The sequence below is a fragment of the Haliotis rubra genome, unplaced genomic scaffold, assembly GCF_003918875.1.
Source record: "Haliotis rubra isolate DU_JTF1 unplaced genomic scaffold, ASM391887v1 Scf145, whole genome shotgun sequence".
In the NCBI taxonomy this organism is placed as follows: domain Eukaryota; kingdom Metazoa; phylum Mollusca; class Gastropoda; order Lepetellida; family Haliotidae; genus Haliotis; species Haliotis rubra.
This window is the reverse complement of record NW_025765392.1, coordinates 585,622-704,099: the sequence shown is the minus strand read 5'-3', so window position 1 is coordinate 704,099 and position 118,478 is coordinate 585,622. Positions and strand designations below refer to the sequence as shown.

The window sequence follows — 118,478 nt, the reverse complement described above, 5'->3', positions numbered from 1 at the left end:
ACTTCATCAGTGTCTGGCGTGTTACAACTAAACGTGCACTATAGTCTGTTTACGGTACCGATGAATTTCCCTTTAAACAAATATGTAAATCAAATAAAGAGAAATTAAGATTGCGAATCCTTTTACCTTGCCATTTCAAAATTTAAATCTCAGATTTTTATTCAACTCTTGTTTGCACATTAAATGAAACACCGAGAAGAAGGAGGCTTGGTCTAAGTTAACGCTCATCACGTACCGCACGTGCATTTGTTTCACTGTTCCAATTACTGCGTTTACACCCTTATAATACAGACCAATATAAGCGATCTGAAACAATGATCGTTTGTTAAACAACTTTTTTTCCTAAGTTGAATTAAAATCTAAGATTTAATTTTTAAATTGGCAAGGTAGAATTATGAGGATTCGAAATCTTAATTTCACTGTATTCGATTTACATTTTTGTTTAAAGTGAAATTCACCGGGAAGTTTTCACTGCAAACAGACTATAGTCATATTCTCAATATAAAAGTGATTTTTAAATTATTGTCCATTTCCACTATTTCATATTGTATTACTGTCCCAATGTGAGTTGACATTTGACTTTCGCTTGGAGGCAAGGTTTGTATTGACGGGATACATATCCTGAGGGGAACGATTTTGCCTTGATAACCCTGAGTGTAAATATGTTTCGACTGGTCAAGTAATCATTTTGACGACGGCGATGGCAGGAGTCTTGACACTTAAACGTAGAGATATCTTGGAGTTCAATGATCAGGTATCATAGATAATGAAGTTCATCAGTGATTGAAAGAGACGTCTCAGTAATAACGCCTCCAACAAAACATTTCTTTCAGGTAGATAGCCTTCGCACTGATCACGCCTGACAGACTTCATTATCGCATTAGCAATGTCCCGTTCCCGGGGCTTGCACTAACGTCAGTCATGACACGGAAGAGATTCTTTTGACTACTCATGTTGCATGAACCCCTGTGTGCCCATAATGTTAGTGTGTTAGTTTGCACAAATGCTGCAGGTGCCAACATCTCCCTACGGTCATAGTTAATGGGAAAAGGTATTCTAACTTCTGCACTTCTTAAAACCTCATTGAGTGGAATTGATGAGCGTCTGGTTGTCTGGTCTTTCAAAGTGAACATTGCTGGCCATTTATTTTGTATCGAGTATGTGCCGCTTCTTGTAAGCTTCATGCAATTCATACAGCAACTGCTCGGTTGTGTTACTTCGGCCATTAACACTCATTACTGTTTAGTCTGTACATTCTTCCCATTGGTGACATTGTCCGAAAGCACTCACTGAAATTTCATCTTTATGCTGATGACAATCAGTTATATCTGTCAGCGGAGCCTAACCTTGCTCAAGGTTGTGCACTGATGATACAACAATGTATTGCTGAAATAAGAGACTGGATGACCTTGAACTTTCTGAAATTGAAGGACACAAAGACTGAGTTCTTAACCATCGGATCCAGGCATCAACTTTCCAAAGTGCCTGACAGTTTATCTCTTGAAATTGGACAAGATGTTATCACGCAGTCCGACTCTGCAAACAATCTTGGTGTCATCTTTCAATCAACAATGTCATTAGAAAATCAAATCAAATCACTCAGCAAAGGATGTTTCTACCATATCTTCAATATTAGCAAGATCCGAACCCTCTTAGACTTCAACACCGCCCAGCTTCTAACGACCAGCCTTGTTCTCTCTAAACTTGATTACTGCAACTCCCTCTATTACAACATTCCTCAACAGCTCCTTTCACAACTCCAACGGATTCAGAATTCAGCCGCCCGTGTTGTTGCCCGTGCACCACGCTACCAAACTGTGACACCTATCCTCCAAACTCTTCACTGGCTTCCTGTATCAAGCAGAATTCAATACAAACTTCTTCTTCTTACACACGACTGCATCTATGAAAACATGTTTTCTCAATATCTTAAAAGCCTCATTCATCTCCATGTTCCAAGCCGATTGCTCCGCTCATCAAACTCCCTACTGCTTACACAGCCTCACGTCAAAACAGCCATGGGATCAAGAGCGTTCTCTGCTGCAGCCCCCTATCTCTGGAACATTCTACCACTCACCCTAAAAGAAATAGAATCTGCTGATGCTTTCAAAACTGCCCTCAAAACTCATATGTTCAAACTCTCTTTTCCATAGACATTGTCTACAATCTTTTCTCTTCATAGCGCCATTGAGCAATATCTTTTGGAAATAGGCGCTCTATAAATCAATTATTATTATTATTATTATTATTATTATTATCTGTTTCAGTGAAACAAATCAATTCCAAACAACTTATGCCTCTGTGTATATGTTTGCCATTCACATTTAACATTCAAGAAATTTTACATTATCAGTAGTATGTTACATATTTGTAACTTTGGCTTTAAGATGACACAACATGAGATTCATCAACTCACAGCCAATACAGTCTACATATTCATATGAAAAATATACGAATGTACGTATAGTCTTTTAACCTGAGTTACCTCTGTTCATTATTCCGAATTTTGATGCAACCGGTAAACAGAAAATGTACACAGGCCTAACAGTACGGAAATGCCGTTAAGATGTCATACGGGATGGGCAACATTGCTCATTTATCCCCCTTTACCACTTTGCCAATAGATGGCGCCAATCATCCGTTCCTAAGTGTGTATATATACACACATGAAAAAACGTATACCAATACTTAATATATTTATCCCACGGTAATTTTCCTTGTAATTATTCCTTGATGGTAAGTTTATCAAGACTGCGAGTTAATTGGAACTTTGGATAATGGATATGTAACTTTGCTGTGGCTAATAGTTAACATATTGATACTATGGAAAATATGTGGTGTTGCAATACTCTTTTGTCCATATGTATGTACGCTGTCCCAAGTTTCTTCTTGCAGTTTCAATTACAAAAGGCAACAAGTACGATGATTGCAACGTGCTGTTGTGTCTCGGGGTGCTTATGTCGAGGTGGACTGACGTGTCCGAGAGATCAGATCTTGCTGACACGATGGTTCATTGCCAGTCAGCATTCGTCAACATTCCCACTTCAGACTGTCCAATTTCATTGGTGTAACTAATCATCGCACATGCCAAATAACATATGATATTAAAGCTAAAGGACCTAATGCACTTGGCCAATCAAAACCAATTACTGTGCTAAACTGGAGCTAAATACCACACAAATCGCACCATTCTTTCCCTGACATTTAATCAGTTCAATCTGTTCCGTGCTTTGGGATTAACTAATAATGAGTACAAAGTCTTTCCGTTACAAACTGACCTCTTTACCTACAAACCCCTGTGCCAAAAGAGCACTCAGGGGCAATTGGCTTTGACTAAAACACTTTCTGATGACCATCCAGCAGCAGCCATGGCTTGATGCATAGGCACACCTCCACTGCAAGCTGCACTGGTAGAGACAGATCTTGTGCTGTCGCCTGAAAACACTCGTGTTTATGGCCATGTAACTACTGGTTTTATCATAAGGTTCCCTAAAACATTCAACTATAACAGGATTTGAACCCAGGGGATTTTCAGATGTCTTTACGCAGAACTGCTCTCACTGACTAAGTTATGACTTGTACTTGTCCCTGGTACCCTTGCGCCAGTTGTTCAGTATAATGGGCACAAACTGACAGGACAGATCAAGGTTGTGGAGGTTTTAACCGATAAATGGCACATTATCAGTTCTAGCGTCTTGTGGGAGGGTGGTTCAACTCTGGCTTGTATAAAAATTAAAGGTTTCCCTTTCCACTTGAATCTTTCTTGAACTGGAGACGCACACCCTCATGGCAACAGGACACCAGTCTCACACACATGCATCTATGAAACATGCCTCAGGTTCTGGACGCCAAGATATGTAAAGCGGTATCTGTGCATTCAGATGGGAAGCAAGGAGATCGATGTCAGGTGTAACGAAAATCTGAGTGATTTTGTAGAATACAAAAGCATCCACTCGGTTTCACCATGGAAACTTCGACTTTCCCTGTAAGAATCCATGTCCACGCAGCCTGGCAGATGAGTATAGCAGACAACCATTGCATTCTGCTAAATATTCTTCGCCATTATAATGACAGATATGGGAATTCAAAATGGTTGATATATGATACAACTGCTAGCCCTAACATGATTTCTTTTAACACTGATACAAATGGCTTCAGTTCAAACGAAACAGCTTTGATTTCAAGATAATTGATATGGTTTGCCTTTTCAAGCTCAAGGCTGACCTGGCCCCACCTGTTTTCACACTTCCTTCATACAACACAGCTCCCCAGCCCCGGGTGGATGCATCTGTAGTTAATATCTGGGTTGGTAAACCCCTACACACTGGAGCAGAATTTCGAATGTTCCTAGTCCACCATTGAAGGTCATGTTTACATAGATGCATTGTTACATCAAACTCCTTCTGGCTATTTTAAGAGCCGTTGCTTGTTCAATTTCAACTTGTTTTGAGAACAACAAACCAAAGGGAATGGCAATGGCATAAGAAATCATAATTCCTATGAGTTCTGCATCTTGACTAATTGAAACTTAGTTCAAATACTACTTCTGAAGATTTTCCCAATTTTGCTGTCCGGGATAAGTACAAATCCCTGAAATACGATTGACTGGCAAGGTTATAAACTCGATTTTTCATAATTGATCACAAAACCCCTGTAAGTCTTTAGCATCAAGTATGTTAGCCTTGCAGACTTGTTCGTTTTGTCCCCTGGGAAAAGGAATCGCCGATATAAGCCACGGGGGGATAACTCCACATCCTCTTATAACTGAACACTGACCTCAGTAGCTTGTGAAAACATGTAAGGCAGACGATTGTCCAAAAGACATACAGGCATTTTGATAAGTAACCCACTTCCAAATAAACCGAAGAAAACCTCTGTCCTCCTCAGCAATATTGACAGAATAGTAGGCCTCTCTCAAATAAATAGATCTTATATAACAACTTGGAGCCATAAGTCCGTCACACCCTTCGTATAGCATTCTAAGGATCTGTTCATCAAAGAACAGAGCTTGCTGGCCACACTATTTAGTTTCTCGGAAGGATGTCTGACAAGAAAAATGTGTGAATTCAGTTATTGTGTATCCTTTCATCTGTAAAAGGCATTGGTCAGATATAGAGTCCTGCCATGGATTCATATATAAAGACCACCTGCCAAAACTGGAAAGTTCAAAACTTGTTCATCATTGTCCATTGAAACTTTGTCACTCACCGTATCTAATATTGATGTTTCCTCTGTCCCTCCTTTCGAGGACTCTTGCCGTTGTTGTACAGTGAGCGCTGAGACTGCTGATGGCCTTGAATGCCTAAAAGACCAAGGTCGGAAACTTTTCCGCCTTTGATTGCTGCTTGCCTGTTATTAAAACTGGATCTTGGCTTTTGTGTTTTGAGCTTGTCCCGGCCCGTTGCGGTACCATACAAACCGCAGCTGATGAAGCACTTCTGTACTACTGGGTGTACGGGATGCCTTCACATTCATTCAGTGTGAGCTACAGATCGGATCCGCGCACACCCTCGTGGGCTGGACCATGTTCTGCCGGGGGTCTTTGGTGTTAAACTCATTGAAATATTCAAGATTTTAACGTAATCAAATCTAATGGCCGCTTTGGCAAAGACAGAAGTATTTGTCAGTCAACTTGTAATGATCAGTAACTGTTGTTGCCTGTGATATTATTACACTACCAGTGTCCCTGAAACTCTTCACAGGTTTTGAATTTACGAATTACTTATCTCTTAACTATGATGTTCAGTGTCCTGTATACTTCTCTGTGTACACTCCGGTACCGATATCCAAGTTAAAGGTATCCTCCCAAAACTTTTACAGCCCAAAACTTCCACATACTAAAAGAACAAACTAGTGCACGGTTCAGTGCACAGCTAATCTCCGGCCTCATCACTTAGGAAATGAAACAGCCCAGCTAAACCTGAAGTATTCCCCCAACACATCTACAATAGCATGTGATTGTGAAATGGGATACCCCAGGCAAAAAAAATCAAACATTTTGTAAGACATGATACCATTTTATTATGTACATTTAAGTCATGATAGCATATTATATTACACTGATAGCACATTTAAGTCATGATAGCATATTATATTACACTGATAGCACATTTAAGTCATGATAGCATATTATATTACACTGATAGCACATTTAAGTCATGATAGCATATTATATTACACTGATAGCACATTTAAGACACGATGTTTCTGGATTAAAAATGTAAATGTAAAAATGTAACAAACATAAATTTCATAGCACATTATCAATTACAATCCTACTGAACTGCTTCCTCATAAACAGTGTCACATACCTGGCGTCACTTAAATTATTGATTCAAAATTGAGATTCCTACTAATTAGCTACTTATAATTCCTTTCTGCTCCTCACCAAATTACTGTCTAGGCTGTTCCATTATCAAAATAGGTAATGTCAATTTCGTCCTTGAACCTTCTATAGCAGTTTAGGCATTTTGAAGCGGAACTGAACCCCATAGTAGATCATTCATTGACACAGGTGAGAGTAAGAAACCCAAGCGGTATAACGTAAATTTATGCACCATATTTTGTCAACATATAAACAAGTATATTACAATTTAACTGACTATCAGCTTAAGTGAAACTCGAGCTGATACGGATGTGATCAACGACATGGCCAGGGATGCAGGACATGCAGCTGTTGGATGCTCAGGCACTATTTTCGGAGTTAGGAAGAATGTCAAAACAAATGCTAACTATCAAAAAGCAGGACAAAATATGTCAAAATATGATGCAGCTGCCCTGGCACAATTTCCATAATCTCTCTCGGTGGACTTGAATAATTGAATAATGGCCTCAAATACAGAACATTAAATTAAACCGGAAATTATGTCTATTTACAAAGTGTGTGCACATTAAATCACTATCAACGAGCCATTAATATCTATACCTAAAATCCTTTCGCATAATATTATCCGTGACCGTAGCATTTCTCCATTTCAGCAATAATGACGGACTGTTTACGAGAAGAACGAAAACTGAAGCACTTATGTTGTCCGCAAGATTTGATTAATGTTATGTGTTTTCAACGCTGAAATTTGTGTAAACTAAACTTGAGTTCTACCAATGATTATAGCATCAACACTGTTCTGTGTAATGTGACATAATGACGAACATTTACTTCAGCAATTGGTCAGTTATAATGGACCGCAGCTATCGTAGAATGGATCCCGTTCGTTCCCCTGACAGCTTGGACGGCCGGTTAGGTGCAGGCACACCAAGTGGTGGATCAGCCTTGACTCCAGGAACCAGGCTTGAAGGTGTGTTGTGTGGGTCCGGGAACCAGCCGGAGCGTGAGCGCAGGCGCAACATATCCCGGAAACCAGGCTGTCTGGGAACCAGCTACCGCAGCGGTCCAAGCGGGAAAGGGGGCGCAACCCCACGAATGGTTCCCAAAATAACACGTAGGGCGGGTACAATATCAGAAGATATACCGTATTGTATTAAATTCACTCGCACTGATTTAAATGACTGATAACAGGGACACGTGTGTTAAGCGTGAGCCAGGCTGCGAGATAGCCACTATGCGTGAGCGCTATAGATCTATATATAGCGCGGTAAGTGCTCCGCTGTGAGTGCTTCGACAGGTAAACTGCACTCTAACCATATAACAAATTCATAGTACTAATTAATACATATCACATAAAAGCCAATTCACATACTTCCAAACACCACATAACTTTGTACAAAACGTATCTTCAGAATTTATTTAGACTGTATAACAACCCACATAAATTGCCCACAATATCCCAGTTGTCCATTGTGGTCTAGTGGTTAGGATTCCTGGCTTTCACCCAGGCGGCCCGGGTTCGATTCCCGGCAATGGAACAATATTTTTTGTTGAATCGATTTTTATATTATGTCCTTAAATATTGTCTCTGTTAACATATACAGAATATCTGAAAAGATGCATAATTAATATAATTGAATTCGGATAAATAAGTTATATTTATGACCTAAAATTAACAAAATGTTTAATTTTGGATAAGACTTGCATAGAAGCCTTGAGAACAAACATGCACCATTAAAAACAAAATCAACACTGAAATTAAATCAGTTTGAATCATCAACAATAATTTGTCGTTTGCTAACAATCAAAACAACAAAGACATTGATACCTTTGCATGGACAGTACAAAGTTACACGTTGTTTTTGTATACTACGTGCATGACAGGGCGTCATCGCACATACATCTTTAATGGTAAAAACAATAAATACCCAGTCGCAAGGATCATGTACTATGTCAAATAGAAACACGGATTGGTAAACAAGCCAAATAATAATATCAAAAGTGTTCCGGTAACATTAATGAATATCAAAAAGACTGATCTAAACTGACTGATTACTAATCTAACAAAGTAATATTTTTTGAGTTTTTGAATGGTGCCAGCGTGAAATATATTTTCAGATTTGAATTCATTTCACGTTCAGCGGCACGAAACATATACGTATGATCACTGAATTTGTTTTAGTGCTGAACTCATGTACAGATGTAAGAAGGTCATTGTTAATTGAGTTACTTAATGCAGCTCTTCCGTATAAAACTGTATTTAAGTTATTACCATAAGTGAAAAAGACACTTTTCCTGATATCTTGATATTTAATTTTGGGTTGTACAGTTGATTGTTTGTAGAAACGATCGGTATCTGAGATAGTTATTACTTATCTCGGTAACTCTACCTGGTACAGGTTCGCTAGATAGCCTTGAGCCGTGCCGTTGTTCATTGTGTAAAAGGTCATCTGTTTTAAACATTATCACTCACCCATTTAGGGTGTGTTGCACGTCAATTGCACCTTGTAGGTGCCTCCGTGATGTAGTGGTTAGAGCGTCCGCCCGGAGAGCGGAAGGTCGCGGGTTTTTATCCCCGACCACGTCATACCAAAAGACGTTAAAATATGGCACTTGTTGGTCCCTGCCTGGCGCTCGGCATTAATGTGTACAGCAAGGACTGGTCGGCTCGGAGTCAGTGTCTGAGTGGGGTATTTATGCTTCACTGCACCATGGTGTCTCAGTGGGCTAGCACTATAAAACTAGCTTCCGTCTGGGCTAGTACAAGCAACCGCACATACACATACACACGCATGCATGCACGTCGTCATATGAGCGAAATATTCTCAAGTACGACGTCAAACCCTATTTCACCTCACCTTGTAGGTGCGGGTTCGAAACCCGTCAACGCTAATCCTTTTTTAATTCAAACTGATTAAATCAAAAGTTTTCTAAGTATTTATACATTAAGAAGTTTGAAATAAAGATATTCGTAATGTTTTTGTCACTTCATACAGTTTCTCCTAATTAGTTTGTCCCTATGACGTATAACCAGTCACTTGGACACGAAACGCAAGGAGAATAATTATTAGAAGCGCACATAAAATGGGTAACTAACTCGCAGTTCAGTCCATTGCATACTTCAGCAAAGCTTACAGACTGGTTAAAATCTGCATGATCCATTCTGAGATAAATTTAATAATTTTTTATAACACCATGCGTATTACACACTAAAAATTTGAAGTAACCAGCATACGCGCTTCCCCTGTCAAGATAACGGTACAGGTAGACCTCACTGGTCCTGACCTCGGCAACTCGTAAACCCACTTCGTAAACCCACCATCCGTGGGGGACATCTTGATGGGGACATACGCATGTCTTCATCCTGCTTTCACTATGTATGTATGTTTCAAGGGTTCACCATCACCAGCTGACGAGGAAATTAATACTCCCGGAGTTAGACAGAGACCACGAATTTCTACCCATCTGAGCAATGGCTTATAATAAAAAACTTATTGTAACGTAAAGTATTTTCCTAACAGATGTCATTGTATCCCAGCAGAGTAGCGATGCTGTGGATCGCTGAATTGTTTGATCCAAACTAGATTATTTACAGACCGCCGTCATATAGTTGGAATATTGGTGAGCGCGGCGTGAAATAACAAACAAAACAAAACTAGTACTTCGTATATTATTCTGTATATGGATGAAATAACGCCCAGGCTGGGCTCATTTGAACTCATTCTCTCACTCGCCTTGTACATGCGTGATGTCTCCTGTTTACGACATCGATTATAAATGTACCCGTGCTTGAAACCCTACACGATCAACACCAGTACTCGAGTACAAACACGACTGCGACATATACCAGTATACATGTTCAATTCTTGGATTATATGTTTACCCGAATAGTCCTGTTTGGTACGTTGAATCAGGGAGATATTTGTGTTAATCATCCAAAACTGTGTTCCACAGGAGATATCGCTTGTGTGAGATCAAACGATATCTCCTAGGAGATATCGTTTTGACAGTAGATTTTGTACAATGCTATGACGTCATGTACTTGATGACGTCACAATGCTATGACATCGCTACACTGCAAGTCTAATGGCAGTTCCATGTTCAGAGATGTACATTTTTCATTGAAAATTAACGAAGAGTGATTTTGGATGATAACTAGAATCTCACCCTCGTGTCTTCTGATATCAAATATATCAACACTCGTTGATAAAGTAAAAATATCCTCGGCAAGCCTCGGATATTTGTAACTTTATCAACTCGTGTTGATATAATTGATATCAGAAGACACTTGGGTGAGATTCTCTATATATCACGGATGGTTTTTGTTTGTTGTTTTACGCGGCACTCAGCAATATTCCAACTATATGACGGCGGTCTGTAAACATTCGAGTCTGGACCAGACAATCCAGGTATAGGGAGTCTGACCACCCGATCCCGTCTCACGACACGCATGGGTTGCTGAAGAATTTTAACCCGGTCAGTCAACGGATGGAGTGAGTGAGTATGGCTTTACGCAGTTTTTAGCAATGTTCCCGCAATATCACGTCGGGGGATACCAGAAATTGGCTTCACACATTATACCCATGTAGGGGATCGAACCCGGGTATCAGCGTGACGAGCAGACGCTTTAACCATTAGGCTACCACACCGCCCCTCCACCCTTGGTAGCGTATTCCAATGCTCAGAATCAGATCCCTTTCGTATAACGTAAAAAATATACAACTGGAACATTATAGGATGAAAAATCGTGTTGTTGTGCATTTGTATACACGATGCGTTTAGAAGGATTCCACCTGTCTCGATGGCGTGTACATGGGCGGGTCTTGGCCAGGAATTCACCAGTTGACATAATGATCAGCAAGTCACAGTGCCCCGGTGACACCATCATTAAAGTCTCAAACCTGACCAGTCCATCCTCATCAGCACAAGCAGCCTTGTGGTGACCAGCACTTACCCTCCATACAGTGCTCTATAGCACAAGCAGCCTTGTGGTGACCAGCACTTACCCGTCTCCATATAGTGCTATATAGTACAAGCAGCCCTGTGGTGACAAGCACTTACCCGTCTCCATACAGTGCTATATAGCACAAGCAGCCTTGTGGTCACAAGCACTTACCCGTCTCCATACAGTGCTATATAGCACAAGCAGCCTTGTGGTGACCAACACTTACCCGTCTCCATACAGCGATATATAGCACAAGCAGCCTTGTGGTGACCAGCACTTACCCGTCTCCATACAGTGCTATATAGCACAAGCAGCCTTGTGGTGACCAGCACTTACCCATCTCCATACAGTGCTATATAGCACAAGCAGCCTTGTGGTGACCAGCACTTACCCGTCTCCATACAGCGCCATATAGCACAAGCAGCCTTGTGGTGACCAGCACTTACCCGTCTTCGTACAGTGCTATATAGCACAAGCAGCCTTGTGGTGACAAGCACTTACCCGTCTCCATACAGTGCTATATAGCACAAGCAGCCTTGTGGTGACCAGCACTTACCCGTCTCCATACAGTGCTATATAGCACAAGCAGCCCTGTGGTGACCAGCACTTACCCGTCTCCATACAGTGCTATATAGCACAAGCAGCCTTGTGGTGACCAGCACTTACCCGTATCCATACAGTGCTATATAGCACAAGCAGCCTTGTGGTGACCAGCACTTACCCGTCTCCATACAGCGCTATATAGCACAAGCAGCCTTGCGGTGACAAGCACTTTATACCCGTCTCCATACAGCGCTATATAGCACAAGCAGCCTTGTGGTGACCAGCACCTACCCGTCTCCATACAGTGCTATATAGCACAAGCAGCCTTGTGGTGACCAGCACTTACCCGTCTCCATACAGTGCTATATAGCACAAGCAGCCCTGTGGTGACCAGCACCTACCCGTCTCCATACATTGCTATATAGCACAAGCAGCCTTGTGGTGACCAGCACTTACCCGTCTCCATATAGTGCTATATAGTACAAAGCAGCCCTGTGGTGACCAGCACTTACCCGTCTCCATACAGTGCTATATAGCACAAGCAGCCTTGAGGTGACAAGCACTTTATACCCGTCTCCATACAGCGCTATAAAGCACAAGCAGCCCTGTGGTGACCAGCACTTACCCGTCTCCATACAGTGCTATATAGCACAAGCAGCCCTGTGGTGACCAGCACTTACCCGTCTCCATACAGTGCTATATAGCACAAGCAGCCCTGTGGTGACCAGCACTTACCCGTCTCCATACAGTGCTATATAGCACAAGCAGCCTTGTGGTGACCAGCACTTACCCGTATCCATACAGTGCTATATAGCACAAGCAGCCTTGTGGTGACCAGCACTTACCCGTCTCCATACAGCGCTATATAGCACAAGCAGCCTTGCGGTGACAAGCACTTTATACCCGTCTCCATACAGTGCTATATAGCACAAGCAGCCTTGTGGTGACCAGCACTTACCCGTCTCCATACAGTGCTATATAGCACAAGCAGCCTTGTGGTGACCAGCACTTACCCGTCTCCATACAGTGCTATATAGCACAAGCAGCCCTGTGGTGACCAGCACCTACCCGTCTCCGTACATTGCTATATAGCACAAGCAGCCTTGTGGTGACCAGCACTTACCCGTCTCCATATAGTGCTATATAGTACAAGCAGCCCTGTGGTGACCAGCACTTACCCGTCTCCATACAGTGCTATATAGCACAAGCAGCCTTGCGGTGACAAGCACTTTATACCCGTCTCCATACAGCGCTATATAGCACAAGCAGCCCTGTGGTGACAAGCACTTACCCGTCTCCATACAGTGCTATATAGCACAAGCAGCCCTGTGGTGACCAGCACTTACCCGTCTCCATACAGTGCTATATAGCACAAGCAGCCCTGTGGTGACCAGCACTTACCCGTCTCCATACAGCGCTATATAGCACAAGCAGCCTTGTGGTGACCAGCACTTACCCGTCTTCGTACATACAGTGCTATATAGCACAAGCAGCCCTGTGGTGACAGCACTTACCCGTCTCCATACAGTGCTATATAGCACAAAGCAGCCTTGTGGTGACAAGCACTTACCCGTCTCCATACAGTGCTATATAGCACAAGCAGCCCTGTGGTGACCAGCACTTACCCGTCTCCATACAGTGCTATATAGCACAAGCAGCCTTGTGGTGACCAGCACTTACCCGTCTCCATACAGTGCTATATAGCACAAAGCAGCCTTGTGGTGACCAGCACTTACCCGTATCCAGCATATAGCACAAGCAGCCTTACCGTGGTGACCAGCACTTACCCGTCTCCATACAGCGCTATATAGCACAAGCAGCCTTGCGGTGACAAGCGCTTTATACCCGTCTCCATACAGTGCTATATAGCACAAGCAGCCTTGTGGTGACCAGCACTTACCCGTCTCCATACAGTGCTATATAGCACAAGCAGCCTTGTGGTGACCAGCACTTACCCGTCTCCATACGGTGCTATATATAGCACAAGCAGCCCTGTGGTGACCAGCACCTACCCGTCTCCGTACAGTGCTATATAGCACAAGCAGCCTTGTGGTGACCAGCACTTTACCCGTCTCCATATAGTGCTATATAGTACAAGCAACCCTGTGGTGACCAGCACTTACCCGTCTCCATACAGTGCTATATAGCACAAGCAGCCTTGCGGTGACAAGCACTTTATACCCGTCTCCATACAGCGCTATATGGCACAAGCAGCCCTGTGGTGACCAGCACTTTATACCCGTCTCCATACGGTGCTATATAGCACAAACGGCCTTGTGGTGACCAGCACTTACCCGTCTCCATACAGTGCTATATAGCACAAGCAGCCCTGTGGTGACCAGCACTTACCCGTCTCCATACGGTGCTATATAGCACAAGCAGCCTTGTGGTGACCAGCACTTACCCGTCTCCATACAGTGCCATATAGCACAAGCAGCCTTGTGGTGACCAGCACCCGTCTTCGTACAGTGCTATATAGCACAAAAGCAGCCTTGTGGTGACCAGCACTTACCCGTCTCCATACAGTGCTATATAGCACAAGCAGCCTTGTGGTGACCAGCACTTACCCGTCTCCATACAGTGCTATATAGCACAAGCAGCCCTGTGGTGACCAGCACTTACCCGTCTCCATACAGCGCTATATAGCACAAGCAGCCTTGTGGTGACCAGCACTTACCCGTCTCCATACAGTGCTATATAGGCACAAGCAGCCCTGTGGTGACCAGCACTTACCGTCTCCATACAGTGCTACATAGCACAAGCAGCCTTGTGGTGACCAGCACTTACCCGTCTCCATACAGTGCTATATAGCACAAGCAGCCTTGTGGTGACCAGCACTTACCCGTCTCCATACAGTGCTATATAGTACAAGCAGCCCTGTGGTGACCAGTACTTACCCGTCTCCATACAATGCTATATAGCACAAGCAGCCCTGTGGTGACCAGTACTTCATACCGGTCTCCATACAGTGCTATATAGCACAAGCAGCCTTGTGGTGACCAGCACTTACCCGTCTCCATACAGTGCTATATAGCACAAGCAGCCCTGTGGTGACCAGCACTCACCCGTCTCCATACAGTGCTATATAGCACAAGCAGCCCTGTGGTGACCAGCACCTACCCGTCTCCGTACATTGCTATATAGCACAAGCAGCCTTGTGGTGACCAGCACTTACCCGTCTCCATATAGTGCTATATAGTACAAGCAGCCTTGTGGTGACCAGCACTTACCCGTCTCCATACAGTGCTATATAGCACAAGCAGCCTTGCGGTGACAAGACAAGTGTAATATCCGTCTCCATACAGTGCTATATAGCACAAGCAGCCCTGTGGTGACCAGCACTTACCCGTCTCCATACAGTGCTATATAGCACAAGCAGCCTTGTGGTGACCAGCACTTACCCGTCTCCATACAGTGCTATATAGCACAAGCAGCCCTGTGGTGACCAGCACTTACCCGTCTCCATACAGTGCTATATAGCACAAGCAGCCTTGTGGTGACCAGCACTTACCCGTCTCCATACAGTGCTATATAGCACAAGCAGCCCTGTGGTGACCAGCACTTACCCGTCTCCATACAGTGCTATATAGCACAAGCAGCCTTGCGGTGACCAGCACTTACCCGTCTCCATACAGTGCAATATGACATTTAGCATGCTAATATTCACAGTCGCAGATTTTTCAGTGTAAACATGCAGGAAACACAATGTTGCAATGGGAACCCATCAGTTCAAATCAATTTTGTTTTGTGAAGTGAGAGTACGTTCTCGGGACGAAACTAACACTTCGTCTCTGAATATGCATAGTTTTTGACAGAAACAAAGAATCCATTTTAAATTGAAAAGGGACCCCAGTGAGAAGGGAGATTCGGAGGTTCCGAAACCTGAGGAAATCTAGACTTGATTCATTTAGGGCTTAACATTGCAGAAGGGAAAATAATGCGGTTCAAGGGCTGTGAGAACGACTACCTCGGGACAGGAAGGTCCAACAAGGTCCATGCAAACTGAGCTGACCTCGACTAGGCATGACCTCAGCCGTGATCCTGTGGATATCTTTGAAAGACTGACTGACTGATTGAGTTTGGTTTTACGCCGCTTTTAGCAATATTCCAGCAATATCACGGCGGGGGACACCAGAAATGGGCTTCACACATTGTACCCATGTGGGGATTCGAACCCGGGTCTTCGGCGTGACGAGCCAACGCTTTAACCACTAGGCTACCCCACCGCCCCATCTTTGAAAGAAATAGAGAAAATAGAAGAATGGATATTCGAAAAAACAGGGTCATATATTATCCTTTCAAAGAAAAATATTATTCTAGGATATTGTGAATAGGGAAACCATGCTCTGAATTTGATAATAACAGTAGTGAAATATAATAAACTCTGTCAAAAAAGAAACGCAACCCCTGTCCTCAGATATGAAAAATTCGTTTGAATGAAGTTATTGCTTCCAAACTAAATGTTATTCGAATGTATTGAAATTATACACGTAATTAATGAAGATTACCATCCAAACAACTGCATTTGTACGCATAAGTGTATTTTATTGCTTATTCCGTCACAACGCATGAAATGACCCTCATGGTGACTTCGCACAAAAAAAACACATGCAAATCATGAAAATGGCAGTTAATGTAGGGGTGTATAAAAGCCCATGTGCTTTCGTATTATATTCATTCATTTGTCGCATGAAAAGCTGTGTGAAAAATGCCACGATTGAGTGCTGCCGACCGAAATATCGCCATTGGTCGTGTTCAAGCCGGAGAAAGTTTTGGAACTGTTGCACGGCACCTAAATGTTCACAAAACAACGATATCCCGACTTTGGAGCCGCTACAACAACTTCAATTTGACCAACGATCGCCCGAGAAGTGGAAGGCCAAGAATCACGACCCCCCCTTCAAGATCGGTACATCCGGGTCCATCACCTGCGTAATCGGCATGCCCTACCAACCGTGACTGCCACACAAATACCAGGTTTGAGGAGAGTGTCAGCTCAAACGATTAGGAACCGTCTGAAAGAAGCGGGTTTACGTGCCTGTAGACCAGTTGTTGGACCTGTACTACGCCCCCTACATCTCCGCCGACGACTCAGGTGGTGCAACAACGTAAGGATATGGACTTTACAAAACTGGAGGCGCATCTGGTTTTCTGATGAATCCCGTTTTCTTTTGCAACATCACGACGGAAGAAAACGTGTGTATAGGAGACGTCATGAACGTTTTGCGCCCATCTGCGTCCGACAGGGGGACAGATTTGGCGGAGAAAGCGTTATGGTTTGGGGATCCATCTCATACAACCAGAAATCAGACTTGGTGATCGTTGAAGGGAACCTGACAGCCCAACGTTACATCAACCACGTATTACAGCCTCACCTTCTCCCGATTATTGACCAACAGACACAGATTTTTCAACCAGACAACGCCCGGCCTCATACTGCACGTGCAACAATGAACTTTCTGCAGAATTCCAACGTCAATGTCTTGCCATAGCCCTCTAAATCACCAGACCTCAACCCTATTGAACACCTGTGGGATACTCTGGGTCGACGCGTACGTCAACGTCAGCCGCCGCCACAGACGCTGCAACAGCTCGGCGTTGCACTGCAGGAGGAGTGGAGAGCCATTCCCCAGGAAAGAATCCGGCGTCTTATCCGTTCTTGTCCAAGGAGATGCCGTGCAGTGATTGCAGCTCGTGGTGCTCATACGAGATACTGAGAAAGACGCCCCCCCTGGTGACAAACTGGTGTCTGTGAGATGACTTTTGAAATGACAATTTTAAACATGCCCATCTTGGTTATTATTCTGCCAAATTTCAGACTTCTGTCTTAAATAATAAAAATGCTGTGTCGTCTTAAAACTTCAGATCAAAATCTCTAAAATACAGGGGTTGCGTTTCTTTTTTTGACAGAGTTTATATATACAAAATGAAACAAAGAGATAAGACACCAAATTTGAACTACATTATAGAAGACGTAAAGACAACATATTATACTGAACGTTTTAATGCCTATTCAAATTGCAAATATGACAGCTTCACAAAAGTTTGGTCACTATGTCACAATCTGTTCTGTTAACCTAGCGCTATATATAATGTACTGCTATTATATTTCCAAGTACCTATTCATTTCCACCTGAATGCACATTTGCCTGTAAGTCGACTTGGTATATATTTAAGAATCGTGTTTATACCAACCCGTTATGTAATGAACTGTATGACCTGGATGTATGGAGAATCAAAAATAAAAAATTATATGAAGAAAAATCTTTGAAAGAGGCACGGTAAGATACATGGTGTAAGACCCTGAAGAGTTGCCTCCCTTTGTTGACAGACGCAGAGGATCGTGTGCAGCTACCTAGATTTGTCCTAATTGGTGACCGTAACGATGGAATGAGATGCTAGACCGTAAACCTGCTCAATACGACTAGTCCTGTCGTCCCCATACAGAATATAATTCTGCAATCAGACAGAACATATGACAAATTGCAATAAAAAACACAAAATGGTCCATATCCTTGTTTTATTTCACACTGTATATACATAAATGGGAGATCAATACAAACAGAGACAGGGAAACAAACATGAGTTGTAAACATAGGAGAGGTAAACATGATACCACGTGAGCATTAGGATGGGAAACATGCATCCTCCACATTTCAGTTATATTTGACACGTGTGTCAATCTGAGCAGACAGTCACCACTGGCATCCACGTGCGTCTGCCATGCTCGTTAAATATACACATACCTTGTTCGAATTTGAACCTGTATGTGATTGTCTGTCAGTGGTAATATAACTCACAATTTTCAAATTGACGTATAAGTATAAAGGTTACATTAATACTTTCAACAGTATTGCGACTTCTTGCAAATATGTTTCACGTGATACACCTGTTTGTCTCCCTTTCAACAACTTACATGAAAGTAGGAAGTATCATTGGAACAGTATATTTCACCTTGTATCACACATATACTAAAGTTGACTAGGTAGATAAAGCATTGCAGTATAAATATAGAAACGGATTAATAAAATATTGTAAATACATATTCTATCCAAATATGCTATTATAATAGGTAGAGAATCTATGTTAAATTCATCTGATTGAGAATATTAAATGTGTATGAAAGAATGGGTGGTTTCAACAGTGCTCAATATCTGAACGTCTACATGATATGTGATAAAAGCGTCTACAAATTATCCCCTATATATCATGAAAACTAAACTGTTTGGAAAAAGAGAGAACACACTTGATAATTGGATCTGGCCAAAAAGTTACAAATGTAATCAAAACGTTACCAGGCTGAGCAGTGGCCGAAGAACCGCAAACTCTGCTACCCGTATCAAAGACATCACTATTATTTCTTTTTGTTTCTTTTTAAGACACAATCCTGGAGGTATACTTTCTTTTGCCCCTCAGTTTATATATTTACTGGCAGAGTGAATGAAGTTCAGTCAGTATCCGTAGCAAAGTTGTGAGTAGAATATAAACAAACACACATCAGTAGAAACTTCTAGTCCTCAGACGGTTATAAGGTCGAGTCTGATGTGTCGAACTTCTACCCCTCAGACGGTTATAAGGTCGAGTCTGATGTGTCGAACGTCTACTCCTCAGACAGTTATAAGGTCGAGTCTGATGTGTCGAACTTCTACTCCTCAGGCGGTTATAAGGTCGAGTCTGATGTGTCGAAACACGGATACGTCGAACTATTTCTCTGGTGCTGGGGCTGCAGATACTGCGGTTCTACTGTTTAACGTCAATTTGGGGGCAAATCCTTCAAAGTCGGGTCAAAATCAATTTGGTCCAAACATCGTCACGAACAATCACTCAATACCGTAGTTTATAATACAGCACGTACATATTATATTCAGATTTTGACGAAGAATACTAAACAAATATTTTGAATACGATTATTTGTAATATGATTTCTTGTGTGAGCTGTCTTAGATAGATTGAGTATATCCTATCTGGCAAAGGCATAGCAGTTTGAATCACTTTTTGATTGAGCAAAAATAAGTCCCATAGCATCTATAACGTATTTCAACTTGATACGTACATATATATGCATTAAATGGTAACAAAAATAACTTTGTGGTTATCTTATATACATATATATTTGAGAATAATTATAGAGTATCACACGTGAATGTACATTCAACTGCTTTACAATATTGGGTAAGGAAGGAAACTGACAACAGGTAACTGCAAATCGTCTATCACAAGAATTGCCAACAAAACAATAGTCTAACAAGTGAACAAAACCAAGAGGTTTGTTATATAAACTCTCAGACGTTGAAAACAATAAAGCATATGTGCTTCAAATACAATACATTGCAAATATTAATGATAATAAAGGACTTCAATGACGAATAACTTCAAGGGTATGACAGGGGAGTGGTTAGCTCCCTTTGAACTGGCGGTAGCGCAACGGTGAACCGAGATTTCTACAAGCACCGTACAAACCGTGTATTACGTAAGATAAAACGCGACCAGATTGACTGTTGCCGATACTTCATAAGCAAATCATTCAAGTATGTCTATTATTGTGTATTGATCCCACCTGATCCCGTGAAACGTGGTAAACTAGAAAAAATTGTATTTGTTTGTATTTCGCTTACATCAACAATATTTCCATTATGCGATGGTAATTTCGAAATAACAGTATGAAATCTTGGTGAAATCTTGGTGAAATCTTTATTTGTTCCTCTTTCTATGACAATATACTGGATGGCAAACCACAGTATTCACTTCCACTCAAAATTGAACACGTTATTAGGCCGAAACATCGCGAACTAAAACCACGACTAAATCCTTATAGCCACTAAACAACCAACTCTATAATTTGTTTTCAGTATTAGTCATTAACAGACATGGGTATATACTTTCTTTTGTAAGATAGTATATACTTATTGAGGGGAGCAGAATATTTTTCATACACTGCTGAATTTCATTTAGTATTAGCAATTGTTATTCCAATTCTGTTTTCTTGAAATACTGCTCTTGTTATCATTTCGTAATAATAATTAGTGTTGTCGTTTTTATTTATTTAATATCGTTTGTAATACTATGTCAGTTACATCTCATTTCACTGATGGTATCTTATTCAGTTTGAATAATCAAACCGGTGTCAGCAGCGACATTATTATGAAAAAACCTATTGTGGAGCATCTTCTGGCTTTAACCCAATAAAATATCACAAACAGGATAAGGAAATGGTGGTTGTTTTAGGTATAGTAGTACTTCCTAGCTTCTTAATACTAACTATAGCATGTAGCATCTATATTTTCAACTGAGAGTGCTCGATTTAATCATTGACTAGGACGCTAGGACAAGAAGCTAGGACACCTCCCCAAATCTCCGACCCCATCAATAAAATAAAGCAATTAATAACAAATCTCTACTTTGATCACTGTATGATCTAATTTTGATTTCACTTCTAACAAATTAAACATTTTGGGAAATATATGGCATTAGTTTAATGTCAATTCCTGGTGGCTGTGAAATGTATTCAGATATATTTCAATGTATGACGTACATTGACAGCCTGTCAACATCTGCTCCCCTGCATCAGGTGCCACGCCCATCGTCTAGCGTGTCTCGGGACTTTCTTGCGCAATGCTTTTCTCACCTCCGCTGCTTAGTTGTCACCTAACCTGACGCCATTTGCCAACCACTCTTTACACGTTAGTCCTCTTGAGTAATCCATTCATATTTGATCATCCAGTAAGTAAATGTCACGACGCTTTATTTCCTTAGATAGTGCCACATTGCCACAGGTTTCCGTAGTGACGTCATCATTTGATTCCAGTGGGATAATTCCGTTCCTGAAGTGTTTGCGCCAACGATCACGTGACCTAATGATGGCGTTCGATTGTCTGGAAGGAACTCTGCGACAGTTATTCGGAGCTGGACAGTCTGGAACAAAAAACAGTGTTCAATATATTAATATATATATATTGTGCGTGCCATGTTGTACAACTATTTTCATAACCAGCGAGGCATGTCTTCTTTCAAAGTGTTTCTTATTTGTTGTTTAACGCCGCGCTCAGTAATTCCCAGCTATGTGATCCCGTGAATATCCCGGTTAGAACTGATCTTCAGCAACCCATGTTTGTCTTGGGGCTACTAACGCGATTGGGTTGTCAGACTCACTGACTTGGTTGACACGTCATCGTATCCCAATTGCGTAGATCGATGTTCATGCTGTTGATCACTGGATTGTATTTTCCAGACTCGATTGTTTACAGACCGCTGCTATATTGCTGGAATTGTGCTGAGAGGCGGATATATAATCTAGCTATCTCGCGGCGGTCTTAAATAATCGAATCTGGACCAGATAAACCAGTGACTGATATCGTGAGGTACGATAACATGCATCAACCCAGTCAGCGATCCTCGCCTCCCGATCCCGATAGTCGCCTGTTACAACAAGCATGGTTTGCTGAAGACATATTCCCAGTCTGCACGGGTTTCCTCTTTCAACGAGTGATCTTGTGAATTGTTTCAATGAGCGCCATACAACATAGTTGGTTGCTGAAGGTTAGCGGTTGGGCTGGAGCTGAGACTTTATCGAAACAGTCTGCCCCAGAAAATACATGAAAACAGTAATTGGGTTGAAGGCCATTGACACAGAAGCGAGAAAACCCTTTCCACATTCATAAGACATCTCTAGCCGATTGTACAATTGTGACTATTTGTGAGCATGTATACGTTCCAGCAGTATTACAACTGTATGATGTTTGTAAACAAATCGAGTCTGGACCAGACAATCCAGTGATTGTCACAATGCGAGCATGTGTTTATGAATCACTTTGAAATAGTTATAACACCAGGTGTTCGCGAAAAGGTGACAATTTATCAGCCAGAAAAATTACTTTTATGTTGATGTAAGGTGCTTTTGAAAAGAAACATAGATTCATATTTGTTTATCTTAAAATGTCTGGTTTTGCAGCTGTAGTTAAAAAAACAAAAACAAACAGTTTTTGACTTTGGTGAAACCTACGAGCACGGGTATGGTTCCGAGAAACCTAGAAACGTACCCTAGAATCTGGGATAAGAACACGGCGTAAATATAAGGACGCACGTCTGCAATGCTAAGGCAGCGCCATTGACGTTTCGTACACTTCATGAACACCGAGAACTTGTTAATTTAATATTTGTTTTAGAATAAAAAAACACGTTTCTCTTTCAGATGTCGACCCCACAGGCCCTCGTGTCTTTGCAAAGATTAACAATTAAAAAAATATTTTTTTGAGATGACCCCCAACTCGAATTGCTACACAGTACAATACATTATGTATTGTATTGTACTGTGAGGCATTTCGAGTCGGGGGTCATCCCAAACGTTTTGTTTCTTTAACATCTTTAATTCTCGCAAAGACACTAGGGCTGTGGTCGACCCCTCACGTAAGCCACTAAAGCAATGGGCCTGGAATAGTCTAGTGGTTGAATTGTTCTTTCTTCATTCGAGTTCTAATGCCTAAGTCGATACACACATAAAGACGGATTATATTGGTCCCATGATATAGACTGAATATACATTCGAAACTTATTATTCATGATAATCGAATCGAATGATTATTTAATTAAAACAAAAGAAACGTTATTTAATTAGGACAACAACCAAACCAAATCCAATTCACAGTGAAATGCCATTTACGCGGAGAACGCAGCCAATGCATGAAACATCAAGTGTTCATAATGGTATCATATTTTTTTATATTTTAAAGTTCATGCAATTGAAAAAACATTTACGCTGGTAATCGATATTTTGTGGCAAAGTGCTGTGAAGTAATATGAATAATTCTGCAGAAGTGCAGCATTTATGTCTGATATTTGGAAACTATGATGGCGTCGCGAGGTAAATTGTGGGCCTGAGAAGGCAGATACTGACGGGTAAAGCTGTGGAAGGTACAGAGAAGATCATGGCCTCGTTGAATATAGGGTTCTTCTCTCCTCGTTTCACAGTCGTCTTCTTCTTCGAGATCTTCTTGCCATTCTGCATCAGGTATACCTTCACAAAAGGATCTGAAATATAAAGAATTTAATGAAACATTTTCCCAAGAGAGAAGTAGCTCCGATACATATAGGTTGAATGTTAAAGGTTTAGTGTTTTAAAAGTGTCATTTAATCAAAGACAAATCTGAATACATAAATGGTTAAATGTTAAAAGTTTAGGGTTAGAAGAGTGTCATCTAGTCATAGACAAATATGAATACATAAATGGTTAAATGTTAAAAGTTTAGTGTTCGAAGAGTGTCATCTAGTCATAGACAAATCTGAATGCATAAATAGTTAAATGTTAAAAGTTTAGTGTTCTAAGAATGTCATGTAGTCATAGATAAATATGAATACTGATAATAGACAAAATTGAAAGAGACACAGGGTTCTTTCCATAAACTGATCTCAGTTCTACGATTGCCCTCTTTTATTCAGACATAGGTTAACCTTGGACGTAGACAGCAACAGATGATCGTAGAGTCGTCTATTATAGTCTCCGTCCTTGTTTCCATCGTGTCTGATGTTCCACTGACACAGTTTAGATATACACACCCTTGACGTATGATTTCATTATATGAGACAAATATATACATTAATCGTGTTTATATTAATAACTTGTCGTGTTTTGTACGCGTGTCCTATGTTAATCATTGTGAGGGAGAGTCTCATTCCTAAAGAAATCTCCTCATGTCTATAACGTAATTTTTAGAACGTGGAGACTGGTATAAATCTAGCCCACATGTCAAGAACGCAGACACCATGTAATGAAGGCAATATTCAATATATGATGTATATCATACAATATATGCGCAATATATAACGCATATGCTATACGCATCATACTCTCTCTCACATGACACTCACCATGCCAGATTTATCAACGAATACCTTTATGTTACAGAATATCCTTTACGTTTGTATTTGTTAATGATAATCTTTATGAGATAGTGATAAACTTCGTTCAGATATCCGTATTTTTAATTCGCTTCATTGTGAAACATCCTCGATGAAAACCTGACTTTAGATTGTCAAGTTTTACACACACGTTTACGTATATTCTTTATACCTGTTTGTATATGTAGATTAAAGCAGATAGGCTACGAATGTGTGTGTGCCACAATTTGACTGAAAAACGTTTGTCAAATTGGATTCAAATCCCGACAATCTTCTTTACTTCTAGCATCGATTTAGTATTTTTCATGAGATCAAACCTCGAACATGACAATCGCGATATTAAATATCTTATCTAATAATAATTCCTTGATTGAACTGAATTGTATTAACCTACACCGAACATGGTGAGATTTTTCTTCACCTGTGCATGTAGGTGTTTTATGCAAATGTCGAAACTAAGAACGCGTAGACAGAGATTGCCATGAGAAACCTCATTGTACATACAACTTAAAAGGCATTGTGTGTTTCCTTAAATTTTTGTGCAATAAAGTGAATTTTTAAATGGTCGGAAATATCATTTTCAGCAGCTTATACCATACTGTATATTCGATAGAAGACATTGTAAATGAAAGACTGGTATGTACAGGCATAATGTGACCTTGGCTGATGTATCAAGTTCCGGTTTCAAACGACCATTCCTGTACAATGTCCTGGTGACTGATACTGAGAGGTCAAGTGGTCTCACCTCCGCTGTCCTTGTGTTCCCTCCACTTGAGGTTCCTGGCCTTTACTATCACAATGGTCAACCGCTCGGCTGTTGGAAGGTAGCTCAGCGAGAACAGGATATCGCCATACTCAGTTGGTTTCTAGTGGAATATAGAACGTAGGATATATTTCGTGAACACGAAGGCAGCGGAATTTTTAGGCAAAACAATGCGGTCTAGGATAATGGGAAAATAAAATACGTTTGCTTCAGATGATAACCAAAACATCATATATATCGGTAAAGTACAGGTAAAAGACACATTTTGAAAATATTCCATAATAATGAATGTTAATGTGGCCAGATTCGTAAAACAAAAAACATGAAATGTAAAGACATATTACATGAGCGCAATAGCCCAATCCACACAATACTGTCCTATCTCAGAAATCATATATTATCTTGTTTGGGGGGTTTGTTCTTTTCTTTCGCTTTGCACAAACAAATCTCATTCCAAATAGACATAGGCTTGGCATATAATGAGAATCGTGACAGAAAATATCACCTATAAGTGGAGTAGTATATTATCATCTTCACATTTGGTATGTTATTTTGTCAGTTTATTGGAACAATATTTTGCCAACTCTGGTGCATCACTCTGGATACCTTCTCAAACAAAATACCATTATATATTACACATGTTAAAGCTCTGTTATGTTACGATGAATTCCGTGGGCTCACACGCTGCCATAGATTCGAACTGAACCCTATTTGTAGAGCTCGACAATAAAGATAGAATCCAATCAAATTTGCTCTAATGAGCAGGTAACAGATAGGAGCCATGGACTTGTGACGTCACTTCCGAAACGAATCGGCCAAATGTGCCCAGGATTTTTCTGACAAAGGAAACACAATGCCCTCTTTAATCGAGTACGACAAGAGACGAAGATTATCAGATTCTTTTCTTTCTTTAACTTGGAGCATCAGAACAAACTATTGAAAATGTAAACACTCAACAACGACCTTATCAACTGGATCAACAGAACATGAATATCAGCGGACGTGGTATTTGCTAACCTCTTCAGCAATATCTCTGAGATTGAGCCACATCTTGATAGGCATATTGAGGTCAACGTCCCCAACTCGGATATCTGCCTCTCCTATCACCTTCTGGCGGGCATATTTGTCCACAGCATACACCTGGAACTGGAGCATCCTTCTGTCCAGATGTTCCGGTTCTATGGTAAACAGATAGCGCTCCTTGTACACTGGATCTGTAGAGTGTTTAATGGTCTGAAACAGATTGAGCAGATGTTTACTCAGCATAAAATTGTATTTGATGTTGTTTTTCTGACCTTTCCATATGTGTATAGACCATCAGAACAGAACACATTGTGTTTGTTTGAACTTTACATTGACCAATAAACATAACGTGGAATTGGACACGATATCGAAAAAGTGTTATTATGTTATTAAGCAGTCATTCATCACTGCAAATACAGTTTTTAACATCAACCGTGTATGCATGATAGTTTTGGTGATGTGTTTAATCATATTACAGTGGCTTGACTGAAACCAGTGATGTCCACCGCCGTGATATTTTTGGAATATTACTAAGAGAGGCATAAAAATAAACTCACTCTCTCACTCACACGACTAGAACATGCTCTAGGTCTATTGTCTCCGTCTCCCGACGAGGAAGGCATTCAAGTGTACAATATATTATTTTCAACAATTTAATAAAACCAGTTCACAAGAAACTGATTACGATGATCTTTACGATTCAAAGCATTTATGCCATTGTGGGGATTCCTCTCTCTAATATGTATTTAAGGAAAACCTCACCAGTGAACAAGAGGAAAAAATTTGATAAAATATTGTACAGCATGTCAGATCACAAGAACACCAGAGAAGGAAAACCGCGCTTTATGAAACTAACTAACAGAATGACTGTTATTGTTATTCAATGTGGAACAATGTATTCAAATCACACTTAGGCCCCGTCTTTCAATCAGCTTAACCGACAGTCGGGTTTACCTGCTTCGTATCACAGCCAAACAACGCGTCTATCGCCGTGTCCATCGTGCGCCTATTGATTACTACAAATTTCTTTCCACTGACAAATGGGTCCATTTTAGAGCGGTAACTCTTCAGATATGGAAGGAAATAAAGACCATATCGATCTGAGCTCTGTTAACGTCTATTCTGTTTTCGTCGTGTCAGAGTGATACTTTAGAAATAATTTGCATCTTTTACGATGCTGTTTATTGTACATTGATATGGCATTTCACGATTTCTATTTCCATAATAACAAAGAGACAAACATTGGAATCTGGAGCGTATTATACGCAGTTCCTTACTGTATTGGATTGATTAGCGTAAGATGCTTCATGACTGGGGATTTTATTTGGTACTTAGCCGTTATTGTCGCTGTGACTTCACGGTATTGTAAAATTTAGTACTGACTCAGTGTGTTTGTGGCAAACTCATAAACATGTTATGACCGTAAAGGGAGGAAAAAGTGACATCACGACTTTATCCAAAATAATGATACGCTGACACAGGCGTGCATAACGCGGTAACCATAGATACAGACGTTTAGGACATGTTATCAAAAATGAAACAAAAAGTAATCTGAAATATAGGGGGAAACACTTGGCAACAAGCTGGACTTCCTCAGCCATAAATCTGGGGAGACGATAAGCAGGAAACAGACAAGAAGACGCATGGTTTCTCAGATGAACAATTGGATTGACTTTGCATGTGTTTAGAACAGCTGCCCCTGGAAGTGACGAATACTATCGCTGGGAAGGATGTCTCACCCTTTCATAAACGCATGTTTATGATAGAGTGGGAATAGTAAATAGACTTTGCTTGTAGTGGATATTTATTCCAATTATGGATGTTTTGTCGCTGTTCCTAGTAGCTAACGGCGAACAGGTTTAACCAATTAGTCAGCAGAGAAACGAATGTTCTTTTTTATAACCATCTGCACCTCGAAGGTTGACAACTTCGGCACCACGTTACCAGTTGTAGTTATACGCAACCAAATTAGAAACTTGACACTTGTTAATTAAATCACACCACGAAGTAGTGTGTGCATTCTTATGAAAACAGATGTGTATTGATGGCAGATTATACTGGTACCATCGAGGTAACAGTACAGACAATGTAATGTGGAAGAATGATGCATGATGGCCCTTGATCCCAACCCGAACTTCCCACTGATACAACGGTTGGAACGGAAGAAGTTCATAATGAGTGTGACCTCCGGGCTGCCGGAAGGTCACTTAATGGCATGAACACCGGCGTTACGCAAGAATCTGCAAGGTATGGAGGGTGGCGTTGTCATGTTGAAATGTCAGTTCAGGGCCATGTAGCTGCATAATTGGCAGTAGGACGGGGGTCAAAACTTGGTCCCAATACTGTACCTAAGTGAGACTCGTCTGGACGACAATCAGTTGGCACAAGAAGCTTCCCAAACCATTCGCTGCCCGCTCTAAGTGGGACAACCTCACGAACTCAACAATGTGCGAGATATCCTGCCTTCCACACATCTAACCTACCATCGAAAAGGAGCAATATGACGCGGAAGTTGTGACTGAAGACAGCCACAGCCTCTGGTTCAATCTGTCATGTTTACGGACCCATCGTAAACGTCAGGATGGTTGCATTCGATTCCTGATTGCCTGTGCTGCCACTCTGACTTAACTGTCAGCTAGTGGAGGTTGCAGTCAGAAATCTGTTGCGCAGATAACGCAATCTGATGTGTATTTTCTCTTTGCCTTGGGCGATTTGCAACGGTTCCCACCTCATGCACACGGATCCTTAGATTGTGTATTGTCCGACGACTAGAGCAGAGGGCTCATGGAACGGATTTTCCAGCAGAAAGCCTAACCATGGCATGATCACGTTACCAATTTGTGTGCAGCGGCATACTCGCATGATTTAAACTTGCAAGTCTGATGCGTTTGTCTGTGTTCTTATATTCCAATGCACCTGCGATCGCGAAAGTGTTTATGTGACACGCCGCATGGGATTGTTGTTTCACACTTCGTTTACCCTGACCACGTTTTTCATGTCGATCGCCGAGACCATATTGAAACAAGGAATGCAACTAGAATTAACACACACAGAGACATACATGCATGCACGTACGCACAAGCATACACACACGTACACGTACACGCACGCACGCACGCACGCACGCACACACACACACACACACACACACAGCCTCGACAATTACAACCAATAATGTGGGAGTCAAGTTTCTCATTAGGTTGAGTATATATCTGTGTGCCAAATCAAAAAACAAAAAGATGATTTTGTCACATCATTAGTTTCGTGTTACTATGATACTTCTTCACGATGGCCATCAGTACTCTTCTTTCGTCATCTCAACACCCACTACAGCGTGTTGCATTACATGTACCTGGATATATTTATTTACAGCACTGATCCATATTATTTCTAAAACCAATAACATGTATGACAGTTCATTGTGATCGGTATAGACCAACAACTTATGAAAATGTATAATTTAAATAGAAACAAATAACTGCAAATAAAATGAAAAAGGACCCAAAATGAGCTTGAGAAAATCGATACTTGCTTAAGTTAGGGTTTTGCATTGCAGAAAGAGCCGAACTAAAAGGAAAATACAGTTGGTCAAGGACGGTGAGACAGACTATGACCAGAGCTCAGGTGTCATGCATCAACATGATAATACAAAACGACGAATTGACAAGAAGGCGTCGACCATGTACGTTAATCCGAGGAAACGTGTTTATGAATATGGCTCAGTTTATGAAAATATTTTTTAAATGTTTACCATTGGTTCAAAGAAACTCTAATAATTAATTGAAAGAAATTTCATGTTAAATTCTTAAATGTTGTTTCCTATTCACTATTATATAATAAGCCTGATAGCGTGCTTAATTGGTTTATATGTATATTTTAATCGTAAAATCAGTTACCGTTTTCCTCCAACTTACTTTTATCATTACCGTATAGGTTGTCCAACGAATCTAGCCATGAGTTTCAGGCCCCAGGTTTACAATGTAGGCATTTACGGAAAATAGCACAGTTTCTATAACGTTTAGATTCCTGATGAAACTACTCCACTATTCGCTCATTCCTTCATTTGTCGCAGAAAATCTGTTGTATTACTCAATCCACCATTTGCTCATTGTTTCTTTGACATAGATAATCTACTGCATTACTCAACCCACCATTTGATCATTGTTTCTTTGACGTAGATAATCTACTGTATTACTCAACCCACCATTTGATCATTGCTTCTTTGACGTAGATAATCTACTGTGTTACTAAATCCATCATCAACATACATTATCACTGTGTTACTAAATCCATCATTTGATCATTGGTTCTTTGACATAAATAATCTACTGTGTTACTAAATCCATCATTTGATCATTGCTTCATTGACATACATTATCTACTGTGTTACTAAATCGATCATTTGATCATTGCTTCATTGACGTAGATCATGTACTGTGTTACTAAATCCATCATTTGCTCATTGCTTCTTTGACATAGATAATCTACTGTATTACTCAACCCACCATTTGATCATTGCTTCTTTGACATAGATGATCTACTGTGTTACTCAATCCACCATTTGATCATTGTTTCTTTGACATAGATAATCTACTGTATTACTCAATCCACCATTTGATCATTACTCCTTTGACATAGATGATCTACTGTATTACTCAATCCACCATTTCATCATTGCTTCTTTGAAGTTCATCTGATGTATTACTCCTAGGTTAGAGCACACCCGCCCTTTTCATATGCCACATTAACAGTAGTCATGAGCACATAGGGTTTTCTGTAATTGATTTTAAGCAGTATACTTCTGTGTGTATTCATGAGATCTCTTTTCCGAGAAACATGAATATATTTCCAATTCATCGTATGAACACTTTCCCGTCAGGAGATGGATATGCATAAATGCATGGTATTTTTTCTATGAAGTTGATGTTTCTGTAAGTTGGAATACTTGTCATAGTCAGGAACCGTGGATACAATGCGCATCATCAAATTCCCCGCAAAAAAACATAACATCAACATCTCCAGTAAATATGAAAGCTGTAAGTCTTATGACAATTAGATCTTTGATCTATTAAATATTGGCGGAACCTACGGGCATTGCCATGGTAACTGAGAGGTTCTGGGAATCGACAGCACAGGAGAGCCTGTTCATTGATACTGAATGGAACTATACTACCCATCAAAAGTTTAGACTCACTTAAAGCACTCACTATATGTTATGTATATATGTGTGGTTCCATCGAAGATGAATTTCTCCCCTAACTTGGGGAACCAACTGCAAACCTTATGCAGATGAATTGCATGAGGATCATGCATCAAATTGCTGAAAAGCATGTGCAAATATCGTACATGTGAACAGCTGTGTTTTGGTGTAAAGGTTTGTTAAAAATTCGCCAATTTTCACTGAGTTTCATCATTTATTGAACTCATGACAATAATCTTTTCAACGTTACGAATTTGTTTTACAATACATCAGTTCATGTGTAAACAGTACCTTTAAACAGCATGGAATATTTTGCAAAATCTAGTTTAGAACAGTTGACTGTAGAAAGTGGCTACATTTACACTAGTGAATCTAAACTATTGATGGGTAGTATGTGTAAGCGAACTGCAGCCCTTCTGAACAATAGTGTCGATGATGGTGGGTGGGCTGTGTGCTGCATCCAACTGTGTTCCAGTGATGTCATGGCGTGTCGGACAGATGTAGCATAGGGGCCACGGTGATTTGGGTCAAAGACAGATATCAATTCAGTTTGATGAAACACACAGGCTGATAAACCAGCTATCATGATCGGAACGAAACGGAGATTTGAACCCACGAAACACCCAGCATTGCGATAAATGTATTAACTGAATTATGTGTTTTTAAATACTTTTTTGTTTGCTTTGGCACTTAAGTGATTTATTTATTTCTATTTCGAGAAACAGGTGAGCACCGGGGATCGAAACTGCATCGTTCAATACTAATAAACTTGTCATCGTTTGTGCATCGACTTCCGACAGAACGTTTCTTTATAAAGCACTATTATGCAATGTGGAACAGGGTCCTGTTTCACAAAGCTCTCGTAAGCGTAAGATCTCATAACTTCTCGTAGCATTGGAAGTACAAGTGCTACGAGAAAAGTTACTTCTCGTAGCATAGTAAGTACGAATGCTACGAGAAAAGTAACGAGATCTTACGCTTACGAGAGCTTTGTGAAACGGGGTCCAGTGTTGTAATTGAGCTACATTGTTCATGTAACGAATCTGTGGAGACCATTGGTGTATTGGTTGCTATATTTAGACTGGGAGTATCACCGGGAGTAACACTGGTCTGAGAGGATCTAGAACATCCGGAATGACCCTGTGTAGTTGGATCCAGAGAGGTAGAGAAAGTTCCGAAACAGAAACTTCTGGAAGCTTTGTATGTTTAAAATGAGCACGATCTTCAAATGAAACATACAACTTTATGGATGACAACTTCTGTTCTATTTGCGTTAGAGCTACGTTAGATTCTTACATCGTTATCAAGCTAAAAGTGAGTACAACCAAATGGTGAGGAGCATATATACATGGTATGTTGTGACAAGCAGCAGATTAACATTAACAACAGCATGTAATAGAAATAACAAACCCGTGGTACATAATTGGCTACCCCACCGCCCCCATAATTGGAAGAGGCCAGTAGGGAACTAACAACACATATCACTAGTGATGAAGCCAGAACAAACCAGAAGTTGTCATCCATAAAGTTGTATGTTTCATTTGTTGACTCACTAACTTCTAGAGTGCCGATCAAACAAAGAGCACGATCTTGACTCGGTCATCTCACATTACAAGAAGACCAGCAGTTGTGTGGAGATCACTTTTCAACCTGGGTTGGCAGCCTAGGCCTGTGTTGGAAGCTAGACAACATTTTCCATCAGGGTGAATCTTATCAATGTTTGTATTGTTATAATCACTGTAATCACTGCTTTTATATGATACTGCCAATGTTTTTGTACTGCCATTGAATTTGTACTGCCACTATATTTTGCACTGCCGTTGTAATTCCATTGTAGGGATTTGTAGTGATGTGTAAAGTTAGTTTATTACAGAATACATATCACATCTCATTTCTTTGTTGTTTCTTAGGTTTTCGCCGAATTCTGTCAGGAATAGACCTTTGGTTTAGCTTGGGAACCGACACTGAACAGTTGCTGTGTGATAAAGGCGGACTCGTACAATGGACCAGCATAGATTCTTCTGCTTATGCAACCATCTAACATCAATATTTCAAATACTTGGATAATCAATACATGTGTTTATGATGTTATTTTGGGACGAGTGTCTTTTGTAAAGCAGGATACCCTTAGCTCTTCGCAAACATCTGGTATCATCAAAGTGCAATAGTGATTTATAAACACATCTCATGAAGCTTAAAGCCGAGTATGCTTTCAAAACAGATGTGTCTTTAAAAGGTTTGTTGATGGTTTGGTCGCTTTTATTTACATAATGTTGCTTGTAACAATTCCGATATTCACATTACCCATGTCAACAGGTAATAGAAACACACGTGATATTGATAATGAAATATATGAAATTACCAATGAACTCACAACGGGGCTTGGCGCACGTGTACAAAGAACAGAACAACACATGTCATGTCCACGATGTAAAATTTCTGATTTCAAAGTGTTCTTGTCTAATTTTCCTAAAATACCCACAAAAGACAATCGCCAAAGGTAGAGCGAAATTTACGACTGTGTTTGAAGAACGAGAACATACGAATTCTGCTGGTTGATAAGAATCATCTTGCCCTCTGGGGCTTTGCTAATCTTCACGAACCCACAGTTAGTGGTAAACACAGCAGCTACTTACCGTCAACAAATGGCTTAATAACTGTGAACAAATAGTGGCTAGACGTACCTTTGTCTGGAACTTTGCTCCAGAGTCAGGAAGCAACACTCCACGGATGAATGTGTCCAGAGTGCCAGAGTACTGATTAGCGGCCAGATCCCGGCACTGGATAATGCTGATAATCAGCTCAGAGACCTCCCTTCAGACATGAAAAAGATGATTTGAAAAAGTAAGCAACGGTTTTTCATCATTGTGCTCGTAATGTAAGACTTTTGGAGCGAGCTTTAATCAATAAGTTTATTTTTTAGGCATCAAATCCAATTTCAAGAATTCTTTAAAAAATATTGGTAGGATATTGGTTGTCTTCAATTACATTTTCTATTGTGTTAATCGACGTTGAGAAATAACTGTAAAGCGATTGTGCTAAAAAGGATATTGATTCTGGAAAAAAATCGCAGACAGCGTATGAATACTTGTTGTTGGGGGATAGTTTTTTCAGTTTGGAAACTTGTAGAAATATTCTTGCACGTTGTCGAAAACTTGTCCCTTTTTAATGTGAATATACATGAAATATCAGCAAAGTCGGATGTAAATGTTTCTTTTTTATTCTGTTGCTACTTTCATCAAATACTGAATAAAAACAAGCTTTTTTCAAATGTAGAAATAATGTTACTGCTTGGAAATTTGATTAACTCGCCTTTAAGTATCGTCTTGGGACCATTCGGAGAATTAGATTATGTTTCTTGCATCATGGTATTCAAGACAGATGCAGTCACGAGCATTGACGCAGACACAGCATGATGACGCAGCTGTCGGTGTTGGCTTTTGCCAATGTGGCTTCATCGTTTTATCATTACTCAAGCAGGATCAAATGCGAATTTCTACGTTATAGATATATGTACCAACGAATATATATATATGATTATGTTTGTGATACTCAATTTGTCTGTACACTCAAAGGCAAAGGCAATGTTTTACGTTATTAATAACACTCATTTAGAGATTTCAAACTTTTGGTGTTTGGTTTGGGTTACCAACTCACTCACTCATTCACTCGTACTGCAGCCACACGGCAACATTCAGGGAATCAGACAAACCCACACTGGAATGATCAGGGCATGGAATGATTAGAACCCTGCAGACCAAGCACTTCCCAAACCAAGCATTTCGCAGACACAGGACTTCCCAAACCAAGCACATCTCAAACCAAGCACAAGTTCCCAATACTTTGAATAAACAGGCAATCCGTGATTAATATGTATCTCGTTTCCCTCCGCCTCACCCTCCAGCATTACTCGCACGACTGGTGTAACCTTGCGAACAAGAAGCTTCTCATGCCAACATGTCCAATCAATCTCAGTACTTAAACAGTATCGGGTTAATATGAAGCTTGCCGAGCCTGAGAGAGAACGTTTATGTCGAGAGCACACACTCACACGTCAAGACTAGAACTCCATCACGGCAGTTGTAAATGTGCTTATGCTCTTTGCCTACATGACTGGTAAGTAATCAGTGATATTTTCTTATTGTGAAACATGTGCCAGGGGTTAATACTAAGGATATTTCTACATCAACTTGCCAATCGTTTGGCCACCCACTTTATCTCTTTTATAAGAAATCGATGGGAAAAAGCAGCTTGGTAGCCCGTGGATGTGACTGGAAACAGTGTCCTTGCAATTATGCATGTCTAGACATGAGGCTCCAGTTGGACACTGCAACAAACGTGGTGCCTGTCGTTGATGGACACACACGAGGGTTACTAAACGAATATGACTCCTTTCGAATGAACACCTTGAATCACAACCTGTATTAGCCAGGACTACACAATGCCATTAAAAAGTTAAATGCAACATGATATATTTGTGATTAAGCTTTCAGGATACAGTACAGATTCTAGTACTATATTTGAGTTGGGTCCCATCCGGTATTTGAACCCACACTCTCAGAGTAAGGCATATTATCGCCAGCACACAAAGTCAGCGATCGAACCCACTCAGCCACCTCAGGCTCCACAAACATGGAAGTCTGACAAGTGGTAGCCTGGAACACATACTTTGTGTATCTTAAGCAAGTGTAAATTGGCCTTACTGAGAGAACATAGATTCAAATCCCGAATGGAATTCCTCAAAGTACCAGAATCTGTAATTTACAGAGAAAGTGTGTTACAAAAGTGAAATACCTGTCGTATTCCAGGGCAAACTCAAGCTGCCCAATTTTTGGCATATCCGGCTGCATCTCGAGGACAGATGAGTCGGAAGCGACGCTCTCGCACGACTCTGCTCGGCGTATACCGGCATGAGTGAAGTCAATATCTGAGGCTGGAATCAGGGAACGTTTAGAGAAGAACCACGACAGGTCACAGTCAAAACATATTGACATTAGGCAACAATATTCACCACAGATTTTCTAAGATATGATAAGGCGTATCACTCTTTGATGACATGAAGCAATTCATATACGCAGTGAAATGTAATATAAAACGTCAACACCACTAGGATAACCAAAATAACCTGAAACAGTAACTTCATTGGGCGTGTTACTTCTTTAAGTGGCACTTAGAAGCTGGTATGGTGAAGAGGAACACCTTTTATTGATAGACAACGTCTTTATTGCAATAGAGGCTAGACAACGTCTTTATTGCAAATAGATTTTAGACACGTTCTTTACTGCAACAGATGCATCTATTGCAATGAAGAATTTGTCTATACATAAAAAGTGTTCCTCTTCATTCATCGGGCGTGTTTTATAATGGCAAATTCGTGATAACAATTCTATGAATCGATCACTGAAAATCAGTGAGGTCACTAGATGGTAAGACAAGCCAACCCACGCTTTGGACTGGTCAGTTGAAGATTCAACCCTGGCTGCTTTCTGCGTAGGATATAAAGGTCAACACAATTCATCTTTCATATCACTCCGTATCAATCCTTGTCCAACATTAGCCTTTGGGGTGATAACAATAATGATTAAAACCATTGACGATAACGTTGCTTGATGCTTGAGTGAAACCGATTCGAATCCCTCAGGGCTGAGCCATTAATGTCATTGACGTCAATGCTGCTTCCGGATATGGATATATCTACAGTTGCATTATAAAGGACGTCTAAGTATATCGGTGTGTCATCTATACAAACTATAGTGGTATACGACGCTGGATATAACCGACGCGTATACTTCTGATTGGAGTGTGAGTGTTCCAAGCGGATACAATTGTGTGCGTGTGCGTGTGCGTGCGTGTGTTCGGGGCAGTCGTGTGCTATATTTAGGCAGGAAGTTTTGGAAGATTCCACATGGTACTACAACCTCATGGGTCTTTCCGATATCTCTGGAGAATCTCTGGAGTGTCTTTCTATGGTATATAAGGGGAGCCATCGCATGCTTCTCATTTCACATTAGTCTCAATTACACGCAGACCAACAATGGCGTGGAAATTTCTTACTCAAAATGCTCAGCCTATTTTGAAAACTGGCCGATTATGCAAGGAGGCGAATAGAACAATCTCTATCTTAATTTCCATAATCACTGGTTTTGTAATATATTTCCAACGGATGTTTAGTGCCGATGTAATACCTTTGTAGTGATTTGTATTAATTTGTAATGTTTGTTAATTTTATTTTAAAATACAATTGTTATGTATATCACATTGATTTCTTATGCATTGGGTTAATACACAGTGTGTGTGGTACTGTTTGTCAAGTCATTGTAACATGAAATGCACGTAACAGTCGACAAATATAAAAGTAAATAAATTTCCCACTTTTTTTTCCATTTTATTTTTTGCATAATAAATTCGAAAAGTAAAAAACATATTTTTCAACAAAGGTTGAATGTCAGCAATCAGGACCAACAGCATGAAAGGTAAGGTTATTTGGGCATATACATCAATAAGATGTTTTATCAGATAACATTCATTAGAGGTGCTGCTTTCGATATTTGAAATGAAATCGAGCAAGGCGCAATCCATTACTATGCAGTTGCTGTGCTATTTGGGGACTATAGGTGCCTAAAGGTGGTCCTGTGACTTATGGATTATTCAATATGCTATGCTTAACCCCAAGCTATATTCACTTACATGACAGACAACCTAATTAACCACCTGAAACATTCCGTTGTTGGTCTTCAGAAATTGCGATGATAATTGTTTACTGCCGCAAGACGCTGAACAATCAACTTTGTCACTGAGACAATAATTAATGATTTATCTAATATTCACTTCACAGCGATGTGTGAGACACGTTGTGGAAGAAAATGATGAAGTTACTTCTAACACATTGAATAATACGCAGCATACTCTATTTAGGGTTTGAAAATGAGGGGTTTTAAGAGGAAGGATATCATAAATATTATCTATGATGAACTAATACATCTACATATTGACGTGAATGCTCTATTTAATATACCAGGTTAAAATGCAGTTCTGACTTTGTGTATGTTACAGTTTATAATAATACGAAGAATGTATAGCCCTTGGCTTGTTTACATCTTGTATTGATGGTTGTAAATAACGTCTCGCTATCCTACCAATGGTATCCAATACATAAAGATCATGGAATGGTGCCAAATGAGCGTTCGGAAGCCAGCAATGGATGTGGTGGGACTGTAATTTATTGATCTCGTTTCACCCAGTCACTGTAGGCATTATTACGATATACGAGGCGATAACATCTATTGCCAAGGTCATTCATGACGTAACAGATGCATTGTTTGGGGTCATACCCATGCTTTGATTCATGCACTTGACCTACAGGTTTATGTACATGTATCGACGTGTTTGTATGAATAGTTGGCGTTCTCAATACTAGATTGCGTTACATGTGGGGAAAAGATGGAAGTGTATGTCCGATGTCTTCTATGTGGATATCAGGTTAATTATTCAGTGACCTTCAGTCAGTTGTACTGGGTTAATTCACTGTATCAGTTCTGTGTTGTCTATAATCTCCAAACGGAACAATTTAATGACATTGTAACATCATGACAAGGAAAGACATTGTGGATAGTCGTTGGACAGTAAATCCATCGACAGAACACATCAAAATGAATACATTATTCTACATATCATTTCTGAAAATGGAAACGTAATATGACGTCATGTAAGATTGACTCACACATATCCAAGGCTATAGATAATGCCTTTGTGGGAGATGTAAGAGGAGACTTACTGACGGAGCTCGTCCCAACGGATACTGGACTGGTCCTTTCAACACTTTCCTGCTTGGCTACCTTGCCCGCCTCGAGGTTGAGGTACTTGGGGTCCGAGTTGAGAGTGTCATACTGTACAAACTTCCCACTCGTGTCCAGAACAAACTCAGCGCTCTCAGAATGGTTCACCTGCCAACGGAGAAAACAAATACTGTAGCAGTCCCCCATCCTTGAACATGTAGTCTTACTGCTACTTTGATCTAATTCATGTGAAGGCCTTGGAGGTGTTTGTGTCCTTGGGGACTCGAGTTGCTCCCTTCTGCTGCAAGAAGGCCGTATCTAGGATGCATTGCATAAATGATCCCAAAACGATACAACTCTGTTAATTAAGATTGTCTACTCAGGGGATCTGTCCCGTCACGGAACGCAGCCAACCTGACCCTCAATCGCAGGGTAGGGATCCGTAGAGATCACACGGGATTGCCAGACAGGGGAGTTTCCAATAATGAGATATTTCGTAATAGGACGTGTGTTGATCAGGAGCCAAGTTCCAGCTAGTAGTACGTATGTCTGTAGAGATGTGTGTGGAGAAATGCATGCATTCGTACCACTCAAAGACTTGTAAATAGAACTTGTAAATTGGAACTACTGACAAGACCGTACCAGACCCTTATCGGTTCAACGATATTGATTTGCTCTTAAAATGGGCCAATGCAGTGATATTTAGTTAAGGAGTTATTATTTTTATCCTACGTACAAATATGTACAAAACAAATTACTGCATGGCGACAGCATTGTATCCTCGGCACTGCCTACATGTATTATGCAGATCCTGGTCTGAGAAGAAAGATGTATGTTATATCCATACATGTTACACGTCTCATGTAGATTGATCATGTTGTATTTTTGACCAAACGCTGAGTCGCAGCCTCCTCGTAATATTGGGAAACTCTGATTACACGCTATGTGGTCATACATTAATCGTCTTCTTTTGTACAACAACCTTTCAGAACGATCTGAACTCAGTGAAATCTGACTGAGCATGTTCGTTCGACCTTTCAGACAGTGCCCAGCTTGTATTTAAGATGCATTACTGAATCTGTCCCGAGAAATACACCCTCAAGTAGAATTTATATGGTGAGTAAACATCCTATTTTCTCTCTCTACTTGCAGTTTAAACGACCAGGAACGCTCGAGAATTTACACAAATCGTGGATCTCGTTCCTCACAGATTGCAGTGTTTAACGTTCAAGGATTTATAGGTTATCTACTACTACTGAATCAATACAGACACATTGTTGTCATAACTGCTGGAAGATCTTCATATTATAAGCACAAAACGGGAAAACGTAAGAAACAGTCGGTGTTTGTTCATTTCTACATTTAAAGAGAAGCTTGCAAGGGAATATGATTAAACAAATTTCAAATTTGTTGATCATTTCTAATGTAAGAAGGCAAAATACACAAGTGTACAACGTACTCTTCATAGATTAATTGTTGCTGTTCTCCCTTGTAAACACTAGTTATGTGCTTCACGCTGAGAGGCCACAGTGTCGTGTCGGCATACAGTATGATATGATGCATTTAGTGATCAGACTGTTGCATTAAGGCTTTGGCTGATTAAGGTCAGGCTAGATAATCAGTTTAGTGTTCGTTGAGGGCGGCGGGATAGACTTGTGTCTGGTTGGGTTGGGTATAAAATCTGAGCACTTTGGCGTCCCCACGATTTTGCTGGTAAAATGTTTGCTAAACCTTTGTTTTTGATCCACAAAAGCTGCTGTACACAGTGTTCACAGAACACTACATGACATGGACTACCATTAGCCTATTTACACTGTACAGACAAACTGATTAAAGCCCAATGATCATCTCACCATATAGCCATTCCCCTGTTCGTTCTTCGTTAACACCGCCTTCTCCTCGTCACTGGCGAAACACGCTGCAAGATGGTAGATGCCAAACAGCCGGAACAACACCGCCGCTGCCACCGCCACGACAGCACAGATGACGATGACCAACAGTGCAACGCCCCAATCACTCATCCTTGTGCTAGTCGCTCACTACCTGGGGCCTGTAAGAATAAACACAGTAGGTCTAGAAGCTCATCTTGTCTAACACTTCTGCAATCACGTGTCACATGGACATATGATGTAATACTCTTCATCATCACCCTTGGCAACTGCTGTCATGGGGCATTGTTAAAATTGATAGTTATATTGGAAAAACATGCAGTAATGTCGAAATAATATATTTTAGAATTTTTATGAAAAAAATAATTAATTTACATTGATAAAAAACGGGACTTCTAAAATATTTTTGTTTAATACCTTAAAAGAAAATATATACGAACAAACTTTGGCGCATTCGTCGTCTGAAGTTTCAGATTTAATAAAGAGAGTGGTTTTGGACGTGTTTGGGTGAATTTTGGCGTCATAATTTAGAAGTGGAATGCATTATCCCTTGGCCACAAACTATTAGAAGTGACAGTGTTATAAAGGTACTAAATAGCTGTCATAATCATAACCAGCAACACCTAGTTCAATGTATTTCCACGTTATAATTTTAGATAATGGCAGTGCCACTCGTAAACATCATGCGATGGCCTCTGACTGACATGTTTTGATCACCTACCTGTCAACATAACTGATCGATATCCCATAAAATATTTTGTCTCTACTTTTCTGAACTCACATGAGAACTGAAACAAAAGTGTTTCATGAAATAGCCGATGCATCATTGGTTAAAACTACCATATTTTTTTAATTAGCTAATATCTTTATTTTGTTTCCATGACTACATTATGCAAAACATAGAATTCCCCGATGAAGAGTGTCATGCATGCTAATGATTAACTTTATAAGACCTCTTTTGTTGAATGGTCATGAGTTCGGGTTCAGTGGGGCAGGGCCACTTTTGTGATATGATTGTCGTTTCTTGGCACACTGTTCTGTCACAGGTTACTAGGTTTGATATGTGTCAGACTGACACGGGGCTCTGCAATGGAATAATCATGCTAATAATCATGTTCATGTAAAATGCTAATAATCTTTCTGTTCGTTCAATATGACAGTTTGGAAAAAAGTAAATACCATTTCACAAATTAATTAAACACATTAAACAATGACAGTTACAATCTTTAACTATTTAATACATTAACTACTGTAATATAATGTGCAACTACAATTTAATGTTTCTTTTTTTCCATAGGTCATCATTGGTTATTACCGAATACAGTTCAGCAAAGATACTCTCCTCCTATCACAATTTATGACAAGATTTTGAACTGGAAAGTTATAATTTTCACAACTATCGATGGACACTTTTCATAAATCATTTTTTCAAAATTGCTACAATTTTCAAATATTTCAAAACTATTTTGTGGCAGTTTGTATATAGTAGTTACGAATATATTCATTGATCTGAAGGAGAGCTTTGCTTCTCTGTCATGAAGCAGTCTTTCATGTCTTTCATGTGTTTCATGTCTTTCATGTGTTTCAATTTCCTGATAGCTACCACTTATCACGTGTTGGTAAATACCCGCCTTCCTAATTGAGAGCGCTTATTATGACATAGATGGAATGTTACAATGGACTTTTAGATGTTTCGTATTATTACTGAAATAGTTTTGTTAAATTTATCAGTTTATTACTTTTGTTATAGTTGTATTGCGAATGTATTACATAAGAATTGTTTATATTAATAGCTTCATATCATTTTGCATGTTTTCGATAATTATGTCATTAGGATTCGAACTCGAATCACATCGATCTGGGTTATGTTGGTGTAAAACCTCACTGATATGGACGGAATATTTATTGATATCATTTTATCATCTGTTTTCAGACTGAGAAGATCTTTTAAGTACCCATGTCACTCAGTACCTCTATTTGTACTTCGATGCTGTTTTATTATTTTCGGGGGCGGTGGGGTAGCCTAGTGGTTAAAGCGTTCGCTCGTGATGCCGAACACCCGGGTACGAATCCCCACATGGGTACAATGTGTGAAGCCCATATCAGGTGTCCCCGCCGTGATCTTGCTGAAATATTGATAAAAGCGGGGTAAATCTCACTCATTCACTCATTAACTCGAAACCCGTCCTTAATCAATATTTCTTGATGGCCTTGCTATGTTCTGGCCAATATGTTCCTAAATTATTCAATGTTTATAGCATCAAAATGTTCTTTTATAGGCAAGTTTCAGAAAAATGTTGATGACATCTATATATACAACACCATTCATCATCAAACCATTCCAGATGCAAACGATAATGGGTGTTTCTGAAAAGAAATTCTTTATAGATCATAAACATGTCAACGCAATGGTTAACGGTAGTATCAATATCATCTGCTACTATGTATGTCAAACGATCAACGTGTCTAACAATAAAATCTGATCTGACATTTTCACGACAGTTATTTCTGTGTGTGTGTGTTGCCATTCATGTCACTCTGTTCCGTTGGAAGAGAACAATGAACATAATCACTTACATTTGCATCATCTGGGATTTCAAGTTTTAATGGCAGTGTACCATAGGTGGAGGACGGTCTCATTCTGTACCTCATATTATGGGTTTAATATATATCCAATAGAAAAGCAGTAAAGTGTCTTTTCTCAAAATGTTTTACTCAGTTAAGCAGTATTTACTCTGAATTCTCAAGCTGCTTAATGCGCTGTGAAGACTAGGATTTGTCAGAACTGATCAGTCGAATCCAACCAAGATATAATTGCATTCAATCCACAGAGAGAGAGAGAGAGAGAGAGAGAGAGAGAGAGAGAGAGAGAGAGAGAGAGAGAGAGAGAGAGAGAGAGAGAGAGATATATAGTTTCAAGATAACGAATCAGTATGGTAAATGAGCAATGCGCCAGTGTACCTGTATCCTGTCACCATCACAAGTCATATACATTACATTGTATCAAGCTCCCTGAAATGAAGAACAACACCTGTATATTGAAGACGGTCCTTTTTCAGATACCACTCTAGGGCCACTGCACACGGGGCTAATATTTGCAAAGAGGGTGAAATCTCGTACCCACTAACCCAATAATACCAGGCCACATTACAGAAAGAAAATAGGTTATGTCTGACCTACCCTTGTTTATTACTTGACACCATCTCCACAATGTGTCAATGATATTGAAAGTGGTGTTTGATGAAAAATCGATTACCCCTGAGTAAATGTCATGGCCATGGCGCTGGCAGAAATTGCTCTTGGGTGGCTCTCCTGAAACACGGATTGGCACAATCAGATCTGTCCTTTACAGTGACATGGTGCGTATTCCAGGGTCGGGGTAACGTTGTTTATATTAAGGTAACATGTGTATAACCACTAACGAGTTCAAACATAGTTCCATGTTCAATATCTGTCCAGTATGTGTATTAAAGGACGCATTTCCTGTTGTTTGAGGCCGAGTATGCTAGTTAGTTCCGGTGATCACTTGACCTGCCTTTGCATGTATTTGTTACGGGTGTCTTGATGATGATATATTCGGAATAATACAACAGACATTTACGAAAAAAAAAGCCTTTGTCGCTTTTATTTATACCGTGTTTGTAAGAATTACCTTATTGTTTTGCAACAAACTCACTGGTAAACCTGAAGTGAAAATGCCGAAACACACTATGAATGCAGATTTGGTAGTGGTGTTTTTAAATAAGGTTCTTAATATTTAAACATACGTATACTAAATCAAATATTCGCTACTTTTGCATGATGTTAGTTCATGAGGAAATCACTGTAATTCTGACCCGTGAAGGTCCGTGTTAGAATGTTTTAATTTTTTTCTTATAGTTTTTTATTTTGTTGCATTTTTCAACACTTTATACAAACAAATAACAATGATTTTCCAGTATACATGATGAACTGTCAACTAGTTTTAGCAGAATAAATCATGACATGACGACCAGAACGTGTAGAAAGCATTGATATTACAACTAATTATTGACGAACACTTTGTTAACATATAATATTCAAACAGTTTATGTTGAAAAACTTGAAAAGATGGCATAATGTTGTTAAACTTATTTCGAAAAATTAGTTCCTTGAAGAGAATTAAGATGATATTTATTGGATCATTGTTTTTATTTGGGTAACCAAGTATTACATGTTTCTTTTCAATTTTGATTGTTTTATTTGTGCTTCAGCATGTAGCCAGTTCTCAAGATTTTTCCATATATGGTTAACCTTGCTGCAAGACCAGAATAAGTGGATAGTTGTTTCTATATCTTCGAGCAAAAACTGCAATAACTAGTGTCTTTATATCCTATCTTTTCTAAAAAAATGTTTGTTGGCAAGATATGGTGTAAAAGTCTGTATTGGAACCATTGTAATCTAGTATCTTTCGTACATCTAAAGGGAATAGTATTGTAAAGTGGCCAATCATTAGATATAATGTCGTCGTATAAAATGTTTAGTTCCCATTTCGATGCACGTTGGTTTTTTTTAAACCTAGACCTGAAATTAGAGTTTTGTACAAGTATTGCGTCCCTTTTACATTCTTACAGAGATGTTGCATATATCGGGGTAGAACAGGGTTTGGTTTGCGTGTTATTGTTTTTAAATCTGTATTGATCTTTTGAAGATATTGTTTAACGGAACAAATCATGATATTTGAGAAAATTTGTTTTTAGGTCAAATTGTTTTAGAAACGTTTCAAATTGAAAGAAATTACCATTATTATCAATCAAGTCATTAATCCAGCGAACACCGTGCTCGTACCATTCTTTGTAGTAAACCGTTTTACATTCTACCATAATATTTTTATTATACCATATACTTTCAGTAAGGATTTCATTATAACTATCTTTTTTCAGAGTTTAATTCAAGTTGAGATGTAAAGTCCCACCACGCTGAAACGACATCTTTGTAGTAATTATTTCTTATAAAAGGAAGTATTTTATCTCTCAAATGTTCACAACTATACTCAAATATATTACCATAACCTATCTTAGGGAGATTCAAAATAAAAAGATTACACCATTTAGCAGAGTGTGAAAGAAAACGTCTTAGCATGGACAATTTTTGCGATTGTATAATACCTTTTATGTTGGGCATATTAAATCTTCCATCTTTTTTATCACTAATTATCTGTTTTCTTTTTATCTTATCAGGTTTACTGTTCCAAATAAATCTGTAACATTTTCGTTGAAATGCGTTTATAACATCATCTCTTGGATTAGGAATAGAGCCAAAGAGGTGATTTAGTTTTGGAATAATTAGTGATTTTAGAACTACATTTCCACCGAACGGAGTACGGTTACGGGCCCGACCAGATATACATTAGTGTTTCACATGCTCTAAATTTTTCTTTGTAAATGATCTTCTGTAACCCATGCTTGTCGTAAGAGGCGACTAACGGGATCGGATGGTCAGGCTCGCTGACTGGGTTGACAAATGTTATCGTATCCCGATTGCGTAGATCGATGTTCATGCTGTTGATCCTTGGATTGTCTGGTCCAGACTTGATTATTTACAGACCGCCGCCATATAGCTGGAATATTGCTGAGTGCGGCGTAAAACTACACTAAATTGCCCGACGGCTATTTTCGACACAGGGTCACACTACCATCTAAATTACACAACCCACTCTCCTGCTATCGGTTTCTCGCTTTCTCGCGGTCGACATGTTAGACGAGAAAGCGATGGCCCTTATCAGCCACCATACCATTCGAGTTACACTTGATCTTCAGCAACCCATGCTTGCCATAGGAAAGCAACCAGCAGTAATTGTATCCCAAATGGATGGATACATGCTCGTGATATCAATCGTTGGATTCTAGGACCAGAATCGAATATATACAAAGAGTCGTTAAGACGTGTGTCAAACAACAAACAAACACACCATCACCAAACAGTTGATCACGTACATCTATTTTGTATAAACATGTCGTTACCAAAAGAATTTGTTTAATACCAGGTTATTAACGAATACAATGTTTCAAAATGTTCCATGTCTATTTATCAACAATTCTCGCACCAAATGTGCGTTGAACCGTCTGGGACGTTATCGACAGCAGGAAGACATTTAGATGAGGTTATTTGAAGGTAATGAAGCTTACTTCTATGCCATTTAGGGGGCTCTTGAAAGTGTCTGCGTTATGCCTTTGATAACAACCACTGCATTGTAGAGTAACGATTAGCTAGTGCAGTTCGACATTGCTGTAGGTTTCATTTCAGAGTCTTGCGCACATTTATCTCAAGGGGAATACAATGATTGGAATACCAGCATCGAGTTTCTTTGGATTAGAAATGCCACCCACTTTACACGTAGCTAATGTTTGAGGTCAATATTATACCTAACCATTAGTTTGAAACATCCGTATGACCATACCTAAACATGCTACTGATGTAGCAGTTTCCCAATTCAGCATACGTTCTTTCAGAAGGCTTTCAGAAATGTCTTCCATACACACTGGACGAAAACATCGATTTTGAATAAACGCTGACGGTTGGTAAGTTGCATTAGATGTCGACGTAGCCCTCAGATGTTAGGAATTCCAAGCAAACACCTTTTTCCTGTTAAGTAAATATGTCCAGTAGGTCGCAGCTAGCTAGTGAAGCTATTCAACTTACCGGAAGGCTAATGTCTGCAGTAGGAAGGGAAGTGCGTGGTTGAAAAAATATATTTTAGGCTAGTATACCCAAGGTAGGTAGCTGCCAAGTGTTCATGATATCCACCTCAGGTTTGCCTGATCTATATTTGATTATATACACTATATAATTGGTTGATTAACACTCACTGACATATCTCTATTTGCAAGGTAATGAAGGGACGTGATATGTGTCGAGTTGATTTACATTTGTGAAAGACACCAGTGCAAAAACGATATGTAACGCAAGGTGAATATGGTGACATTTGTGACCCTCTTTATAATGTTGATAGATTCAGCAACGAGCAAATGCTAAACTCACACGCAACATTACAGTAACGTGGCTAGTGGTTACTAATAATCCAGTCGGGCCAGTAAATCTACACAGTCACTGGCCCGACTGGCTAGTGAATTATCATGGGGTCATTTGTTTTTTATGGTATTTTACCTATTTGTAATCTTATGCTTAGTTTCTACATTCAATTTTCGGGCTAGTGAATTATTTTGTGGGCTAGTAACTTTCGGGAATAGCTAGCCCGATTGACTAGCAAAATTTGGCAACTATTTCGCACACTGCATGAGGAGCAGGGTACCGTTGCCAGTGTATTTACACCACCTGAATGAGAGCGAGAGATGGGTCGGGGAATTTGTTTGTACACAACTGCGATACCCACTGAATGAGACTTGGAAAACACGAGAATAGTACTAGCACGCTGTATCCAGGTTATTCCGTCAGTGTCTTACATTACCATATCTGTGGACGATGGTATTGATACCCGCAGCTTGATACCTCACGCGACCTAGGTCTGTCGGACAAGAGCAGACCGTGTCGTACAGACACGTCCATTTCAGTAAGGTGGGTGAGGTGAGGTGAAATTGGGTTTGACGTCGTGCTTGAGAATATTTCGCTCATATAACGACATGCATGCGTGTGTATGTGTATGTGCGGCTGCTTGTACTAGCCCAGACTAAGCTGGTTTAATAGTGCTAGCCCACTGAGATACCATGCCGCAGTGAAGCATAAATACCCCACTCAGACACGTTATACTGAATCCGAGCCGACCAGTCCTTGATGTACCCATTAATGCCGAGCGCCAGGCAGGGACCAACAAGTACCATTTTTTAACGTCTTTTGGTATGACGCGGTCGGGGATCGAACCCGCGACCTTCCGCTCTCTGGGCGGACGCTTTCACCACTACACCACGGAGGCGGTCCATTTCAGTAAAGCAGCCACTCCAGGACCCTTCTTGCTTTCGGGAGGCAGACCTCCTTGACGCCAGAACGTAGCCATGAACGTTTGACCCTGACTGTACAAGGGAGGTCTTCCAGATGTCGGAGTAATGATGAGGTTGACATTCTGTAGCACAGACCTGGTTGAAGTGCAAGGAAGAGACAACAGCTGTACGTTGTTTGAAATATAATCATGAGAACGTATTATTCCACACGCCAATACCAAACATCTTGTACAACAACACCATTCATACGAAACCACATGGCACACGTTCTCCTCTGGCACTCACAGTCGCCAGACAGTAGAACACACTTAAGACGGACTTCAGTGTCGTATATGACGCCGTCATCCTGAACCTAGCACTACAACGGAACATTCATCACGTGCCAGGCTGGACGTCAAACTAAAGATGGACACACGAAGGTTCTCGTCACCTTAACCTTTGTTACATTCGTGTAATGTCTTCATTTTGAACACCTTTCCACTTTTATCCTATCAGCTCTAACTCATCACTATATGCAAGAACGATACATCTTTCTGATAACAATGGATCACAACCAGACATTAATCATGACGTATCGCTATATTGTTGTGAGTTCAGCTGCCTGTGATTGACAAGGAGATCATATTCTTAGCACACAAATGTTTCCTCCCACGGTGCGAAGGTCAAGTAACTATTTCCATTCCTATTTTCAAGTGTTCCATTTCAGCCGGCAATATCAGATGCTATCTTGGTACACCAGCAACGACCTACTTCTGGTGGTCAGGATAAACTAGATGACAAAGTACGAGTTGACTCCGGACAAAATCATTGGCCTGACACTTTAGCAGAATGAGCACTATCGATTTTAGGACCTGTTCACCTGTAGGTAAACACGAGTAATGTCTATTAAAATCATTTGAACGCTTGTTTAACATAGATTATTGGACGAGGTTTCCAACCTATAGATTGCTTTAATCTGGTGAAATTTCTAATTGATGACTAGTTTTATAAACTGAAACAGGTCAATATTTGCACTTCAGCTAATGTCAATTCTGACTGGTGTACTGCCAAAATAAACATAGATACAATACATAATCATTATATAAACATGCACATGTCTAACAAGGTTCTACAAATAACATAATGGAAAGAAAGAGTACTATCAAAAATATATTTTTTGTAATTATTGTTATTGTCTACCACATATTTTTAACGCTGAAAATACAAGTAGAACTATTTATAAAGATTCTGGGTTATTTTCGACAGTGTAATAATGGTAGTTTTGTGCATTATGTCTCGAGGAAGGAAACTCGATGTAAACAAGAATACTCATTTACGTATTCTATTTCGACCATCCCCTGAGGCATTCCATGAAAATAAGTTCAACATGGCTGGGCCCGGCCTTTCTTCTCAAGATGATTTTTTTAAAAGGGTTGGCATTCACTGATCCCTTTGATAAAAACAGCTGCGGCAACATATCACGTTTACCAATCGCCCCACGGGAACAATTTTTCATTTGAATGAAGCACTATTTCTTAGGTAATTTTTTGTTTGCTTTAATGCTACCTCGTAGGTGTTCCGCCTTGTACAGGGACATAGGAAAAATGTCAACTTTAATACACAAGGGCTTTACATGTCATTACACTGTCAAATAGAGAAAACAGGTAATCCTACATATCTTTAATGGCCATGGCATTTCCAAATACCGTACGTTTGCATCAACTGAATGCAAATGGGAATTGTATATAGCGGCACTGGGACTCATGCAAACATAACTAACCCTTTAAATCTCAAATCGCACAGATTCAAAGGACAATGAACAATGCATTCCACAGTTACAGATGTAATCTGTTGTTTAAGCTGTAATTGACTTCGCGATGATACTCATCAAATATGTGTTTACTACAAAAAGAAAAGATAATAAAAGAACATTATTCTTTGCGAAAAGAGGTTTATCGCCTATAAAACAGCTAATCTGAATCTTTTTCTCTTATTTCGTGAATATAGCAGTGTTAGTTACATTTGTTTGACAAATGCTATTTGCTAGATTGACGCTCTGGTACACAAAGGCTTCGAGGATGCCATAACCAGGATCCATCAGTTTGAATGGAGAATAGGTATATTATGCATCAAATTAATACAGATTATTCTTACCACTTTATGCATAGGGTATATTGCTTTGGACTTGTCATAGCGACGGTATATTTAACTGACAAGAGCTAACTGCCATCTAGCTATAACGTATGTCTAGAGTCACCACTACTGCTTTCAGTATGTTCTGACGGGCATATAGATCTTCGTGTACAAATCAACATGCATGCGGTAAATACATGCCGTGCACCAATAAAGAATAAACAAATTATCATATTCAACGTGGCATGTTTCTTCAGCAATCCATGCTTGTAAGATGCGACTATTGGGTGACCAGACTCGATGACTTAGTCGATGCATTTCATTGTATATCAATTGCGTGGATGTATGCTCATGATGTCAGTCTCCTGATTTGCGGGTCAAGATTCGATTACTTACGTCCGTAAATAATCTGCTGTCACATAGCTTGGAGATTTATGCTTGTGACGTTAAAAACAAACAAACAAAGCGTAGCCAGTGCAACCAACCATTTTCTTGTGCCTTGGAGCATAATAGGTTTCTTACTAGCATCAGGTCCTGCACTTCATTGGCTCTATATGATCCACAATACTGTATGAGGGGACAAAACAGGGACAGCATACAAGTGTCGATAGTAAATTCCAGTCAAGTCACATTATCAAAACCATCGACGATGTTACCCAAGGTATTTTACAGAATAATTACAATTATGGACATTATGACAGGTAAATGTAAGGCTGGTAAGACATGCATCATGTCTAATTTGTTGACTCTGTCGAAAATAATTAGAATGAACTTAGAAGGTGTTTCTTAATATCATTTTTCATTACCTACGCGGGCGAAAATATCGGGGTTCATATTTTTCATACGAAGCCCTAGGGCAAACTATCACTGTGTCATGGTTACGTGACGTCATGAACAATGCTATAACGTCACGTTTGTTCTGTGACGTTGCATTCTACATGCGGCGACGGCTGGTAGACAGCCTATGTTTGAAAGTAGATTTGGGTTTATTTTCCTCAATTTGACAACTTCGGTAATAAACAGAATATTATATTCGTTCCCATGTCATAGTATGTTTACGACACTCGTGTCTAAATATCGGTATATCCCTCGCTCTCGCTCGGGAAATACCAACATTAAGGCACTCATGTCATAAACATAGTATGACATGGGCGCTCATATAATATCCTCTATGTAGCACACGTGTACATTTAGATGCACAAAAATAATTACAATAAACGTAGAAGGCTTTTCTTGATACAAGTTAGTCCTGTCGTGAACAGCATACATGTACGTGCATATCTAGATACACAAGGATAATCAGAATAAACGGCGAAGGTTTTTCTTGGTATCGACACACGTGCATGTATAAATACGCATGACCAAATATTATATTTCTCCTGTAAATATAAACATCTGTTTGCGCTAACACTGGGGCATTTAGATCAGAGTGAAACTGAAACAAGGAGAAATTCGCTGACCAAGGTACAAGATTGTGAACCAGTTAATAGATGCTAATTCACCAACTGTCGACAACTGTACACCATAGTCACCAACATTGATTGTATTGTCTTTGAATTAAGATTATTTATATTCTACGGTGAAGGCAATCACAAAAACATCCCTATGTTCATGTCAACATTAAGAAATTAAACTACAAAGCAGTATTCAGCTTTTCAGAGGTTTTATGTCAGAATAGGATTATTGGGTTCTGGGTTATAGGCCCCAACTATATCCGATACGGGCAAGCCCCGTGACAGACATAGGAAAAGAGCATCCTATGTACTTTAAAAGGACAAAGTACCCACAAGTACCGTTTGAATGCCGATTTGATGTAATGATTTCCTTTTGTGTCTTTTAGAAATAACTGAATAGGAGGAGTCTTCAAGAAGCTTGACAAAAGTTGACCATGCTGAAACCGTCAGTTACCAGAAGAGTGATTAAAGTGATGGGCGTGACACTGAATGAACCTTAAAGACACCCAACTCCAACCTATTCCACAACGGATATTAAAGGATTAATCGCCTCAATGCATCAAATAATTTGCTAACTATTAGTCTTCCAGGACTGCAGTCCAATTACCTTTCATTAGCTGCACATGTAGATGGAAAATTCCTTAGTGCTAAGGGGACGAAACGGACAGGTCGTAATTAATTTTCATACCATAACAAAGAATGGGTATTGATAATCCCTGGGACGCAAAAGCAGATTGTTCATGTGACAGCCAGGGGAGTCATCAGACACGATCTGCCCTCTTCGTCATTGGTTTCTTCCTCACAGCGACTCCGGGATTATATGCATTGAAAAGAAAGCATATACTACTGAAAAACCAGGGATCGATCATTGCCGTTGAGTTGGTACCGTGCTCGAAATAGATGTGACATTTACAACGACAGTTATAATGAGACATGTGGACGTGATCACTGACGTGATGTAATGAGACACAATGTACATAAATCAGAGGCCGGATAGGACCACGGACATGGGCGTCCGGCACCGCAATACAACGTCAAACACAGGGCTATTTAGGAGGTCGGCGTTCTGGGTTAGAAACAGCGAGACCTCTCAACATCGATAAAAATCAAATTGATATTTTGCTGAAATTGAATCAGGGTCTCGCCAAAATCAATCGAGTGAAGAGGTTATTATACTGTTGATGTTGTAAGAGTAATTTTGATGGGCATACCACGTACGGTCTGTAGATGTTCGAACCTCGACCAGACAAATCAATGCTTGAAATGCTGTCATCCACGTCAATAAGCCTCATCAAAGGTTAAAGGTTACTTGGGACTTATTGTAACCTAAAATTCCAAGCAACTATTTGGAAATAAGACAACAGAATAATTCATATTTTCAACATATATATTATAGAGCTTATTACACGAGCAAGTGTGTCATATGACTTATACGAAACGAGTGTGAAATTTTGTATTGCGAGAGCGAGTGTAATTTCTTTATTATCCATTTCATTCATGTACATTTGTGTATCAAGCAATGGTAAGCAAGTGTGACGGCCCTCTTCATTGACGTCACGTTCAATTGTTTAATGGCGTCACAGACGAAGAAATACAGAAACGATGGTTGCTAGGCAAAAGTGATATGTACACATGTATGATATATATGAGACTGGTTATGTTTCACCATATTGGTAATATGTATGACTATGTAGTAAGAGTATCGAAGTCAGAGAATAGTGCTACTGTTTGCTTGACTTTTGAAACCACATATCAACCACATGCATACGTCAGTAATCATTGGCTGTGTTCTAGTTGATACAGTGTCTGGAGAACAGCAGATTGTTGGTTCGATCCCTGATTCCATACAAAAGACTTTGGAAGATGGTATATGTCATAGCCCTGCCTCACTCGGCTGAAAGGAATGCAATAAGGACTGATCGGATCGGAGTCAGTGGACTGTGTCTGAGTGGGGAATCCATGTTAAACTGCGACCGATATCTCAGTGTACTAGCACTGTACAGCAGCAAATGGCCAGACTAGTTCAGGTGATGACACAAATGTTCATGCATGTAGGTGCAGTTATATTGAACGCGACACTAAAACCCATTTCATCTCACGCCTCATTAATCATTCAAAGTATCGTTACAGACTAAACATGTTGATGTGAGTCGGTACCTGGTACATGTACAGTATTCATCACTAAAAGGATTGGTGTTAACTCTTCACGTTTCCTTATAGTCTAACTGTCTAGTACATGGGGTAGAACCCCATATTCACTTAGTACAACTCATTATGTAGTCATCGTTGATGTGAACATAATCACCCATAAAATTGGCATATAGACCTTAAAATACACAAATGTTCCGGCTACCGATCAGTTTCCATGGATAACTGTGGCTCTGACATTGCTAGCTGTCATTCGGTAATTTGTCAGTTATGAAGTGGAAGCTGCCGATTGCACGCACGACGTGCCTGAACTTTACTTTATGAGGTCCCACAATTACCGGATCAGTAACAAGACCAGTCAACCTAATATACTCTGTCCAGAAATCTTACAAAAGCGTTCTGGTTTTCTGCAACGTCAACAAAGCCATGTTGGGACCATTTCACCCCTCAATTGGAAGTGTCGTGATTAAAGGTATCTGTTATTTCATCCCTGCAGCACGATCACATGTTAGAAATGCCCTTAGTGTGCTTGTGTCAAGTCATTGCTAATGGTTTAATGATATCATCACATATAGTGGATAGAACCTCAGGCTGGATAGCGGGAAAAGGTGGTACTTGTTGTCACCCTGTCTGACTCCTGGCATTGAGGGGTAACACATGTACTAGTGTGTTCAGTACATCCAGTCACGCACACACGTGCACGCACACCACTATAAATGTCACTTAATCCCAACGTTGAACTCAACTCACCATTAATGTTACATTAAACTAAGGAAGAAACATCAAAGAAAGGTTATACAATGTACAATTATTTTTAAAGGTAATCGGGTTTATAAAGCAATTTACTACATTTACTACTATTAATCTGTGCCCCTGCAGATCCATAATATGTTACTGAAAGTGAACGATTGTGATCTAGTATTTGTCATGGTCATGTCAGGTGTGTGAGGTGAGTGAGTGAATGAGTACGTGGGCTTGCATCTCATTGTGTCTGTCGGTAACTCTGTGAGTTAGTGGATGAGTAATTCAGTCAGTGAGTCAGCTAGTGAGTCGATAGGATGCTGTTTTAGCCATGTTCATCTTGTAGGTAAAATGAAACGCCAAGAAGACTAAAGAACAAATGTCATTTATCATCCATGGCTGAAATACATTTACATCTTCATTATTAGATTGCTACGTAACTGAACCTGCCAGTAGAAAACAAACAATGGTCATTTCAAGCCATATGTCATTGTCAGGAATAAACTAGGCACATCTCACCTAACAACAATGAAGCCAAGCCCAGGAGGGCATTCATCTCAAGACGCTAACGAACCCCAATAGTCGCCATTTATCCCCTATTTCCTTCTCGAATCCGGATTTTCTGGAACCAGTTCTAATGAACTGTAGCAAAGTATCCTCTGAAGGTGTCTGCATTCTGTGCGCACTGGTGGATTAACTGACTTCAAAAGCTTCTGGGCAGGAGACTAAACGTAATTATGGAGCCTTGGATACAAAGGGGAAGGCGTTCCGAATACCTAGCTGTCTTGTATTCTAATGAGGCGCACAGTTTCTTCCGGATATCTTACAGGCCACTAATAACAGAATTCCGGGAAGTATAAAACAGAAGTTGATCCATCAATGTAAATTAAGCATAAATGTAGTTTAATTATGAATTTAGGCGCCATTTTTATCCACATAATCACAATACATACTACACTAAGATTGGTAGCAGGTTCCTTTCAGGTCCATGACACTGCATTGTGTCGAAGGAATTATTCCATTGGATTTTCTGTTTTCGGATACTACATAGAATGCAAGCTAGGTTCTAGTTAAACGTATGTAAAATCTAGGAGTTGCATATCGATCAATATCAGCTTCCCTCTGTCTATCATATATATATGATTCATGTTCAGTAGAAGTCATATGTTTTTGTTATTTCAATCTCATAATGTCTCTCTCTTAGAATCTAATTTAATTAAGAATACCTCGAAATATACTTTGAAACGGGTCTATGATTCCCAGGCGACACAGACAAATTAAGTAAACAGATACCTTGCATATGATTTATGTCATTTGATAATACACGAACAGTTTTCCAATATAAGAGTCTCTGTATTTTATATTCATGTACAATATCCTTACACAGTCGTAGAAGGAAAACATGCCCATCAGAAAAGTCAACTGAAAATATTTTCACGTTCGGCATCGTGTTAGTTATTGTGGAGACCAAGTGTTCGTTTAAAAGTTCGCAATGTCTGGTAAGTAAATATGCTTAATTGGCAGGTTTTGAATTCACCATAATATACGTCAGAACTCTTGGAACAGTTCTTGTGAAATACCTTGTGAAAACGACTATGCGTTGTGCCAGAACCCGCAAATGTTGACACACAAACTGTATTTGTCAAAATCTGAAGAAGCTTTTCTTCAATCAGCTTTACTGTGACCATGTTTTCACAAGTTCTTTAAACACATTCAAGCTAACTTTCAATCACAACGGTCGTTTTTGCATATCGATTGCCATTTTCAACGTTTCACACTGTCAAGGAAGAACGTTCTTGAAATCCTTGTTAGTGTTTCCAGCCAGTAGGTATTGGTTAACATGTTGGAAGTACAAAACGGCTAATTACGCCTCCCTATCATTGTTATTTCCCCTAATTACACATTCGCGACATGACGATCTAATACTGTCTCGTGAAAGGTATTTCAAGCTCGAAATCTTCCCATGGAGTCTTAATCTGTCTAATGTGAGCACTCCATTGCCCAATATTCCTGCTAAAACAACGATTACTCCGACCGTTATAATGCCAAGCAAAGGATAGGTTAAGCTCTGTGCTATGGCGACCTGTCAAACCTGACGCTTGGAGGATACATGGACAGAGGAGGCTTATTCAAGATTTATACACATCGATTTTAGACGCACTGGCCATTACATTCTTTAAGTTAATTTTCCTTGGTGTCTGTTGTGATGGATGGTGTTTGGCTTCTTCTCGGCTTGCGGTTACAATTTCCATTTTTGAGTTTGTCCCATTTACAAAATGAAGAGGTTCTTGACAATGTGATGACAAAATGGGACAATCTAGTAACCAGGATGTTTGGGATAGTATTTTGATCATCATCAATTCAAGAAGGCCATGATTGATTGTTGCTGAAGGGAATTTTATTCCAGATATTTCAAGTGTAGGGCCTGATTTATGGTTCCAGGTTTTCCAGCACCCTACCCGTGATCAACAAAGTGGTTAACGTCTAGGACCTGCTACATTTAGTCAGAACTCAAAACATTCTTGTTGTAAGAAGCGACTAACGGGATCGGGGGGTCAGGCTCGCTGATTTGGTTGATGCATATCATCGTATCATAATTGCGTAGGTCGATTTCATGGTGTCAATAAATCGATTGTCTGGTCCATTATTTATAGACCGTCATAAAGCTGGAAAGTTGTGGCGTTAAACAGCACACAAACAAAAACCTTCCACACTTCGGGCTTGCTTCCATGTTGATGTAACTTGAATAAAGTTGTCAGCAGTGATAAACCCATCAACTCCCTCACGACCTCAAGATGAGGTTCGTGACATGCGTGTAGACACTCAACAAACAATCCTATTAAGGGAATTAAAAAAGAAACCTTTTCGCAAATACTAAATTATATTTTGTAAACGCTATCATGTTAAATTTCCCATGGGCCACTAAGTATATATAGTGGTATTTGCAGCCGCAGTCATACATCAGATTTGAATGCGTCCAAGCATACAGTCCTCTCGCGTGCCCCAAGGGTTTGCATGTACGCTCAAAGTACGCTCACGCCTTGCACGACTCATTAATAACCAGTTGAGACACACATAACTACAGGTGGGCTTGAGAAAACACACAGAAGATGAAAGGGAACAGCGCCGTGAGGTTCTATTTGGCGAGTCGACAGTATATATTCATGAATTGAACTCTGAATCGAACAAGGGGTCTCACGTTTGTTTAGAGAAATAACAGAAAACAGAGAGAATTCCTAATATTGCCAGGTACTATAACACAGAAATCAATAGACCAAACACTGCAATGTTAATAGGCACCTGCCCTGTCCAAATTGGTTATTGTTATCGCACAGGTAATTGTTTCGTTAACGTACAATCACATTACGTTTTGTGTATTATTATTGTATCTAAGTATTGTTTCATATGATAAAAAATTACATTTGTCATGTAGAGAATAACGTTGGGTCATTCATATCTAAATATAGTCATAGTTTAGCAGTGCAGTTTGTGTTAACCAGAGTTCAATGGTTTAAACAGACTATACAACAGACCGCCATCGAGCAAAGGCTACATCATTTGAGGAGATATCAATCCCGAACTGGAGAGCTGAGCCATCTGTGTAATGCATTAATGCATTATGATAAATATTTGTCATAGTACGTTATTCACATTGGGATTATTACGAGTGTTGAGTGCATTCTGCTCTGCAACATCAGGTAACGAAACAAACACTTAGCTTTCATACCCCAAAATGAGTGGCCTCTTCGCTAAATCTGATTCAAATAATTTTAACTGCTATTATTATTTTTAAGGCCGATGGAATCTAATTTTTGTATAACTGAGACTTTGATATCATGTTTTTTCAACATGTAACAGTGAAGCATGTTACATTCAGGTGAGTGAGTTGGAATGACTGTCTCGAGGAATAGATCATCACATAGCGTCATGTAAGACAGACCGTACTGGCAGACTTTTACCAGGACCGTTGTGCTTACAAACACTAACAACACGAAGTCCACGGTCCACGGTCAGCGGATCCTGTCACGGCAAAAGAAACGCAACTCTGCACATTGAATTGTGGTGGTATGGAGCCACTGGTGCCTAACTGCATGACAATTTTCAGCATATGTTTAGGGAAAATAACAGCAAAATTACTTAATATACTTGAACTTAACTGCTAACTTAATACAGTTGCCATGGAAAATAATTATCAAGTCCAAATATCATTATAGATTTTTAAAAAACGCATGTTTAAAACGTTCGTTTGCCACGTCGGTTTCCAAAATTAGCACAATATGTGAAGTGATTCTAGGAGGTAATGGCCACCGGAGTTTGATGAAAACGGCATAAACCTATACTCACTTGCTGCCAATGTTTACGCGTTTTGAGCCCTTGCCAAAGCGAGGATGTGTAACGTTCATGTTTGGTCATACACCACTCTATTTAACAAAAAAGTAAGCAAACGAGGCACACATTGTCTATTACCGTTTTTTTCGTCAGTGTGGTTGCCATGGAAACAGCATATTATTGAGATGAAGATGATTTGAAGAACCTAAGATAGACCATAATGGAAATAGACATTCAAAGATTCAGGGATTTTTTGCTCTTGGGGTTTTGGTGGAATATGTAAAACAGAACTTTGTCTTCAGGGCAAGTTTTACATCACACAGTCCGACGACGTTGAAGGATATGTGTGTTATCAAGAATTATATCAATACTTAAGAGAATATATGACTAGCAACAGTTTCCACATACAGTTCAGAAAACACTTTTTCAATTTGCATTTTGTCATTTAAGATACCGCAAGACTATCCATCCACAGAGGGTATAATTTTAAAGATTGCATTCACCTAAAAACATCAAGCGAAAATATATTCAGCATTTAATACCATAAAAGTGCATAGCTTTATCGATAAAATACTGGTAGGTGTGATACGATGCTTTATTAGCCAGGAAAATTCATACAAATTCGTCTGGGGAGATCTGATAGTAGCAAAGTGTGGTAAAGGTTCCAATCATCATCTCTAAAGAACTGTCGATGAAGTCATCACCGGCCCTCATACGACGTGAAGCTATTGGCAGATTCCGTGCAAGATGGCTTCCAACCAGAACATCCTTTATCCCACGACATTTATACATCGACGTCCGAATGATTTACTCGCCCGGCGGAGAAAGGCAGGGGAAATTTCCTTTGAAATGAGCAGGTTATGGTATTCGAGCCATTTTATCATCGACGGTTCGCACCAGGAAAATGAGAGAAAGCACGACACAAACATAACGTGTGTTCGCAGTATATGCCAGCCAAAGGACACTTCGGGGTTTAAAATGACCATTTCGCACAAACTCACCATCTGGGACTGAAACGAGTAGACCTCCAAATATTGCCATAGCATGTTTAATGTCTTGTGCATGCTAAATATGTCCCTAAATACCATAAAGTCTATTGAGGAAATGAAAAATATCAATAATTGCTTTCTAAAACTGTTGATTTGGACACTTTCTTATAATTCTGGCGGAGGCAACTGAAAGATGAAAGAGAGCATTTGTGCACCATCCATATAACAGTTCTAGATCTAAGCTGGTATGGTGTCAGACAAATACACAGGACACATTTGTGGGACGTACAAATGCCAGTGGTTGTTATTGGTGAAAGATCAAACTACAGAAAGCTTCTGAACAAAGTCTGCACGATCAATGTCATCTTAACAATTGTAGATGTAGGAACCATGCAAGACACAAAGAACACATAAATGTTTATGCATAGAACAAAGCTCGCACTCAAGATGGAGCTCCGTGTTCCAGAGAAGGAGCGGAACGTTTACAACAACGACACCAGGCAACTCGGACAACGACAACAAATACAGAAGGATCTATTTACCTTACATCCATGTTACATTAACTCAGTGCAGTTCAGTCTTCGTAATTCAAAAGGAATGGTAATTAAAACAAGCTTTCCTATCCAAACTTGCTATTACATAAAGGGTCTATAAGAATAATCAACCGCTCATGTATTTGGGACTTATAGAACTCTATTACAATGAAATTTGACAGAATACTGCACACTGATATACATTCAATGTTTATATACAATGACCATATCGCCCTACATGAGATTACTGATTGTTCTCCATTTCCCACATCAATACCACCACGACGATATTTGAGTTGGATTTGAGTAACAATGTTGACGCAAAGATCAATACTGATATATCAGGGACATTATCCTTATTTACAGAGTTCCTTTCAATGGTTTATTGACACAGTTACTGTAACAAAAGGGTGCTTATGACAAATATATTACTGTAAATCCTGGTAATCACAAATGTAGGTAAAGGCCAGACCTGTATTGGCCTACATTTGCTGTACGTGTCATTAGCCCTCATATGGCGACTGTTTCTTGTTTTATAACCTGTGAACCCTTAACATTTCAACGTCCTGTAATAAACTGACAGCATGAAAAGACTATGTTTATCTTGTATTTTAATGTACAACAAATACGTCTTTTTCTGACTTTTACATTCAAGTTAAATACTTATATGATTTGGGAAGTGGGTAGTGTTATGTTCCCGCCATCATTCAGACCAGAGACCAGCATATAAGTACCATGATGACAAGGTTCTTCTCAATATTCTGCCCTCAGATGCCCCAAATGCATCACGTCATGCAACACAGACGGAAGATGCAGCCAATCAATCAACTGTATTGATGCTTTCACTGAGGCGAAAACCCGATGTTTGCCGCCTGAAGCAATAAGGACAGCGCAAAAAACATAGCAATTCTTGTATCAACAAGTTTGAAGATTGGGTTTTCACACCTCGTTGTTTACAGCAGGTGATCATTTGGTGAATTTAATTAATTACAGAGAACACAATAACGAAAACCTGCCAACAAAAGGGTTTATTTCGTGTAAATGGTTCTTCGGGCGCTAATTAAATATCGCTTACTGGTTTGGTTGCCCTTGTTATTGCAACAGAACTGATACAATATGCCGCACTTGTCCCTGCCGGGGCATTATTCCTCAGTTTATGAAGATCATTGCATGTTCATAGGTCATTTGCCTGATATGGAAGTTCTAAAAGCATCATGCACCATCAACATCATCATTGTGGACAATACACCAGGGGTAGACGAGAATACTTGTACTTACCCTTAAAAGGTTCAATTGATCATGAGCCACAACCAGCACAATCCAAGGCACTTGAGCTGTCCGCTGCTATCCCTGTTGTACAGTGTTATCTAGATATCCATAAGGCCAACTATGGGTGAGCTAGGCTACTGACTGACACACTGGGAATGGCTTCTGTTCCATCGTTCTCCCCACCAGCGCTGTGGCCATCAGGGAATACGAAACACAAAAATCAATGAGATTAGAACAACACAGAGCTTGCTATGCTCGTGCAGGGGCGGGTGATTTAGTTATGGCGATATTGCGCACCGTTCAACATCTTTTAATTTTCTATAAAGTGTGTATTGAAATTTTGCAGTGTTCAAACATCCGGGAGCATCCTCAGTGTGGGGCCTAAAGGCTTTTGGGGGAAGGTCATCCACGTGTTGGAGGAGCTCGTGCTGGAAAATGCCCAGATGCGTTTGGTCGATATGTTCTTATTGCGCGGCTCCCGTTCTTCAGTGACTGCTTGTGACTCACGAAGGAGTGCCTCTTGTAATGGTGATATTGTGTTATGTAAACACTGTAAAGGTATTGAGGATGAAACTTATATTGTTTATATTTGTAAACGCTCTGATGATATGCGTCGGCGTTACATTGCGAAAACGATCCATGGATATTACTATTCTCTCCACAGCATATATGTACAGGCATTAACATCATAAATATTTTTGTCAAGTTCTTAGAACATGTTTATTCTGTTCCTGTTAACGTTGTTATGTGAAAATGGTAACTAAAATCACTATTGTACCACCTTGTACGATAGGTTGTATGGCCTTTATACAAAAATAAACCCTTCTTCTTCTTCATGAAGGAGTGTTCGTGTTTTTTCCATTTATTGTTTGTTTGTATATTTTGTTTGTTTATTGTTGTCTGACGCCATACTCCTCACCAATAATCCAGGTAATTGATAATTATTTAATTTGGACAAGACGATCAAGTCGACATCAAGAACCGATTTACGGAATAGGGATATAATGACATAACATCAACCAAGTAAGAGAGCCTCCTGAGCACCTGATCCTGTGACTCTCCTCTTACGTAAAACATGCCGTGTGGAAGTCGCGTTTTAACGGAAATTCTCACGGGGATGCCCAGTTATCTGCTATAGTAAAAAAGATCAGACTGGTCATATCAATATGTATATAACGTGGATAAAGTAAACAGCCATATGGCTAATCATTAAAGCAATACATGTGTATGTTCGTGTCGTCACTGGAACTGAAGGGAAATAGAGACTTCATTTTACATGATACACATAAAGGGCACATTGAGTAGAGGTGTGTCTACGGTCACAACAATATTCCCATAACTGCTTAATCAGCTGGAATTAATAGGACGTAAGTAATCCAACCAGTGACTGACAGTATGAGCATCAACCCACTGAAAATCCCATCCAATCCCCTTGAGTCGCCTGTTACGAAAAGCATGAGATAGTGACGACCAGTGCATTACCGAAAAATCCACTGGGTTATTCAAGGCTGCAAATATCACATTAACACAATCCTCAGGATGGAGAGCACATATTGACATTTTTTAACATTATCGTTTATACACGCCATTGCAACGGGTAGAAGGACTTTCTTTGAAACGACACCAGAGTCAGCTATACTCCAGCTGTATGATAGTGGCCAGTTAAATGCAAGGCTGGACAAATAAGACCAGCCCAGTGATTGATGTAAGGAGCCACGTCCCAGGGGTTGGGGTGCGATGATGTGCAATCCACTAAATTACCGAGCCTGACCACCCGAACCATTAAGTCTCATGACCTGCATACTCTACTGGGAACATATTCTAACCCTGGGGATTAGGGTCGTAAGTGAGTGAGTTTGGTTTTAGCAACATTAGGGCAATATCACGATGGGAGACACCAGAAATGGGCTTCACACATTGTAGCCATGTGGTGAACCGAACCCGGGTCTTCAGCGTGTCGAGCAGAAGCTTTTACCATTAGTGTAACCCCGCCGCCCCTGGGGTGGTGAGAAAGTATGTTTTATAAGAAAATGTAATGAGGCACACAATCAATACAAAATGTGCATAAGAAACTGCATGTTAAACCTCAACCAGTATTAATCAATGGGAATGCGTGTCAAGGAGATAAACAGAACTAACTTTCCTTTCCACAGACAGCGTGAAAGCTGCGGTGATGAGAAAAGAGATATCCAGGCTCATTCATTATGTTCTACATCTCACTCGAACATTTGCCGAACGCACGTTCCGAAACGCAGCCTTGAAATATAATCAATATCCATTCAAACATGTTGCTATGGCGATATCAGTTTCACTTAGTGCCACCAAGCGGTCAGTTTGGAATTACCTCCCCTGGTATATCGACCCTCAGAACTCGCTGCGTCCATTGTGTATCGAGATTAAAGACATGTCTGCCTGCAATAACTCGGAACGCATTGGTCCCCGACTGTCGCTATGTTGCTGGCTGTTTACTATAGCAAAGGCTCTGTAATTGATTTTAGCGAAGTGGGACCTAATTATGAAAAGATTGACTTTTATCATTGTCCTGCACTTTGAACCACGGGGCGAGCAATGGAGCGTTAACATGCCCTTCTTAACACTCGTGATAGGGTAGTTCTGAGTTCGAATCCCCTATTTGGTCCTGGTCAGTCACATCAAACAATATGATACACTGATTATGGGTTTCCTAACAGTAACATATCTATGGCCTTTGTCACTGTGAGTCATTAAATCTCTCCCGAAAATTTACCAATATAGTGACTTTCAGACACAATCCTGTCCATACCAGTATTCATAAGAAACATTTCGCCCCAAACAGAATATATTTTACGACAAATATTCACAAAGATTATTTGCCAACAAATACCAGGATATTCGCTAAAAGTGGGCATATTCTGCTCCACCGACGCCACTGGTCACAAACACATGCAAACGCAAGTCAATTGTACACCTGAAAAAGCACACAGACATATCTTATCGCCTTACTTTACCTCTTTCTTCAATTGTATCAAATACGAAAGATTTCAAAGGTTGTATCTTTGTTCTTCCAAATTTAAAAACTTGCTCGAACGGCACAAATGTAGTATTTTGTGAGCATGAACCAGGAACAGCTGATTGTTAGTATACGCATCTGTCAGCTCATATCACGCTTGTGTCACAGACGTACTGAACGACAATGGCTGTTTCTCCTTCTTTCACTCCGTCACTGACCTGAAAAAATACCCAATGTTGGCCGGGTCGATGGTATAGCCTAGTGGTTAAAGCGTTCGCTCGCCACGCCGAAGACCCGGGTTCGATTCCACACATGGCCCAATGTGTAAAGCCCATTTCTGGAGAACACCGCCGTGATATTGATGGAATACTGCTTACAGCGGCGTAAAACTAGACTCACTCACTCCAGTGTTGCGTGAAGGTTCACTCATACGGCCGAAGTGGTCTAGTGGATAGACGGGTTATCTGTGGTTCGATTACCGGATGCGTCTTAGCAAAACACGATGAATTATGCTGGATGTTGCTATCCTAAGTGGCGTCGGTCATGAAGGGGCCTAGATGACTTACAGGCCCGGTATCTGTATCAAGTGGCTGAGTTTGGTATCTCTGTGTGATAGCAATAAGACGGCGTGAGACCGTCCACACACGCGCTCGGGTGCACAACCCCAATGACGTCGATGATATATATATATAAATATTCTCGAACGCGACGTTGAACCCATCAACCCAAGAAGCAAAACATTCCTGCTATGGACGGAGAGATGAAAGAGTTAGCTCCCTTGGTATAAGTGAACTTTTCTTTTGGTAACATATATGAGTGTATATGATAAATGAGGACCATTTGGGGACAGGTTCCTTTGCCATCATATTTACTGACATACGTTGTATCACCACGCCGACACATACATGTACAACAAGACGACACATATATCATGACTTAAACAAAGTTGTACACAATCTCAGTATTCCATGTTGGACACGGTGTACAGTTTCACATGCTGTTTCATACTGTCACAAATTACAGTGATAATCTGATATGATTTCCATGACAGGTTTCATATCGCTGATTGATGATTGGTTGGAAATTGCTGCACGCGAAGGCAACAAAACACACGTGAAGCTGAGGTAAAATATGTCAATGTGTCCAACTGTCACTACGAAATAGATAGCATTTCTTTATACTTGTTTCACCAGAATTAAAACATGCAACACATTAGCAAAGCTTTCAAACAGTTTATTGGAGACATGTGGAGGAGATGTCCTACTTTGACGCTGTGATGTGTTTTGTGAGGGTTGCCACCGGAGGGGGGTGGGATACGATCACATTTTGCGGACATCAAGTATCATTATAGAGATTTATGAACACATGCATATGATTTATAAGCAATCAACCAATGAACTCTGCTCTTACAAGAGGTTACTCGCGATCATGAAAAAAAGGATTTGGCTGATGTAATTATACAACATAAGCCAGTTATTTCCCAACATGAGACTAAATCCAGTCATATGTAAAACTGTCTATAATTCTACCAAACGCTACCACACTGACATCACGGGGCATACATCTAAGTGTCTGATCATCATTCCCGGGCCTGCTGTACACGATTAGTTCCGGTTTTGTTACCATGTCACAATTGTTTGTCAGTCCAAAAGAGCAAATCCTTGGACTGATTGTCGTCACATTTACCTGCTTAGTTCCCTAAGAACTAGGTGACATTAAATAGAACAGCGGCTTATCGCGAGACTATAACTATTTTCGTAAATTGATTAGTACCAATGAGTCCACAAACGCGAGAATAATGGTTTTATCTTTTCCAGGCCTTGGTGGTGTATTTTATGTATCACATATAACTGAGAATGTATCATTAAAAAACAAAACAAACAAAAACCCCACCAAAAAAAACACAAAAAAAACCCCAAAAACAAAAAAACAACTCGTTTACAGTAATTCTCAGCAGTGTGATATATATCACAGCATTTGACTAAGCAGAAACAACTGGATCTAGACAATCACACATGAGAGCGTAGTCAGTCTCCTGTGAACCCTTGGCCTATCACCTTTAAAATTTTCAGGCCGTGTTGAAATGTCCAATAATCATTCCCTTGTAACTACCTCGCCGATACATGCTTTCATGACACATACCACTCAGGCTGTGCGTCACTTGGATTTCCTATCTTGCTGTTTATGGAGGTATTTTACTATTTGATTTTCTTTTTCTCGTTTGAAATGAAAAGCATATCCTTGAAGATAAACTTCCGCGCCATCGTTCTATAACAGTGTACTAAAAAATCGTTATGTATTAATGTGTGTTTCATGTTCGTTTCTGATGTTCGTAGCCCTTACTTAAGAACACATCCATGGCTTCTTTTTCTGAAGAATCAGTCCCAACATATGGTGACAGTTCGGTACATCGAAGTGGTGATCCATTTGTTTAAATATACTTTCGCCTCTGCTGAAACAATAATTCATCAGGTAGCCTGATATTTTCATGCTTCAAACTTCAAACATAAATGTTGAGGTGGGTTTCTACTGGCACTGAAGCCAGTCTTTATGCACATTCATCAACGTCACAGCAAATTGTCATAAGAAAAGGTACCAGGGGAAAAACACAAATGTTTATGTATTTTGTTATTTTGAAAGTAGCCAGTTCAACTTGAATACATTGCAAGCGTTTGATTGGCTAAGCAATCACGGTTCGTGTTCTGTGAGGTGTTATTAGGATGCGCCGATTAACGGACAACTAGTTCCTGATGACAGAATAAGCGAGGCCTGATTCCGCGGAATTCACAAATTGCATACCGTTGTCTGTAGTTTCTCTCTGCGTTAATTATTACTAGCAGTCTGTTGAGTTATTGTTGTCGTATACAATCATAAAAACAACAACTTGACTGTTCGCTTATATCTTTGTTTACGAACACAGAAAACTACAATCAATTGACAGTACGTTAAAACGTGGTCATGGCAAGTCAGTTGTGTTATATAAATTCAGTACCATTTAACTGTTTCATACTTCAACTTTCCATCATAACACACCATGAGTCTGCCAGGCTGCAAAAAAGCAACTGTTTCTAACATTGAACTATATGACTGGTTTTGATCGTATCTACAGGGTCAGTCTCACATCAGCTATGAGTCATGATCTGAACAGCTCAAAACCAAGTACGATTGTGCATCTCGGATATCTTAACTATTGGTAATGAATGGTATATTGATTAACCTGGTAATAAACAGTCAAAGGTAAATGACATTACATAATGATATCCTTCAAGTATCTGTTACTTTTTTGTGCATTCATATATGAGTATATAAATATATTTTAAGGACGCAGTCTGTACCACATAACACATACAAATAATGAGAAATACTGAAAATACTCCTGAGACTAACTTCATGTACCTCATTAATTTTATATTCTGATGTCCTATCATTATTTATTCTCTACATTTCAATACTCCAAACATATTTCGAAGCCAGTTATTAATAACCGCCTCTGTGATGAAGTGACTGGAGCGTCTTCCTAGAAAGCAATTGGCATGGCCGCGTTAAAAACAAAGACCTCGCATTCAACATACAGGGGTTAAGTCAAGTGTTGGCTGAGCGTGTACCATTTCGCATAATTCCAGACTAGTACTCGCTGCACACTCACGTCACTACATAAATTCAGTAATCGTAATCCCCTCTCATCACCTAACCAAATTAACGAATCTTTATTTCTGTAAGAAAACAATGTTATTGCTTCAGGATGTTTTACTCCAGGATCACTGTTCATAGGCGACTATGAGAGCGACCCGTAGGTGATGGTCAATGGAGACGTTGCCAAAGGTGATAATGATAGCAGAGCGCTGCTCCAGCGATACATAAGAGCGACACCAGGTACACTTACCTGTTCCGTGGTTGCTGGGTGATGCTTGTAGCTATCACATGATGTTGTGTTTACCCACAACGCACACTATGGTAGGCTCAACAACAGGGTATTGTGGAGTGTTGACGAGAAACACGATAAGGGTTATTAATAATAACACTGAGAACGAACACAGAGTAACTGTGTACATTTATCGTTTATTGGTGTTATATACGTTATATACGGTTCTCTAAAGGACATACTGCTGCAATGAAATTGCTCCATAATGCCTTGCATTATATGCCCATGGCGTCGTTTTGTGTTCCTATGTCGACACAATTTAATGGCATCATTCATCTGCCTGTTAGGTGTACAAGACAATCCTTATACGGTCTGCAAGCTAAAAGGGAGGTAGACTGATGTTTAATGATCGATAGAATCTCACCCTGGTGTCTTTGGATGTCAAAGATATCAACACCAATCAATCAAAACAGTAACATTTAGAATGTTAAAACGTATATGAATGGATATTGAAAATCAGTGTTCGCGATCAGGGTAAGCATGCTTTGCCTTACCGGCAGCGTCCGCCACTCACACGATATGAATATAAACGTAAATGTTTGTTGGTTGCCTGACGCCGCACAGCAGTACTCCTGCCATGAGAGACACTGATGACCAACCCAGACAATCAGGTGATACAGGAAGTGAGGCAGAACTTCTGCCATGAGAGACACTGATGACCAACCCAGACAATCAGGTGATACAGGAAGTGAGGCATAACTCCTGCCATGAGAGACACTGATGACCAAACCAGACAATCAGGTGATACAGGAAGTGAGGCAGAACTCCTGCCAGGAGAGACACTGATGACAAATCAGAGCATGAGGCACTCTTATGAGATTTTACTATGCCCATTTTACCAGTTATTTTTTTAATGAAATGATATCTGAATTTCCTGGCATAGTCTAAACAAGGAAAGTGGTCCAAGACGTTTAGCTAAAGCTTCATTATTCTGGTGATCTAATATGGTTCACTAACGGACAAATTCCCTAAGATTCTCTAATTTCATTAAGAAAGACTGGAGACCATAGATAGATAGATAGAATAGTCAGAGTGACAAGAATCTCTACACAAGCCTGTAAGACACGGGAGAGGATTTTCCATCCATCCTCTGGAATCCACATTCCACAACTGATGAGGTATTATCCAGTATGCAAATACGTCAAATAATACAATACGACTCTTTACAATTTAAGGATTGTTTTGGTTTCTTTGTTGTTTAACGCCGCACTCAGCACTATTCAAGCTACATGGCGACGGTCAGTAAATAAACTGCCGGACAATCCAGTGATCAATTACACCGGCCGGACAATCACAACGTGAGCATTGTTACCATTTAAAGCTATAAACGTTTTATGGTAGGCATGTAGAAGACATTTCCAAATTTGACGGATCAGTGATCATGAATTACGTCTCATGCAATTCCATGTTTTGACTGATGAGTCTTTGCATATGTGTGTGACGGGTGTTACCAGTGAGGCAGGATTCTCTCACCTTTCGCGACCACCTTTTACCATCACTATTAATGATTCATAATCTTTCCTTTTGTCACAGATTTCTTATGAATATAGAAAGGATTTGTCACTTCTATTAACTCCCCGTTTTCAATTACCAGCTGGCTTTCAGTCATCAGTCAGTGAATTTTGGTTGGTCTAGTCCTCCGATATCCGAGACGCCAGTTGTACTCACTGCTAATGAGGGGGATGTAAATGAGCCAACACCGCGGAGGCTTCTTGTGGCCTGGACACCGTTGTGACGGAGAAGGTGAATACTGACATGTCACCTTCACTGTACAGATGGGGTTACCTGACACTCCGACCCAGCGGAGAACAGGAAGTCAGGTTATTAAATGCGGATATTTTTAGAGTCATTAACTGAATTCCGTCGGGTTGTCTTGCAGAACTAATGATTCACACTGAAACCTTTGTTTCAGAGTTAAAAAGAAAAGGTTGACATTTTTGTCTTGAATTGTTTCCAGCTCATTTCCTTGTTGGAACCGGATATTGTTTACTAATTGAAAAAGCAACTCTCTGGAAAAGTGAAATAGAAAGAGGAAAACACAGTATAAAATGAATAATTGATTACATCTTGACATAACAGCCTATCAGTTGATGAGGTATGTATATATACTAGGTGATAATAAAGAAGCAATTACATTTGTCCAGTTACAAAACACGTTCCGTGAAGTAATAATCAATTTAGCCTTCATATGTATTTTGTGTAGTATATAGAAAAGGTAATATTCAGCTCCAACTATGAATACTAGATTATCAAAAACATATTTGTTTTATGTTTATCACAATATTCGTCACCAACAAGTCCTTTGAAAGGATTTCATTCCACAGCTTGAGTACATTGCATACAAAGACTGGGATAGTGACACTTCTGTACGGTGTGAATGCCTCGATAATGATGCCACACCTGTTATCTCACAACGTTTCATACATTTAACATACAACTTCACACACTAATATCGCTCATGAAGAACAATGGCATGTGTTAACAGAATACCGGTACAACGATGAAACGATCACTCGACAGGTTGAAACCATACGGTGATACAATACAGAATAATCTTCAAACAAGAAGCCAACCGTAAACCAGTCAATAGCAGGTTTGCATGTAACCAGATGAAAAGCCACATAGAATGTAATCTAAATACTAAATTCGTATACTTTATTATGATAAAACAGCGTTTGTAGTATGCTTTCATCCTCTATCAGGCGAATGGCTGCCAGTATACTGAAAGCTTATATACGTACATGTAAGAACTACAAAAGAAATACGATAGCCAACGCAGAAGCCATCAGTATACAGACGTTGATTGGTGACAGCAGTGAACAGCTGGAAGCCAGGAGTTAAATTAACACTGATTGGTAATAAGCACTGATTGGAAATGGAAAGGTGGAGGCGGGTGGTATTTAGTTTAAGGTGAGACTTTCATTTTGTACTCATTACTCATATTCATTGAAATGGCATCAAGCCACTCTTTATAAACAGCTTGCTGTGCACACTATATTGGAAGGTTGATTGAGCTGTGAGGCCTCACACTCGATATTATTATACATAGTTAGGCTATGAATCATATAGATGGTTTTGTTGTCTAGTTTCAGTTGATATTACCTGTGAACATTGATTCCCTACTTGCCTGATTAATTACGTCGGAATGTAAGACGTCTATGAACTATGTTTTCTGGTCAGTCCATTGTAGAAGGAGGATGGCAATATAACCCTGTTACATTTCTTATGTGAGTTGAAAGTTAAATGAAATCGACAAAACCCTTTCCATAAGTACATAAAATATCTGCTAAATTCAGACACCAGTGTACAATTATGACATTCTAAGTATATGAATCAGTGTAACATACCAGGTGTCCACGAATAGGTCTGAGCATCCTGTTCCAGCAGTTGCAAAATCACAAACACAAGCAAAGGCAGGTAAATCATTCACCAGATAAAATTTGAAATTTGGGAACTGATTTTTGCTCACACCAAATAGGTATTTGCTTTTGACATTTTTTGTTACCGATGCGTCATATCTGGTAATGTCTTCGAGACCAGGTGAAACTTAAGGCTAGTTTCTCGAAAGAGAGCAGCAATTCTTCAACATGAGGCTCGTCTTTCCAAGCACCCCTTAAACAGCACATGCTCTCATCAGATTCAGAAGACTCATTTTGGAAAGTTTCTGATTTTGAGTTTTACCTTGCTGATATCTTTTAAAATTTGTTCGGGTTTTTTTCAACAAGGGTATGTGCAAAACCTCGAAATACCCTCCGCATGTTTTTTATTGAATTCTTTGTTTTTCTAAACCTTAAATGTTGTAAAAGTCAAACTTGTATTAAAGTGTAAATAACAAAAATAGGAAAAAAGTGAAACTCCTCCTAAAGAAAGTCCACTTTCTAATACTTTTTAGATAATATTAACATCATAGGTGTTCCCGTACTCCAAAATATTGCCTGTCCATACGTCCATAAAGTGCATGCATTAGCAAAATGCTTTTGTGCATTATGTCTGTCAACTGAGATAATGCTCCATGTCCATACCTTGGTGACACACCTTGGGCTGTAAGGGTTCTGAACGCAAACTTTTTAAAAATATATAATAAATATACCTGGATGACTCACCTTGGGCTGTGAAGGTTCTGAACGCAAACCTTTTAAAAATATATAATAAATATACCTTGATGACTCACCTTGGGCTGTGAAGGTTCTGAACGCAAACTTTTTAAAAATATATAATAAATATACCTTGATGACTCACCTTGGGCTGTGAAGGTTCGCAAACCTTTAAACGCAAAAATATTTGAAACTCATATAATAAACGCAAACTTTTTAAAAATACCTTGATGACTCACCTTGGGCTGTGAAGGTTCTGAACGCAAACTTTTAAAAATATATTATAAATATACCTTGATGACTCACCTTGGGCTGTGAAGGTTCTGAACGCAAACCTTTTAAAAATATATAATAAATATACCTTGGAGACACACCTTGGGCTGTGAAGGTTCTGAACGCAAACTTTTTAAAAATATATAATAAATATACCTTGATGACTCACCATGGGCTGTGAAGGTTCTGAACGCAAACTTTTTAAAAATATATAATAAATATACCTTGATGACTCACCTTGGGCTGTGAAGGTTCTGAACGCAAACTTTTTAAAAATATATAATAAATATACCTTGATGACTCACCTTGGGCTGTGAAGGTTCTGAACGCAAACTTTTTAAAAATATATAATAGATATCAACTCATGTGCGAATGTTCTTCACAGTATGCTCCTCCTTTTTTCACAAAATGTTTCCGTAATGACCTTAGGATCAAATACAGGTTGTGGTAAGGTGATAGCTTCTGAATCTGACGATTTACACAGCTGGCGGAGATCACAGAAACTCATATTATCATTGGTATTCCATTAGTTAATGAGATATTCACCAGCACTGTGAAAATCTTCAAAAAACATATAGAACAACAAAGTACCTCTAACTGTTTCTGACAAAGCCAAGTAATCAATTTTTGTGGCGTTCGACACATCGTTGTCATAGTTACCGACTACATGATCAGAACGTAAATGCAACAGTGTGAATTGGCGACATCTGAGCATACATTTTGTTTGTTATCAATTTTCTTTTGTGGTTATGAGGTATATAAATGTACTGAAATATCCTTTGGTCAGTCATATGTTCTTTTGTCGCCTTAGTCTGCCATGGGCAATTTTAAGGTCAAAGTGAAATCACATGGCTTAACCAGAAAATCAAGTGTTTGATATTTTGAAGAAAACCCCTCGCTGTCGTGTGCAGTAACATGCCATGAGCGGTATCTGACCACCCTCCCCATCAATTCGGCCTTACGGCCAGCATAGATTAATGATCGACCTTGAACCCCATGAGGTTAATAAGGCCGATTATGGATATAATAATAATTTTAAAAGATGTTGGACACCAGTCCGTTGATGATAAAATTATCTTAAAATGACGATTTGCAAGTTAAACGTTAAACGTATCTACAGTATTGACGTTGACAACAACCTCAAGCACCCCTTAAGGTACTACATTTAAATTATATCCACGCATGCCCCACCACAGTAAACAGATAGCACAAATGTATATTTCATAGTCGTGTTTATTTGATCCAAATATTACGAACAGACTGGCATAAGCAATGTAAATAAAGATTGAAACATAAACATTGTCACCAAAATATACACGATCGCTTTCATGAGTTTACATAAAAATATATTTTCCTATACTTACAACTGGCACAACAGGTTAACGGATCATTAACGAGAAGATTACCTGTTCAAGACAAACGACATTTGGCGGTATGAGATGTAAAATCTTGGTCGACTGTAGGTACCTCAATGCTGTATTTTACGTATATACACCATGCTCTTGAATATCGCTCACATTAATATCCACGTCAACATTAATAACAATAACAATACGCTGGCAGCATACACAGACGCTGTGTACGTGCAGTGAAAGGTCAATTATGTAAACATAATCAATATTGAAACACTTTGGTAATAATTGATCATGACACAGTCAAAAGAGTATCCATCAAGTCTCGCCACAGCATTACGGAAATATGTGTTATTAATAGAATACCATAAATATTTTGAAGTAAATGAATTTCATAGAAAGCTGAAATTGCATTAGGTATTTTCATTATGACACAAAAATAAAGGTCAATACGTCTGGCGGACAAATGTGACTGTGACAAAGCGTCATTAACTATCAAAAGTAGACATTAATTCAGATAATTGGGAATCAATTGCTTTCAAGATCCAACAGTCACCGGCTGATGTAGAAGACTCTTGATTCGATGAACGCACGTTGAGTTTAGCGTGGCCACAAGTGTAGACTCCTTTTCCCTTGACAGTGTGGTACATTCAATTTGAAATACACATTATACGATGTGAATTTGAAAAAATGAAATATGATATGCATGTATTAAATTTAAATCACACATTAGTTCTCTGTATACAATTTCAGCTGGGTCTTGTTCCACGAAGCAAACTTAGCCAACCGTAAATACCTTGAGATCAGCAGCAGATTAATATGGGGAGGTTGAATTGCTGTGGAATCTTTCACTAAAAAGGCACGACATTATGCCAAGCGAGTGGGCAATCAACATTCTGTATGGAATGCCAATGCCAGTAGCATGTACGTAGACGCTGACGGGATGTGGGGGTGGGGATATCGATATCGTGACTTGAGTCAACAACGATGCGCTCATCAGTCGGTGAGGATCAAAGGAAATATAAATATACTACTGAATTAGAGTTCTATATTTAAAGGCGTTGACACAGTCTGATGAGATAAATGTTCATATTGCCCCAGTCGATTTACTTGACGACCTAGAACAAACGTGGACTGACTGAAGTCGAATATAGCTTCAGAACTCACTATGAAAACATATGTTGACATTCACATTTCATTAGATCCATATGGAAATATAACTCAGATAACATCTGACAATACCTCCTGATAAAACTGTTACTCCTCTATTCAGGTAAGGCCATGACACTTTGATGGGTTGTTCATCGGATTTGGCCGTATTGAAGATATATGTATATATATAACTGTATAACGACTTATTTACCATAATAATACAACATATATCATTTTGATTAATTCTACAATATTAGGCTATTACGCATATGCCTATTTAACATTGCATTACTCAAACTGGGGGCTATTTTCAACCATTTATACTGTTCCAGATGTCAGTAGTCATTTGTACCTTGAGAAATGTTCATCAGAGAAACAAATTGAGAATATAAACGAACAGATAATCAAAGATTTGTGGCCTGAATCATGATGCACGAACATCAAAAGTTTACCTGTTACTAGTGGTATTTGTCCTTGCGTTGTCCGGCGTTCATAATGAGCTGCAGTACAACACACGTTCTACCCATATGGGTAGAAGCTTATATGTTACAATCCATAAAGACTTATAAACTTTAAAGGCACAATGCCACACATTTTCGACAATTGTTTGGCCTATGTCATATATATTGTGGCATATACACTCACCTTAGCTTCTTTTTGATGCAATAAAAGAATTATTATCCCTTATGACTTGCCTGAAGGCGATAATTGAAACTTCGAGGCAAACAGCTTCTAAACAGAGAACGTTTGCCATATATGGAATGTAAACAATTGCTCCGTACATCGAAAACTTTTGCGCGCGGTGTTGTCGGTGTTTGCCGAACTGGTTTCATAAGTTGTGCGTAGGATATTCGTAAAGAGCGCTCCAAGGGACGTAACTCTGTGGGGTTCGATTGAAATAATTATCGGCGCAAGAATCTATTTAATGCAACGTTGCATTAATTCATTCTAGCTATTTAATATAATACTGTTATCTAAATACGTAATTTTGATGGGAATTAATTATATGGTAGTTTCCTGATGGCTGATAGTTAGCATGACTGAGAGAAATGCATTAATTTTTCTTAGAGAAGTTTGGTGTGATACAGTGCCTTTAGTGCTGCAGTTGGCGTTGATGAACCGCCCATGACAGCAGATGTTACATGCTGGTGGAAAGGTAAACATGAAAACGTATAGTACAAACATACATTGTTCATCCACAAATATAATGTAGCTGGTGTTGGTGTGCCACGGCATTCAGATAATACACACTTAAGGCATTAAGATGAAAGAATATAGGGTATGGAGACAGGTTACTTAAAGGCAAATATATTTGTACAAATATTCAAAAGGTGTCAAAACATCCAGGAAGTGCAGAATTATGTACAAAGACATTTCCTGATCCAGGAGTTGTGTGTAACAATGCATGCAGAACTCAAGTACTGTACAACTAGAACCCCGCTCAAGAACTGCAGATTGAGGATCACAGCTGAGTTCTTTAGTTCCATGGCTTACACTGGGACTGAAATACCAGAAACCCGCGACAAAGAAACCCTACTTGGCCGCTTGACCAACAAGCCGTGCTGTCAAGATTGGAAGTCCTACTAATGAAGCCAGACAATGCCCGAAAGTCGGTGATCAGCTGAGGTCAGTCACCGAGGTCACCCTGTTCCAGTTCTAGTCACCTGGTAGTGTGTAATTCTATCCTGGAATCTGCTGCTTCAACAGACACTGAACTAGCATAATATTGGGACATATCTGAATGTTAAACAGGAATGTATCAAATGCCATATATTAACTACATACAGCTACTTCTTTGATTTGTAATACTAAAAGGAGTGGCAGAATGTTGAGATAATATTGAAAATGTTAACAAACTGAAAATGTTTGAAAATCATGGAAACATATAAAAAATATAAATTATGCTATTACCTTTTCACTAACAGTCGTTCTGCATAAACACAAACTGTGAACATCTGGATATGTACAAGCTCGCGATATTAACAAATGGAAATATTATATCACGAGGCAAAAAGGAAGCATTACTGACAACTTACAAGTGACTTACCCACAAGTCTGTGACAATACCAAAACACGTGTAAATACATTGTATATATACACATAATATATATATATCACACCACACAGCTGCACGTACATACAGCTAAACTGCTTCATTGGCTTGGAAGTAAAATATGATCAATAATCAAATGGAATATAATTATGCTCTTCCAAACGTTGAGTAAATACTTCAGACAAATTGTAAATGCAACTGTTCTAACATTTCCATGGTTTTCTTGTATACTCTTTCATTCCGTGAAAATCGATTCACTGTAGCTATGTCTGACATTGTCTTGTTGAACGAATATGAAATGAGAACGTTGCTGAATTTGTTGATATGTGTCTCAGATATGACCGGTTGTTAGTGATTACAATTCATTTACTGTAGATACTGTTCGAACAATGCAGCTAAGAATCCACAAGATGCATTGTTTCTGTCTGACGAATGGACATAGACAAACATACAACTTTATCATTACCATGTCACAAAATGTACACTGCTTGCAATAGTTTTCCATTAAACAACTGACATCTCATGAGGTTCATGGAATGGTACATATATTCATCTGTATCAATAACGCCCAATCGACAGCTCACACTGCAGTCAACCAGGCGCCAGTTGACATGGCTTATCCAAAGAGTGTGGAAGGACAAGTTCAACGCCCTTAGCACATGTAAGGCATTTAATTAATACAGATGTACCTATATTTCCGGTACTTTTCCTACCTTTCTGTTTTAGTGTCACAGCATGGTGGCTCATAGTACTGTCTCATCTCTTTTACTGCAGTACAAATTTATAATAATCGATCTACCGTAGTAGATACTGAACAGTAAGTGCAGTAATGTCTCATGTTGGTAACTATAATTAGTGTCTGAACAGATCATTGTTATTGTTCAAACCGTTCCCAATGTTTAGCACCTGTGTCCATGGGTGTCGACCATCTTTCTTGGCACCAAGTCACAGTTATACTCCGTCTGAAGAGAGTAAGGTGGCGGTTCAAATTGTTCTGGAAGTGAATTGGTATCAATCATGTGGTCAATACAAATACCAACTTGAAACACAAACGATTTCCCGTTTTTGTAGTCTGTTTTGTAGGTATTGTTCAGATCGTATCAGCCACCTTAGCTGAATGCATATATCGCACATTCCTTGGAGTCACGGTGGAACTCAGTGTTAACAGTGAACAACGGTGCGACATCGTATGGACTTGGCAGCTACTTTCTAAGGTTATGCCACATGGCATTTGACTTTCTCTGATTGTGTAGCATTTCATTCCAGTGATTGCCTTCTTTCCCCGGCCTGTCTGGGCCCAGCATACACCGACCGATGATTTCCCCATGTCCGATCAGATCATGGTCCATAACACAACACTCCAGGCCCACCTTTGGTAGCACGTCCGCCGGAACGTTGAACGTGAGGGCCTCGTTCCAAACCGGATTTGTTGAACTACGTATAACAGAAGTCTTCTTTCTCTTGATCTTCTTTCCTTCCACAAGGAGGGTCAACCGGACATAAGGATCTGGAAGAGATTTGGGCAAACTCGTTATCGAGGTTTCTGTGATACATATATCTGTTGTTATATCCGTTTTTTATTCTTACGACGTATCCTATCTCTGAAGGTGACAACGTTCGGACTGATAGGTACTAATGGTGGGAGGCATTTTGAAATGTTTAGTGATGATATATGTTTCAAAGCATTAAATCAACAACACTAGAGAATCCAACGCAACAGATTCTACTGGGAGCGAAAGGCAAAAAAGCTATGGAATTGAAGGTTTGGATCAATGAGATATATATATATTGCAGATTTCTTCATGTGCCTTTTCCACGTAAGCAGGCGCAAAAAAATGACATATTAAAAGAGTCTCCCACATTTATACAGCAATATGTACACGTCCAAATAGAGTTCCTAATAATACATTGAAAACAGGTATGTTTTGAGTCCTGACTTGAATGTGGCAATACTATCAGAAACTTTAAGATTGTATGGGAGTAAATTCCACAAGGTTGGGGCTACATATGAAAAAGTCCGGTTTCCAAAAGTTTTAATCCTGAAGTTTGGCACAAACAGAAGCTCTTGATTGGATGATCGAAGGCAACTCCCAATGTTCACGAATAGGCTAATCTGTCCTGCTTTACTTTTCACACAATGTGCAAACTCAAGTATGTATATGTTTGTGGCCTGAAGCCGCATAGCAGCAAATGGTTCCTGATGTTCGTCAAAGCCATAGCTAAAGATCTATGTTTTCTCTAATTTCATACACAGCGCTAATTTCCCAAGCCTACCTGCTGAAGGTGGGTTGCTGGACACGGTCAGTTCCTTGGCCTTCATGATGACCACTGTGAGGCGTTCGGCAGTGGGGAGATAACTCAGCGACACCAGCAACTCACCCAGTATGCCCGAGGCCTGGAAGGAAGCAATGTATTTAAAGGGAGTCCACAGTACTTACATCATGCCAGACAAGACTAAGCCGTTGGACATAGTAAACAGTAAATGTGTGACACATTATCTCTGGATTACATACGTAATCATTCAGTTGTGCGATTGGTATGAATACACAATGCCTCTGCAGGCGATTAGGTGCTTTACTTAGAGAGTGTGGGTTCGAATCCCGAAAAGAACTCAACCCAAAAAAAGTACTGGAATCTGTACTTTACTGAGAAAGTGCCATCCAATATATAACTATTACATGTTAGTTTGATATAATTATTATTAAGTATACTTCTCGGAGTAAGCAGATGGTACTTGCTAGAACTGTAAGTGGGTTCAAATGCACTTTTAATGGCCGATGGAACCGTTGTAGTTATGAAGAAATCGGTCAAAACCATGGAATGAATGTTACTTGTTTAAGACTTGATATCAGTTTGAAGAAGGTTTCATTAATATTACATGACAATACATTTCCCTTCAGGCATTCAAACATTTAAATATTTGTAATATCGAAGCTTAACTTCAAAGAACCGTCTTTCTTTTGAAACACAAAGGAACCTGAGTCAGATACGTAAGTTTATGTGAGCAGTTCATGATGGTGATGTGTAAAGACACTGTAGTTCACTTTAACAAAAACAAAAAAGGGTTAATCCCCGAATGTCATAATCACAGCTAAAGGTTCTTACCTTTTGATGTTTCTGAATGTCACACCACATTTCCACACTGTTGCTGATTTCCACCTTTCCCAGGTCAATCTGCACTTCGCCTATAACGTTATGACGAGAGAACTTGTCGTAATCATATATATGAAACACTAACAGCTTGTCTTTCACTTCGTCAAAGGCAACAGGGAACTTGAACCGTTCGTTATAGTAAGGGTTAGAAGTCTTCCTCTTGACGGATGACTGTCGGATACGCTCGTCAACGCTCGGCACTAATGCAATACGTATGTAGGGATCACTGAATCCTCCGAGAAGTTCCGATAGTGGCAGGTCTTGGGCTGGAGCAAAACGTTGTAATCAGTTAATCATTGGGAAAGGCAAAGAAAAAAGATGACGTTCGATAAGGATCCTTTTGATCAATTAGAGCGGAATAATTGAAGCAGCTTGGCTTCAAAAGCAACAATTCAGGCATGAGAGGGATTATGGTAAAGCAAAAAGGGTAATCGCAAAAAGCGAAAAGGCAAATTTTACTGAACAAGCTGATTTGTCTAACAGATCCGTCAAAATGTTGTTTTCTTAACATTACGAAACAATGCATTTTGTCTTATACGTTTACATTCTTCTTTCCAAGTGTGATTCTCATGTTCACGGGTACATAACTTTCGTTTCTACTGTTAAATCATCAAGTCGTGGGAATTCATTAGTAATAAACTGACCTACGAAAGAACGTACACATCTGGCGTCTAATTTTCCAAAACAAACTGAACTAAATATTTTGAAAACTGCTTTGATTGTGATTTGCAAGGCCAAATATCGTTTACATGTTGCCAAAACAGCACATACATTCTTTACAGTTCTGTGTGTGGAATGAGGAAAATCATGATTTCGTTGAATCGCAAGTGCATTTGTGCTCCAACAGTATATGAAAGAGGCGATTGAGATTGTTAGTGGTAAACATGTTAAAAGCACACATTTCCAAATACCAACATTCTATAGAGCGGAGAACAAGCCGCTGGAATGTCGTAGATGGGGGCTTTGAGCAACCATGTTGCCAGAACGATCGGATGTACAATGCAGACCATCGCCAGACTACTGCGACTCTTCAGCCAGACTGGTCAGACATGTGAAGACCACCACGGATGCTCACAGTGACGTCATCAGCATCAACAGCGTTGGGTCATCGCATCAACACAGAACACACCGATAACACGTCAACATCGGCTGAATCGTCCACTTTGGGTTACAGTGTTTCCATGGCAACGTCGCAACTGGGTACGATATATGTTGTGTTATGAACACAATGTTTGCATATTTGCGACTTGTCAGTCACCATCGAAAAACTGTTCAAACTTTTTGCGTTTCCTTTGTACATCAGTCTATGTTCCATATCTATTGAACGATTTGACCAACGTTCAAATTGAACTTGTCGTCGCCCCTATTAAAGAATTCAGCTAACTCTGGTGTCATCAATCTGATGATCCTTCATGTAACTGAATGATGTGTTTAAACACGTTCAGTGTTGTCATTCGACATTTGACATTCCGAATATTGACCAGTGTGGCTCGATATCGCGCTTGGCATGTGTTTACGTATGGCCTGTCTACAAATTGAATTTGGAAAAGCATCAATATGTACTCTGGCCATCTTGAACACAACAGGCGCCAGCCGATAGTTCTATAGGCTATGTATCAGTGATGGTAACAGTCTCTGTCCATTATAGACCCCTGACCAGGAAAGGAACCTTAGACATTTCATCGCAGGATACCATACATGTAGCGTGTGCACAATGCTCATAAAGAGCCATTCCGCATCCAGACAGCACATGAGGGTATGGATGGCTTCTCTATTCTTATCATGCGCTGAAAACAATCCCAAGAGCTGTTCACCATGTGATCAAAAGCACTGTCTCATAAGACGCACTTTTTGTGAATGTGTGTTAATGCGATTGGGTCTAGACTTATTGATTACTGTTTACTTACAGAAAGAATTGAATCTGTCGGCATCATTGGCTGAGCACTATAAGGGTTTTAATGCCCCTGCAGACTTGACCAACAAACTATCAGCGGAAACGTCAAACAACAGACGTTAAGTGAGTGATTTACTTTAGTTTTACGCCGCTTTTAGCAATATTCCAGCAATATCCAGCAGGAAACTCCAGATATGGGCTTTACACATTGTACCCATGTGGGGAATCGAACCCGGGTCTTCATCGTGACGAGCAAACGCTTTAACCACTAGACTACCCCACTGCCCCCTGAAGTTGAGTATAAATTTACTGTCCATTCAAATATCATATACCATAAACTAGTGATGCAGTTAAATATGTCTACACGTTCCGTGTATATTATATGTGGAAATATACGTGCACTATCGAGAATAGAACAGCCTTTTCATACACAGTACAAGCTCACCATTACTGGACAATATCTTTCTATACTCCTGAAATATTACTGTTTATCGCAGAGAGTGTGTGTGTGGTTGTGGCCGGTGATTATGGTGGAATGACTTAATGGTGAAGTAGACCACTGGAAGAACATACACAAATATAGATGTGGCTATACATTCCTATTTAGTCCGACCATTCCTTGACCTATTTTCCAACCCCCAAATCCGCACAGGAAACAGAAGTATTGTAATTTCCCCGATCCCCAGTACGATGACCTCAGCAACTTTGGTTGCTGTCCGATTGTGTTCTGTGTAATTTAATAAGTAAATAATTCTTATGACCTCACTAGTTCTAAGTATAATCTGTGATAATCTAGTGGTTAAATAGTCCTTTGAGGACAGGTTTTTATACAGTATTAATATATATAACTCTACCCCAATGATGTGACGTAAACGTTTAACCCACTCTACCCCAATGATGTGACGTAAACGTTTAACCCTCTCTACCCCAATGATGTGACGTAAACGTTTAAGTCACTCTACCCCAATGATGTGACGTAAACGTTTAACCCACTCTTCTAATGATGTGACGTAAACGTTTAAGTCACTCTACCCCAATGATGTGACGTAAACGTTTAACCCACTCTACCCCAATGATGTGACGTAAACGTTTAAGTCACTCTACTCCAATGATGTGACGTAAACGTTTAAGTCACTCTACCCCAATGATGTGACGTAAACGTTTAAGTCACTCTACCCCGATTACGTGACGTAAACGTTTAACCCACTCTATCCCAATGATGTGACGTAAACGTTTAACCCACTCTACCCCAATGACGTGACGTAAACGTTTAACCCACTCTACCCCAATGATGTGACGTAAACGTTTAAGTCACTCTACTCCAATGACGTGACGTAAACGTTTAAGTCACTCTACCCCAATGATGTGACCTAAACGTTTAAGTCACTCTACCCCAGTGATGTCACGTAAACGTTTAACTCACTCTACCCGAATGATGTGACCTAAACGTTTAACTCACTATAACCGAATAATGTGAACTAAACGTTTAATTCACTCCACCCCAACGATGCGACCTAAACGTTTAACGCACTCTACCCAAATGATGTGATGCAAACAATATCGTATTTACATTCCATACAAAAGTAGCAAATATAATCACAATTATTAATATTTCAGAAAATCTCAGAAACAAACTAAGCTGTCAGAAACTATGAGTCCCCATAAGCCTTTCTTCCTCATTCTTCATGAGACTCTAACAAAAGAAGATACTCCGATTGTGTGAAATGTCAAGGCGACAGATGCTGATTTTCACGCCTTCGCAAATCCACGCTGCTATCGAGTGTGGTTTTACGGGTCTTATTGTCCGTCCATAAAATAAGTCAGTATTTAAACTGAAAACCAGAAGTCCAACAAAACATTTGCAGAAAGCCCCAACCTTTCAAAAGAATTTAATATGACTTAAATGTCAGGGTCGAGCTCTTCACGAAATAGCTAGTAATTATCTTCGTGATAGGGTACCGTTACTAATGGCGGCTAAATTAGTAACACCTTGCTTCGCACGACATTATCTCTAAGACTCGACAGACCTTCGATCATGTGCACCACCAGATCCGACGTCCTGAAGTCGTAAGTGAGCCTTGTGTGAAGACGACCATGCCCGCCATCCAGGGAAGACTGCTGCAGAACCACGTCTCGACGAGGATACAGATCTGGTCGGATAGCACCTGCAATAGGAGGAGTGAGTGAGTGAACTGAGATCTAAGCTTTTTCATGACAGTATGGCAAGATGAAGGAAGTGCTTTTACATACGTTAGACGTTACCTTAGAGAACGTGTCAATAATATCGAAAGGAAGTGATTAATTATTTAATGATTGTTTTCCTTGAAGACTATTCTGGTCAACCGAGGACAACCGTTAAGGTTAGAACAACAACACAGCTACAACACATGTTAACGAGACTATATTATTATGACATGCAATAGAGGCCTTCACTATTACTGAGTACGAACTAAGACTGTGTATTGGCAAATACATTGTATTGCAATATGCTACGATTCAGGTACCCGTATTTCGATACGTATTGCGATATATTGGGAACTTAAATGTTTGACAGTGAGTGACAATAATTGTGCATGCCAATCCTATTTCCTATATCATAATCATATATGTTATGATTCTGATAACAGCAGTCTCAGTATTAGGTTGCATAGTCAGGGATTCTACTTTCTTTTTTATGTAATTTTAGTATTTCAATATGACGTTTTGTCATTGAAAAACAAAGAAAAACATTTGTTGTGACTAAAAGTCTGTGTAGTTTTTAATTTAAACCATAAAGATAATCACAAAAAAACTTCATACATGTTCTTTACCCAATATACCAGTTGTCAGAAAAACATGTTGCAATACGTTTCGTTTGAAGAGCGTACTGCGATATACAGGTATACCGGTAAACCGGTAATACCGTGCAGTCCTACCAGTAGGTACACATATGTGTTATTCTGAAAGGCTAAGTCCCCAGATGAGTATAATGCCTGGGGACTAATACCTTGTGTACAGGTCAGATGACACCGATTCCATGGACACTGAATAAACAACCAAGAACATTAAGAGCAATCTGAAACGTGTTTGTCCGTAGCTGTTGATTGATGACCATCAATGATGGTTTTATGTGGTGTCTTTGATGTCCCAGTCGTGATGAAGTTACACGTTCACCATATACTACCTATAGATGAATACATCTGGGACTGATAAACTTTTTATTGTCTCCGTATGAACCAGGACAGTGTTGTCAGAATATTGATTCAGTTGAGCTTCATTCGATTGGTTTTGTATTAATATATGAATTTGTGGGTGTCAGTTAAATTGTTTTACCAAAGTTGGCTTCAAACACCAGACTGTCAACGCTGGCGTCGCTCTTAGCACTAAGGCTGCTGGTATCGTCGGTGAATTGCTCACTGCGCAGACTTCCTCGTGACGTAGTCGACATTGATGCAGATCGAGGCTGTACCGGCCGATTCTCTTTGGTGATAGAAATTTCCTGAATAATTGAAATATACATTATGATTGGTATAGGAACATTTATCAAACGGAGGATTTCGTATTCGGACGGTGGAGTGGTCCTGGATGATATTACGTGCTGAAGAACCAAGAATAATGCTCAAGACGAATCTTGGATTTGAACCCAGTCATGGGTTTCTGGCATACATCCTAGACTAACGCTTAGTCTCTGAATATATATAATTTCGATGGTAACAAACAAGCCCATTTAAATTGAAAAGGAGCCCCAGGGAGACCAGAGATTCAGAACCTGAGGAAATCTAGACTTGTTTCATTTAGAGCTTTAGCACTGCAGATAGGGCTTGGCAGTAGGGAAAATAATGTGGTTCGGGGACTGTGAGACAGACTACATACATCCCTACAGTGCGAATTGAGGCGCCATTGCAAGCCAGCTTGAAGGACTGCCAACACTCAATGTACCGATAATGCACGTTTTTAAGTCTGTATGTTTGTGGCTTTTGACTCATCGTGCAAGTTGTTTGGTTGGTTTGTTATTCATTTTAGCATTTATCCACGTACTTGTGTTAGACGGTAGTGTAGTGTTAAAGGAAGTGGTCAATGGTACGCTGTAACATTTAGCAGAAGTTCACAAGATTGTGCCTTAACGATAACTACTTGTCAGGAATGTATTATCTAATGTAATGCAATACAGAGGAAGTTTACGATATCTTGATGCTCTTTAGACTACGAATCTGGAATCTTCCAGAACAGCGTCAGACTAATCCTTCATTGTATGGGTTTTACTGATGACGTCAGTGGTGAACGCACATGTCCTAACTCTTATTTTAATCTTGTTTTTCCTGATGTCGACAGTTCGTAATTTCAGGGTGATTATCTGGAAAATTCACACCTGAGAATTCACACCTGTATTTCAAAAAGGAGATGTGTCAAGGTCTTCACGGTACTGATGCTCTTGTGGAGCCAGCAAAATATGGACTGTTATCAATCAGAAGAGCCACGGCTTATCATTCAACGGTTAATCCTAGCGCTTAATGGGAAAATTCCCGTGTTTTGGGTGTAGATCACATGTTTGTGTCTGGCACAGGGTGGGGGCCATAGCCTAGGGGATATTCACATCAATGCCTGACAAGAGCGTTAATGAAACATATCGCGATATCCTTGACAACCATCTCTGGGTCGATTTAGCAGGACAGTTTACCATCAATTCATACCGATTCAAGGAAGATAATGTCCTTGTTTATCACGGACTCGGACGTAGCATTGTACAACGTTCAGGCAGCTTGCAAAACAATTTGACGAGGACACTAGCCAAGGGTCAAGTTAAATATCTGTGCCTGTGGATCGGCAAGTTAAGAGGATGTACATGACCTAAATATGTCCGAATTGTTAAATCTGACCCTGCACTAATTAACGCAAAGACAGGCGATAACTCCAAACGAACTTCACTTCTCAAAGTCATGGGTTTGAGTAGTCTCCCTTTGATAAAGGGAGATTACTCTATGGTGATTACAAGTCGACTGATGATTAAGCAGGTAAAAACAATATGTGTGGGCAATTGGTATTTTCGTTATAAGTATTGACCTCATTGTCTTATAAACAGGTTTCAGCTAGAACTATATCCATTGTTGCCACTGTCCGAATGACTGATCATTGATCCTCTGACGATTTATGTTCACATTCCCAGAAAACTTGCAATGTTTAGGTAATGTTTGTGAGAAATGAAAACGCCAGGTTTTTAGACGACAGCATTATGGAATGACGTTTTAGAATAAAGAGGTTTCACGCTTGTTTGATTTAGGGTGAAAAATTTTCTTAACTTGAGAATATACACTTTGTATTTAGCGAACCTGGAATATTCCCCAAACAGGATATATTGATGCCACCCTGAAACACACTCGCGTAATAAACTCTACGTCTGAAAATGCCAGCCGCGTTTATACGCTTATGCAGCTGAGCATGAATGTCAATAAAAACGTGGACAAAAGACGCGACTGAATACGGTATATATAAGAAAGTATGTATGTTGCATCATATCAATATTCCAGGCTTGTGACGGCGGTATGTAAATAATCTAGTCTGAATGAGACAATCCAGTGATGCATATAATGAATAATGATCTACTCTATTGCTACACGACAATAAGCCACAGCTATGTTAGTGAGCCTGACCACTGATCCCGTTAGTCGCATCTTAATTATAATACTGATCTTCTTTGGGTAACAGATAATGGAAAATTGGTGCCACGATTATTGAATGCAATGTAATTGATAGTGGTCAATAGCTGCACCATTGAACACAGTGTAGTTGATAGTGGATAATAGCTGGGAAGGGTACTGAAAGCAGTCACCTGTAGTCTCCTCCTTGGTCATCTGATTCTTTACTCACACGTTACAGAATTTCTGCTGGGATTGAGTGAGTGAGTTTAGTTTTACGCCACACTCAGCAATATTCCAGTTATATGGCGGTGGTCTGTAAATAATCGAGTCTGGACCAGACAATCCAGTGATCAACACCATGAGCATCGATCTGCGCAATTGGGAACCGATGATATGTGTCAACCAAGTCAGCGAGCCTGACCACCCTTTTCCCGTTAGTCGCCTCTTACGACAAGCATAGTCGCCTTTCGTGGCAAGCATGGGTTGCTGAAGACCTATTCTACCCCGGATCTTCACGGGTCTGCTGGGATTGACAAAAACAGAAGCAATGGTAAATGCAAACAGGTTTGTGTTTAGCTTCAAGTCTACCAATAAAATTAAAACTAAAACGCCAATATCGTTCAGTGATGATCAATGAAATCGTCTTCAGGTGATATACCCCCTGAACTGGAATACCAGCCACCAGCGAAACCGATTCATCTGTTTCATGTTTCATGCTTAGATCCATGCATACAGGTTCAGAATGACAATAACTGTCGACAAGATTGCATACAGGAGCGATGACATCATCTCGCCATTTTACAGGACCTCCAGCCCCATTTCACAAGTTCAAATTACGCTCTTTCTACGAAGAAGTCATATCACCCCGTCAAGTACGGGTACAGTGGTGACGTGTCATCAGCCGGTCGTTTCGGCTGGTTCCCATGGTAACATCTGGAACTGGTCATTTGTAACGTCATTCCGACTTAACGTCACAATATGAATTGAATGACGTCACCACTGCTGACTACGCAACAATACTATTGTATGCGATATTTGTACGTATTAATAAGCACCGAATAGTCTTGCAATTTCAGTTAATCAAATACCATTGGAATCGAAAACCATTCGATCATGTTTTTCAACCAATCAGATTAAAGAACGGAGTGACTTTGGGTTTACAATTCACTATATTCCCGTTCCGTTTGGTTTGTAGGTGAACAATTAATCTGCATGTACATGCGTTTGAGATGGTGCTACTCGTGGACACGCAAAACTTTATTGTAGTTGCAATTGGAATCTTATACCGGTTATTTATATATTCTTACCGTTATGGAAGAGATGTGGTTTATTTAAAACAAAATTAATAGTGCCTGCTTGCGAATAGAAGCAAATCTGGTGTGACACATTGTAGACAATAGATTTGCAAAAAGTATACAATTAAGAGTAACTCTTTGTAGTTAGCAGTTACAAAAAAGAACTCCATGCAGAGTATCGAGCAGTAGTTAAGAATAGTCATACTAGTTTTAGACATTAAATCAGTGATCATGAATTAGTTAATACCACAGAAACTACTTGTACCAGCGGCCTTAACGTCAAACTGTTGAAGGTGTTGCTAAGGATAATATTAAGGTGAACCAAAACGTTTCCTGGAGGTGAGTTTACAAACGGCACGAGTCAACCAGAAACTCTGTACTATATGAATGTAATCATTTCCTGGGAATTATATTTTCTACCAGTGATGGAAACGTATGGCAGCAATAAATAATATTTTGCAAATCTCCATATTCAAACATTTCCCACCCTATATTGCACCTATCTTGGATGTAACGTTAATGCGGAACCAAGGAAACTATAATCACACTGGAAAGTTGGATTTGATAAAAAGAATAATTCGTTTTAATAACCGGACTAGTCTAAAAAAGATGAAACGATGCAAATTTAATGTCACCGTCGAAAAACCATTTGTTATTAAACATCCTGTATGTTATTTATTGTCTTTTATTTCGCCCGGCAGTTTCTCAACTCTCTCAATTAACGTTCATCTTAATCTGAACTGTTATTGACGTTATTGTGACTTCCAAGACGAAGACAGCTATTGCTGTTTCAGATTAATGGCGACCAAGGTGATAACCTTAAAATAACCAGCATTCTGTAACAGCCTCTCTCACCGCCTGAATGCAATAAGGCAGAAACTGAAGCTATTCTTCAATCTCACAATGACAAAACAGATTATCACATTGTGCTTCTCTGGATGGTGGCCTTGTTGCAGAGACAGACAATTTCCTTGAAATGTCGTCTTGAATCTAAACATCGTCAGCATTAGAGAAGAGAAAGTTTATACACAGGAAGTTCCCAGGAAGTTACCAGGCGGTCCGCCGCCTATCACGTGACCTTTACCGACGTGCCAGTGATATAATACGTAGAGACAGGAGATCAGCATCGTGATGGCATCTAAATCGAATTCATTGTAAATGAACACGAAAAACTATCAACTGTTTGGTGCTAGCACATTGCATCACAAGTTGCTTCGTCTGAAAACGACAGTGACTAGAACAATCGATGTTCACCAGGAAATTAAACCGCGGATCATCTTTAATGTCGTTCCTGTCCGTTCAATTTCATTTTAAACGGCTCATCAGGAAGGGACTTCCTCCCTTTCCTCTACAGGCTGCTTCAAATACCATTGTCAACTGGTTTTCAGGTGATCTTTTTCCACATAGAACATGTGTTTAAATCCTGGAAAACAGGCCTTACATGTCTTACAGTAAGCGAATGTTGCAATCAGCAATACATTATATATGACATGGCCGTATGTGCTCTTATCTTCTGGGCGAACGAGTGGTTGATAGAATTAGGTTGTGATACGATGGCAGGTTGAAATGTATAACGTCTCGAGTAACCGACGCGGTGTAAATTATACGACCAATCATTGAAAATCAGTGATGACACCAGCTGTTCGAAAAATGACTAACCATCTCCTACCCTAGAGGTAGCACCCGTCATCCTTACAGTTTGAAGAACAAGGTTTTAATTTACTGTCACCTGACCAATGACGCCCACAACAGTCGTTTCTTCAGATATGCATGGGATGACTCGGGACCTAATTCTGCCCCATGTTCCTGAGTCACGGGGCCTACTCTGCCCCATGTTCCTGAGTCACGAGGCCTACTCTACCCTACGCTCTTGTGTGACGGGGGCCTATTCTGTCCCATGTAAATGTGTGACGGGGCCTATTCTGTCCCAAGTTTCTGGGTGACAGGGTCCTATTCTGTCCCATGTTTCTGGGTGACGGGGGCCTATTCTGTCCCATGTTTCTGGGTGACGGGGCCTACTCTGTCCCATGTACCTGTATCACGGGGCCTACTCTACTCCATGTTCCTGTGGGACGGGGCCTACTCTACCCCCGCGTTCTTTGGTCACGGGACCTATTTCTGTCCCATGTTCCTCTGTTGCGGGGCCTACTCTGTCCCACCTTTCTGTGGAACTTGATTGTCGCTGTTATTCTTACAACGATCCAAACACTCCAAGTATTCCGACTAACCGAAATAATCATAGATTGATCCAAAGTTCCAAACACAATTTTCCATAATCGAACCCAAAGAAGTTTACCCTGAGATATTATGATCCATGTGAGAACGAGTTTCTTCATATAATAAAGATTGAATTTTCAAGACTATTTCACTTAAAGCAATGAGCATGCACGTGTGTGTGTGGCTGCTAGGCAGGACGTATGGCTGTTGTAAAGAGCTAGTCCACAACATGGCTTACAATGTATACTCCACTACTTAGACGCAGTGTCCTTAATCCGACCTAACAGGTGCTTGTTTCTTACCCGTTTTTCAAGAAAGATCTTGAAAGCACGATTGTGCTACTCCAGACTCGGTTATCTACTCCTTAATACTGTTGAATACAGCTGAACGAGTTACGCAATACATCGTACCGCTCAAACCCCTCTCACCGATATATATCACATTATTCATGTTATGCACGTGCATTATAACGGTATATATTTACTTCAATGGATCTAAAACGATATCCAATTTGCCACGGACCTCTGCTTACAACCGTTACGGATAAAAAGTACTGCTATTTGCGTCTACACGAAATTGATTTACAATACGCGTACGTTCCGTACATAGGAAGGCAACTGGAATTAGTACCCCCGAGCTGAACATAGAATATTTAGATTTCCCTCTTGAGCCCGCGATACCATATTTTTCAGAATAAAATACCTTGTCAATGTTCATTAGGGTTAGAAAGTGACAGCTGGTTGGACAGACCGCTCGGGATAACCATATTACACCGCCCACGCCAACAGTAAATCTGCCTTGTGAAGTTATCGTGTGCTGAAACGCCGTCTTAGCCACAGACATTCTACATCATGAAATGCCATGCACTTGATGATGTTAATGGTTGTTGATATGGTAATTCCGTTATTTTGCTGCCGCTTTTATTAGGATTTAGTTCTCATTGAAATTCCACATTTAGAGTTGGTCGTGAGAGCCAGCTGAAATTGGTCTAGAACGGTTACATGGTTTGACCTAGCAGAGGGCGTGTCATCCTATCAGTATGCCTTCTGTGTTGAATGTGGTACCAGCGACAAGGTTGTCAAGTCCAGACTAGAATGCTTCTTGGTTTTTGTTGAAAATTACCATCTCTAATTGCTGCTTGATTAAATAAAACGCAATCATCATATTAGTTTAAAATAGACATATGAGTGAAATGGCAGAAGTTAATACCACGACCAGGAAGTCTGGTGTTGTTTGAAAAACACCTAAACACAGTCGACATGGCGCAGCAATCAGCCTCTCAATCCGCGACAGAGGACCGCAGAAAGGAAACTGACTATCGTAAAAGTTTACAAATTGCGTGAGCCGTCACAAGGGTTAGTTTTACTGTCAAAATGTTACATGGGGTCGTGCAAGATCCAATTGTGGACAACGAAGTGCACGACAACCACCAATAAATGAGAAAAGAACCAGGTTTCAATAAATACGACATATATCACTGGTTCATTCTTGCAACAAATCTCTAAATTAGATCTATAGATAGGTAGGCTGAGACGAGGCGGATAATGGTATTACATGGCGAGTACAAATAGAGCATTGTGTCTGTGAGATGGACATGTGGTTTCTGTAACACGAAAACATTATGAAATGCATATGAACGACATGGCATAAAATGACATATGAACTATCGTGAGGGCTGGACTGACATACAGATAGACTTTACGCGATACAGTAGAGCGATACAGTGGAGAGACTGATGACCCCTAAACACTGGTTATAGACCATCACTGTGTAGTTGTTCTCGTTATTGCAAATTCATGCAATAACAGTAAATGGAAAGTACATCCAATCTGGTGTGTCTCTAAGCCAGGTTATTGTCTTTAGATGTCACAGTGCAGGTAATCGGCAATGCGTGCGCAGATTTTGCAGAACAGTGTTTCTTGCGGCCTGGGTGAAGAGATCGTTGCTTTGTTTCGTTCTGCTTTTAATTTACACTGTCGAGGAATTAAAGCAGGTTGTTTTAAACTAGTATTCCATTAGAGTTATTGTTTCGTGTAAGGCGGTCAGACAAAGAAAGCTATAATTCCAAAACTTCGTAAACGTGTACAGATTCTGAATCAAATGAAAATAAGGTTAAGGTATCGTGGATCACAAGGGCAAATTCTGTCAGGTGACAAGATGAATTTCTATTGTATGCGCGCGCGTACGTACGTGCGTACGTGAGTGTGTATGTTTTTGACGGGTGTGACGTGGCGTGATAAGCTCACCTTCTCGCGAACACCTAGAGTCACTATTTCATAGTGATGAATAAACACAATCTTCTTTTAGTAGATTATTCTTATGATTATAACGCCGCACTCAGCAATATTACAGCTATATTCCCATGTGAATAATCGAGTCTGGACCAGAACATCCTGTGATCAACATCACGTGCATCGATCTACGCAATTGGGATTCGATGGCGTATGTCAACAAAGTGAGCTTGACCATCCGATCCCGTTAGTAGCCTCTTACGGCAAGCATGGGTTGATGAAGACCAATTCGAATCCGCATCTTCACGGATACTAAGTTTTAAATCTACAGCGATTTAAAAGAATACGATGGTCGGTGTATGATGAGTTGCATGAGCTCAAGATCTGATTTCAAAATGTACAAACGATGTATTTTGTAATGTTATAATTCCTACCTGAGATCCTGACGTTAAAGACAACAAAGATGGCGGTTTGCACTCTCCAACAGCCTCGTATCCGCTGTGGCTTGAAATACAGGACGTTGCTCTGTGTCGTTTACGGTAAAGTATGTAAACGATAATGATGACGACAGCTACAGCTACCACAGAGACTCCGCACACCGCACCCAGGAGCAGCGGGGAAACCATGGCAACGCGGACACCAAAATCTGAAGCAGAAATTAAACGAGTTAAATGACATTGTCCGTGAACCCAAAAGTGTACCAAGACCACAGTCTTCCTTTTCATAAATGCGTTTGAAATAGACATATTCCTATGAAATAACAAATTTACATTATGATTGTCTTTCCCAAGTATGTCTGAAAAATGTATCCCTGGAAACTAAAACCAAATGCATCACAGACATATCAAGCATTATCCATATTCACACCCAAATCAGTTAGTTAATGCTAAGAATTTAAGAGTGACACTTGACACTGTAAAGCCAAATATTCATTTGTTGTAAATGTCCACATTCTTTCTCTCACATTCGTATCTTCTCATAATAGCCAACAGATAATATATAGGTATGACGAATGTTTGTATGTCATTGGAAAGAGAAAAGGTCATATAAGGCAGGCATGTAGAAATTTATTATTAAGTATTATTATTTGCACTAAAGTCCAAATTTAAACATGTATTGAATCACAGAATGGTTGATTCGGGATTGTCTGCCATGTTGTTTTGAATATTCTACTCCATTCTCCTAAACTGAACAAGCGGCATACAACTGTAAAACAATGTGTAATTAATTAATACACACACACACACACACACACACACACACACACATATATATATATATATATATATATATATATATATATATATATATACAATATTTGAAATTTACTCCAGCGTTAAACTAGTTTCCTGCATGTTTTAACAAACCAAAACACGCATTACCTTGTCATGCGTTTAAAGCAAAAAGCTGTCACTAATATTTGTTCAGCAGAGTTGTGACTCTACCGCTTGCGTGCGTAACCAATACACTATCTCAAGTGTATAATCCGGCTAATGAAACAATCACCAACAATGGCAAGTCCACCCGACTGTAGCCCACCCACGTAATAAGTCCTTCCACAAACTGTTATTTCAGTCACTCACGGCCTCTTATCGACCATGATTTGTGGCAATATAAAGCGCTAGAGTTCCGATATAGCTGCGCAGCTGACAGCATCTGCCTTAACGGCCAATGAATTAGTGAAAACACATCACCGCCATCTCCCCCATCACAACAATAGATGCAATATTTACACAACAGGCATCAAACTAGAGTTTGATATGTTTGTTCTAAAACATCGCATCTCATCGACACTGAACCCTTCTGGGAAGCAAATGTAGAACAATCGATATAAATGATTGATTCTTACATTGGCCGATCTTTGTGGACTCCTGTGTGGAGCCTCCCGGCAAAGCGGGGGTGGACATGACCTGAGATTCGTTTGACTTTACCTCCTGCAGAAGCTGGTATTGTTATCGCAGTTGTTTGCCATTCGCCGAATCTCCCTTCACCTGCCACGTTTCTGGGTGATTTCAAACAGATAACGCGTTTCCAGAAATACACGCTAACAGAAGGGGATCCTCGCCGCTAATCCGACAGCTTCCGTCCATAGTAATAAGCGTGTCAGAACCATGATGTACCAAATATAGCCCCAACTGATGATTGGTATTCACTTGAGGGTGTGCAAGCTCCACTAACTCAGGAAGGAGCATGCTCCAGTCAGTCACAGGGCGTCGAGCTCGTTATTGAGCAGAACAATCTGGTCTGGCTGCAGACATATTTTCGTCGATGTGCCATCACATTTGGCCTCAAATATAGGATGGCCTCGAAGAAAAACCTTTCCAAACTATGAATTATCATTCACTGTGAAAGAATACCAAAATGTTTAAAAGAGAGTCGCATCCAATTACCTCCCTGTGTCCTGGTTATTTAGGAACTACTGGTCTTTGACCTGTCAATCAATACATTATTTTATTCCTGACTGATATTTGGCACCTTGTGTTGTTATTCTTCATCAAATATTCTCATATCATCTCTATTCTTGGACGGCAAGTTCAAATGATCAAACATCTGCAATGGAGTACGAATGTTGACTGAATATGTGGAAGTTTCAAAAGCAAATGTTCTTTAAAAGAATTTTCGAATCTAACATTGAATAGATTTACGTCACACACCATGCTCGTCTCACATAGTACCAATGTCGATCACACGTTCATGGAACCGTCACGGAGCAAAACTGTTAATCACACGTTCGTGCATCTCTCATGTACTGATGTTAAAGACTGGTCCATACAACCCTCACAGGGTGTTCGCGTTAACCCATGACCATGCATCTCTCATGTACTGATGTTAAAGACTGGTCCATACAACCCTCACAGGGTGTTCGCGTTAACTCATGACCGTGCATCTCTCATATACTGATGTTAAAGACTGGTCCATACAACCCTCACAGGGTGTTCGCGTTAACCCATGACCATGCATCTCTCATGTACTGATGTTAAAGACTGGTCCATACAACCCTCACAGGGTGTTCGCGTTAACCCATGACCATGCATCTCTCATGTACTGATGTTAAAGACTGCGGGTCCTTGCAACCCTCACAGAGTGTTCGCGTTAACTCATGACCGTGCATCTCTCATGTACTGATGTTAAAGACTGGTCCATACAACCCTCACAGGGTGTTCGCGTTAACCCATGACCATGCATCTCTCATGTACTGATGTTAAAGACTGGTCCATACAACCCTCACAGGGTGTTCGCGTTAACCCATGACCATGCGTCTCTCATGTACTGATGTTAAAGACTGGTCCATACAACCCTCACAGGGTGTTCGCGTTAACCCATGACCATGCATCTCTCATGTACTGATGTTAAAGACTGGTCCATACAACCCTCACAGGGTGTTCGCGTTAACCCATGACCATGCATCTCTCATGTACTGATGTTAAAGATTGGTCCATACAACCCTCACAGGGTGTTCGCGTTAACCCATGACCGTGCATCTCCAACCCAAAGCTACTGCACAGCTCTATGTAAGGCACTGTTATACATACTCACACCGTATCCGTGGTAACCGTACTTCCACGTAGTCCATTTACAGTACATATAGCATGGTTTTAATACCTAGATAGAGACCCACTAGGATTTTGGGTCAGATTTGGTGAAAGCCACTAAATGGATGAGTTGGAAATTTCAGTGACTTTGTTGATTGCTTGTCACCATTCGTAACTACTTGCGTCATTCCGGCAAGCCGGATGGTCTTCTTGTAGGTCACGGAAAGAGGCGAGTAGTTACGAATGGCCTGTCCCTATAACTAAACAACGTTGGCCATGATATTAATCCTTGATTTGTGTGCTTCAGACTCGATAGTCAGTCAACGCGACAAAGCCTGAATATTGTTGAGTGGGGCCTTTAATCACCAAACACACACAACGATGGTTCAGTGTGCGACAGAAGTGTGTGTGTGTGTGTGTGTGTGTGTGTGTGTGTGTGTGTGTGTGTGTGTGTGTGTGTGAGTGTGTGTGTGTGAGTGTGTGTGTGTGAGTGAGACCTTAGCTGGTACATAATATGATTTGGCTGATGACGTTACGTACGTTGAAATTGTATAAGTCATTATGGAATGGATTGCTTCCATTTCCTCCACACTTAACGTCATGTATATTTGCACCAACAACATATTTGCACAACCCAGTAACAAAGTGAAATGTTTGGCTGCAGTTTCTGGTTCAAGGAAACAGGAAATATCACGCAACCCTGACTTTAATTCGTACCAACCTCTTTCTTGCTAAATATAAACAGAGTTCCGCAGGACTTTTCACGTTTGTAATGCTATGAGATGCTGGACATTTATGTACAATCATCTGCTTCACTCGCTCCCCCTAACAGGGAAGACTTAATTAAGTCCCCCTTGGCGCCAGCTGGGCGCCAGCGCCGTAACGTATGATTGCCGTCAATTTGTCAATTGTAGTCATGTTTTTCTGAAGACAAGGTTACTTTTCTTCAAAGCAGGTTCGTATGCATGGTTACGACCAAAGCTGTGTATCAGGTTTTTTACCAAATTTTCAAAACAAAACTGCGTGCAGTTATATTCTGCTGGGTGATCAGATATTATGAGAATTTTATATTTCACAATCAGAAAACATCATTGGAATATCAACCATGCCAATATATTTACTGTAATGCTGACACAATTTTACGTACATACCGAGCATATTTCTACCGTTAGAAAATGCATTTTGTTGAATCAGTTTAGTTTTCAAATACATGACATGATCTTTTCTCGGTCATTTCTTGTTCTGAGTATAATACTCAATGCAATGCATCTTGTTTGACAAAATAAAATATAAAACAACGTGACAATGCTGCTGCTGAGCATTATAATTACTACAACAGTAAATTGTTAATTATATGAGCGTTACTGCTATAATCATCAAAAGTGTTCTAGCAGACATTTGTCCTGAGTCCTTGTCACGTCATGTCATAGGTTCAGCGACAGTTTAGTCCTTGTATGTATTACTGGCAATAACGGAACATAATAGGTGACTAATAATTACCCAAACCAGCATGGCTCAGCGTCTGATTTCTCTCAACGTTGCACCACGAGGAAGTCAGGTAATGGTGAACTGTTGTAATGCTAACTACTGCATGAACCCACTCACCAGATGTAGCTGTTAGATGCAGTCACCTAACACCGTGCCGATTGGATAACTACTGCCACCTATGAGGCCTTTGGAATTCAACTCCAGTTTCAACTTTAACTTTAAAAAGTATGTCAGCGAAATGTCAGCTGAGGTTTCAATTATCAACATATGAGAAATGAATATAACACGTCAGCACTTCGAGTATCCACTGGGAGCAAAAGGAAAACAGTGGTAAGAATTGGACCACTGAAAGTCAGGGATGACACCGGGTGTTAAGAAAAGTATGTCCTCTACAGGACGCAACTGCTAGTCTCATGCGGTGTTTCCTAACGGAATACAGTAGTTTGTGAGTATCTATTTGGTAGAACAATTCACTTATTAAAGATTGTGCGCATATACTACGAATACATGACTGCTGGTAGGATCTCAAGTTCATTTGATACAAAACAAAACTATATATAATATAGGTGTGGGGATAACTGATAACAGCTGTCTGTGTCTTTGTTATGAAGAACAAAATGATGCATGGTTATATGACTGTACCAATAATGTGTGCAATGAACAGGACAATGGTCACGAGTCTGCAAGTAGGTCACGCTTCAAATAATGTGACTTACATATAAATATATAGCATGGTTACTCAATTGGTGCTGTTGAAGCAAAGCTGTCGTGCGTATGTATGCCTATCAAGCGCCTTTGAGCAGTTGTACTGGATATCGGCGCTATACAAATGCTTGTATGTGTGTGTGTATGTATGTATCATAGTGATATACTCTACCCTTCTTTATATTAAGTAGTAAGTTTTAATCGATCAAACTGTACGTATATCAGACTATTTAGCTTCACAAACATAATCGTATGTTGAATCATTCGATACAGTTCAACCAATGCATAAAATTAGGGAGAAGTCTAATCCAATGGCATCTGCTATCCATGTGATGTGGGTGTGCATGTACTGATCAATGTATGTACACAATGGCGGGTTAACGTTGCGTGTTCTGGGAGCAGGACAGTAACATCTGTCGCCCTGTGTCAGGCTGGAATATACAACATACGGCGAAGCAGTAAACGGGATGTTTGCCCTCCAGGTTGCCCCACTGACCTATATGGACTCTGTACGGTACAGCATCACTACTGCTTTACCCTACACTGTAAATCATATCACAAAACCTCAATGGTAACGCATTACACAGGACCCAAATGTCCCGTTCACTATACCTTGCAAAGCAGAACGTAGGACTCTCACATACCCTACAATATATGGTGGGCACAACATTAGGCTGAAGTGTACTCAACACTGTACAGTAAAGTATTACACGGGTCCCAGACGCCATCATCATTGTACCATACACAATGGTCTCAAACGTCATCATCACTGTACCATAAAGTATTACACATGTCTCAAATGTCATCTACACCATACAATAAGGTATTACAGTGGTGACGTCATGATCATTGTCCAGTGAAGTATTACACTGATCTCAAATGTCATCGTCATTTTACCATAAAGTATTACACTGATCTCAACTCATTGTACTCAAATGTCATCATCATTGTACCATAAAGTATTACACTGACCTCAAATGTCATCATCATTGTACCATAAAGTATTACACTGATCTCAAATGTCATCATCATTGTACCATAAAGTATTACACTGATCTCAAATGTCATCATCATTGTACCATAAAGTATTACACTGATCTCAAATGTCATCATCATTGTACCATAAAGTATTACACTGATCTCAAATGTCATCATCATTGTACCATAAAGTATTACACTGATCTCAAATGTCATCATCATTGTACCATAAAGTATTATACAGGTCAAACTATAATCCACACTGTAAATGAAGTATTACACAAGTCTCAAATATTCGCTTCCCTATATAGTAACGCACCAAACCGGTCTCAAATGCTATCATCACTGTACAATAAAGTATTACACAGGTCTCAAATGTCATCTACTTTTACAATAAAGTATTACACAGGTATCAAACGTCTTCTTTCCTACAACGTAACACACCAACAAGGTCTGAAATGCCACCAACTCTGTACAATACAGTATTACACAAGTCTCAAATGTCGTCTACACCATGCGGTAAAGTAGTACACAATTCACAAATGACACAAGCATTTACAATAACGTATTACACAGGTATCAAACGTCATCTTTCCTATAACGTAATGCACCAACAAGATATCTAATGCCATCAACTCTATGCAATAAAGTATTACACCGGTCTCAAATGTCGCCTACACCATACGGTAACAGTGTACACAAGTCTCAGATGGCATCTGAACCATTCGATGTAACGTTGAACAGGTCTCAAATGGCAGATACGCTATTTGCTAAACCACATGTCTCAAATACAGATAACCCTACACGAGACCAAAGGTCCTGCAAACCATACAGTAAAGCATTCCATAGGTCTACATTTGTCAGGATCATTGACCTAGAGACATATGTGTCAGAGTATTGGTACAATTATTGTCAATTGCATATACATTGTGTATATCATTTAGGTGGACATTGTTTTTCTATGATAAACATGTCTCATATGGCAATCCATTATTCCTCGAGATTTTACATTATTTGTCCAAGATTTCCACGTTATAAAAGAAGTTTCCCAAATAGAATGATCTAAAATATGTTTTGTATTTTAACAGTTCGTTCACAATGCATATGTGCGTCTCTAATGTCTACAGATAATTCACACGTCAGAACTTGTTAGTCAACCTATCGGAACATGGCCGTTTGGTATTTAGCTGCACTGCTGAATGTTGGAGAATTATATATTACTGTCAACAACCATATCGAATAAAGTGCAGTGCTAAAGATAGCGATGTGACATGCCCTATGGTTTGTATTCCCTTCAGTGGGAGACTGTTCTTTGCGCACAGCCACACCATAACGAAGCATTACTCGCGCCAAACACCTGCTGTCAAATTGAAGCCTAGCCCACGTCTTATTTCAACAAACTGGGGCAACAGATCCGACAAGCCTATCTACTGGATTCAGATAAACAAAACACTTACCCTAGTTGTTTCACAATGAGGGGAGAGGATCGACACTTTAGGTATCCCCATGCTTGAAATGTTTGTATGGTACACGTATGTCAGCCCTCTCTCGGTGTATCATGGCCGAGCACTGTGTCCCGTCCCAGTGTGTATGTATGTTAAAACCGATCAATAATGACAACTGGTTACGATTTTGCAACTGTTGGTCTATCGTATAACAATGTGTATTGACTGTTTCTCATCAGATGTGATGTTTAGTCAAGCATAGAATTGTCAAATTAGGTTATTTAACAATGACCCCTTTGTGCACCTTGTTGGCGCTTGTTAAAAGGTCATTATTGTCAAACGATTTACTGGCTGGCATTTTGATAATGGTCTTTGTGTTTCACATTCCTAACAACATGCCGAACTCACACTGACGTCATTTCAAGCATACCATGTAAATATATTTTTGGTATGGCATTGGTCAATGCATCTGGTTGCCATGGGACTTTGGGGCAACGGCCTTGCTGCTCTTAACATGAGAAAGAGCTATGGTCAAAGGTCATGTTTATTGATTATCCGTGGATTAGCCCAATCCCTGTTTGGCTCAGTGGGGACTTGTTTACGAGTTACAGTTCTAAAATGTGGCCAGTATCCTCAAAAGTACCACATTCGCGTCCTTGTAGGGCAATCGATGTTATTATGTTGAGAGAAATAACCAAAAATAGCCATCGTTTTGATCCAAACATATTGCGGTCCAGAATAAGTGCTTAATGATTAGTTTCTTCAACCACAATGTCGCTATCAGGAGTAAAATGTTTCGTTTGATGTGTAGTGAATTTATCTGACGTTAACCAGACCTCTGTTCTCTGCAATCGTGGAGAATGTCTTGCGTTTTCCCTGATTACAATGTGTAGGTTACGAGGAAACTATATGTGTTGTCTTCTCAAAACGTCCAGTTGTCACCTTTCATAAACATTTGTATTTTGTATGATCTGTTCTGTCAAAACTGACACCACTTCTGTGCGACTGGAGTAGCCAGTGGCAAAATGTAATTCTACCATGTGCTTTGTATGGTTGTAATGTTTGGTGTGAGTTATCTCCCAAAGAATATGATATGCTGGAATTAGTACAAAAATATTTCTGCAAAATGGTTCAAGGTCAAAACAAACGATCCAGCTCAGTTATTGCCAGAAGCTGTTTGGGACTCATTTCTATGCAGCCATACATAGAGCAGCAAACCCTCATATTCCTCGGGAGATTAATACGTGCTGATATCAGTTTTATCTTTAAGAAAATGTTTTGTTATAGATTTACACAGTTCATGTGTGATGACGCTCCTTCATTACGTCTAAAGTGTAAGACCTCACCCATCTTTCATATGTTGGCTTTGGTTAGAAAATATAGAATATATGACTTAAATATGTACCTGGAAACTTCTGTATTTCCCAGTAAACAACTATGGGCACATCAGGTTAAAACAGCTATTCATGAAGCAGACACCAAATGTATTATTTCAGAACTCTCTACAAGAGCAGCGCTAGCACGGTATAACCTTACCTATGAAAATTGTCCGAGCAGGTTGTGGTGTCTTGCCTTAGAAAAGCATCTGTGCTTCTTTGATATTGCAGTTCTATTACACATCGGTACTTACGTAATTCAATCTCATGAATGTCTCTGTGGTACGTTTGCCTTTGACATTGTTAAACATGTATTTCTTTATTGTAAAGAAACGCAGTATGAAAGAGACAGACTAACTGAAGATTTAATCGACATTCTTGATGTAGAAACGTTTAGTAACCTTTGGAATAATGATGACGATATATTACTCTGTTTTCTACTTGGGGGTCGCCCTATTCAGTGCACGAAGGACCTCGACTATGAAACATGGACAAGGTGCATAAGCCGAATATGCAGAACTATTAAGTTGTGGAAACGATATTTCTATGAATGTGTATATTTCTGACATGTGTAAATACCATACACATAATACCATATGTGTATATCCATATAATACCATATTGATTTACTTGTTGTAATGTACCTGTAAACCTTGTATTTATCTTCATATGCTATGGAGGAAATAAAGTATATCTCTATCTATCACTACAGACAGCGTGATATCTACCACCACATTTCAACTTGACATTTTAAGTCTCTAATGAGACAATGTAATTCAATATAAGAACGGACACGAATATGACATTCTTAAATATGAGAACTTATGTGTGTGATTCATGAAGCACTCAGCTGACTTTTGAAACAGAAGACAAGGTGTGGGTGTGCGTCTTAACATTTGACATTCAGTTAGAATTCTCTTGGTTGATTTGAAAAAAGGTCTAAAGGTGAGCAAATATCACGCTGAAAACTATTGGTTCATTCTGAGCAGAGTGAATAAGGAATAATTTACGTGTGCAGGTTGTGAAAAGTTTCCTTTCCCTTGAGTGTTGTTGTGAAATATAAATTAACATTTAAACATCTGTGCATAATGTATGGTATATCTGATCATTTCACTTGCAACATATCCTTTCTAATGTTTAGTAAATAGTTGGGTGTTACTCAGGCCAGTTGCCAACATATTATAAGAAATATGATCATAATTGTGTCATTTGTGGCTTTTGCTAACATATCCATTTAATACTGCTATATCTCCGAGTGTCAGCTTAATGTGGAGGCTAAAAGCCTGAAGCGACAGGAGACGTAGACAAGTATCCTCGCAGTCTAAACCAGCAGCAAGACCAAATATATGAAACTGGCAAACTAAAGACTACAATCTTGGGGCAGAGCGAGTCCACGCAATGCCGACGGTTCAAACAAAGATATTAATGTGTGGGTAAGGAAATATTGTACATTTGTGTATCTTTAACATTTGCGTTATAAAATATAACCATCACACCTACGTTCTGATGGGAAGGTTATGCAGGTGTGACATATGTGCGCTCATCTCCGGCTTCCCAGATACAGCTTGTTTCTCATATTGACGTCTTTGTAAGGAAAGTAAGTATTTGCCCATCATGTGTTAATTCTGGTACTATCATACTCAAGGGTGTGATGCATACAGCCCAATCCTTATGTAATCATTATGGCTTTCGGTTGAACATTTGATCAAGCTCTTACTTCAGTATCATGTTTATCGAATGCTGTAAATGTCTTTTGATCAGAAATGTCCTGCCGTTTTCCCACCCTAATGAGAATTCATTCGACTCCCTGTAATGACTCTTCGTTGTGAAGAGGGTATGTTTTGTGCTTCTGTTAATTATTCCTCGAGCTGACTTAAAGAGCTCTGAGAGCCCAACATCCGACTCACAAGAGTTTCCAAATGATATTTTATCAGATAACCAAAAAATTGCTTTAAAGATGATTATCTTGAAGCCCAGATTAATATGATCCTGTTGTACTAAATAATTCTTTCGCCTCACGGTCATAGTTGGCAATGAAAATTAACAGCTTCGGGAAACCGCTTCATTGCTTTGTCTCTGTATTAGTGATGAACTAGGACACCTGTCCAAGATCGATAAGATTCTGTATGTCGATCAATCTGATATTCATTCTGCCAACAGGTAGGCAAACAAAACTTTCTGTGTCAGTACTGGAACCCACAGGGCATCAATCACTTCTCTCCACTGCAAGAATCATTCATGGATCAAAAGTCACTGAGTATGATCATGCAATTATATAAAAGCATACAAAACCTTTCCATAACCATAGGAAATCGCTCTTTAAAACAGCGCCACTTGTACAACTCCTACTACAAAATATGCAAGTGTTTATGAATACACTGTCACAAATAGTTTAACTGTTGTTGTTTTTTCTGAAGAGCTACAAACAGTATAGCTACAAGGCTTTAACGTTTAATAATTAGATTTCGATATAAAATATGCAAGTGTTTATGAATACACTGTCACAAAAAGATTAACTGGGTTTTTTTCTAAAAAGCTACGAACAGTATAACTACAAGGCTTTAATGTTTAAAAGTAGATTTAGGTAGAAAATAAGGCGTTCGCCTGATTCTGTGACAGCAAGAGTATGCCATGTGATGTTGTGTGTTGTGATGATAGAGTGTTCGTCACTTGTCACTTATCTAAGAAATTGACTCCGTAATTGCTGCGACTTTGTCATAACAGGTGGCATTTGGCTATATATCGAGGTTACAAAATAAATCTTGCTTTGAAAACAATTATAAATGAGAGTATTGTTTGATATAATAATCCACTGAGACCCACCAATGACGTCCGCTTTGACGTCAGAGGTTGTTGATACAGGTATTGCGTGATGGGTGTCACTCAATATATACAATCAAGGTTTCTGGCCATCAAATGAAACATTCCACTTAAAGGAACGTGCGATCTACTTCAATAAACTGCTCAGCCATAATGTAATATTGATCAAGTCTAATTTCTCTTTCTTCATCATAACATTTTACGGTTTGCCCCGAAAGCCAAATTCGGTCGAAAAGATTTGTTTACGTTTCTGTGGAGCTCGTTCCAGTAGGTCTTAACTGTCAAAACAATTTATTTATACTTCGGTTTTTATTAATCAAATGTGTTGGTTATGTAAGGTATGAGATATATCCGATATCTTCATAATCTTTCACTTCTTTATCAACAGTGACGTAAAACGCTCATCTCATTGTACCGTTAAATATTAAACGTCAACAACCCTGAGCGGTGTAGCATCACCGAAATAATTACCCAGATCATCAAATGTGTCATATTTGTTGTTATAAAATGCAGGCATATTTTCTTTAATTACGACGAAAATAGTGTTTTAAAACAGTTCAACGCCGCGATTACTGGACTCAGAGCGTCTAAACGGACGGCAGATATTCTTCTGTTAGACAAAGCAAACATCGTCAATTGTCACAGTTAGTCAATATTATGGTAATCAAATCTCGTTGCAATGGTTTTCTAACTATCCCTTATGCCTCATCTGCGGACATAAATCATTCCAGGGAAGGGTGCCCTAATGTGAGTTGTACGTCCATTGTTTATCAATGCTTATTGAGAGGGTTACAACACAAGACGGAATGAGAGGTTTCATTTGTTGTGACAAACTTATACAATTCTAAATAGACAGTAGACATTAGATAGGTGATTGTTCATGCTACATTTATAAACATCATAAGAAGCACCATCGTAAATTTCACTCTTTTCCAGGATTCGATGTGCATAGAAAAAGAACTCAGAATCTCAGATAAGCTTCAGCAAATATACATGTAAATGCTATGAGTATACGCTCAATGGGTGAAAAAATTACTCCAATATATATTTATAATGTATAGTTGCAACCAGACGCTGACAAACACTCATGGACCCACTGTGCAAATTGATTTTTCCACATATGGGAAATGTAATGTTTGATTTAAGATTTAACATTTAAGACAATTCCACGGGCTTATTGGAGCATGTTATGAAGCACCCAGATGAGCATCCGATCAAAAACCATATCCATCAATATTTTCTTTCTGTCTCAAGCCACAGCAAAATCAATGAAAGGCCCTGCATCAAATCGATAAGACAACAGTGAAACCATTGCCTTTACCACACAAGCATCAATGTCATGGTCGTCAATGACCATCTAAAATCAATCAGTTCAAAATATTGGCATTCTTACTAACCTGTGGGTGATGCTCCAGGCAGGTCTTTTCCTTTGGGGTGGGAGTACATATAGATTCAATACATAGTATACGCTCTATCCTAGGCTTTGGGGCACGCTGCAGCAAGAAACCTGATATATGGACACTTCCAGATGCGATTAGACCAGAAATAATCCCTTGAGTAGACACTGAGAAACCTGTAACCCCGTTGTCACCCGTAGCCAATGACGCCAAGTGGATTGTCCTGTCCTTTACAATGCTATTGACTTACGGGCTGGAATCGCCCAGCTGGTGTGAGCGCTATGTACAGCGACCAGCGCACGTCTTGACCACGCTGGACAGTTCACTAACTATACTGGTTACATCGAGTATAACGGCTTTGAGATCAGCGCGTGATGCTCGACCATTTGTCTCTATAGCGTTCTGGTAGATGTAGCGAGCCAAGGCGAGGCACTGGCTGTGTGGGCCTTGTATCATAGCAATTACCATATCACGAGGCTAACACAGTTCAGCAAGTTTGGCCAGAGATGAGCGAAAGGCAGATCAAGACCCGATGTTCGTTTAGTCAATGAACATCTAAACCTTGGGAATGCTCGCCAGACAATTTGATAATGATTGCACAAGTACCAAGAACGAGAGCTTTAATGCGTGAGAGACTGTATGGGCTTGTAAATCACAACGCGAGACCAACACGGCGATACTGAAGAGGACTTTCCTGTTTCATTATATGGTCAGATGATGGATGTATATTATATCACAAGCCGCTCCAGAAATCAGAATGTCAGTTAGCAAAATGACAGAAAACACCATTATCACAGTGAAGGATCTGTATATGGAAGGGCGGGTGATAACTTAATCCCATACTACAAAGGATGTTTAGTACTGTTAAGTACACCATACAGTTTTCATGTATTAAGTATAATACTCCCACTGCTTAAATACTGCATTTGAATACTTTGTAGGCTTCAAAACAACTAGGTGTCCTTTGTTGGATAAAATGAGATAAAGTTTGGTTGCCGTGCCATCTGCAAATGAAACAATAATCCGTGGTCTCATCATAAGGGGATCATATTCCATCCTTTCTGCTAAAAGCCAGGTTGATGAGTTCAAGAGGGTAATAATATTATATAATGCCACACTACCAAGACAGGTGATAATATATATAGTAAAGGTGAGGTGAGGTGAGGTGAAATTGGGTTTAACGTCGTGCTTGAGAATATTTCGCTCATATGACGACGTGCATGCGTGTGTATGTGTATGTGCGGCTGTTTGTACTAGCCCAGACTCAAGCTGGTTTTATAGTGCTAGCCCACTGAGACACTATGCCGCAGTGAAGCATGAATACCCCACTCAGACACAGTATACTGACTCCGAGCCGACCAGTCCTTGATGTACCCATTAATGTTGAGCGCCAGGCAGGAACCAACAAGTACCATATTTTAACGTCTTTTGGTATGACGCGGCCGGGGATCGAACCCGCGACCTTCCGCTCTCCGGGCGGACGCTCTAACCACTACACCACGGAGGCGGTTGTTTGAATAAAGGATGAGGGACAATTCACCAGAGTCATATAAACAGTACAGAAGGTTTCTCCCATGAGCGAGACAAGAACAAATTTTAATGTATGTACTATACGTACTCTGTAAAGATTGGCAATGTTGCTGTAGATGCGACACGCGCGTACGAATGGAGACTTAGAGTGTTGAGTGTAATCACGATTGACACCGTTGATAGAGCATGTCCCCTACGATGCACTTACCTTCGCCAACGTTGCTGGTATATTGGGACCCCATTGGAGTAGAAGGTGTACGACGACCTACATAGTAATAGTGATGTCATCACCATCACTTAATACTACAAGACAAGAATATATGGGTCTACGGAAGACAATATGTTTAGTGTTCTAAGATCAGCAATTGTCTTGCCTTTGTAAGTATTTGTGACAGGTGTTTTTCGTGGACAAGGATACGTATACCTTTACGTGGAAACGTGGTAACATCACTATCTGATTTGATCACAGATTCCATATGATTATATAAAAAAAATTGTTTTCGTCTTGCGTATATACGTATACATATTTTGCACTTTGCCTTAACTTCGTACAGCTTTCAGAATATCTCACAGTCGTACAGGTATTATTACTTTCACTAGAAGGTATGAAATCAACATTTGTAAAGACAAGAACTCGGCGCTGTTCCTTTGATCAAGTCCATTGATCGAGTGATATAACTGAGTACGTTTCAGTGAGGTTGATGGTGATATCGGCGTAATCACGGGGTATGAGCAACAGCGGTCGTTATCATCTGTTAGTGGATGCAAATTTGATGATAGGCATCGATGCGCTGTGGTGATAACGGAAGCAATAATCACTACACATGCGTGGGCGATGTAGTCAGAGATGGTTGTTTGTGTCCTTTCATGGACATTCTAGTTGACGACATGTTTCAGAATTCAATTTTATTACAATAGTATATATTGTAATGAACCATTTTAAGCGTGTAATCGCTGTTTATGAATTATATCAACATGCAGAATTGAAAGGTGGTATTTTTTGCAAATAATAGCCCCAAACCCATCTTTATTACTACAAAAATTGCTGAAAACGATTCCGACTATAACATAAGCAGTCAGTATACCTGCAGTGAATGTCCGTGGTAATAAATGATAGAAAGACTCGTAGAATGTCTATTGGTGTTGTGGCCAGATTGTAACAGGTAGTGCGATTTAGTGTTACCTCCCCTTGTTGTTGTCACCCAACGTAGAAAGCTTGATCGTTCGAGACGTTCTGGGATGTGATTGACAGTTTCTAGAGGGCTGGCAGTGTAAGAGTGACAATAATGCGATTCGATGCCCTTCACCATATGATTTACGTCATATATAATTGTCAAGAACCGACAAGATGTCTAACATCAAATTGTTGTCTGCTTCCGGGTTCACAGCGCCAGTATGCTGGCCATTCGTGATTGTATTGACATACAATACGGTATCTGTTGCTCACTGATGCTGCCACATATTTCACTGTAGTGCCTAAAACTGGGTGTTCCAATAACAATTATCCTTTGTGGCCATTTGCCGATTGCCTAATATAGTTCTATATGTACCTATTTCTGCGTTGACCTTTGAGTGTCAATAGAGGGCTTACTTTTATTGCTGGTATTAGTTAACATGACATCACTCACAGATCTCGCCACACCGCCTTATGAACGATATATAGCGTAATGCAAATATTATACAGTCAATACTGTGATGAAGGTACGTTTGCAGAGGATCTAAAAACTTTCCAGTTATCACTGTCCAATTATCCCTTGATGCTTCCACAGAGCGGAGTCTTGATGCATCAACAAGTCATTATATTTGTAAAGTCTTCACAAGAAGGACGCCGCGGAGACGTGCGTCTTTGTCGTGAGACACAATGAGAGTATTTGGAAGCTACTGATGATATTTGACAATGACACTACGTCCTTTCAAGACAGAACGATACCTTCGTATCCTAATCAAGGTGATTGTATAGTAGGTAATGGCAAAGGTTCTGTTTGGTGTTTGATCCCATGACATTTGGCGCTATATCATTATCGCTATATCTTGAAGCATGCTGTCACAAAAGGGGACGTTACAGTATTGCTAATGTTTCTTTGTTGTGAGTGACATAGGTAACACCCAACCGGAACAAACATGAAACATTACAATTTGAATTTAAAATAGCTAGGATACACGATTTTTCTTAAATAATGGTTGCGAAAAAGTGAAGATTCCACTGAACCATACGTCCATCACCCAGTCAGGGTTACTTGAGTAAGAGTGAGCACCAGGATGGCCATGCATGGTATGAATATAAGACAAATTGTCAAAACAGCTTTGGGACAATGTGTGCAGATATCACTGAGCAGGCCATCCGTCATGAACTTCGACGACTAAAATTGTATTTGGGCCGTGAACCCGTTGAACCGACTGCCTACACTCGTCTGGCTGTTCTTTGTATGAGTGAGTGAGTGAGTGAGTTTAGTTTTACGCCGCACTCAGCAATATTCCAGCTATATGGCGGCGTTCTGTAAATAATCGGGTCTGGACCAGACAATCCAGGAATCAACAGCATGAACATCTATCTGCGCAGTTGGGATACAATGACATGTGTCAACCCAGTCAGCGAGCCTGACCACCCGATCCCGTTAGTCGCCTCTTAAGACAAGCAGTCTTTGTATGACATTAACTGTTTCATGTATGATGATGCTCGAATACCGGAACATTAAACAGGTTTCAAACGATTTTATCTCATACAAGCAAATGTATATACTTGATAGAACCTTCCATAAAATTCCGTTCCTCAATACGATCAATGACAAAACATCAAAAATCAATTTGGGAAATTTACACAAAATACAACACCACAAAAGAAAAGAATTTAAATCAATGTCTTCATTCCTTGAAGGCAAACTGTGACAGAAGAGAATGGAAAGTGAGACAAGAAAATTATTTCATCAAATAAACTTTTCCAGACGATGAAAAATAACTTTACTGGCAACTAAAGGAAACCAATGGCACTGAGTTGATGAGTCCCATGGGCTACAGCGAAAGATTTAGCAAACAGTGGTGGTCTGTACACAGCAACTGCTGCCCAATTGTGAGAACTCCCAATTGTGAGACCCCCAATTTTGAAACAGCGGAGTAGGTAATTAATAAAGAAAACACACCATACTCCCCTATCTGACAGAATGGATCAACCCTAGGGATAAACTATGTAACTGAATCTTGTGGAGGTAACTTAATGACCCTTTAAAAGATAAATTAATAAACCTACTCAGGCAAATTTCTTTAAAAAATAAACACTTTGTGCAGGTGATCACTTGAAAGAGAAATTAATTTACTTACTCAGATTTACGTATTTAAAAATGTAGCAATAACTGTTTTAACTATGATTAATAAAAATGCATTTATCAACCTTTGACTGTTCTTTTCGATCACCACTATTGCAGGCCTTCAGCAAGTAGAATATATCACCAGTTCACGAGTCAGTATTCAGGTGCTCCTTCAGGGTTACCTGTATTACAAGAACAAGACGTGCCAGACTTGTACCTATTGGAGATGTAATGTAACGACTATGTTCTGAATGTGACTGATCATGACTATCCTCCAGAAGATGTCCATTTTGTGAGCAGCCTGAGGAGGCGGGCGCGGGATGAAGCATGAGCAGAGCATTGCCATGATAAAGTAAACGAATACCTAAGGTCTCCAATTGTTCGTTTCATTACATCTGAATGCCGGAAAAATGTGATTAAAAGTGCAGATCTAATGCTGTGTCAGTGCCCGGTGGTATTCAGAAATGGTATTGGAAACGGTTCCCTTTAGTCTAAACACAATTACTCCGCTGTTTTGTTTCTTTCAAAGCCATGTGGGATGTTTCGGCTTGGTTGTGCTTTCGCTCCTCTCAAAGAAAGGTGATTTGCCTGATCCTAAAACCACCCGTTCTATTACATGTCTGACTGCGCAGTACAAAATATTTGCAGTGTGCCCTAGAGATATTGTGTCACCATACTGCGCCTCCAATGATATTTTATACATGGAGTAGAAAGGAGTAACATAGGGTTGTTAGGTTTGCAAGGATCAATTGTTGGTTCAAAAGGTAATCCTGGAAGAGGCAATAACTTACCACTGTTTCTGGTCCGTTTGTTAATCAATCCTTCCAACGTTTTGCTTCACACAGAGGAAATCATCCAGAACCTTCTCGGCATTGTGGCCTTGCCCGGACATACAATAGAACCTCCTTAATATGGACAGTACTTTTTCCAGTGCCTGATTTTACACAGTTTCCGGATTATCGAATCACTAACGCAGAAAATTACCTCAGTATGGCCATCCGAATATCCATCCAAGTCGCCTCTGTCAACAAGCTTCGCCTGTTAAATAGCTTATGTTATCCAGAAAACACCCCACACTACGACACATAACCACACACACGTAACCACATTCGGTGCTTCTCGTGGAATATTCATTATTGTGGGATATTAAGCAATATAAGGATATAAATATGGTGTAAGTAAATAAGAATCACATTCTTTCATACTTTAATCATCCTGTATTTAAGACATTTTGATTTGAAGAACGCCCATCAAATAAGTCATCTTAACAAGGATACTTGTAGTTGCAAATGTATATGTGACCTCATTCCTCCACTCAAAGCATACTGAGACATGAGAGAAGTCTCTCAAGTTAATTACAGAGAGTTGATTGGATTCCAGCGAGCAAGGTAGAGGGAGGCGAGAACCTTGACCGTGGGCTTGTGGCAACCAATAACTGCGCCTAAATAGTTCATTGTTTCTGTCATTTCGTTCTGGCATGTTAAGGCGTCTGGTGACAGGTGTGCAAGTGTGCAGCGCCACCAAACAATGCTGTGGCGGAGAGTGGGTTGATGGGTGGCATTGTCCGGCATATTGGTCGGCTTTAGGGTTCTGTCCCTAACCTACACTGTCCCTAACCTAATAGAAGTCGTCGTCGTCGTCGTCGTCGTAGTAGTAGTAGTAGTAGTAGTTGTTGTTGTTGTTGTTGTTGTTGTTATTGTTGTTGTTGTTGTTGTTGTTGTTGTTGTTGCTGCTGTTGTTGTTTAATGGTAGTACCTCCATGTACAAAACAAGAATGCAGCTAGTTTTTCCTGTATAAACACAAATCCAAATGCCAGTATTCAGCCAGATAAGAATACTTACTTGTTTATTTACTTTCATGGGTAGCGGATGTCGGGATGAACGATCCCTTATACATGTTAGCTTCAGCAAGACGATATTTTTAGACTGAGTTCCAAGTTCCTTATTAGACCTCATTTCAATTCTGCTTTTCTATCCCCAACCTGCGTCATGGTTGCCAACATACACGTATTTTGTAGTCAACTAATTCAAAAACTGAGTATTAATAATAATCCAAAAGATCAATAGAAAAATGTCAATTTGAAGGTTTTCATGTGTGGTTAATGTTACAAAGGCTGATCCAGAAGCCGGTTGCATACTGTTAAATTAAACGTAAAACTCAGTTCATTATAAATTTCTGTTCAAACCGCATGTTTCCTCATGTCGTAGCCAGCAAGTTGGTATAACGTAATGATATTAGCTTGCCAACAAAATCTAATCGTTCTTGGCAGAATGGAATTTGTGGAATAGAAAGTAATATTTTTGGAGCAGGATAATTGGTGCTCGCGCCTGTTTGCCCTTCTCTGACAAACTCCATTGTTCAGTAGGGCTTCCACGCATTCAAATACGTCAATGTTACCTTAGATGCGGCCAGATCATAATACTTATGGATATTTTGTATGAAAGTTATATCCAGGTACCAGACTGTAAATATAAGTCTTTTGTTTCTATGTTGTTGTTGTCTGTCTGTTTGTTTGTTTGTTTGTTTGTTTGGGGGCTGTTTGTTTCTTTTGTTCGTGACACCTGGAGAGCATTATACGATCGAGATACATGCATTATCTCAGAGTCTATAGGTATGGGTATATGTCACTTATCGGAAGAGGACTACCCCAAAAAGCGGAAACATTCATCAGTGCGGAGAAGATATTGTCATAAATGTGTATTGTTGAGGTTCGTCAGTTGTGAAGTGCTGGAATACGTCAATGTGAACGTATTTACACTTTTTGAGTGAGGGATGTTTGCATTATGCCGCTTTTAACAATATTAAAGCAATATCCCGTCGGTGATATCAGAAAAGGTCTTCACTCATTTTAACCATTTGGGGAATCAAACCCGGGTCTTTGGCGTGACGAGCGAACGCTTTAACCACATGGCTACCTCAGCGCCCCTACAAGTGTTGAAATCAGGATCGTTTACAGGTTCCAGGAAGCAGAGACGATATGTAAGAGATACATACACCAGTTCGCGAACACCTGGTTTCGTCACTTTTTGTATAGTGATTGTAATGTATTCGTAGTGGGAATGTAACACTGCTTTCAGGAGAGACTTGTATTATTATGGAAGGAGATATTTAGATTTCCTCACATCACCTCTGTGGTTGTGTTCTATAACAGAAGACCAGGAAGACGGATGTTACTTAGCCCTGACGTCATGCTGAAGAATGGCAAATGCAGTAGATGCGCGTCCTGTTTGTCTGGATATCAGTCCTACTTCTTATACAGGAAACGACGTCTCACATGGGAACAGAGGTCCATTAACCCATTAACGTTCAAACTCCTTCATGATGAACAGAACCGTCATTCAATCCAGGTTACTTAAAACTGCCAAATTCTCATCGAGTATAGCTGAACAACAACAACAAAGCATATGCAGCATGTGTAGTTTGGATGTAAATTAACCAAGTGAAGACCTCAGGACAGAGGTGTTAGGATTGAAGGAACTTCTACATACCGATTAGAGATACCCAACAGCTGGTGTCATCACTGATTTCTAGTGATCTATAGTATCTGTAGATTAGTAAAACAGCTATTCCGCCCCTTACACCTGCAGTAATCTGAGCATAAGCAAGGCTGCGTTTCGTTGAACATAAAGCATTTCCTGGATTTCATCTTCTTTTATTTTGTTATGTTCGTTCATTCTTTATGTTCATCAAACAGCATCTAAAATGACAATCATGCTTTTTCGTTTGTATTATCATTAGATCCAGATTCTTGAAAAATCAGTAAATCCAACTGAGAATATGATAGATAAAAGGCTATCAATGCAATGTTAGTCTATATTTTCTTTTAATGACTCAAACTCAAGAATAACACCGTGTAAAAACGAATGAAAGTTCTGTAAATATGGTTTCATTTAACTGAGAGATAATGTCAAGCAGAGGACATCACAGGGCGTGTTCCCTTTGGCGGGGATTAAGAAGGATCCAGTAGTCACGGACTTTGTAAGGCACTAACTCATTATGGCTGTTCTAGTTATTATGTGCTATTTGGCCGTGTTGACAGAAATAATGTCTCTGTAGACGTGTTATTGTCGCCATGGTAACTGACCACGCCGGAAGAAGAACTGTCTCTGATTACTTGAAGTCTCCTTCGTCGTCGGTGAAAATAATTGCATCTTCTATTCATGTGTATATCTGTGTGTCGGCCAACCTGGCGTTTGTTCGTGGTGCGTTTTTGTGACCGAAATAAACTGATTGCATTTAAAGATGCCTCTTGGTAAAGTGTGGATAAATACGTGTAGATTCCCGCATTTGGGTTTGCCGTAACCATTTGGGATGAATCTGGTCCTGTATCTACCGACACACTATTGTTTAGACAGGGTCGAAGATGTCTGGTAATGCACACAGTAGACGCAGTCAGTCAGCCATATTAGTTGATCTGAAGATTTATTTCTTTGGATATGTTTCAGCATTTACAAAAATAATGTAAAACCTGAACGTATGAGCGATGTTCTCACATTTCCGGTAGTCCAGTGGTCCAATTTGTCCAACTATATATGGCAACCTCAACCTTTGGGGCCAACATTTCACACTTTGATTGGTGCAGTCGAGCATGTTCTTACTACAAACAATGTCCTTGGACTCTTGATGAAAGGCTGTTAGATCAAGGTTACAACCTGCCCTATTGTCCCTTCTACCACATGCTAGAAGTACCAATTGACTTGTTTTTCCGCAAACACCTGGTATCATCACCATTTGAATGTTTCATAACCACATACCCATGATACAGTTCGAATCGTACAATGGAGAATTCTTCTGGATACTGTAAAGTTTGGTTAAAGGTTC

The 118,478-nt window shown here is 39.8% G+C and overlaps 2 protein-coding genes and 1 non-coding gene across 3 annotated transcripts; 1 reads left to right on the top strand and 2 right to left on the bottom strand.

The window, feature by feature from the left end:
* Positions 1–7,791: 7,791 nt before the first annotated feature.
* Positions 7,792–7,863, top strand: Trnae-uuc. The gene has a single exon. It is a non-coding gene; the product is annotated as a tRNA-Glu (tRNA).
* Positions 7,864–18,316: 10,453 nt separating this feature from the next.
* Positions 18,317–63,077, bottom strand: LOC124269483 (synaptotagmin-12-like). Its single transcript, XM_046704495.1, has 9 exons — positions 62,852–63,077; positions 41,319–41,515; positions 39,465–39,633; positions 36,485–36,623; positions 34,375–34,504; positions 26,485–26,700; positions 25,450–25,570; positions 23,704–23,837; positions 18,317–21,725 (listed from the first exon to the last, which is right to left on the bottom strand). The coding sequence occupies exons 2-9, from the start codon at positions 41,484–41,486 to the stop codon at positions 21,555–21,557; spliced, it is 1,248 nt and encodes a 415-aa protein (XP_046560451.1). The 5' UTR covers positions 41,487–41,515; positions 62,852–63,077; the 3' UTR covers positions 18,317–21,554.
* Positions 63,078–77,429: 14,352 nt separating this feature from the next.
* Positions 77,430–103,395, bottom strand: LOC124269482 (synaptotagmin-6-like). The gene is made up of 7 exons (XM_046704494.1): positions 103,244–103,395; positions 95,517–95,728; positions 87,037–87,202; positions 85,752–85,889; positions 81,783–82,096; positions 80,952–81,072; positions 77,430–80,184 (listed from the first exon to the last, which is right to left on the bottom strand). The coding sequence occupies exons 2-7, from the start codon at positions 95,706–95,708 to the stop codon at positions 79,880–79,882; spliced, it is 1,236 nt and encodes a 411-aa protein (XP_046560450.1). The 5' UTR covers positions 95,709–95,728; positions 103,244–103,395; the 3' UTR covers positions 77,430–79,879.
* Positions 103,396–118,478: the final 15,083 nt, after the last annotated feature.

Bases quoted from the DNA above. Each gene is read 5' to 3' on its own strand.
- LOC124269482 (XM_046704494.1), bottom strand. From the start codon at position 95,708: ATGGTTTCCCCGCTGCTCCTGGGTGCGGTGTGCGGAGTCTCTGTGGTA. The intron at 85,890-87,036 runs GTAAAACAATTT...CTCCTATTGCAG, and splicing joins GGTGTTTGAAGCCAACTTTG to GTGCTATCCGACCAGATCTG. The intron at 81,073-81,782 runs GTAAGAACCTTT...GCTTCCTTCCAG, and splicing joins ACATTCAGAAACATCAAAAG to GCCTCGGGCATACTGGGTGA.
- LOC124269483 (XM_046704495.1), bottom strand. From the start codon at position 41,486: ATGAGTGATTGGGGCGTTGCACTGTTGGTCATCGTCATCTGTGCTGTC. The intron at 39,634-41,318 runs GTGAGATGATCA...CTCCGTTGGCAG, and splicing joins AACAGGGGAATGGCTATATG to GTGAACCATTCTGAGAGCGC. The intron at 34,505-36,484 runs GTATTTCACTTT...TCATGTCTGAAG, and splicing joins TTTGCCCTGGAATACGACAG to GGAGGTCTCTGAGCTGATTA.